The sequence below is a fragment of the Perca flavescens genome, chromosome 3 (genome assembly GCF_004354835.1).
Source record: "Perca flavescens isolate YP-PL-M2 chromosome 3, PFLA_1.0, whole genome shotgun sequence".
NCBI classification, from domain to species: domain Eukaryota; kingdom Metazoa; phylum Chordata; class Actinopteri; order Perciformes; family Percidae; genus Perca; species Perca flavescens.
In genome coordinates, this window is record NC_041333.1 from 19,783,794 (window position 1) to 19,917,858 (window position 134,065).

The 134,065-nt window shown below is 40.7% G+C and overlaps 4 protein-coding genes, 1 long non-coding RNA gene and 4 other non-coding genes across 10 annotated transcripts in view; 3 read left to right on the plus strand and 6 right to left on the minus strand.

Annotated features, from left to right (window-relative positions):
* Positions 1-7,087: 7,087 nt before the first annotated feature.
* Positions 7,088-83,327, minus strand: fchsd2 (FCH and double SH3 domains 2). Of its 2 annotated transcripts, XM_028572603.1 has the most exons (22): positions 82,618-83,327; positions 77,614-77,711; positions 56,864-56,909; positions 46,046-46,125; positions 43,996-44,140; positions 43,699-43,832; positions 40,792-40,846; positions 40,426-40,554; positions 36,771-36,893; positions 35,875-35,970; positions 34,545-34,619; positions 25,091-25,207; positions 24,862-24,966; positions 19,504-19,593; positions 19,254-19,316; positions 15,368-15,502; positions 15,058-15,141; positions 14,640-14,817; positions 13,436-13,656; positions 11,953-12,145; positions 11,672-11,760; positions 7,088-11,178 (listed from the first exon to the last, which is right to left on the minus strand). In XM_028572603.1, exons 1-22 carry the CDS (start codon positions 82,636-82,638, stop codon positions 11,086-11,088), a joined length of 2,370 nt encoding a protein of 789 aa, XP_028428404.1. In that variant the 5' UTR covers positions 82,639-83,327; the 3' UTR covers positions 7,088-11,085. The 2 variants fall into 2 exon arrangements, with proteins under 2 accessions (XP_028428404.1, XP_028428405.1); XM_028572604.1 differs by lacking the exon at positions 34,545-34,619 and having other exon boundaries at positions 82,618-83,326.
* Positions 56,562-56,635, minus strand: trnat-agu (transfer RNA threonine (anticodon AGU)). The gene has a single exon. It is a non-coding gene; the product is annotated as a tRNA-Thr (tRNA).
* Positions 58,625-58,697, plus strand: trnam-cau (transfer RNA methionine (anticodon CAU)). Its single transcript has one exon. It is a non-coding gene; the product is annotated as a tRNA-Met (tRNA).
* Positions 62,154-62,227, minus strand: trnat-agu (transfer RNA threonine (anticodon AGU)). The gene has a single exon. It is a non-coding gene; the product is annotated as a tRNA-Thr (tRNA).
* trnat-agu (transfer RNA threonine (anticodon AGU)) lies at positions 63,975-64,048 on the minus strand. Its single transcript has one exon. It is a non-coding gene; the product is annotated as a tRNA-Thr (tRNA).
* On the plus strand, positions 81,947-83,466 carry LOC114551600 (uncharacterized). Its single transcript, XR_003691946.1, has 2 exons — positions 81,947-82,144; positions 82,581-83,466. It is a non-coding gene; the product is annotated as an uncharacterized LOC114551600 (long non-coding RNA).
* Positions 83,467-86,436: 2,970 nt separating this feature from the next.
* p2ry2.1 (purinergic receptor P2Y2, tandem duplicate 1) lies at positions 86,437-87,979 on the plus strand. The gene is made up of 4 exons (XM_028573978.1): positions 86,437-86,773; positions 86,919-87,087; positions 87,374-87,695; positions 87,791-87,979. The coding sequence occupies exons 1-4, from the start codon at positions 86,437-86,439 to the stop codon at positions 87,977-87,979; spliced, it is 1,017 nt and encodes a 338-aa protein (XP_028429779.1).
* A 1,140-nt stretch (positions 87,980-89,119) lies between these two features.
* Positions 89,120-121,416, minus strand: relt (RELT TNF receptor). The gene is made up of 11 exons (XM_028573610.1): positions 121,223-121,416; positions 104,266-104,340; positions 103,986-104,078; positions 103,065-103,249; positions 102,605-102,657; positions 102,213-102,467; positions 97,185-97,265; positions 96,642-96,720; positions 92,337-92,729; positions 91,579-91,707; positions 89,120-91,013 (listed from the first exon to the last, which is right to left on the minus strand). The coding sequence occupies exons 2-11, from the start codon at positions 104,305-104,307 to the stop codon at positions 91,010-91,012; spliced, it is 1,314 nt and encodes a 437-aa protein (XP_028429411.1). The 5' UTR covers positions 104,308-104,340; positions 121,223-121,416; the 3' UTR covers positions 89,120-91,009.
* A 2,526-nt stretch (positions 121,417-123,942) lies between these two features.
* The window catches only part of arhgef17 (Rho guanine nucleotide exchange factor (GEF) 17), a 69,652-nt gene continuing 59,529 nt past the window's right edge, over positions 123,943-134,065 (minus strand). Inside the window, exons 9-24 of the mRNA XM_028571506.1 lie at positions 133,468-133,553; positions 133,159-133,277; positions 132,778-132,985; positions 132,518-132,591; positions 132,319-132,402; positions 132,057-132,160; positions 131,826-131,941; positions 131,505-131,624; positions 131,156-131,423; positions 130,822-130,908; positions 130,450-130,517; positions 129,940-130,088; positions 129,648-129,822; positions 129,312-129,407; positions 128,840-129,022; positions 123,943-128,696 (exon numbers count right to left, since the gene is read on the minus strand). Of these exons, the coding sequence (XP_028427307.1) occupies positions 128,488-128,696; positions 128,840-129,022; positions 129,312-129,407; positions 129,648-129,822; positions 129,940-130,088; positions 130,450-130,517; positions 130,822-130,908; positions 131,156-131,423; positions 131,505-131,624; positions 131,826-131,941; positions 132,057-132,160; positions 132,319-132,402; positions 132,518-132,591; positions 132,778-132,985; positions 133,159-133,277; positions 133,468-133,553 (2,146 nt within the window). The 3' untranslated portion in view covers positions 123,943-128,487. The remainder of the gene's footprint in view (positions 128,697-128,839; positions 129,023-129,311; positions 129,408-129,647; positions 129,823-129,939; positions 130,089-130,449; positions 130,518-130,821; positions 130,909-131,155; positions 131,424-131,504; positions 131,625-131,825; positions 131,942-132,056; positions 132,161-132,318; positions 132,403-132,517; positions 132,592-132,777; positions 132,986-133,158; positions 133,278-133,467; positions 133,554-134,065) is intronic.

The following is a 134,065-nucleotide window of genomic DNA, read 5'->3' on the forward strand; positions in this document are numbered from 1 at the left end:
ACACCTCTTAGCCACCACCAGCTTGAAATGCCTGCTCACCCAGAACAAAACATGTGACCCTGCAACTGTCCTAATAATAAGAAACCTCCTCAAATCCAATAGAAGTCTCTCCACGTCGATTTGCGGGACTCTCATTTTGGAGGAAGGGCTCTCTACCTGCTGAACATACTCAGTCAGCACCTTTTGATCACTGGATAGCAGATCGGCAAGCTCAGCCTCGGTGAGCCCGGTCCTGGAGAGGGTGAGATAGGAGACGGCGCGAGCCACGATAGAGGAGCCATGTTTCTGCTCGAGGTGATCTAGCAGCGCAGAAATGGACGAATGGACGCCATCAGGAAGAGACGACTCAGTCACATCTGAATCTGATAAGGAGAGAAAAAAAGGGGACAGGAGGTGAGAAATGTGAGACTGTGTTGAAGCCTGATATGAGCACTATATATCTTTCCTTAAATATCAAACAGTTGTTATTTCTGATGGCTGAAAAAGTTGAGTGACAGAAAGTGTGTTGCACTTAATTGCATATCTTCCAATCCATTTTAATGCATTGGAAAATGTCACATGGAAATTACAGTTAATGCAAATGATAAAGGTCCCATGGCATGAGAATTTCACTTTATGAGGTTTTTTTAACATTAATATGCGTTCCCCCAGCCTGTCTATGGTCCCCCAGTGGCTAGAAATGGTGATAGGTGTAAACTGAGCCCTGGGTATCCTGCTCTGCCTTTGAGAAAATGAAAGCTCAGATGGGCCAATCTGGAATCTTGCTCCTTATGAGGTCATAAGGAGCAAGGTTACCTCCCCTTTCTCTGCTTTGCCCGCCCAGAGAATTTGGCTCACCCATGAGAGAGAGACATCATGGCTTGCAAACAAGCAAAGTGGCAGTTGGTCAAGGCCACCCCCCTCCACCTGAAGAAACAAATCTTTCAGGAGCCTTGGCCCATCCTGAAGGGAGCTCAGAGTGAATCGGTCGGTCCGTTTACTGTAGTTAGTCGTACCAGAGTGCCAGAGCGAGATGTGTAGGTGCAGGAGTCGAGAGTAGAGAGTCAGACAACAGGAAGTCAGTGCCTGGTTCACCAGTGCCTGTTGTCCTGATGTCACTCTCCTCCCTGAATTGTTCAGCAGTGACGCCAACATCTTCACACACTGTTTCCTGTCCACCAATCCCAGCTGAACACACACATATCCTGACTCCTTCTTCGTGCCCTCTGACACACACTGAGGTGGACCTCTTTGTGGGTTGATGGCTTGCAGGACTTGTGTCCGTTTGGAGGAGACTGTGAGGATGAGTTTGACGCTGGGAGGAAGCGGGGATGGGAGGCTCTCCATGATGTGAGGTCCAACGTTGTTTCCGACATGATCCAGGCCATCGAGGATTAGAACCAGAGGTTGTTCGGTGGAAGGCATGAAGGAGAGGAGGGATGAGAGACGCTCTTTAAGCTTGGAGAGACAAACGTTGGATGTCAGGCTACAGCTAGGATCGTCCAGCTCTCTGGGATTCTGCTCAGAGGAATTTTCACTGTGATATCTACTGCCAATTTGAGAACACAGGCTCGACAACAGGTGCCTTGGGGAAGGGTCGATTGACAGGTTGCAAAAATAAGTGATCACTACAGGATCACAGTTTGGTAGCCAAGACTTTATCTGAAGAGAGAGACAGAAAGACAGAATACTTCTTCACATTGTTATCAAGACCATGTCTTACCATGTAAATGTCTTGTTGGCTTTTATTTATCCTGCTTGGAATCTAAGATTTAGAGTTACATGGGTAATTTATCTTGATAAAGCTGCCAGGAAACCAAAAAAGTATTTGTATGCAGGGCTGCAACTAACAATTATTGTCATTATCAAGGAATTTGCTGATTATTTTACCTATTAATCTATTAATTGTTTGGCCTATATGTTAATTATAAAAAAGTGTCCCCAGGACCCAATGGCATGCATTCAAATGTCTTTTTTGTTCTCCCAAAACCCAACTACAGTACACAGAAAACCAGAAAAGATTTATTTTTGAGAGGCTAGTACTACTTTAACTACTTAAACAATTAATTAATTTGATTATAAAAAAAAAAATGTTGCAATCCCTAACTAATTGATTAATTGTAATTGTTTGCATTTTCATTTGTGCTTCAAGCTAAAAACATCTATTCAATTTAGGAATAAAAAGGACCGAAATTACAGTGATTTTCACATTTCACTTTAGTCCACTTACCTGTTGAGCACAGTGTGCCAGCAGAACTGTCTTTCCTGTGCATGGCCCTCCTGTCACCACTAGTGGGCTCTGTTGCTCGCTCTGCTCCACATAGGCTCTGACCTACAGCAAATGAAAAAGAAGCTCTAGTGATGCAGTGTTGCACCTAACATGTTTGGCTCTATGAGCATGTCACAACACAGAGAAAATAGATCAGAAAATATCCACAAAGTTACCTTGAATTGGTAAAAAAAAGTCAGCCACTAAATTGTAAAGTACTGAATGTAATTATCCATCCATCAGTGTGTGCCACACAACAAACATCAACCTAATCCTTCACACTGCCATGTTAAAACATTTAAATGCTGTTTTTTTCTGTTTAGAAACCATCCAGAAAGACGGCTTCATCCTGACCTGTTTCTCCTCTGGCCGAATGATGTCATAAAGTCGGGACAAGACGTCACACAGCTCTTCCTGCTCCGCCTGCTCTCTGGCCAAAGCATCAGCAAGCTGAGAGCCTTCATCACATCCTAAGATGCTCAAGCTGTCAATCAACCCCACAAGGTCAGTGTACACCTGCTGGCACAGAGACTCGGCATAGCCCCGCCTCCTGGCTGTCGTGTAACCAAGCCGACGGTCACACTCTGTGGCTGTGGTGTAGACTAGAAGCTGGGAGGAAGAGACGAGACCAGGGAGGAAGTTGTCACAAAGCTCTGATAATAATTGTCCATCAGTGGGCGCTGTCCCTAGGTCAGAGGTAGCAGCCTAAAAATACAGGAAAAGGGGGGGGGCAAGTATTTTAATCACTTTCTGTGGCACTTTTGATACAATCTGCATGTGTGTTTCATATTTAGTTATTTCTACTATACTACAAAAATGAACCTTCATTTATAAAACCTATGTCAGAGATACAGTATTTCAAACACATCTCTATGCGTCTGTTAACACTTCAAGTTATGCTTAAATCACCTTTACTTCAATCAAAATTCAGTTTGCGGAAGTGATTTTTTAGCTTTAAGTTAACACGTAAACTTGCTTTGACCATTTCTGATTCATGTTAGCCCCACTTGCTCCCTTTTGTGAAAATAAAACTAAATATTTGGTTTCTAAAAGGCAAACGTGCCCACATGTTCAGCTCTGATAACTATGTTTTCCTTCGAAAACTAAGAAAACCAGGAGAGGGAAAAAAAGTTTTTGTCAAATATTGACCGATGAGGGTAAAAGTGGGGGTGTATTGAGATCACCATTTTATTTCTATGATTGTGATATATGTACTTCTGACTGTGACTGAAGGTGTGGCTTCATCTGTCCCTCTCGTTTTGCGTTGATGACCCTGTGGACATAAACCAGGCCACGTCTGATGATGTCATTATCGGGACTGTTGTCCAGAGCAAATCGCAGATCTGCATCGAGGGCTGGAGAGAGGCAGCAAAGCACACATCAAATTATACTTCAACAGTGAGCAACCCCCCCTCCCTCTACACACACACACACACACACACACACACACACACACACACACACACACACACACACACACACACACACACACACACACACATATATATCTCACCTGATCTGTAGTAGCTTTGGGCTCTCTCTGGGCTCATAACACCGTTGTGGACACACAGACTCACAGTGGTCTGAAGCATCTTCCTCAGCTCTTCTTGTTTAGTCTTCATCCTCATCTCCTTTTCGTCCTTAACCTCTGCCTGCTGAACAACAAACAGACACCTTTAAGGAAACAGCACCACCGTCTTATATTTCTAAATGCCTTATATGGTTTATTGTGGTTAGAGGGCACTAATCATAATTTGTTTTCACATTTAATTAGCAGCTGCATTTGGACAAACCCACTCCAGAGAATCGTAATCATCATAATTGAATTGGAATGAATGAAGACAATTAGATGATATATGATATTTCTGAGGTCCAGTGTGATCACCTGAGGACAGCAGGGGTGTGGAGGTCTCAGGCAGTAGGAGGGAGGGATGGTGTTTTCGTCCCTCTGATACACTCTCTCCAGCTCCTGGGTGCTGACGCCCGCCCGCTGGCTCTCCTGCAGCAGCAGCTGGTACTCTGACACCTCCACCTGGGAGGGCAGACAGGCTGTGCCATACTCATGTCCTATCAGAGCCTGCAGCACAGCCATGTGGACACAGAAGGTACAGCAGCGTGGGATGCGTTGTTCAGTACTTACTTAGTTCACACTTGTATTGGTGTTACTGGGTTTATAAAGCTCAACAGGGACTGATTAGCAACTGGGCTGGTCACTCTGTATTACTCAAACTAAGATTTAATTAAATAATCTTTAATTTTTTGAACACTATGATGGTCTAGTACAGGGGTGGCAAACCTGTGGCTCTTGAGCCGTATGCGGCTCTTTGCCTGCTCCTTTGAGGCTCTTACTGTGTGGCTGAGGGCTGTGTTATTGGTGGATTCTTTTTTTTTTTTTTTTTTTTTTTTTTGAAACATTTCAGATAAGTTAAAAAAAAAAAGCATTTGAATGATGCATTTGCCAATACATTTGCCAATTATTTAAAAATAAAAAATAATGCAGCAGAGGTTTTTTATGGACCGATTCTGCAACCTGAGGAATAAAAACTGCCCCAGATTTCTGAAAGAGTGGCCACAACCGAGTACAACCAGACCTAAAAAGGATTGTGGATAACAAAGACTGTCAGGTTTCCCACTGAGTCAATCTAAGTATGAAAAAAAAAAACTATGAAAACTGCTATGTATTATGACTTTCATTAGATCTGGAAGTCACTGTTGCTGTTATAATGTGGACGTGCATGTGTTGTGTGGCTTTTTGCTATGGTGCGTATTTTTTTGTGGCTCTTTATGCTGAACTAGTTGGCCACCCCTGCTCTAGTAGAACCTGAGCCATGCTGTACTACTGCACACTCCTATACTAAGGATTTATTTACCAGTAAAAAAGGTCCTGCAGAGCTCTTTCTGCATTCTTTAATCAGCTGCTGTCTGGTGTTTTCATCTGGCCAACGACTGGGATCACTGGACTCAAATGGGTCTATCAACTATGCACACACACACACACACACACACACACACACACACACACACACACACACACACACACACACACACACACACACACACACACACCCAATGATGGTTAAAACAATCTAGAGGAGATATGACTGATAATCAGTTTATGAAAAGCACACAGTGAGGTGCATTAACAATTGTCCAGGTGGTGGCTCAGTAACATATGATAAACCTTCATCTCTCTAACTACACACACTTTACACAAAACAACACACTACGTACAGAATCGTGTTCCAACTGCTCATCCTCTTCTTTTGTCAAATTTAATTAGGCAAAGTTGAATTGAACGCACTTCAAATGAGATGGCCTCAGGGGAATAATGTGAAAGAATAAAGGACACACACACACACACACACACACACACACACACACACACACACACACACACACACACGAAACTCTAAGCTACCAAATAATATTCCTTTTGTATTTCATTGTTGACAGTGAGCGTTGTTACACAAAGGAGTCTTAGCAAATGGTGAATCTGTCTGTAATAGTGCTGAAACAAAGAGTCCATTGACAAGAGACTGACAGAAAATGAGTTTTCTGGTTGCAGCTTTTCAGAATAATTTGATTCCATATTTTAAGTGGATTTTGTTTTTTGACTGTTTGTCAGACAAAACAGTAATTTTATCTCAGGACTTTCACCTCTCTGATACCTTCAGTGGTTTCCATTATATTCAACATTTTATGAACAAAACAAACAAATAAATGTAAACAATATTCAGAAATTAATTGTTGCTGAAAATGTCAAGGTTGAGATGAAGTTGGGATTATACAAACATCTACTTTTGATTCAGATATTTCTTTCTTCATTAGGAAAAATTTCGATTGGAAGAATAAAGGCACCACTGGGGACACATCACGGTAAACACAAACAACTTTATGTACCGTATGCGACTTCTGTCACAAATTTCAAATAAAGTACGTTACATTGTTCCCTCCTGTGGACCACAGCTCAATGCTTCTCCTGGCTCTAGAAGCCATTAACAGTGTGAGTGGTTATGACATTACAATACGTGTTAAAGTGTTAAGTGGTGATAATAGGAATAAAATGATGTATCACTTTAAGTAGAACCTTACAAGAAAAAAAGAAATACCTTTCCATGTGCAATACACATCCAATTACCATTTACGTGTTTTTCTATGCAGATTTAGAAAAGATAAACGTGTACACTCACCCTGACTTCCAGTCCCAGTGTGTGTCTACAGTGCTCTATTAATTTGGGGAACACATTCTCTCTCAGAGCTCTGCGCTCCACAACGCTATCTATATGGAGCATAAATACAAACAACATAGACTATTCAGAAACAACATGTATTCAGAAAACAACTCAAAAAACATGACCAAAGAACCCATAAACATACATACAGGATTTGCTTTTCTACATACCCTCTGGGTTGGAGCACAGATAAAGTTTCACACAGGTTGACTTTAAAGGAGACCAGCCCATATGTTTTCCTCTGGAGCGCATGGCAAATTGCTAACAAAAAAAGGAAGAATAAGGTGGGAAAACATTTGCCCTCAACATATTCGATGACCCAAATAAAAAGTTCACGGTTGCTGCTTTGCTGCTCTGTTTCTCTTTTCCCTCCCGCTCCAGTCAGGAAACTTGCCTCGGGTGTTTAGAGAGTCTGTTATCACGATCACACCCACTTCTAGAGACTGGAACATCTATACAACACGCACACACATTCACTTACTAACATACAGTCAGTTAGACAAACTCATATTATGTAGGACAGGTGCATAAAGACACACAATGACATGCAGGAAGGCAGAAGATCACACACAAACCAAACACATCAGAAACAAAAATGAGCACAAAACAGTTTTCAATTATTTTATTAATTAACATTTGTACACAATAAATACAAACTTTGTTTTTTTTGTACAGCCAATAATAATATGCAGAAAGACTTTTGCACCTGTTCTCATTATTGTCACCATGGCAACAGTCTGTGAAGAGAGAGAAGGCCAGTTGTTCCACCACGTCGTTAATAAGAGCCGCTGTGCAGCTGCTCCAAATCGAAGGATGAAATATAAAATAATTATATAATACATTAAAAAAAAATAAAAAATAAAACAGGCTCATACCAAATAATTCAACACTGTAGTGGACCAGAGGGACTGTTAAAAAAGGAAAATAATCCGGGTCAAAGTGGCAACTGGCAACAAAGAGTCACACATTTTACATTTGATAGAAAGACTGATTGAGCATGTATGGTGGGAAGTTCTGTGGGACCTTGCTATGAACCACAAACTTCAAAAAAAAAGTTTGAAAACCATTTTAAATGAGAGAGAGAGAGAGAGAGAGAGAGATGATTACAGTTGCATACCAACAAGAAATGTGCTAAGATACTATCATTTTGGAGTATGACATATAATGTTCTTAACAAAGAGAAAGCAGCACAGATTGAATACTTTCATTTTAGTCTTCTGTAATATCTGTATCTGGAGCTGTCTCACAACAGGGCTCAATTAGATTTATTTTTTTCCAGCTGTAAGGAGCTCCCTCTTCTGGAACAATATTGTCCATTAACACCACACTCAAAAATCAAGCAAATTTAAAATCCGTATTGACGTCTTTGATACTTTATTCTGAAATGTAAACAGTCAGTCAAATCAAACCCAGTTTAAAATAAATACGGAGGAAGGAACTGGGACACATCTTTACATCTTCAGAGTCCAACACAGATCTGATCCTCTCTCCTTTAAACAATCACACACGCAAACAGCCTGGCCCATCTCAAGACCATAAAACCACATTCTCCTCAAGTCTTCATTTAAAACATCCCTTACTATGATCATGTTTTTTTGTTTTTATAAGTTTAGGAAAACACCAAATTACATTGCTCACAATTACCTCTCTATCTCTTTGGAAGAGTGGAGAATAAAAAAAATAAAATAAAATCAGTCACACTGAAATAAAGAAGATTCACCACATAATCCGAATGAAAAGAATAACTCTGATTTCTGTATTAAACTGCAGTGATTCATCAGAGTCTTTTCTATCCATTCTGATGCCATGCTACTTTCCAAGAAAGGTACAAATAAATAAAAGTGCTACGATGCCCTTTAGGCAAGGAGTTTTAAAGGCTTGAAGGGTATTTAAGGGGAAAAGATTTATTTACTTTGAGTAAAAAAAAAAAAACATAATTGTACTTAGCTCCATATGAATGTCCTTTGCTAGTTCTGTCCATTTAGCGTGATGCATTTGTTTTATACATCTCTTTTGTTGTCTGTTTCTACCACCGTTAATTAAAGGAAAAGCTAAGGATGATATCAAATTGGAAATGTTAAAGGTTAATTTGTTTTTTATGGATGTTTTCTCTGCTGTATTAAAAAAACACTCACTTAGTGATGTGATGGAGTTTCTTTGCAAGACAACAGAGAAAAATAATACCTGTGAATGTAATGCGTTTCAACTAAACAAGGATATATGTTATGGTATCAGTGTTATAAATTAACTAAATTTACGTGAGAGATATGATCTGTAGGGATAAAAGCTATACAGTTCAATCTGTGATTAATAAAAACTCCTGACCCAAAATGATCAGTGTTGATATCATCTCAAATAAAACGTTTCTTAGTTACCACATAGTGAATACCAACAATGTCAGTGCCTTTGAAAGCACCATGCGCCTCCTCCTGAACCCATCAGTGATATAAGCACACAGAGGGTCACAGAATGAGAGAAGCTATAGCAATGTGTGCGTAATATAATGTAAATGAATGTGTGTGTATATGATAGCCATCGATTCACACTGACTGCCAATGGACAGAACAGACATTAGAGAAAAGAGGGAGACGAAGAAAGTGTGTGAAGAGAGGTGGAGAAAAGAGCAGAGAGGAGGATCCAGCCTCCTTTTTGCCTCTTGTCCTTTCATCCCCTCCTTCCCTCCTCTTATTTCATCTCTCCTTTATACCGTATTTACAATGCCCTTTCAGAATAAGATGAGGATAAAACGTCTACTACATATCAGACATGGTATTCCAATCAGTTGAGTTAGTCTATATGAAACGCTGTGCATAACATTCCTATGACAACAGTAATGTACTGTACTAATACACATTGAATACGTATGATGATAAGGACTATATATGGCAAGGGAAGGGCTGGCGGGGGGGAACACTTTGTCCACACACCACCCAGTTTCTCTGTCCAAATCATGACCCGTTTGGCAAGTTTTATGATTATTTACTCTCATCAAGCTTACTTTTTATAGAGCCCTGCCACTTAAACTATTGTAAAAAGATATCAGATAAGTCAAAAACATAAATAAATTAATTCTACTCTTATTTACTATTTATCTTTCACTTGCTAATTTTATTTTTCAACTCATTTATTTTTCTATTTTTTGGTCTTGGCACACATTTACTCATTTATCTATTCCCATATAGGACTATGTGGCTAATGTTACGTTAGCTAGCTTACCTGAAAACACTGGTGGATAAACACAAGCCTTTTTTTGCTAGCTACCCAGCTGAATTTGACTTTTGGCATACAACTACACCAGCTACTGCACCTAATATATATATATATATATAGTGTACAGCATTCTGCCCTAGCATTAGTGTATGAACATTTTTAACAATAGCTGAAGCATTGTAGCCAGCAAGCTACTTGCTACGCTACTTGGAGGAGACATTATCTTCAACTTCATCTTGCATTTCTCTGGTCTTTATCGAGGACCAGAGTGGAAAGTCTTGGACTTTATTTTGTCATCTTCAACATTTTGTAAATGTGTGATTTAATGTCTTGTTTTTCAAAATGGGAAATAAAGCAAATTTAAAAGTTCCAAGCTCTAGCTAGATATCTTTGTTAGTGTTAGCTTGCTGATTAAAATGCTTTAACTACTGTTAATTTACAGTGATGCTGCTGCAGTATGCAGTACAGTATATGGATAATTAACATAACATGCACTGGCTGGTGTAGTTTTATGAAGACAGTTAGCTTCAGCTAGGTAGCTAGCTTAAAAGGCTGGTGGAGTATTTAGCTACCAGTGTTGTCAGTTGAGCAAGCTAGCCACACAATCCTCTCCTTTGCTTAAAATATAAGCAATTTTTCTAATTCTGTTTTATGCCCAAGGACAATTTGAGGAAAAAAAATGTTGGATGGGGAAAATAAGGATTAAATATAATATATATAAGTGTAATACTGTACATTTCCTTTTACAATCCTTTTTTATTAACAATATAATTTTGTATTAAGTTATATTTTTGACTTGTCCTATGACTCTTTAATTACTACAACTACAACTTCAGTTCCAGGGCTCCATAAGTTTTCACATTTTATTATTATTTGTTAGCAAGTGAGTGAAAAAAAGTTTTTTCTCATCAGAATGATCTTCACTTAAAGAGATAAACTGCTTTACAATATTTTGAAGTAAGTGTAACAAAATGAAAGAAAACTTGCCAAACCCATCATTCACTTTCCCTATCACTCCCCATGTCTAAACATTCTTCCTCCTCTTCAGTGTGCTCTGGTTTGCTGCCCGATGAGGTAAAGTTTTAAGGCAAGAATGGAAGGACGGGGGAGGGCAGAGAGATGTAGGGGCGGCTACTGCTGCACTTCATTAAGGAAGCTAATATGGAGATTATTCAACTGGATACTCTGTCATGACTCCCCCTCTTTGCTCTCCTCCTCAACTTGAGGATGAGAGAAGATGTGGAGAGACGTGGTACAGTTCAGTTTACTTCACATCACTTTGTTTAAGCTGACTTCAGTTCAGAGCAGTTCAGTTCCCCAGCCTGTAGGATGCGTCTGTCTTTCATCTGTTTTTATTTTTCTGTCTCTATAACCGCATGGCAGCTTGTCTGTATGTCACACCAGTGTGATCTCCACCTCCTCCGTCTTGTCGCTCTTCTCCTGCGGTCGGCGGGGGTGCTGTTTGGGTGGAGGAGGAGCAGCTCGCACCTGCAGCGGTGAAAGAAAACATAATATATTAAGTTTAAGAAAAAAGGCAAAGTGAGGAGATGGAGATGGCCTACTTTTCTTAACTTGACAAACAGCTTAATGTCAATTTCCTGCTGTGGGACACACATTGTTTATCTCCAAAAAATAAAGAATATTTATTCTCTAACTTTAGAAACTTTTTTAAAAATAAACAGTACTCTGAATGGAAATCATAATTGGAATTCACAGGCAGTTTAATCAACACTTTGTGTTATATAAGGCTGCAACTATCGATGACTTCCATTCGATCTTATTGATTAATCTGTTTGGTTTATAAAATGTAAGACAACTATATAAATTACAATTTCCTAAAGCCCAAGGTGGCTTTTTGAATTGCTCTCTGTTTGGCTAAAGATATTTAGTTTACTATCACATAAGACAAAGAACAATATTCACAGTAAAGTAAAAAAACATTACACACAAAACACACTTCTTGAATAAGTTGTATACTAACCGGTCGTAGTTTGCCTGGGCCTCCTTCAGGGGTGAATCGCAGTGGCTGAGGAAATCCTGGAGACACAGGACTCTTGCCAGAGCTTTGATCTACAGAGAGAGAGAAAGAAAGAGAGAGAGAGAGAGAGAGAGAGAGAGAGAGATTTGTACACAGAAGAATTCACAGTAAAAAGCCGCATTGACCTCTTCTGAATAAATTCAACTACACACAAATGTTTTCTGTGTGTGTGTGTGTGTGTGTGTGTGTGTGTGTGTGTGTGTGTGTGTGTGTGTGTGTCTTACTGTGGGTAGGAAGCGGTGCCTTGTGTGACGAGGCGGGTGGTGGAGGCTTGTGCTCCCCGTTGAGTGCAGTAGAGGGTGAGCGTGGGAGAGGAGGCGGGGTGGAGGTCTCTGGGCTGGTGAAAGGGCTGATAGGAGGTTGCTCATACAGCGGGAGAGGTGGCAGAGAACATGGCAACTTCAGAGACGGAGAAATCTAGAAAAAAGGGACAGAAATAGAGAAATACATCACTGGAAATTTGCTGCTCACGTGTGATCCTACAAATAAGTTCAATACTCTGTATCACAGCACAAATTATATGAAACTGATAGTACTAAAAGGACCATCACTTAACTGACGTAAACTCCATTAAATTACCGCAGTTTGGAATAAAGCCACAATAAATACATCCAAAACAACACCTTCTTTTACATACAGTGATGATCAGACCACCATTGTATGTAAGGTGTTTTTGAAAAAAGACAAATGAATTGACTGAACTGACGAGACTACAATTAGACTCATCTTGACCTCAAGAATTAATTAGAGGCCAACATTTCAGTTGAACCTTGGCCTGATGGTGGAGCTGTAAACACAACATGGTCATTTCATCATCTCATAAAGTTAATATGGCTAACGTGTGGCCAGTATTTGGAGTCGTGTTTATGTCCACCTGATGAATGAAAGTGCAATATTCACTCTTTTTTTTTGCTCTGATTTTGGTCTCCACCAACTCCTGAGGGAATTATCTGGCTCACTCTCTGCTGTTTGCACCCAAAACTAACACTATGAGAGTGGTGAGAGTGAACTAAAACAGTTAAGTTGAGGCTGTTAAACCAAAACAACAAATCTAAAGATGCTTAACTCTCCATAGAGCTGAAGGGAACTGCAGAGTCGGGTGATGATTCTTTGGGGGTTTGTATGTTTGTATTTGTATGTATGTTAATGCAAAAATATTGGTTAGAGCAGCTTTGGTGGAGCACTAGGAATACTGTAACGAATACCTTACAGAAATATTGCTGGTTTACTAGTTTGACCTGCCACTACATACAACTTAACTGTGTCCGTGGCAGCAACCAGGAAGATTCAGATTTTTTTACCAATCTTTCCCCACATATGACTTAGACACTAAGAGTTGTTGTGGTGTGTGTTATGTCTACAGGCTTTTAGGAAGGGAGAGGCTGTTTCCTTCCTGTTGCTGAACCTCTAATAGGGCAGCACTCTGTGCCACAGATAAGACCTCTTTCTGTGATTGCAGTGCAGGATTTTTATCAGTTCTGAGCCACTGTTTGTGAACTCTGCCCTACTGATTGATCTACTGGACAACAGCCAGGAAGAGAGAGGGAGAGGGGGGAAAGTGGCACACTAGGCGACGGTATATGCTTGGTATTTCTGCACGGAGGAAAGACTGATAAGACCAAATTTCCAGCTCCCCAAGACTGAAGCGCTGTATATCTGTGTGTTACTCAAGTGGAAGTATGTCTCCGTCTGCATGCATCATCATACCTGTATGTCACCCAGCCCTCCTCCACTGGGCTCCCCATTCTCAGTCAGATCTTCGACCAGCACGGATGGGAAGACGCCCACCCGTCCGTTGAGCTCCCCCTCCCAGAAGCCATCGTCTGTCTGAGTGTCGCGGCTCAACAGGCGGATCACCGCTCCCTCGGAAAAGGAGAGTTCCTCGTCCGCCTGTCCGTCATAATCATAAAGTGCACGGACATACATCACTGCGGAGAGAAAGGAAGACAAAGAGAGAGAGAGAGCAATAAAATACACAGAAGGAATAATTATACTTGGGGAAATGTAGTTCCTTGTCTGCCTGGCCCTCATTGTCATACAGAGAAAAGTACACACCGCTGGAGAGAGGGAGAGTCAGAGAAGACAGAAATTATTAATAATTAGGTGACAGAGTTTTCCCATGTGCCTGGTCCAAGTATTCAGGTAGAGCTGACACCGTCGAAAGAGTGTTGGAGGAAAAAAGAAACTTGCAAAGAAAGCAGGTTATGAAAGAAGAATAAATGAGAAATAAAATAAAAAAATAAATGTAAGCCATCAACACCCAAAGTGCGTATGTGGATGCAACCAATAGTGATGCAGAAACAAGAGAGAGGGGGCACAAAGATAGTTCATGTTTGTGATAAAGCTCAGCTCTCACCCATTTTATTAAAGTGGTCTGCAATTTCAACCACTGGTGTTCTCTTTATAACCAATGTTATACAACTGTCTCGCTCTTGTTTCTGTTCCACTGAGTCACAGGAATGGCAGCGGCCAAGAAATCTCATTTGATGGTCTATGTGAAAAAACAATGGCCAACATATAAATGGATGAAAAAAAATCCAGAGGGACAAAGCTTGTGGAACCTGACCTACAACACTTTTTACTGAAAGGTGGCTCATATAGCCTTTAGGTTTTGCACTTACACTTCTGTTTATTACTGCAACCACACCAATACTTTTAACTTGTTTTACCCGGAAAGGTAGACAAACCCACTCTTGCTTATTCTAATAGCACACTGCTTTGCAAAATGAGTGTTGTTCACATTTAAAGTCCAGTGGAGCAGTAAAGAGAAAAATGCCTTAATCAGTGGCGCATAATAATCTCATTAGGGGAAGAAAACAATTAATTTACACTGGTACAACAGTTGTTCACTGAAACTCCTGGCATGCAGTTTAAGAATAATTTTCTATCATTGGGTTTACAGTGTACTTACTGTTTGTGTCTCCATTGATGCAGCCGGAGTGCAACTCTGGCTCGGTGGAATTGGACGAGGTGTGTGATCGAGCATCGAGTGTAGCCAGAGACTGGAGCATGCTCAGCAGACTGTTGGAGGTCGGAAACTGTAAGTATTTCTCTGGGACATAGCCCACGTGACCTGTCTTATTGCGAGCCTGGAAAAAACACACACACACACACACACACACACACACACACAAACTATGAAACAATGTACAACGGTAACATGAAAACATGCATGGCAGGAGAAAATTGAGCACCAAGGACACCATGCAAGGCTGTGAAACCAAACAGGGCAAACGCAACACACAGAGCTTATGAGATAATGCTTCTGTGGTTGTAACTGTAACCCTAAGGCACATCTGTGTGACCGCAACATGTGTATATGTGTGCACCTTGACCCAGTCCTCCATGTCTCCATCCTCAATGACCTCCAGCATCTCCTGTTCATCAATAGTTAACTCATCCGGCTGGGAGGCCTGCGGGAGAGGCACACCAACAGAGTTAAAGACAGAGAAAGTCGAGACATCATTAATTCATTTAAAAAATGCTTAAAAAAGGTAATGGTTATTTATGGCAGATTCGTCAGCATTTCACACTTCCTATATATGCAACATTGACATTCAACTCTGCTTTGTCATAGGATGCACCTGACTGTGTGTGTGGCCATTTAACCGCAGAGGAAAACTCTGTGTTGGTTTATACCTTGTATGAGTACAGGACTTTGCAGGTTAGCGGGTAGTTTCGGAGGGTTCCCGAAGGACTGGAGCTGCTGTCGTCAAAAACCTCCATGTTTTCTTCACACTCTTCTCCCTCCTCACGTTCCAAATCCACTGTGCCCTTTAACACACAAAAACAGCCAGATAAAGTCAAAACCTCTGATAACTTAACAAACAGGTGAATGGCGCCGAATAAAAAAAAAAGCACCATTCACCTTCAAATCTCCAGAGGGAAAAAAAAGTATCTAGTACTCCAGATCAAATACGAACACACCCTGTCTAAATACTTTATAATACCTCTTTAAATCGTTAAAGTTTGGCTAGATAGATGCAGTTCAACGCATTATAAAAAACTCACTTTTACACGACCTTCTGAATCTAACTCCTCATGTCCCGATGTGACGCCCAGCTAGGTGACTTGTTATGGCAGTATCTCTGTCTGCGTTGGCTGGTATGTACAGCTCCACCACTACACTTCACCGATTACAAGGTCTGTCCATTTAACAAAGGCTTTCACTTGTTACCTTCTCCCCTTCTTCCTGTGTGTTTGCACTCTCTCTGCTAGTGTCACAATTGAATCTATAGCAATGCTTACCTTTGCTTCCTGCCTGGGTTTCTCTGTCCTGCGTAATGTGGGTGCTACAGCTTTTAGAGACAGGTGAGGAAGGACTAATGTTTCATATGATGCAGCCCCTCCCCCTTTTGTTCCATGAGAATTTCACTGGCTTATATGAAGGCCATGTGATCTAGCTGGTAGAAAGATCCATCACACACAGCAAGTTGACCTGGCCATAACAACAGTGTGTGTGTGTGTGTGTGTGTGTGTGTGTGTTTGTGTGCGTGGGGCGCGTGTGCTTATCCATTCCCAAGTCATTGTGTGTAGTCATCAGATTTCTGTTGACACAGTAAACTCTACACCAATGCACAGAACAAAACAGTTGCAGTGTGTTCTGTATATCTCCTGGACATACAAATCTATTCCCTTGGGAAATAATAACCTACAGGTGAAATAATAACCTACAGGTGTAGTCCTAAGGAGTTTCCTTATAAAAATTAACACACTCTTATCAAAGCTCCATGATACTTTTGTCGCGTTACGTTACTCTTATCCACTTTACTGCATTGGTTTGAAAGTACACTGCACAGCCTCAGTGGCAAGCCCATTTCATCCCTAAAGAAAAATGCCTAGCATGTACTGTATGTCAGTAATAACCTCCCAAAAATATCACCAAAAATACATCTCAGTGTATGTACAGCTAAGATGCAGACCAATGAATGGACTATTTTATGATTCCTGGAGGTAATAACTGTGAAAGTGATATTGTAATGAAGGCAGTGGCTGCCTGAGGGACTTGAGGGTTCACGGCTTCCAGTATTTCATAGTTGTATTAATAAAGTTGAGTGGAATGAAGTAAGGGTCGAGGGAAGTGCCTGCTCTCTGATCTTATTGTTTTTCTTCACTCTCCTCTGCAAATTATTATTCACAGTCCATCCATCCTTCCTTCTCCCTCAGACGTTCGGCCACTTTTTGACCTCTCCCAAATCAGCAAACTGCTGTTAACACTCCCACCTACTGTTTTCCTCTCCTTTATCTTTCTCTCTTCATTTCCCTTGTTGCACCTTGTTATTACAATCCCTCTTTCTTCGCCGCTGAGTCTCTAAAAACTCCAGTACACTCCCACAAAAAAAAAATCAACTGCAACAAACTGCTGGTCTAATGCCTGAATACTCACTGTGCTTCCTGGTCTGTTCCTTTAATGACACCCATGTCAGGTGGAGGACTTTTCAGCAAGTCTAGCCTCCAAATGATTTATCTTATAAATAGGGCGAGGGGAAATTGGCAACTTTTAAAAACAAGGACTCATAAATAAAATGCAAAAATTCACACATCGCTACATAACTACTTGCAGATAATTGAGTATTTGGAAATGTCTAAACACAGTTCTTTGTTTCGGTCACCATTTTGTCTGTGCAAGTAATTGTTTTTTACAGTATACTGCGGCCTTACAGTATGCTCTTCTATGCTCTATGCTGTTTTTCACAATCCTCCGTCTCTCACCTCTGCATCCAATTTTACTTCAACATTATCACTCTGACTCTACTCCCTCCTCACCTCCTCATCACACCACCTCATTTTTCTCAGCTAACTCCCCCTCCTTCTTCTCTTCTCCTTCACTAATTGTCACTCCAACACTCCTTTCACTGCACAACTCCTTCCATCATTCTTTCTATCCATTTCTCTCTTCCTAGATTGCCCTCATTCCCCAGACTTTCTCTCACTTTCTCACACTATCTCTCTATCTTTCTCTCTGGTGTTAAATGCGAGCTGCAATATCATGTGAGCAGAATGTCAAGTGCTTTCAATGCAGCAGACCGACTATGTTTAGTCTTGTTGACAGACACACACAGACACACAGACACAGACACACACACACATACACACAGGCGTCTCCAACACAAAGTCCCGTGTGGGATTACACTCCTAGTCCGGCGTACATACACTCTCCTCCCCTCACATATACCCAGTGGAGAGCCAGAAATAGCAGACACAAATGCACAAACATAAATGCACATAAATATCCACACACACACACACACACACACACACACACACACACACACACACACACACACACACACACACACACACACACACACACACACACACACGGAGGACACAGCATACGTATATGGCTGCAGTATTGATTGTATATACCGTAATTAAAAGCTACATTAAGTTGACTGGAAGCAGTGGGAAACCAGCCTGGTTATGTCCAAAGGTAACCCAATCACCTCTAAAGCTCACTAAATAAAATAATATCTTGTTGGTTAAATGCATACAAAACATGTACTGGTAGCGGATTTTCTTTTACCTTTGTACAGAGCCAGGCTAGCTGTTTACCCCTGTTTCTAGTCTTTGTGTGAAGCTAAGCAGCTCTCAGCTTTAGCTACATATTTAGCGAGCAGATATTAGAGTGGTATCAATCTTCTAATTTAACTCTCACCACGAAAGCAAATAAGTGTATTTCCCATAATTTAAAACTATTTGTTTGCAGTGGAATGCTGTATAGGGTAGGAGGTGGATTCCTTTCCTGAACTGCTGATTCCCTGAGTATGTACACTTGCTCACAATTCAACGAGGTGATAAAAAAAATCTGTATTCATGCCAATAAAGCCTGGGGGTCATTAAATTAAAACTGCCAGTTGTGTGAGGACTACTAGTGTTGCAATGGGGAAGTGGGGCATTTTAAGAGGCTGTAACTGGCGTGACAGTTGATTAGGCAGCAGGGCTTATGGCAATTATCTTGCAATTTACATCATTCAGGAAGTGATTTGTCAAGAGAACTATTCTAGTTGGGTGGTTTTGACTTCTAATGAAATAATAAAGATTGAAAAGCCTTAGATTATGAGTCAGTGCCTTGGAGTTCGGAAGGTAAATGAGAGGATGGTAGATATATGACTTACATACATTGACACATTTCAGTGGTCTTGTGGTGTTCATTTGAAGTGGGTAAAAGAGGCACCATGCATGTGACACAAATCAGCTACGAACTATGTTGTGTAGTAAAACGGTACTCTTCTACTTTGGATTTGTAGGTGTGAGATTTGCACTTTCCAGCCAAGTCAAAAACTGTTGCGACTTTGAGAATTGCTGATAAAAAAGAATCATGTATGTATGTACTGTATTTATTTACAGTATGTGTTGGCATACTGGTAGTCACATTAAGGTTCATGTTATGTCATCAGTTCTGTTGTTCATTAATTCCTCCAATGGTTTCAAATTTCATTAATAACCTTTCTGTTTTTGTGAAAACAGAACAAGTTTTCTGGCTTGGCGAGAAAACACCAACATACGAGGGGAGGTGTCTCACCGACAGTGAGGGATCGTGGGAAGTGTAGTTGGCCCAACGTTCATTCTCCAGCTCCTCCATCACCTACACCATGCACAGAGAGAGCAGGGGGATTTATACACATATCACGCACACGCACACGCACGCACGCACACACACACACACACACACACACACACACACACACACACACACACACACACACACACACACACACACACACACACACACACACACACACACACACACACACACACTATATAAAACCTACCTGGTTCATGGCGCTCTTCAGCCAGGTATCCACAGCAACCCCCACTTGCCGCAGAAGGTCCAATCGAGCCTCAGCTTTTAACTTTATTGTCTTTAGAGAGAGGTGTTAGGTATGTTAGGAACATTAAATATATCACTGGCTTAAACAGTTTCACTTGCATTAGTCTTGAAAAACATGTTTCATTGGCCTAATTATAGACACTGTGACACTAACTGTGAGCCCATATCACTAAAGTTAGCCTGCTAAGTAATGTTATAATGACTGATAGGAATGATGGACACAGCTAAAATAAGCGGTCGTACAAATAAAAAATAATTGCAATTTTAATTAGAGGTAAAATCCTACAACGTTTCACTGTGGGTCAAGATTACCAGCAGGCTGCTTACACCACACAGACATCATTACTAGGACTACATTTGGTCTACAGGTTGCAAAAGTGCCACACCCTCTGCTTTATATTCAGTCGTTAATGGCAACCTCTTTCTGTTTTTAGCCATGATGCTGAAACAAAACAAATACAAGGCAATAACAATATAATGACTTATAGCAAACATTACTGTATACAGTTAGCACTGAGATAGGAGCCATTTCTCATATATAATTGGTTGTTAATCCATGATCTCTGGTCTGTAGTCATGATACACCTCAATGCACACAGCAATATTTTTTTAAATGATTTGAAGTTGAACCTCGTAGCAATCAAATATTATTTTTTCCTTTCAGCTGTATTACATCACATGCCACACAGTTCAGTGACAGAGAGGATATGAACTGGATTTGCGCTTCAAAATGTGCCGTGTAGTCTCATAAATGGCAAATCATCAAAAATGGCTGCACGTTCTTTTAATGAGCTGTGAACACTGGACACGTGCTGTGTTATTTCCTAATGAGACAATATGATCAGGCTATAACCACCAGTAGGAACCCCCTGAGATTTACATTGATTCTGCCTCGCCTCCTCAACTCTCTTTCATCTCTGATCCTCTCTTTTTTTTCCTGCTTTCTATCACAGTTTTCATCAATTTCCTCTCTCATTACCCACGTCTTTCCTTTCTCACCGATGCTGACAGAGCAGATTGATAGCTAATAGCTCCTTCCCACAGAGACGTGCAGTCAGAAACACACTATCAAGACAGACTTCCCGGCTTTGATCAATAAAGACCTGAGCCCCTTAAGTGCATCCATTTTTTTTCTTTCCATTAGCAGCGCCCAACAAATGCTAAAGGTTGCTGTTGGACCATAAACATAGCAGACTTAAGGGGAGAAAAGTTAAAACAATGGCCTATACATGTTCAGCCATCTGTGCAGCAGTAGTTGAAGTCAATAGAATAAGACGCCAGTGGTGTGAGTACCAATCACTGGTGGATAGATTGTACAACCTCAGACCGACACACAGTCCGGCAGCTCTAATCAATAAAACAGACAGAAAGGTAGACGGAAATATAGATGGAGAGATAGACAGGCAGCGAACTACTGCAGGAAAACTCAGCTGTGTGGCTATAACTAATATTGAGCTATTCTAAATCATGGGACCACCTTTTTTATATTACATTTGGTTTTACAATGACTCACATGGAAGCAGACATAAAATATGAATTCTGCAGAGCTGAAAAAGATGACAACAGCTGAACTTGTTGAGAAAAGCAATGACACAGTGAAGATTTGAAATGACAAATTTTAAGAAGCTACATACTGAGGAAACTAACTGGTCTTGTGTTTCTACCGATATGATATGTGCACTATTTTAATAACCAAAGATATGCTACACTTGAACACGCCCCTACGATTGTGTCTATGCTCTTATTACCAAAGGTGTGCCTAGTATATGAGTAGATATTTCCAATCAATTTATCAATCCTTATTAGTTTTGTATGCTTGTGCTGGAAAGCACAATCTTGTCTCTGTCTTGACGCATCTTCTGTCTGAAGCATTTTGATGCCACGTGTTAATGAGGCCAGATTGGCTGGTGGAGCCAGTTTGAGAACAGCCTTCAACAGCTCATTAGTATGGAGACAGAATCTTTCCTCAACTGCTCTCACTCTCCCATCCTCTAAGAACTCCTTAGAAAGAGGAAAATAGCAGAGAAGAGGTAAATTATCATCTAATATCAATGAGGGGAATTTCAGATGGAACGTCTGCTTTATTTCAAAGTATGCTACAAGAGAGAAAAGACAAAAACAAACATGCAAGATAGTGTATATAAAAGATAATAGATCTATTTTTGTATTCGCCCGTTGGTAGAAAGCGTAATTGCATAGATTTGTCTGTGAGAAGAATACAATACAATAATCTGTATTGACTAAAGGTAATTCTGGATGGTCCTTAATTTTCATAAAATGTTATATATATATATATATATATATATATATATATATATATATATATATATATATATATATATAAAAAATATAAACACCTTCCTTCACACACCCTCTGAGAATATCATGTGTATCACTTTATCCTTGATTTCCCTCCATCTCTGAAGCATGTTGTTCTATTAATAAAGAAAGCTCCACTACAGTACACACAGCTAGCCTGGGGCACACTGTCATTATATATAATTTATATAAGAATATATAAAATGATATGTTCTGAAAAATATTCACTTGACTTTTATCACAGCATGTATAACTTAATCATGCTGATTAATTTGGTTAGGGTAATAGCTATTCTAGTAATTTCAGGGAAAGACATGCACCGCCTCTAGTTCCAGTATCCAGAGTCTTTTATCAAGCACTCAGCCAGAGGCCATGAAATCAGATGTTTGCAGAGAGCACAGAATACATAACTCTACAGTTTCTTTCGATGTTTATTGATTCCATTCAGAGAGGAGAAAAAGAGGATCTTCTGAAGATTGAGGAGTGTACTGTAGATTGAGGAGTGTACTGTAGAACACTGCAGGATAGGTTCAAAGGCATAAAGCATTTACACTGTTTTCTTTCTTTTAGTCTTTCGCTCCCTTCCCTAATTTGTACATTTAGAACAGGGGAGACATTTGAATTTTAGTCTTTTGTGACCATATTACAAGAACTTAAATTCCACCTTACTCTTCCCCCATAATGATATGAACACTACTCAATCCAACATACTAATGTGTCTAGTTTTCTCCATAAAGGCAACAAGCTCTCTGGCTTTTAAACATATTCTTAAAATAGTCATGGCTAATAAATAGGTCTGCAAGCCTTTAAAAGTTGTATATGAATCAAGGCGTGTTTTCAATAAAATATTGAGGTAAAAAAAAATAATAATTATGGGACAAGACAATAAATAAAACCTATAAAGTCTCTAAACATTGTATCTTTCTCACAGATTCCCCCACAGATTGACATGCAGTAAACAGTCACATTTTAAGCACAGACTGCATCGACTACAAACATTGATTTTGAAACTCAGATGGCCATCAAAGCCAGATTTTATCACAAGCAAATTAGGCAATTTATGAATCATTAGTTCATGAGGACAGGTAGTGAGACCAGTTATGCTATCAGTCTTTCCTACTGGCATTACAGACATAATGCTTCTGAAACACCAATGAGCATTTCTCCACTGAGTACAGATGCTTCAACAATATATTTTAATTCCCAAATTCACTGTAATTATTTATACATTTCTTCATGTTATTGCTTATAAGGGTCAGAAAAGCCCACTGCAACATGTTTGATGGGATGATGGTGACAAGATTTCATGAAAAAGGAAAGAATGAAGCAATCGCTATCCAGATAATGCTGTAATCAAACCTGTGTAATGTCTTTTGTAGCGCTTTCACTCCCTTTATATTTCTGTGATAAGAGCTCTGTGCTGAAGCCATTTGTACCAAATTATCTCATAAAATATTCATCACCTTACACAAGGTAATGCTGGCCTGGAAGAGCAAAGCATAGCAGACAGACAGTGTGAGTGACAGAAGAGAGAGAGACAGAAACAGAGAGGAAGAGAGAGAGAGGAAGAGAGAGAGAGGGTTGGGTAGGAAAGATGTAGTGTTGTTGCATGTTTGCACTTTGTGATAAAAAGACTATTACTATTATATTGTAGAAAGTTAGATCACATGCTACTTATAGTGTTGCTCAAATATTCTTGCAGTGTACGGTCAACTTAAATACCTAGCAAAAGGTAGTATATCTATCAATAAGAGCAGTACCTTTACATACCAATAATGTGCAAAACCACCTTAAGGGATAAAGAAAAGTAGTGAAAAGTGATCGCACGTAGAGGTAAGATCAGAAATGAAATGTTTTTTATAAACCTGACAGCAGAGGGTGCCAGATATGTAAAAGCCTGATCAGAAAGCAGTATGGAGGCAAAGAGGTAGCAGGGAAAGAAAGAACAATGTAGTGAAGTGAAGTAAGTGGTGAAATTGAAAAACAGAGATGAAAAGCCAAATGGAGTTGACAGATGATGCAGTGACCTCATTCATACTGTGACAGGTTGAATCTGTGAAAACCAATACATAAATGATAGATATCTCTGCAAGTGGAAAGGCTGAGTGGTGTAGAAAGACAAGAGAGGGAGTGTGAACATAAGATGAGAAAGAAAAGGAGGCAGAAGCGGAGGTGAAAGACAGAGGAATTGAAGAAAAAGCCAAAAGAACAATAAATCTGGGTTAGGGTTAGGTAGTCTCTCATAGGTCAGATCTCTAGATGATATCAGAGCTGTGGGGATAACTGGGCTTTGTGGATAACAATGGTCGAATAACTTGAATGATTTGACATCTCCTGCGATGTGAAAGGTGTACTGATCGATCACGGGCCATGTTTGTTGATGGTTATAGCACCCTGCTGCGTCAGCTGTTCAGATCGGCAGACTGAATGCTAACTGCCATTGTTTGAATTCAAAATATTTACCAAATAATTAGTCACTCAGCCCAAACACTGGTTAGAGGAAATATGAGTCAGAATTGAATTGTATGTTGCCACTGAAACAGAGCGCTTGATTTCAAGACTAATGCTGCATTGATGTCACGGCAGGAAGTGAGTCTAAGTCGATATGCAACATTTACTACTTCTGCGTCAATCTGTACCACAAATTTTACAGTGTTTTTTTTAGGGAAAAATACACACTCCCCTTTTTTCCCTTAAACACACCATTCTGGGCCCCTGGTTAGCTCACCTGATGGAGCGGGCACCCATATATAGAGGTTTACTACTTTTACTCAAGTTTGTTTATTCAAGGTTTGTTGTAGAATAATCATTCTTTTTATTAAATTTCAGATAGAGGAAACCTCTATCCATCCGTTCTCCATGGAGCACCCAGACGAAACCCATAAGAACATAGGGAAAAAATGCAAATTTAACACAGAGAGGTTCCAGTTTAAATGCAAAGGGAACATTTATTCTCTCTGTTCCCAATGTGAACACATACCTCAGCTTTGCGTATGTTTTCTTTGGTGTCTTCTATCTTCAACTCCAGATCTAGTCTGCCCTGCTCGGTGGGGGGCAATCCATGGTTCTCGCACTCCTCCAGACGCTAAAAACCCCCACACAGAAACACATAAGTTTAATGTAACAATGTGTGAATGTGTGCTAAACATATTGTTTGGTATTGTCTAAAATGGCTATATGTGACGAATGTGAGCGTGTGTCCATCTTACTCTCTTGTAATGGATGATATTCTTGTGTTCTCTGGCCACTCTGGTTGCCCATTTCCTCGCCTCCTTGTTCAGACTGTGCTCCTCCGTCGTCCCCGTCTCCGACTCCAGCTGACGACTCTAATATAGACAAACACACAAACGCACGTACATACATACATACCAGACAGGCATGGGTAAACACACACATATACCCAGCCCAATACACACAAACACAAGCATGGCAGGGAAACACACACATACACAAGTGCACACATAAGTACACCGTCGGTGGTAACGGCACAAGGTGTGTGATATGCAGAAGCTGTTAATTGAGCTAAAGAAAGTGTGAGAGAAAGATTTCCTTCGCACATAATTAATACAGCGTGTTGTCATCATCCTTGAACAAAATTGCTGCTATTAAAACCACATGTGAAAGAGCATGAGTGTGTGATTGTGTGTTTTTGTGTGTTCTATCAAGTGAGAGAGCATGAGGTGCACGTCAACAGGTCTTTAAAAATGTTGTTTTACATATAAAAGCAGCTATGTGGGCCTTCCACATCAATTATAAAAATGTGGCAATTTTACTTCAGAAACTGAAGTATTAATGTGTCTAAGTCCACAGTTTACACACCTAGTTACTAATCAATTACTTACCAACGACACAGCCAGCATACATTTTATCTTAAACATTCTTACTATGAGTCATGGGATCCTCTATGAATGCACTTTTTTTTTTCCATATAGTTTTTTCAAAAATTAGCAATTGTCACTTCCAACTAAAACAAACTGAGCCTCAGGATGTATATACAGCACATTCCGTGTCACTGATGTGTGCTCACAGACCTGAAAGGATGGGTTTCCCACAATCTGATAATAGAAGCTTGTTAGCTACACTACAGTACAGGATAATTTTAATTGCAAGTTTCCATGCACATCATATCTATTAATTATGTGCCGCTTCAGTAACAAAAAGGGCATAAATCTGGCTAAGTACAGGTGTGAAACGAAGAGTATTACATGGGAGATTTACAGCTTAATTACATTCAGGCAAGGGAGGGAGTTAAGGCAGGGAGGCAGAAAACTAGATTTGAACAGTGGCTATGAACTGACATACTGCAAAGAGAGCTAAGTAAATTGGGCCTTGATAGTTTATTAGTATAGTTTCAATAGAGTAAAAAGAGTGAATAACGATTTCTTGCCAGCATTCACATGTTGCGAGGAAAATGTGAACACTGGCATGCAAAACACTTTGAATCTTCTCCTTGTATGTTACCTTTAAGTGCTATTCTGATGCTGTTTGTTTAGATTCCTCATTCTGTATTTCAGCTTTGTAAAGCATAAAGCATGCTGGTAAGCTCCTAAAAAAGTCCGGGAGCACCTTAGACCGGTTACACACTGCACGCGTCGCGCGAGCGTGTCCGTTTATATTTCGGCTCCCATGTTAACAGGTTAGAGCTTACACACTGCCGGCGTGAGACGCGCGTCCTGAGACGCATGCCTGCTAGAAATAGAAGCAACGCCTATTTTTCGCGAGCGAGCGTGTTGGAAGCGTTTCCAGGCAAAATAGAATAGGAAAATATGTTTATATGTGTAATGATGAAGTGTGTAAGCTCATCAATAAAGAAGCAGGTTAACTCATGTTGGGCTAGCTAATCTTTATTAATTATTACCGTTCATGACATGGTGTCAGAAGTGGTTGACTGGACGCCTACAAAGCTGTAATGGCAAAGCTCGGACCACCAGAACCGTTTGACTTCACCCGCCCAGCGGACTGGCCGATGTGGCGCCGTCGCTTCGATCGCTTTCGGGTGCCGTCGAAGCTGGACAGGGACAGCGGGGAAGTGTAGGTCAACACGCTTCTCTATGCCATGGGAAGGGAGGCAGAGGCAATCTACGACTCTTTTGTGTTCAATGAGGACGAGCACTCGGACAGCGACACGGAAAGGATTAATCCAGCGCTCGACTATATCACGGTAATGGACAAGTTCAACAACCATTTTGTCCCTAAGCGCAACGTGATCCACGACAGAGCATGCTTTCATAAGCGGGTACAGAAGCCCGGAGAGACCGTTGAAGCCTTTGTCAGAAGCTTGTACGAGCTAGCACAATACTGTGAGTTCAAGGAGACTAAAGATGAACAAATTCGAGACAGAATTGTCATTGGCATATCGGACAATGATGTTTCTCAAAAGTTACAACTTGAGCCAGATCTCAAACTGGAGAGAGCTATTCAGGTAGCCCGCCAGAGCAAACAGATCAAAGAGCAGAACGTGAGTTTGCGCACGGACTGTGCAGTGGACGCTGTGAGACAAAGCAGACGGCAATTCCATGCTAAAATGGGCACCAGTGACGGACAATGGCGGAGAAAGCAGGAACATGGTGAGTCAAAGCAAGCAGTTGCCTGTTTACGCTGCAACAGGAACCATGGGAAAACACATCCCTGCCCAGCTAAGAACAAAAGATGCAGAAAATGCAATAATTTGGGACATTTTGAAGCAGCTTGTCATACTAAAATGCTAAAAGAGGTTGCACTAGAGTCAGATTCCACAACAGACAGAGGGGACACATTTTTCCTTGGAGCAGTACCTAAAGCTACACCAGATATAATTGAGCAACCAGATTCTGAAAATGAGTGGCTGGTGGATTTACCTGTGAACGGCAGCACAGTGGAATTTAAGATTGACACAGGGGCAGACATCACGGTAATGTCAGAGACCGCGTTTCACAGACTGCCACAGAGCTCAAGACTGGTCACTGTAAGAGGAAAACCTAACATCACCAGTCCAGGTGGTAAAGTGAAGAGTATAGGTAAGTTCCTGGCCACAAGTCAGTACAAGGGGCAGAAATACCGCTAATGGGTAACTGTCATAAGGGGCCCATACTCTCACAACCTGCTGGGGCGGAGTGTTGCCAAGAGGATGGGACTGGTAATGAGAGTTGATGGCATCGACACAGTCATGCTTGGCGATGTGTTTGGGGACATTGGTCTGCTCAAATGTGACCCTGTCAAAATTGAACTGAAAGCCGATGCTGAGCCATACACTCTGTCGACGCCACGGCGTATCCCCTTTCCCCTTCTGTCGAAAGTCGAAACGGAACTGCAGCGCATGCTAGCCTTGGGCATAATAGAGGAGGTCACGGAGCCCACAGATTGGTGCGCCCTGATGGTTCCTGTGGAAAAGAGGAACAAAGACCAGGTTCGGGTGTGTGTGGATCTCAAACGACTGAACAAGGCAGTTAAGCGGGAGAGATTCATCCTGCCAACGTTGGAAGATGTTGCTCCAAAGCTGGCTGGAGCTAAGGTCTTTTCTACTCTGGATGCTTCATGCGGATTCTGGCAGATTCCCCTGGACACTAGCAGCCAGAAATTCATAACACCTATAGGCAGATTCTGTTTCCGGCGGCTGCCATTTGGGATAACTTCGGCCCCAGAAATCTTCCAAACACAGATGACTACACTGCTAAAGGGCCACGAGGGGGTTGTCGTGGTGATGGAAGACATACAGATTTTTGGAGGGACCAGGGAGGAACATGACACCCGCCTAAATGCTGTTCTGAGGACAATAAGAGACAGTGGCTTGAAGCTCAATAAAGCCAAGTGCCATTTTGGCAAGTCGGAAATACAGTACTTTGGACATGTCATTAGTGCAGAGGGCATGAAACCTGACCCTAACAAAGTGAAAGCTATCACGCAAATGCCAAGCCCCACCAACGTTGAGGAGCTCCGTCAGGTTCTTGGCCTTGTTAACTATGTCGGGAAGTTCCTGCCAGACCTCTCCACGAGGCTGCATCCTATTTCTGGCCTGCTCAGGAGAGAAAGTGAGTGGGTTTGGGGCGAAGTGCAAGAACAGGCGTTTAACAAAGTTAAAGCAATGCTTGTGTCAGCTCCTGCACTGGCGTATTACGATGCCAACCGGAAAACTGTGATAAGCGCAGATGCAAGTAGCTATGGCTTAGGAGCTGCATTATTACAGCAACATGAGGGCGAGTTAAAGCCAGTGGCATTCTGCTCTCGCACGCTGTCTGACTCTGAGAAGAGATACTCTCAGATAGAGAAAGAGTGTTTGGCGGGCGTGTGGGCATGTGAACGGTTCACACGTTATGTGCAGGGCATGGACAGTTTCCGTCTACAAACTGACCACAAACCACTGGTGCCCCTTATAAACACATACGACTTAGACAAAACCCCTCCAAGGTGCCAAAGACTCCTTATGCGCCTTTTAAGGTTCCATGTGGTCGCCGAGCATGTTCCTGGGAAACAGCTGGTCGTCGCTGATGCCCTCTCCAGAAGCTCTCCGTTACAGGAGATGGGTGAAGGGAGTACCGACCACGAGGTACAAGCATATGTCGAGTCAGTAGTAGCCAACACACCAGTGTCAGCACAAAAACTTCATGAAATCCGTGAAGCCACGTAGCATGACAAGGAGCTGCAAACGGTCATGGGTTTTATCAGGAAAGGATGGCCACTGAGAGCAACACTGCTCCCGTCTCTGCATGGATATTACTCTGCAAGGGCACAACTCTCAGAAGCGGATGGGTTAGTGTTATACCAGGACAGACTTGTCATTCCGGCTGCACTAAGGTCTTACGTGCTGAAACAGCTGCATGAGGGACACCAAGGACTGACAAGGTGTCGAGCTCGGGCCAGGATGTCAGTTTGGTGGCCGCGCATCAGTTCAGAGATAACACGGACCGTGTCCGAATGTGAATTCTGCATTAAAAATAAGCCCACTCAGAGGCGAGAACCCCTCCTTACAACACCTTTACCGGGTGGCCCCTGGCAGCGCATCGCTGCAGATTTGTGTGAGCTGGAGAGGAAGAATTATCTTATTGTGACTGACTACTACTCTCGGGATATTGAAATAGCTCACCTGTCTACAACATCTAGCCGCCAAGTTATTGACAGGCTTAAAAGCATGTTTGTGAGATGGGGAATACCGCTGGAGCTGGTGAGCGACAATGCCACACAGTTCACGTCCGCAGAGTTTCAAGACTTCAGTCAGAAGTATGGGTTTGTACACACAACCACTAGCCCTCATTACCCCCAAGCGAATGGTGCTGTGGAGCGGGCCGTTCAGACTGCTAAGCATGTCCTGAAGCAGCCTGACCCATATCTAGCTCTCATGTGCTTCAGGGCGACCTTGAGTGCCGCTACTGGAGTGAGCCCAGCTTTACTCATGGCTGGCAGAGACATCCGTACTACTCTGCCTGCGCTTGAAGGACGACTGCAAGTTACTCCGGTCGATAGGAACCAAGTCCAGGAAAAGGACATCCAGACCAAGACGGCTTCCAAGTTCTTCTATGATCGTCGTCACTCTGCACAAGCACTTCCTGACCTACACCCTGGGCAGGACGTCAGGGTGAAACTTGACAGTGATAATGGCTGGAAATCCTCTGCTAAGGTCGTTAGCAAGCGTAAGGAGCCACGGTCTTACTTGGTGAAGATGGCAAACGGGGCAGTGATGTGATGCAACAGGAGACATCTGCTGGTTGTCCCAGAGCCGGTCAATCCAACGGACCAGAAGCAGCTGCAGTCTGCGGGTCCTCCAGTGCAGCTGCCCAGCAGTACCCTGACTGTGGCCAGTCCCGGACACAGTGACAATTCCTCCGATCAGAGTCAAATAGACCCAGCTGCGGGGTGTGCTTCACAGCCTTCAACTCCACGCAGAGCAGTGCTGGTGACATCCAGGGGGCGGGAGGGGCGGGAGGTCACATAGGTATAGAGATGCCTAGTTGCATAGTGCAGTTTCACTTCACACTTCATTTCTTCTGTTCTATAGAGTTTGTGTGCTAAAGTAAAAGAATAACGAGTATGAGACTGTGACTGTTAAACTAATATGACATTCGGTAATATGTTAAATGTATGTTATTAGTACTTATTTAGACCACATGTGATGGGAATTGGAATGCAGAAATTTGTTTAAATATGAGTTGACACTCAATGTGGTGATGCTGAGGTTATATAGCAACCACTCAAGGACTGTTCAACACATCCACATAGGAACAGCAACTATCGAGGGAAGAATAATCCCTACGTTGCTGTGGACCGAGGGCAGTCTACCCCAGGGTCCTAGAGTTAAAGACTGTTAAGTTCACGATTACTGTTCACATGATGAGATGTGTATCTCAGGTTAAGAAGTGTAGTTCACCCACGTTAAGGGGGAGATGTAATGATAAGATACTGCAGGCCACCGTAGTCGCGGTGGGACGTCATCAGTGTGCGTCGGGAATGAGTAGGCAACAAGTGTGTAAACTCATCAATAAGAGAAGCAGCAAGAAGCAGGTTAACTCATGTTGGGCTAGCTAATCTTTATTAATTATTACCGTTCATGACAATATGTCATTTAGACACGAATGCATATTAATAAATGACATCTTGATGTTTGAAAGTCTAGGTTTTGACATCAATGTAGATATAAATGTAATACAAAATTTCAGAGAAAATATTTTCAAATGTTGCACTGGTCATACAGAACGAAATATTCTGTAACATATTTGCAGTCAATACTGCCGATGTTGTCTTGCTTTAATCAAATCAGTAGGCTATAGGCTATAAAGGGTAGTAGGATAGGCTACGATAACAACGTGAGTGACGGTCCAACATCAGATAGGCTGTATAGGCTCTTTACAGCTACACAGACAGCCCACTTACCCATTTTTCAGAGTTTGAATCTGTCAGCACTATGTCCCGAGATCAGCCCTCCCTGTACCTAGCAGTGGGAGCAGCGCCGCGTCAGACACGCTTCTGGTGTGTAGGACACAGAAAAATCCACGCAGCTGACACGCAGCTGACACGCAGCTGAGACGCAACAGAAACGCCACGCTCGCGAGACGCGTGCAGTGTGTGACCGGCCTTACAATGTTCTGCTGGTCAATGTGATATTATAGGGCATTAAGTGACACGGTGCAGTACAGTACAAAATCTTTTTTTAATTTGTATTTTTTATTATTATGATGTAGTGGGGACCTTTAGCAAATAAGACATATGGTAATCAGATTGCATTCTAAATGTGTTGATGTGTCAATGCCAAATTGACACAGGTCCAAATGATAAGAGGCTAAATGATGTCTAGTCAGCCTGCCAGCTCAGGGAAATGTTACATACAGTGAACTTAAAATGGTGTGATCATACTGTACTTCAATAACAACCTCCACTGTCATAATAACAGTCATTTAGAGGACGGTATAGAACAACTGTGTTATTCTGAAACCACAGGGATGAAGGGGTGAGAATTAACTTTCAAAGTGTAGTCATCTGTGTGACTGGGAAGTACTGTATATGCTGGTAGGAAAGTTTAAAAGTCCAAACCCTGGGGCCTTGTTGTGGGAAGGCTCCCCTCACTCTAAACACTTGTTGTAGGTCTTTATCATTATATAAAGCAAAAATGACCCAAAAAAGCTCTAAACCCAATGATAGTTTTGTCACTGTAAAAAGCTACTACTGTCTTTTCTAATGCATCATTACAAATGTCATAGGCTGCCATTGTTCTCTCTTGCCAGAGCTTGCAGAGACATACTGCTGTCTTGACTAATATAATACATCACGTTGTACAGCACCTGTATCACACTTCATGGTGGCTGATTTGAGTTGATTTTGGTGTGGTGGTTTGGAAAGGGTGAGCTAACACAGAATCTAACAAAGAAAATATACACACACAAACAACAAAAAGAAAAAAGAAAACAAGAACAGAGATGGTCATTCTGCCTGAAATGACCATATTATATATAGTATAGTGATATTTCAGAAGATGATGCAACAGCAACAAGGTTACGGTATCCGTTGTGTTAAGTCATGTGCTGGGACTGCATTGCTCACCAACAGATGACAGTATCAAAGCATTGTATTACTGTGGAGCCACTGTCATAACTGGTATTCAGTAATCCAGCAAGTACGGCTCCCTTGTTTCATTATGGAGCAAATAGACCATGCTGGGTATAAGAAAACTTAAAGTAAACAAAGATAATGAATACAATAATTAGCCCTCATTTTACTGTCTAATAAACAGGTTTACAGTTTACAAACAGTCAAGAATTTGAGCAGCAGGAGGGTAGAAAACTCCTCCGTCTAATAGCAATGGCTTATTTTGGAACCAGATCACAGGAAACATTGGTTTATAAGTTTCATATACAAACTGTAAATTGGGGAAGACTAGTTCTACGCACCTATTACTGTTATGAACTTCAACACAGCTACACGTTAGAAACACATATTCCTCAGTATGGCTGTGTGTGTGTGTGTGTGTGTGTGTGTGTGTGTGTGTGTGTGTGTGTGTGTGTGTGTGTGTGTGTGTGTGTGTGTGTGTGTGTGATAGTTCTTTTTGAGCAAATTAATTTTCTTGTTGTGGTCTTGTGAGGTTTCCTGAATAAATAAAGCTTAACTAACTAACTATTTGTCTAATAACCTATCCAAATGGCACCACTAGGGTAATGGTGGGTAGATAGGGTGGGATAGGTTGGAAGAGTCATAATAATAGAAGTACGAGTTCATTATGTATCAAATAAGAAACATGTCTGGTCTGATCCACAACTAGTAATTCAGAGCATCACACATATTTGTCAGCTTTATTCTTATTTATTACACCAGCAATGGGCATGATGTCAGAGGGGTAGTTGCAGCCATGCTGGTTATGCTGCAGAATGTAACAGGCATGGTGATTGTACTATGACAAACCGACATAGGGATTCTGATAACCTGTCCTTGCAATAACTTTTACAGTAATTACATGAGGGAGGAACATCCACCCTTGAATATGTAACATACACATAGCTCATAGTCTTGTGTAAAAAGACTGTGTGTCATTACTGACTAGACAAGTTGCTATGGCTACTGTATACTACTTTCTGTTTGGGAAGAAGGATGGGCCCACGCTACAAAGGATAAGACTGTAAAGGTTATTCTAGTTGACCTACTGTCTTCTGCAGTCAATCAAGGTTAAGTCATGAAAGAAAGCACCATCCACCTTAGCGCTCCATACTCAAGCAGTCTAGGGCATCTTTTGAGGGAAATGGTTATGTATAGTAACCACAGTGCCATGATCACAGGCAGATTGCCCCTTATCGATTTAGAGTATGCATAACCCAATCCGTTTTCAACATTATATGTCATTTATTCATATACATTTGATATATTTACAATATGTTTGATATGCCAGAGTGATCATTAAGTGTACTAAATGCAAAGACGTGTGCCTGTCCACAAACAGCAGTCATTAGTTAGAGAGTTACTTGCTCAGCAGTCATACATACAGTACATAGAAATTCATAAATTACCAGCATCACGCAAAATGTCAATCATAGTACCAGATGTTAGAGTTGAACTGGATTATTATGTAAAAGATTTGCCAAGGCATTGTAAAGCAATACATGAGCGTTCAAGGTAATGTCATAAGGACAGAGAGATAAATAAATAGACGTAGCCGATCCATGTTTTGTGTCGTGAATGAAGATGAAGAATGCTAACAACAGTTAAGACTACCTGTGCCAGGGTCATTCTCATGGCACTGACGGGCGACGGCTCAATGTCCACCAACTGCTGCACCGAGCTCAGAGTCTGGCACACACACATACACACACACACACACACACACACACACACACACACACACACACACACACACACAAGCAGCCACGCATCCACACACCCAAGAGCAGCAGTGCAAGCACACAGACACACAAATACAGGGAGGGGTTAATGGAAAGAAGGTTAGGGAAAAATGTTAGCAAATGTTGAACAGGATTAGGAAGACACAGGGAAGGAATAGCACATTGTCATTGAGAGAAGTGTTACCAGTTTATGTAATAAAAGGAAAAGATCAGAGAAGGACAATTTGGCTGAACACAGTGAGAGAGAAAGTGGAAGAGGGAAAGAAGCTGAGAAACAAGAGAGCACAAAATGACTCATACACAAGAGAAAAGGATAGCTATAGTGGAATTAGGGCCAATGTCCATCGGGAGACATCTCTTTTTGTGCCAGCAAAAAGTCCCCAGAGGGGTGAGACAGCATGATTCCCACTGCTGCATTTTGATCACACAGACTTGAGATCAATTTACAACTATTTGAAATATTTTTAACATTCAGCAACCACTTCAATTAAAAGAAATAAGTTATGCGACTTATGTAAATGATGAAAAGATGCTAGGACTACAAAGAAGAGCTCCCAGTAGACACATAACATTTGGTGTTAAAACGATTAATATTAGAACACAGAGTAGATTCATGCTTCTATCTTGCTGTCACCAGAACACTAGTTAACTGGACAACTCCATCCTGAATAGTTCAAATAAAAAAATCTCCAAAGGCTGGAAACAAAACCGCAAAAGAGAGAATAAGAACGATCAGAGCTTTGGCTCCCTCTGATTTCCAGCTCTCAGACCCAGTTGTATTAAGGGGATTCTCTCAAAATCATAAGAATAAAGGTACATGAATTCAACTGAGAGGCTGATAACCATCTGTGTGTGTGTGTGTGTGTGTGTGTGTGTGTGTGTGTGTGTGTGTGTGTGTGTGTATGTGTGTGCAATATTTAAAAATCGTTAATTATTTATTAGTTGTTTTTTTAATTACATTTATATCTGCATTTATGTCAAAACCTGGAGACTTTCAAACATCAAAATGTCCTTTATTAATATGTATTTGTGTCAAAATGACATATAAATATCTTTTTGTATTGTATTTTGCCTGGAAAACGCTTCCAAAAAATAGGCGTTGGTTTTATATCTAGCATGCACACGTTTTTGAGACGTGCGTGTCACGCCATGCAGCAGATATATGAATACTGTGGATGTGTGCGCAGCTATGTGTGTCTCACCATGTCACATTCGCTGGGCTGGAACTGAAAGTCATGTGCTTTGTGAAACACTGGGTTCTCCTGCATGAACAACTGCTGGTTGTACTCTTGAATTATCTGAGAGAAAGACAAAGGGAGAGAGTGAATAGTTTCTTGCTGTGAAAACTTGTCAATTTTGAATCCATTGTAACCTGAAACTTGTTACAGCTGCCTTTCAAGCCTACAGCGGGTGAGTATTTCATATTCATACGTAGATTTTGGGTTTTATATTTTGCCTTTCACTTTAAATGGCATCCATGCCAGGCCAAAGAGCTTGTGAGTTGGGCTAGGAGTCAAGTACCTTTAAACATTGAGCTCAGCTGTTCTGCCAGCTAGGCTGCTGTATTGATAAAAACAAAACGCAAAGTGGTGTTTAAGTTATAAATCCATCATACTCCCTTTGAGAATTGTTTCAGTTTAACTTGGACTAGACTGCAAGCTTTACACAGACACACAAACAGAAGAAACAAGACATTACAAACATTCAAGGCATTTGCTTTTATTATGTAGTGACTCAGTACATCATATTGTTTCTTATATACTGTGTTTTAGCATTTGTCTTTTGGTTCCCTTAGAAATGTATGGTTAGCATTCCTCAGTTTGAATTTGTTTTTTATTAAAATGCAGTTTGTGAACAATGTTTCCAAATGCCAATCCTAGGCACAATTCTGTAATGTAACGTAAGAAGAATAGTGCCTAGTTACAACAAATGTAATCAAAATGTCAAGGTGTCCCATTCATTTCACAGAAGAAATACAATATGTCAAGAAGATGGATGGATATTCTCCATAGTATCTGTTTTGAGAACAAAAAAACACTTTAGTACTAAATTACAAATGAGTACATGAGAGCTGTGTCTCTCAACACATCTGACTCACCCTGGTAGATTTGTCCAACAGGAATTGGAAGGTGTTGTGTGTGGCTTGGGAGGCTTCTAGCTCGGTATGACTCAGCTCTACCAGGTAGTCTTTCACATGCTCATAGATCCTGCCATCCAAGGCCTAGAGGACAGAGAGAGAGAGAGAGAGAGAGAGAGAGAGAGAGAGAGAGAGAGAGAGAGAGAGAGAGAGAGAGACCAGAGGTCACAGTGAAGAATGGATTAATTCAATGTTACTCCATAATCCTTAATAATCAAGTAGAGAGTACTAGAGAATCAGGAGGAGACATGTGACGGGTCACTGAATGTTTACGGTCACACCTCCATGCACAATAATGCCTTATTACTCGCCATCAAAATTACAGCAGTCATTTATCCACAACTGTTTTGTATGTGGGAGCCTGGCAGTAACTGTTTTTGAGCCTGGAGGAATACTTAACCTTCATGGAAGATGCACTAGTTTGTTTGTACTTTTGTTGTAGGCAAGTTCAAACCAGTAGTCAAACCACACAGGCGTTTAAACTTGTGTTGCCTAATTAGACCTCTTCTCAAGACATTGTGGGCGTGTACAGACTGCGATTGATTGACAGCTCCCTCACTTTCCTGTTAGTTTTGATTTTTTTTATGAATTTAAGAGAGTGAGACAAACAACGACAGGAAGAAAAGAAACTGAGCAGATGTTTTCATTAGACAGCTTATCATTAGAGGTGGATTCTGATGCACCGATATTAAGACATTTTAATGGAGTATGCTGTCCAAATGAACAGCCTTTCTATGGGGAGCTGGGGTAGTGCTGCCAAGCTGTAGGCCACGCTGCCAAACAGACAGATCAGACAGAAAGGAAAGAAAGAGAGAGAGCAGCTAATGGAGAGGAAGAAGAGGTAAGAGGGGAAGAGTGAACATTTGAAACAGACATGAGTGTATTGGAGGTGTGTGTGTGCGCGTGTGTGAAGTGTTCTTTGGATAGCGTTCTCGCAGCTGCAGGGGAAGGTGAAGGGGTTCGGATTCCAATTCAACAAAACACACACACACACACACACACACACTCTCTCTCTCACCACATTCAGTAAACTTACAAAAACATTTTTTTTCTAAAATGCACATAACACCAACAAAAGTAGCATTTGCACACACACAACACAGACTTATAAAACAATGGGAAACAAACTAGGAAATGATGTCATTAAGGGTGGGTTGTTGGCTGACTTCTTTCTAAATGTTCCCTCATCACTCTGATCATTTCCTCCTCCCCCTTTCTTCTCTTCCTCCCCTGCTTTTTTTTTACATTTTTTTATCCATTTACGGTAGTGTTGACTTGGAGTGAGTCAGCTTCCAGAAAAAGCCCCGTCCCCATACCGTGGTCAGTGTGTATTTGGGGGTTGAATGACTGCATCAGCCTGAACAATAAGTACAGCACAGTGGACCAGCAGATGTGTCGGTGTTAGTGTGTGTCTAGCAGGGGATTTTAAAGATTGACAGTTAGAGCATCGACTGCTAACAGCAGAGGGAGATGTGGAGCAGTCTGTTCCTCCGCTGCCCTTTAACTACAACTGTCGCATTGACAAGGACAGCAGAGCTCAGTGTAAGATATATGTTATTCCTGGAGCCACAGTCAGTACTTGAAATGCAGATCTAAACAAGGCATTTAATTACAAGACTCCTCAACCCTCATATCTAGAAATATCATATCTATCACATTCAGTTCATTATCTTCTTCTATATGGTTGGAGATTAAAGACAAAAAAAGGTATTTCACTCCCGTAAAGTTACCAATCTGTAACATGTCTGAATATTAAACTTTAGAAGTATATTTCCCTATTCCAAAATGTCCTCACATGGCTGTATCCAATGAATAATGTTCACAGCAATGCAATGCACTAAGAGCAAAATGGATTTTAAAGGTTGGACATAAGTGCTATTGGAAATGGAGACCATGATGAATGGAGTAGTATGGAGTAGTAACATAGTATGTGGTTTTACAGTGATGCTACAATTACTAGAATGGTTTCTGAGTTGTACAGTATTGTGCTGTTTTTGGTTACCCATGTTGTGTGGCTGCTATTCTTACGTCTGCCATTGATGCTGCTTTCTGGGCCGTGTGTCCTAACATATTTCTGTGGAGCAAAAAATGTGAAAAGAACTTGTACTTTCGTGTAATGCAAATGTTGGTCCGCCTATTTGGAGTGTTGTTATCACTGACTTTCAGGTGAAGACCTGTAAACACTGTAAAACTGCAGAGGAGGGAGAGACAATGAGCAGATTGCATCCCTCAAGCAATGTCCCTTATTCTCTTTGTGTGTTTGAGTGCATGCATTTGTGCATGTGCATATTTCCCCGCAGTCCTGTCCTTCTGTCGTGAGGAGCTACGGATCTATTATTCAGAATGGCCTAATAGTATAGATGCTCATACACGCCTAAGGCAGAGTATGTGAGAGTGAGGGAGAAAAGAAGACAGGGATAAGCATCTGACGATAGGATTTACACAAAATGTAAAAAGCAAATAAAGGAACAGAAAGCAAAAAAAAAAATAGAGATAGAAGCAGATCAAAAAATCAATTTGCTTTACTTTAATTATAAATGAATAGCATATTCATTCTGAACGTATGCAACTTACTTCATGGTTTAGACTGAGAGGAAAATTAAAAGCAGCAACACAGGTGTAAAGTCAACTAGCTAAACTGCCACCACAATGGTATGTCGATAATTTAGTCTAACTTCTTCCTGTGTTTTGATTCTGTGCATGTGCCAGAAAGGTCATGCAGTACCATGTTGATTACACGCAAACAGCAGCTTGCTACCACTGATGAAATAAATATGAGGGGTGACAGCAAATTGGCTTCTGTGCCACATTTTATCACTTTAAGTTGCAGAACTTGCTTTACCAATGGCGGTGAGGTCATAACTTAGAAACAATCAAGTACATTAAAAATATTGTGAAACCTACATCCCACAACCGTAATAACAGAAAAATACAAACACAGGGATGTGTGTCATATGAAAGTGTCAGATGTGATTATGAGGCCAAAAGAATATGCCATTCACTGAACACGAAAGAAGAAAACATCACTGATGCGGCAAACTTATTTGCATCCCTCCTTTGATGACCTTTTGTATTCTATCTACAAAACAGTTTTAAAAATGACAAACGTCAAAACGTATTAAACATTGTGGAAAATATAATGTCATGCCTACAAATCATTGGTATCAGGGTGGCTCATTTTGCTAGATTTTTCTTTACATAAGCCCCTTTCAAAACACAAATGCTGAGAACTCTATGACTCTCTTTGAAGACTTGAAACTGTGAAATCATCACTATCTCATGTATGATTGCTTTCCCCCTCCAACTACTTTGGTGACACAGAATTTTTTATCCCAAATTGTGCTTTAATTCAAAGTAGCTTTCCCCCTTTGAATTTGGGAACCAGGAAATATGTCTCCCTGCTCCTGGAAAATCTCTCTAGGTATTAAGAGCGCTTGAGATTGTAAAGTCAGTACTTGGTGTAGTAAATGAAAATGTCATTACTGCATTACAAACTAGAATTTCAGCTGCCCAGAAATGTACAGTTTTATTAAAATGTCCACATGCATGGTAGGGAAGTGGATTCTCTCTCACACCACTTACATCTTCCAATTCTTTATATTTGTTGTGTAAATACCTGTATGCAGTGTGGTAGATCTGTATGGTAGTAGCGGTCGTGGTGAGCGTTGGCAGCAGCTAGAGTTAGCAAGTAGTCGTTCCTGGCGTGTGTCGCCTTGGAGTTGCAGTCACTTCTCTTAGCTTTCAACTGAAATGAAAGAGAAACAGACGATATTGCAATACTGCATTACAGTAACAGAGCTTAGAGCTTAAAGCTTTAAGCGGAGTACATGTGTCTCTTTTTGGGTTCTGGGCTCATTATGGAATCAAAGTGAAACAACCATTTTTGTTTTTGTATCATGGTTTAAAAGAGTCAGCTTGATAGCTGTGCTTTAAGAGGGAGTGACAGTGTTGTGTTTGCGTCTTTGTGAGCGAGCCCTCTTACCTTTACGCTTGCTTTCTGTAAACTAATTCTTGACTGAAAAAGACCCAGTTTAGACCTGAAATAACAAAACAGAGCAAGCAAAGAAGTTAATCTTGGATCTAATTCAAATGAATATGAAGGTATCTACGCACAATCATAGATTTAATTAAAAAAACGATCCAGGCACTTCTACAAAATCATAACTCTGATCTCTAACCTCTGATTCAGAGTAGGCATCATATATTGACCCTCAACAGTCTGGAGCTTGACAGCAATAAATCTCAGGCTGATCCGGTCATCGTGATTTATGTTGATGGTGACATCAGAAGGACGACCTGTCTCATAAAATGAGAGTGAGCCTGTGTGCTCTTGCTTTTTGTTCTACTGTGCTTATGTGCGTGAAAAGAGGCTGTGTGTATTTAATTAACTCTCACACATACAGATGCAAAATGCTTTAAGAGTATGTGATGGTGTCTGTTGCTTGCCAGTTATGTGCGAGTATGTGGTGGGTTTCTATTTCTGTTGCACTGCTTTATGCAGCCAAGTGGTGTTGAAAGTATGAAGTGTGTCTTGTGTCTCTACATTCCCACCAACTTCTTCCTGTGTGTTCCTTGTGCCTGATAATGACTAATATCTCGCCATTTGTCTCTACTGATATACACACACGTACAATCACATAGAGGCACAGCAGCAATGCAGTAATTTCTGCGGCTGTGTCTTTCTACTGAGTGATAGAGAACAGAAAAGAGTTGACTGGCCAAATCGATGTGGGCGCTAACCGGAGCCGAGAATTCAATGAAGTGAAAATGTCACCATACCTAGGGCTGAGAGGAAAACAACACTCAGGATCAAAAACTTTGGTACTAATTGTGGCACAAAGCTTCAAAATAAGTTTTATGCTACTCAGGGAGCTATTTAGTGATGAATATGATGAATAAACATTTTATAAAAGATAAACAAATGACAATATATTTCAATATACCTAGAAAGCTGCAAAGAAGACATTTTATGCCAGATAGAGCTTCTATCTGTCCTTCAAAAGGAAAGAAAAGACAGAAAAATCTAATAGGGTTTTAGTTTATTGCTTGGATTCACACAAAGAAAACAGCACCCACCAATGTTGTCAATCTTCTGTTCTTTACTTATCCTTTTATGGTGTTTTGGTCCCTTTTCATCTATATTTTCTTTGTCTGACTCTCTACAGATTTGTAATTGGTTGCTTCTTTCAGCCTTCATGATGATGTTTCTCTATATCTCTTTCTCTCTCTGACCCTGTTTTCACCTTTCACGGCCTTAACGTCCGTCTTGAGCGATCAGATCACAAGTGGACAGCTGTAAGTACAGGTGAAAACACTCTCAGGACTCATTGAGGACGCGTTGAGATTGGATCCCAAAAAACGCTTTTGGAGGTGGTTTGAGCCACATGTGTCCACATTCTAATAGCAGTGAGAACGGGGATGTGTCCTGTGTCCACATTAAGGACCGCCTACTCATCTGTGAGCTGAAATACGTAGGCTAGCCTACTCATTCAAAGCATTTCTCATGTCACAGAAACCAATGAGTGAATCATGTGTTTTGGATGTTTTTATCATATTCTGTTTTTATTCTTATTCTAGTTAGTAGGGCTGTCCTCGACTAAAGAAATTCTTAGTCGACTAACACTTATAGGATTTTGTCAACTAATCGATTAGTTTATTTAATTGACAGAGCTGTGCGCTTTGAGACGTGGTTAAGACTAGAAAAGCACAATATAAATGTAGTTAATTAACCATCTGTAAAACTGAGTTTCTCCACAATTAATCCTGCAAAAGCACCACTTTAAATCTTGTGTTTACCATAAATGTGCTCAGAAGTTTCTTGGAAATAAGTAATTAAGCATGAATAAGCATAAAAAAATGACTAATCGACTAAAGAAATCTTGGTCGACTAAGACCAAAACGACCGATTAGTCGACTAATCGACTAAGAGGTGGCAGCCCTACTAGTTAGTGCGTCTGTGTTTTTGTTCCTGCATGCTGCTTGCTCCTATATCCCCGGCTGTCTCGAGCTCTCTGCAGTGCTGTTGTCTTGAAAATACCATTATTTTGAGTTCAAAAAACGTCCCAGAATTCACTAATGTAGGACAAAAGGGCTACTACTAAACTTCCTGCTCTTATGTCATCTGCTTCTGTTATTGATTAGTCTCGCATTACCGGAGCTACACAGCGCTGTCTGGAGTTGACGGTGAAATGTGTGGTCAATACAGCATTTCCTATTAGTTCTTCACAATAAAAGTCCATCGTTTTGGTATTTGAACGCTTTCATTGTGAAGCAGCAAAAATCAGGAAATGTTGGGGCTTCATCAGCAGTAACGTAACGCAACTCCTATAAGCTAACATGAAACAAACGTAAAATAAAGCAGTTATAATATAAAGTCAACTTCAAACCACAGAGATTCCGTTAGAAGCTACAAACAAGAGATGAACACACTAAGACTTTTTTTTAATTATTATTCTCACCAGCACAGGTCCCCGTCAGTAGATCTCCTTATGCCGGCACCCTTTTGTATAGGCTACAGTCTATGGTCAGCACACCGAGTGTGCGCAACGCTTTTTCATTTTTCACTTGATTTATGTGAAAGTAACAACTGACATTATAAACACACAACCAGCCTATATGCAAACGGAAATGATGTACGTGTTTATTTGAAGTAAAGATCTGATCCGATCATAAGTGGTCACTGAGGACGCATTTGGAGACACATTCTATTCTACAGACAGGTGAAAACACACGCACCAAGAACTGTCCACTTGTGATCGGATCACTCAGATCGGATTTTAAAACCAGGTCAGAGCAGGCCCTCGGTCTCTCACTCACACACGCACGTTCTCTTTCTGACAATAGAGAACATCTGTTAAGTCACACATGCACAGCACCGTGGTGAGCTTACTTGGCCTCTATGTCAGCCTTCTCTCGCACAGCATGGGCAACCTGCTCACAATCGTAGTATTTTTTCTTGGCTTTGGCCAACTCCTTCACCGACTCCTGCAGCTCTGCTTGAATGCCACTCAACTGATCTATGGTCTGTGAAGAGAAAAAGGAAAAAGGAGTTGTTAGAGAAAAATCAGACCAACATGAGTCACAATACCTCAGTGTGATTCCATTGAAGGATGTTGTCGAGAGGGACAGAGACCGAGGATTGCTATGGAAACTATGACTAACTCCCACCGTCCATGCATCCGCTCACCTTTTTGAGTTGCTGCTCCTTATAGAGTCGAACAGTCTTAGCGGGCTCTGATACTTGACTTTTGTAGTTGTCACACACATTGAGCCGGGACTGGCTCACCTGCACGGTTCCTTCTAAGTAGGCCCTCCACACTGCATACACATTCCTAGTTGGGAGAGAAGAAGCACAAAAATGCTGGATGGTTACAGTTCTACAACGTACACTTCGAAGAGCAATTACTTAGAAAATCACAAAGTTCTCATGCGCAGTGGCACATTTTTTTAATTCCCCATACACCACTGTATGTTTGTCTGATAAACTGTATGTGCATGCCACCTGGAAGGGGAGAATATTTGTGTGTAGACATGTTGCAGTAGTTGCTAGAACCAACAAACATAAAACTAATACCAGTAAAAACTTTATTTTTTGTTTTAATAATAAGTTGGACCCAGGCACGTAGCCAGTAATGGGCCTGGGCGGCACTGGCCCACCCACATTACTCACTGACCCATCCAGCCAAGTTTGATTAAAATAAATTTTGTTAAAAATATAAAAATGCATGGAAGAAAAGAAATCAATATTAACTTGACATATTGTTGACTTGTTGTGTGTGTTTAATGTGTCTACTGATTAAGACAAGTTATAAGAAGCCTCCGGAATGTAATCAGTTGCTATGATTCCGACAAGCAGACTCTCTGGGCTGCCTTCAGCCAGCTAGCTAGCGGGATTTTCAGCCAGTGTAACAATACCGCCTCAACAATGGCTAAACAAAGTTCTTTACTGTGTTATTTAAAGGAGGAGCTTCTCTTCAAAGTGGTATGAACAGTTTTCGTGGTTGGAATACAGTGTAAACAAGGATGCGCTTTTCTGTCAAATGTGCAGACATTTCCCCAGCGGAGCTGACAGCCCATCTGGAAGAGAGGAGTTTGTTTGAGTGTGTTTTTCTTTCTTAATTCAAAAACTCCGGCACTCATTTTCTTATTTCGTAAGAAATTGTGAACACTGATGACGCCTTCGTGTTTTGCACACATTAAATGTAAATGGCTAGCGCTTTTCTAGACTTAACGACTACTCAAAGCGCTTTTACATAGTACAGGAACCATTCACCATTCACACCCATTCATACACTGTGGCCGAGGCTGCCACCTGCTCATCAGATAAACATTCACACACATTCACACCACGATGAGAAAATGACTTATCTGTGACAGCCCAGAGTTTTTGTTTTCTTTGAAAATCGTTAGTGCCGTGCATCCAATCACTATCTAAAACTTGTAGCTGTGCGGGCTACTTTCCATTATAATCTTTCTTAATTCAAACAATGGTCGGCTGGGTATTTTCATTCTTTGATTTTGTTTTACTGCTGATTTGGGTTGTTGCTGATTTGAGCTGCTAGCGCATTTGCTGCTTGTGAGTTGACCATGGTACTGAAGCAACAATGGCTGTGATGAATGCTTGAGGGATATGTTACATTGCGATTTCTGTGCTGTTTGGGTTTATGTTTAGTTGCTACTTTGTGCAATACAATGGTTACTTGTACTGTGCACAGTAGAGCCGATGCTGTTGGTTCTCCATAAAATGGACTGGTTTTAGTCTAAGAGCTTTGTTGGTTGAGCGTGTTGTATAGACAGCGTTTTGCTGTTATTGCCTTTGTAATGCAGAATGTTGAAAAGGGAAATTGTTGCTGTTTTTTTCAGTTTTCAGTTTGTCTATGTTTGTCCTTTTTTTCTACTTCTAATTTTTTCTAAGTCTATAAGACTCACTTTTGCATTGGCCCACCCAAAATATAATTTCTGCCTCTGCCACTGGTTGGATCCAGTTTAAGGTTTCAAATTTCAGTACCACTGTTACAGTAAATAAAGACTCATAAATGTGCTGTAGACCATATTCCAGCAGAGCACTGATTTGGCGTTCATCTTGGTGGTGCAACTGGCTGTAGGTAAGAGCAATTTAGAATGGCTGCAAAATGTATTTTTGCTTATGGCAATCTATGGCTGCATACTTCTAAATGTCACACACACACACACACACACACACACACACACACACACACACACACACACACACCTACCTGTAGTCTGTTCTCTGGTCATCAGGGTTGATTCCAGGCCAGTCTCTCTTAAGGTATTGGCTTGCTAACTTCTGCAGAGCCTGAAAGCACAAATGTAAAGTGAACAAAATTAAAGGCAAAGTTCCTCCTGTTTTCTGACTAGTTTGTACTTTGTCTAAATTACAGTGTATTTGGACCATGTAAGAATGTATGTTAGAAAATAAGGGACAAGGTGGAGACAGGAAGCGAATTTGACAAGCAAATCAGCAATGTTGTTAGAATGAGCTTTTTCTAACTTCGTCTCCTGGCTAAAGTTAAGTCCTTCCTTAACAGGCACGATCTAGAAAAGGCGATTCATGCTTTTATTAGTTCAAGGTTGGATTACTGTAATGCTCTTTATGTTGGTCTGACTCAAACCTCCATCTCACGACTTGAACTTGTGCAAAATGCTGCTGCTCGCTTTTTAACAAATACATTGAGACGTGCACACATCACTCCCGTTCTCTACACCCTACATTGGCTGCCTGTGCGTTTTATATTTGTTTTCAAGGCCTTAAATGGCCTGGCACCGGAGTATTTGTCTGAGATTTTAACCCTGCATGAGCACAAATGGTCATTGCGGTCTTCAAATCAACTGGTTTTAGAAGTCCCAAGGTCTAGGTATAACTGGTAATCAGGCTTTTGCAGTTGCTGCCCCGAGACTCTGGAACAAGGTACCCCCTGATATTCGCACTATTACAGATCTAGCTCTTTTTAGATCCAAACTCAAAACCTATTTGTTTAGAATGGCTTTTAATACGTAGTAGTGGTGTGACAATTTCCCTCTCCTCCTCCTGTTTCTATGTAACCTTTTCTGATTTTACTGTTTGCTATGTTTCATTCTTTTTATTGTATGATATGTTGTTTTATTCTTGGTTCCTGATGTAAAGCACTTTGGATACCTGCTGGTTGCTGTAAAGTGCTATATAAATAAATGTTGATTGATTCGTCTGAGTAGGAAGCTCTAATGAGTCAAATATTTTCTCTCAGTATACCTTGAGGTGCATTATTGCATTGATACTATGACCCGGTTGGAAAAAGGAATCTGTGTTTATAATGTATCCATTTAATCCATACTGTAAATCTAACCAAAATTATATTAGATATTAATCTATTTTAACAGATAGATGTTGCTTTTCCTGCACAGTATCCCACTCGGACTGTGAGCGGCTTTACTGTGGCTGATTTGGACTTCATTTTAGCTTGGTCGCCTCAAGTGCCGTTTTCTTTTGAACAGTCATTATATTTCTGCTTCAAGCACACAGCCAAAATCTTGGCTTTTGCTCAGTAAACACTACCACTATATAAATGGATCAGCTCTGCGTCAGCAACAGTGACTCCCCAGTCAGCTCCTGTGAGAATGAGCAGAAACCCAGAGTGCTGCAAGAAAGGGTAACCTACATCTTCTGGACTGGGTCACTGTGTCAGTAGCGACAACTCGCAGGCACTGCAGTGCGATGAGTTTGTGTGTGTAGGGGTGGGTAGGAGAGCAAATCCTCATTAATACAACAGTTTTTAACTTTTTAACAAAGAAAAACAACAAATACAACAACCCAATCAGAACAAACAGCTTAGAGACACACTGAGTCATTCCTCCAAGGCACATTCTTCCCTTTATCTATTGCATCCATCTTCCATATAAACCTGCATGTAAATCCGGTCTCTCAGTTCGGTTTTCAAATCTGTCCACCAGTCAGCAACTCTCTGCTTAATGTCTCCCTCCATCCTTCACTCTACATCACTTCAAAATTACAATTCCCACACCTCAACATTACTTTACACATATTTGTACCGTCTCTCCACTCTCCTCCCCCCTCTAATATCAATATTAATGTTCAGTTGTCTTCAAATCTCTCTCTCTCTCTCTCTCTCTCTCTCTCTCTCTCTCTCTCTCTCTCTCTCTCTCTCTCTCTCTCTCTCTCTCTCTCTCTCTCTCTCTCTCTCTTATTTCATTTAATCACCTTCTATCTCTCTCTCATCTTGCCCTTTTTACCTTTCACAGATGGTGAATGAGGCCATACAAAAAACTCTACTAGTTCTTCATTCTCTTGTTCCCTGGACCTGATATTTGGTTCCCTCCAGCTGACCTGGGGGAGAAAGTGGCCCAGTGACCCCTGGCACCCACCAGCTAAATCCTCTAGAGGACAGGAAGAGCCAAGTGGTTTCTAGAAAAGAGTCAGCGCCCACTGTAAGAACAACTCCCCATTACCTCAGCAGTGTTCCTGTCTGAGTAAATTGGCAGCCAGTGGAGTAAATATTTTGTAGTAGACTAAATTGAGTGTAGACGTCAGTACTACTTTGAGTCATACTCTGCCAGCGCTGCCATAAAGATGAATGTATCTTACATGAAGAAGAGGTAACCTATTTCTAACTAACTGTGTGGTTAGCCAATGCTAGTCTCATTAATGTAATATTTAGTCTGTGCCATAAAAACACCAGATAAAGTAGATCCACACACACACACACACACACACACACAAAGAAAAGTCATGGAATAGAAACTGCCCTGTCCAATTCATGCAGGGTGTGGATGGTTTTGATGGAAGACGGTGAGACTGTGAGTGTGTTTTTTAGAAAAAAAGATGGGATAGAGAGAGTGTGTGAAGGACGGCTGGAGAGGAACACAACATTAAAACTGCAATAGAAGTGTCTTGGATTTAATTGCCTTCCTGCTGTATAAACAGGGATCATTTGTGTGTGTGTGTGTGTGTGTGTGTGTGTGTGTGTGTGTGTGTGTGTGTGTGTGTGTGTGTGTGTGTGTGTGTGTGTGTGTGTGTGTGTGTGTGTGTGTGTGTTTCTGGAGGGGTTACGTAAGGACAGTGACTGAAAGCGGAGACAGCCACTGACTGTGAGCTGGCTGGCTGGCTGACAGGAGGACTGATTTGGCAGCTTGACTTCCACACCACGCTGCGCCCTATCAATTTATCAACAATACAGTGACACCAGATACTGTATCTTGGTCCAGTTGGACATCTGGGATTAGCCCTCGTTAGTGGCCCCTAGTGGACACTATGAGCATGCCCTTCAGCCAGTTGACTGTCAATTAAAAGGTGCTCTAAGCGATGTCACGTTTTTTAGGCTACAACATTTTTTGTCAGATACAGCAAACATCTCGTCACTATCCGCGAGTTGCCGGTCCCCTGAACACACTAAAAAAAACGCGGTCTCTGTAGACAGCCCAGGGTCCACACACGCCAACAAAAACAAAGTGGTCCAACCTGGACCATACAAACATACACAAACCGTGTTCCAGTGTTCAGCCAAAAACGGACATGAGGAGGACGGAGGAGCGAGCTAGTCTCCGTTTTGTTTGAAAATACTTTGAACGTCAACAAGAAGTAACGTCACCCAGTATCGCTTAGAGCACCTTTAAAGTTAAAAAATTAATTTCACACTTTAAAATCTATCTTAAAACATGGCTCACTGTCATTGTAAGCTGTGCATTGTCAACTCATATCTATAACAATAAACAAGGCCCCATTTTTATGAGCTTTCCAGTTTCACTATGGGCAACAGCGACCAATGACTACCTGTATTCCATTGTAAATATGGGCATGTGGGTATTGCAGACTTAAAAAAAGGTGGATCAATCCATCACTTATACGTAGGAGTAACTTAAACTTTTTGATATTAGTGAATGTCCATTATTCAAGCCATTGCCAAATGAGTTGCTACAAAGCTGATTAAGACTATCAGCTCCACACAACTCTCTCTGGATTTCTCAGTATGGCTATGTTCAGAAGATTGTGTCGTCCGGTGACTTGAGTAATGATAATTACCTCTTCTGAAGAGTCCATCATGTTTTTTTTTAATCCTCCCTGTTCTCCTTGCATACTAGCAACTGCGTGGAGGAGGGGTGGGGGCGCGTGCACGATCACGGAAGGCTTGTATCATGTGGACGAGTCGACAGTGTTTTTTGTCATCACATAGAATTCCCCATGGGCGAGACAGAAACGACGCACTATAGCTTTAAGTAAAGACCACCTCCATTTGCTGGCCTTCCTTCCTTTTTTAAAGCCAAAACACAATTTAAAAGCATCTTAGAGGACTCTATGGTGGTAAAATCCTGATGCTCTTTAATTTTCCTTCACTGCATCTCTCTCTAGCTTCCCTTCTGACTGCCTTTCTCTGTTTTCCTCTTTCCTCTACCTTTCTATATTTCTCTCTCTATTCTCTCTCCCAGCTCCCTCCTCATGTCATCCCTCCATCCTCCTCTCTATGCTGTCACTGACAACCACCTGAACAGCATGTTACTATGGCAACTCTCTCCTTTGCCCTTCCTGTGTGGTCTGGGTTAGGTGGAACTGCTCGTTAGACACACATACAGTGAAACAGACACACTCACACACACAAACACACACACACATACATCCTGTTTTTGTGATCAGAGTGGCATACAGGGTACCCAAACAGCAGGATATCCTGGGGAGACCAGTGTGTGAGAAGGGTTGATAGACAAAGAAAAGGTAAAAGGAACAGGAAGAGAGGCTGATTATTGTTGAATATTGTGTATTGTAAGCATGTCAGTTAGTAAGTAACGGCCTGTGATTATTTTCATCATTGTCAAACGATCTCTGTGAGTTCATTTGGGTGTTCACAGCTGCATTCTGGCCTTTTCTAAATTACAGATAAATCCATGGGAGACACTACAATTACAGGTTAAAATAAGGTGACATAATTGTTACTCATTGGGCTGAGAGGTGATTTTATTTTTTCGCAGGATGACATTGTTACTTTTAACTTACATTTTGCCACACCCAGGCAGCTCATACTGTTAACTGTTCAAAAAAACAAATGATTACTTAAGAGCAAACTAAAGGGAAAACAAAGAAATGCAAAGAGCAAGAATGTAAGTCCTAATTTCTTAGTGACTTTAAGTCACCAGTGTCTATGCTTCATTCATCTCTTCATAACTTTGATCTTTCCATTCATTTGTCACTGTTCTCCCAGCTTCACATCCTGCCAAACAACTCTGCAGACAGTCACCTTGGGACTTCTGTTTACTCTCGCTCTTCTACTCATTCATTTTCTGCTGTCTCTGGCTCAGTCACTTGCGCGACCTTCTCTATCTGCGGTCTCTCTCTGATTTCTTTGTCTGCCTTTTCAACCCCCTTACTTTCTCAACTTTCACCTAAATCAATATACTTGATTTTCTCTCCCATCTCTTCCTGTCTGCACTTCTATGCCTTATTTAGTGTGTGTGTGTGTGTGTGTGTGTGTGTGTGTGTGTGTGTGTGTGTGTGTGTGTGTGTGTGTGTGTGTGTGTGTGTGTGTCTGTCCGCATCTGAAGAGTAAGCTAAGGTAAAGACGGGGGATAAGTAAGAAGAGGGTGAATGGAAGAGGAGGGAGAGAGAGTGAGAGAGAATACAGACCAATGATGCTATTGTTTAAAAAGAGATTGTGTTGTGTGTGACACATTGTAAAAAGGTGTTGCGCGTGATGTATGTGCTTATGCGTGAGAGAGAACAGGAAGATAAAAGAGAAATCGTCACTTTCCTCATCGCTATCTCTCTCCTGTTCTCAGTAGGGCTGGGCATCGTTCAAAATCTTTCGATCCGGGGCCAATTTCGATACCTCAGTTTCGATGCCGGTTCCTAACGATACTTTTTTCGATACCATATGTTTTAAAATCCATTTCAACATCAACAAAAATACATTAAACACAAAGCTTTTATTTTCCACCTTAATTGTGAACCGTAACCGTTTGAAATTCTGGTAAAACTGCTCACTCAGAGTAACATTATTAAAAGTGCCTTGCCTTGCAAGCTCAGCCTGTCAGTCAGCCATCAGGGCAAAGAAACCACCATTGTGCCTGCTTGTCTAAGAGGAAGTGTAACGTCAACAGCACAGCGACCGCTTTCAGCTCGCCATTAATATCATATCGCAGCAAACGCTGTCTGCGTGAAGTTTTGAAAAATTGTAACCACACTTGAAACCACTTTATCAGCATCGCCGTGACTCACTGTGACTTCAACAAAACTGCAGACAGTTTACTCCGTCCGCACCTCTCTGTGTGTGTGTGTGTGTGTGTGTGTGTGTGTGTGTGTGTGTGTGTGTCGGTTGGAGCTCCGCTCTGTGTCAATATGCGGAGAGGACAGATAAGCTTGCGCTTACGCGCTCGTGCGCTTTTGGAAACAAAATTTGGCACCGAAAGATAAATATTATAAATAATATATGATAAATAATAATAATTTTTTTTTTCCGGTGCCATAAAAGTATCGACGTTCGGTACCCAGCCCTAGTTCTCAGACTTCTTTTCCATTCTATTAACCTTGTTAAAATCAATGTAGATCAAATATTGGTGCTATATTGGATAGCCTGCATTAGACAAATATATAATTAATAAGTTAGCTTTCATGGATGTGTGCATCTTATGTAAGGTATGTGTCAATGTATGGAAGGAAGAGAAGGAGGTGACGAAGGAAAAAAGGCACGATGGAGAGGAAAAAAATTGAATTACAAAGAACTCTGTTTGGAGTGTGCAGATATACTGTGGTTAGACTATTTCAGATCTAATGTATAAACTGAACCAACAAAAAAATGCATTTTATTTAGAGGAATTAAAGACCTTGAAAAGCCCCAATAATGTGAAGGCTGATTTACATGGAACAGTGCTCTACGAGTGAGCAGAGGGACACTGACAGAGCGACAGCCACAGCAGGCTGGCCTTTTTGGGAAGTACAGTGAAGTCTGACCCCAGCCTAAAACTATTTCAGCAATGTTGATCGTGCGAGGGGAATAAAGGACAAATAGCTAACACACATGCTAACACACACACACACACAAAACATGGAGCATTTGATTGGCGGCTGGTATTTGCGGCTGACTCCTTCACAGAGGGGATGCCTGGTTTGACACAGTGAAAGGACAAAGGTTAAACAACAGCATCTTCACTTTCTTTCTCACTCTGTTGTCCTTTCTACACCACCCCTCTGGTCTTGTTCTCTATTGTGTTAAATGATCATGTCTCTTTCTTTCCCTGCATTTCTGTCTGTCCCTTACAGCTTGCGCCTCTCACTTTCTCTGTCTGTCTCTCTGTTGGACCACCTGATTGGCTGGATTTCTGTGTGTATCGCCAAGAGGGGGCCAATGAGTGAGTGGAGTTTTCGCCAGTGGTCGACTACCTGAGTGTGTAGTAGAGTAGAGAAACGATACGCATAGGCAGACATGCCATAATAAAATGCTATTTTAATAACAGTAAGGGAAGCAAAGAATGAGTTTGCTTATTTATTTCCCATTCATCTATTTAAAAAACACTGGACTCAGACATTCCCACACATAAATACACACACATACATGCACACACCTATAATTAGAAGGGGATCCATTGTCGTATAGGGTGGGTGGGGACGTTGCTAGGCAACTATTTCTAAGGTGAACAAGACAGTGCTGAGGGAGAATAGTGAGCGATAGAGAGAAAGCAAGATGGAGTAAAGGGACACACACACACACACACACACTTTTCCCCTCTCACTGCACATCTTTACTCTCTCTATCTCATCTTGTGTATGTACAATCCGGATATTAGGGCTACAAAATAAGAGCTTTTGTGTGGACAGCTGCATAAAGTGTATATTTGTATGTTAATATGTAGTTAAGAGCTGGATCGGTTATGTATTCAAATGTTTTTCATTAAGCTACAGGAGGACTGCAGCTGAGAGCATTTCTCAGCATGTCTGTATGAATTTGTGTGAGTGTGCATATAAGGGGATCTTAAACTGAGCAGCATCAAAATTCAATAAAAATCTGACTTTCACACTGTTGGCGGCAGGCACTGCATGGTTTCTACGTAGACACTGTTCATCTAATGCTTAGTAAGAGGAGTATGCTGACGCAGCCGTTCACTGGGAAATGTATACTATTTTAGTTTTGTGCCTCCTGACAAATCCGCAGCACACTACAGAGTGGCTATCTGACGGGTAAAAATAATTTCATGGTAAGGAAGAAGTTCTCCCTGCACACTGTGTTTAGAAATACTAACACCTGTGCAAGTGTCTTCCCCCAAGCCTGAATACTGATGATATAGCTGATGATACAGCCTTTTGAGTTGAAATAATTTTCAGTTTCAAGGGATCAAAAGTCTGTTTCAACAAACACTGGAACTCAATGAGATTAAATTTAATTGTCTCAAAAAGTTAAATCTTAAAATATACTACAGCAGTTAGGCTATAGAAAGGAAGAGAAGGAGGTGACGAAGGAAAAAAGGCATGATGGAGAGGAAAAAAATTGAATTACAAAGAACTCTGTTTGGAGTGTGCAGATATACTGTGGTTAGACTATTTCAGATCTAATGTATAAACTGAACCTGATCTAATGTATAAACTGAACCTGATCTAATGTATAAACTGAACCTGATCTAATGTATAAACTGAACCTGAAACTGAAAAGCAGCCCTACATGATCTGATCTACTCAGATCATGTAGGGCTGCTTGCTAGGTAGAATTGCAAGTGGCAAAAATACAAAGTCAAAGTCACTGAAAATTGCTACACAGTCTAGTGCTGAGTGCATGTAGGGCTTATTTACATGCAAAAACCCTTTGTTGTATCCAGTTTACAAGATTCATGATAACTACGCAGCATTTCATAAATCTGAAAACAGGAAGAAACAATGGCCAAAAGAACGAGCGAAAGAAACACTGAAACATCTGCGAATAACCAAACCAGAATATGGGAAGTGAAAGCAAATGTGGCTTGCAGCACGTATTACTTTTTTTGCATACGAAGAATGAATCAAAAATTCTCATTCGCAGGTATCATTTTTGCGAGTACCTCGCCTAAGTTGGCAGCACATACAGGATGTACTAAAAACTGTATTTTAGCCCAGTGACTGAATCAAAATAAAATGTATCCATTGGATACTGCTGTTAAGTTTAAATTGTAACAAATGTGCTGAACAGCCAAGTTCAACTGAAAACATTAAGTGCTTAATGCACAACTTCTGAGCCTTGTGGTCAGGCTTCAGGAGAGTTCTAAGACTGATGCACTGCTATATGTTTGATACCATTTACAAGACAGGCGCTTTAACCAACTGAGCCAGAGCGCCATGTCAGTAATCGATTAAGAAGCAATTTTTTCTATTCTGCAAACTTAACATAAAGGAAATCCATTGAATTGAATTATCATAAACATATTGCTTTTAAAACAGAAATGACAAAAAAAGAAAAGTGGAGTAGGCTTTTGTCTGGCCAATCTTGTAGGGTTTAATCCGCACGTAATGCAGTAAACAGCCAAGTTTAACTAACGCTAAGCTCTTAATGCACAACTATTGAACCTTCAGGCTTCAGGTGATGTAGTGAAATCTAATTAAATATATATATATATTAGGGCTGTCAAAATTAACGCGTTAATTTTTGCGTTAATTTTTTAATATTTAACTCGTTAAAAAAAATTAACGAAATTAACGCAGCTGTGTTTGTTTACTTCATGTGGCGGCTGAGAAACGTAATACGTCTCCATAACAGCAGGCGGCGCTACTCTGTATTGTTGCCCAATTAATGAAAACCGGCAGCTGATTGGACGAACGCATCACATGGGTTTGTTTTCTCCGGATATTTAGAGCCAGACTGTCATGGCGGCCGTTCAGAATACGATCTCATATTGTACTAAGATAGTTCACTGAAACATGTTTCTGAAAACATTTTAAGTGAGAAATAGGCCGTGCAGTTGCTGAATCTGTCTTCATTTTAGCTCAACAAAGGTCAGTTTAGAAGATTTTCGTCAGATTTTGAGAGACCAGTCACCTCACTCCGCTCGCCATTTCCGGGTGAGTCCTGACTGCCCTGCCGCCGACTGAACATAGGCTCGTTGGAGATGAACTGCTCCTCGCCTGTAAAGTAGACGAGAGCAGGCGACAGCAGCCGGGGACGGTGACAAAAATCTGCTCTCAAGTCAGACAGTTTCTAGCCGTTTCCAGCAGCCTTCAGCAGGACTAAGCCAAATTGTTGCTGCTGTTGTTCTGAAAGATATGAAACATTCTGAACTTAGCAGAACCTTTCCTTGTTTGGTTTTTTCTTCATATTTGCAAAGTTAAATGCTTTAGCATTTAAATATCCATTATTATAAGCTTCAGTCTCAATTTAAAAAATGTTAATTGATTGACAGCCCTAATATATATATATATATATATATATATATATATATATATATATATATATATATATATATATATATATATATATATATGTTTAATATATTTAAAGTTTTTAAAAATCAAATTTTAAAAGGTTTAAAATGTATAATCCTAATGGGGGGCTCCCGCATGTTCCTAAAAAAAAAAAATACAAAAAGTATGATCCACAACATATGTTACAATTACTGCTGAATTTACATGTATAATTAATGATTGTTGTCATGTTTTTCTGTACCTAATTTTAATCTTTACCATCAAAGTATTGACATTTACAATGCATCACAGTTTGATATCAAGAAGTAGCACGCAACGCATCAGTACTCTCAGTAGTTTTTGAGGGAGAGGACAACACTGTACCACTGAAGAAAAGGCACTGCTGGGATTTGAACCCAGGATCTCCTGTTTACTAGACAGGCGCTTTAACCAACTAAGCCACAGCGCCTAGTGGGAGATATGTGGAGAGACAAATGTTCAGACCAATGGTGGAACGGCGCTCCCTTTCAGTTTCAAAAATAGAGTCAACGTTTTGTTTTTTGGGAGGTAAATGTTTTATAGCCAATTTACCACGGATATCAATCTAGGGCCAGGCTTTAGGAGAGTTCTAAGACTGATGTAGTGATATTTGTTATATTCACATACCAGTCTTCAGCAAGATTCTAGCCAGTCTTACCTGTGCATAGTCCCTCTCCAGCTGTCCCTTCTTCAGACTGTAGGTCCTACAGAGAGAGAGAGAGAGAGAAATGTGTTCAGTTGTTTGAAGGGGGTAAATAGTATATGTAGGCTTATATTAAAATCAATTCAGTAGCTCACAAGTTATTGTCATTTGTAAGTTAAGACATAAACATATTAAAGACAGGAGGAAGAATATATAAATCAGATTGTCATTTTCAATGAATAGGTTCTTATCATTTTGGCCATAATCCTGCAGCCCTTCGTTCTGACCCACAAAATGCACAAACCCCTACAAATTCCCCCGTTGCCGTCTCTACAACACACAACATCCTGGCAGCAGAGACAGTGGAAGCTCTTATCACAGTCCAGGAATGTGCAGAATGGAAAACATAACATTACGTATACGATTACACAGACCGATAAATGTACTGGCACGGTTTGCTAAATGAACAAAAGCGGCATACTGGAAACGACCACACCGAGTGAACAAATATTTTACCTGTATATTTTGACAGGAATTTGACTACTTATATTCATATATCATACCCATCTTTGTGTACTATATGAAAAAAGTAGAATGGTCCTCACTAGCATTAATATGTTATATAAATGACTCCTACTAAAACTGCCTCAGTACATGACATCTCTTCTAAAGATTAAAATTATAGTTTTCATATTGGGACAGTGGTGGAAGCAACTCGGAGGAAGCAGTGCACTTGGCGTCGTAGCACCCACAGAAATTGCAGCTGAGCGCTGCGCTCAAAAAGTTTAAATGATTTCAACTTGTTGGCGCTGACCTGTCAAGGCGCAAAACAAAGCCAGAAGCAATAATGACGTATATCTGCGTGGAGCTTTTGCCTCTGTTTTACCTCTGATTATGTGCAGGCGCCTTACCACTGCACTTATAAGTTGTTTGGGACCTACAAGTATAGTCTCACATCACAAAAGCTTGCATTTCTCTCTGCATAATTAGTGTGGGTGGGAGTCAGTTTTCACATGTAAATGTAGGCAGTGTGGAAGTGGTTTCACAAACAACCTAATCATTAGCATTATCTTTTTGGTTATTCACATGCAGATGTTTAGGACTCACTAACCCACTTGGGAGCTCCCATTTCTGGACCAGTTTTCTTTTGTTTTTTTTATTGCGAAAGTGACTTGCTCGTCAGACCTGAGATCTGTATTATGTGGGAAACATTACACATAGGATTGGGCAGACTTGTATGACTGATGTTGGCAGACACAAGCGACTCAGATCTAGATTGCTGTTTGAAATAAAGATGATGTGAGGGAACAAAAATCAAGCAACAACAGGGAAGTGAAACCGTGGTGGAAGACGCAGAAAAGGAAGACAACACTTACTGTAAGTGTAGACAGCGTAATTACTGCTAATTACATTCAAACAAATAGGACAGCGCTTCTTTTCAAATGTTTCCCAAGACATCCCTTTTGTGTTAAACCTGCTGTTTACAGTTTTCTAAACGGGCTGCTTTACACTTCTAGCTTTAGCTAAAAAAGAGGCATGATCAATTCTTAATGACTGAACCAGTCTTTTAAATCCTGCATACAAAACTGCAATATTTCCAAATGTCAATGATCTACTGCAAGAGATTGGAGCATGTGTTTAGTGTTTAACTCCACCCCCACGCATGTCAGTGGAAATAGGACACACGGCCCTTCCCTGATCTCACTGATACCTCCACCCCCGACCTTCAGTATTGAGTCCGCAGTCTAAAACAGACATGATCAGTCAACACTGCAGGCCTCGTTGGCGCAGTAGGCAGCGCGTCAGTCTCATAATCTGAAGGTCGTGAGTTCGAGCCTCACACGGGGCAGGTCTTTTGAGATCAATTTGAAAACCAGCCTTCTCACCACACAACAGCAGAAAGTCCACCTGGAATATGGTATGTGCCGGTTTTAACTGCTGGTGATTTCCAAATCTCCCCCCCTAAAAAAAAAGTTGTATAATGGATTAAACTGGAAAAGAATTTGGTGTTTAAATTCATAATAGTTGCATTAACATGACAGAGAGTTTCTCTAAAAAGGAATAATTCTGTATATAATCACAACATTTATGTAACCCCTCACATCAAAATGAGCTGAACACCCTACTTTGCAACATGACACTTGATCACAGATGTTATGTGAAAACTGAGTGGAAACTGTCTCCTGACTCAGGGCATGAAAAGCTCTTTCTTCTTGCTGTTGGAATATGGAGCTAAATCAGGGCCAAATGTTTTGTTCATTTGAAAAAAATATATATAGTTGAAAAAATAAAGCTTGAAATTGAAAATTTAAGTTTTGGTCAAAACTTGGAAAAAATAAAACCATGTATTCAAACTTAAAATAAGTGTACCAATTTTTCTTTCAGTTTGAATAAAATATAGATTAAATTCTGGAATTATTTTGAATAAATTATAAATTTTCATTTTTCACTTTAATATTTGTTTTCAGTTCCACATTTCATGTTTTCAGATTCAAAACTTATTTTTTTTACGCCTTCAAATCTTTTTTTTTTCGGTTTCAAATCTTTTTTTTTTTCGTTTTTCAGATCTGTTTTTCACTTTCAGATAATTTTTTTTTTCGGTTTCAGACTTTTGGCCCTGATTTTGCGTGGGGGCGTGGCTTCAACTCAGAGGGCGTGGTATTATGAGTGACAGCCTAACAACGAAGGCAGAAGACTCCTCTGTCATATTGACTTCAGGAAATGGTGTTACTGTGAGAACTATGACTGAATGCTTTCTATCCACTATATACATGTGATGTTTACTTAATAAACTGATGCAAGTGACAAAGTTCCATTTAAAAAATTGTATTGGACAACACATGGTACCAATTACACTATAAGAGCAATAAACTGATTGTGCAGTTCGGCAGGAACAATGACTTCTCCCACTTCCATGTATGACATTGAATGTAGCACCACAGTATTCACTCGGCAGTCAGCATAGCGTCCGCTCCGCTTAAGGCAACCTGCTGGCGCAGCCCACAGGTAAGACATGTGAAAGATATTAGCCTTTTTGAATAGATACTTTGGGACATTATCCCCGCAGTGGCATTTTTTTTGTCATTAACACATAAAGGGAAAATAGGTGGACAGCTGGAAATGAAGCATCGCTAGCACAAAAGTTAGCATTAACTAACGTTAGCTTCACACTAGCTGGTGTTTTTACACCAATTTTAGTGTCCAGCTCAAGTTTTTTGACTTTAACGTGTAGTGGTCTTTGTTAACCTCTGTTTGTCAGAATGACCATAACTCGACAGTGGCTGCCTGCAGCCGTACAGCCTTATAAATGTAAAACATTATAGATAACTAACATTGCTAGTGTTACCTTTTCATGGTTAGTTTAAACAACATAACTTGTCCTGGTCCGCTTTGTTAATCAATCAATCAATCAAAGCTTTTATTACGGACACACACGGTCCAGAAAACAGACAGTAAGACATACAAATACAAAAAGACAAGTTAGTGTATTCTGATACTTAAGTTAGGCTGTGGTAGAAGCCTTCAAAGTTTGCCCACTTGGCATATTTTGATTGCCAGCTTTGTCCAGCTATCCACCTATTTTCCTTTTATGTGTTAATCACAAAAAAAATGCCACTGAGGGGATAACGTCGCAAAGTATCTATTCAAAAATGCTAATATCTTTCACATGTCCTACCTGTGGGCTGGTGCCAGTGAATACTGTGGTGCTATAAGTCATACATGGAAGTGGGAGAAGTCATTGTTCCTGCTGAACTGCACAATCTGGCACAGTTTATTGCTCTTATAATGTAATTGGTACCATTTGTTGTCCAAAACATTTTTTTTAAATGGAACTTTGTCACTGGCATCAGTTTAAGTAAAAATCACATGTATATAGTGGATAGAAAGCATTCAGTCATAGTTCTCACAGTAACACCATTTCCTGAAGTCAACATGACAGAGGAGTCTTCTGCCTTCGTTGTTAGGCTGTCACTCATAATGCCACGCCCCTCTGAGTTGAAGCCACGCCCCCCACGCCAAATCAGGGCCAAAAGTCTCAAACCGAAAAAAAAATATCTGAAAGTGAAAAACAGATCTGAAACCAAAAAAAAAAAGATTTGAAGCCGTAAAAAAAAGATTTGAAGCCGTAAAAAAAATAACTTTTGAATCTGAAAACATGAAATGTGGAACTGAAAACAAATATAAAAGTGAAAAATGAAAATTTATAATTTATTCAAAATAATTCCAGAATTGAATCTATATTTTATTCAAACTGAAAGAAAAATTGGTACACTTATTTTTAGTTCAAATACATGGTTTTATTTTTTCCAAGTTTTGACCAAAACTTAAATTTTCAATTTCAAGCTTTATTTTTTCAACTATATATATTTTTTTCGAATGAACAAAACATTTGGCCCCGATTTAGCTCCATATTGGAACAGATTTGTGTCCTCCGTTCCAAACTAAACTAGATCGGCAGTGACAGCCGTTTTTATTCTTTATGTCAAAGTCAACGTGCTGCAATACAGAGCCCTGACGAATACAGCTCTGTCATGTATGGAGCTTCTTGTGTGCAACAGAAATATATAGCCTACTATTTCAGAGGTTAATTATCATTAATTGATGTCTAACCATTCCACAAACACATCTTTTAACCTTCTTTCAACTTATAGCGGACCATGTTTGAGGCATAAACACTCTCATGAGCCTCCAATGCCCACTTTTTTCAACCAAAATAAAGTGATACCACCATAGAAAGGGGTTTACCGGCAATCCTGGCGCAGCTGTCTGAATAAATGATGACACCTCTTTAAGAAACACTGCAATAGATCAATTGTTGTAAAAATATATATACTAAACTTACAGCCTTATTCGGCTGGGAGTAGGGCTGGGCAACTTATCGCTCTTATATCCATATCCATAGCCATATGAGGCTAGATATTGTCTTAAAAGTTTGGATATCATAATATCGCAATATGACGTGAAGTGCTGTCTTTTCCTGGTTTTAAAGGCTACATTACAGTAAAGTGATGTCATTTTCTGTTCTTTTATTTGCCTTTACCCACTTGGTCATTATATCATATCATTATATTTTCTCCATATCACCTAGCTCTATTCTCAAGTCATAGCAGTAAAGCAGCCTGTGTCCCTGAGTTGTCCAGTGTATTCTCATCCTAAGGATAAATTAGGGTCAAGCATTGTTGTTACAAATCATATGCTCCAGAGACACCAATGCTTAAGTACAATGGAACTGAGAAGTACTGCTATTCTACAAGCACCTCTAGCGAAAACTCAGGACGACTTCTGTAAACAGCACTGTGTGAAAAGGCACTGCTGGGATTTGAACCCAGGATCTCCTGTTTACTAGACAGGCACTTTAACCAACTAAGCCACAGCGCCCTGTAACCCCTCATCGGAGAGCACTGTTTGAATCGCTTATCAGTTGGAGCTAAACATTCCAAAACCCAAAGATAGCATGTTGATACTCCAGATTCCAGTGACTGCAATTGACTGCTTATGCCTGAAATCATACGAATGTTCCTGTACACAATCCACCACTGGAGTTTCATATTTCAGTTTTGATACAAGACTTGAGCTGACTGTAGAAAAGACACTGCTGGGAAAGGCCTCCTGCAGTTTATGAGCAAAGTCCCATGTGTAAAAACTCATCACTGCCAATGACCTCTGGATTATTTTGGAACATATGTTATTAGTTACCTTATCATTTACGTAAGAGTATGGGCATGTGTGACATAGGGAATTATTGTATGAGATGTAATTCCTCATTGAAGGTTCAGTAGAATTGAGTTAGAAGAGAAGTAGAATTGTGCTGACTGTGGAAAAAACACTTCAAACCCATAAATACAACTATTAGCACTTCAATGAACTTGTGTCTTGAATTTGAGCTAAGTTCCCACTAGAAGACTTCTCCGGAAGTCTCCAGTTTGCTCTACTACTCACACTATACAACTTGCTATCTTGTCTTCTTTTAACATTACCTGAGTGACCGGCGACAGGGGCTCAGACACTACTAGATCTTTTACCAGGAGGAATCCCAGAGTCTAGCCTCAAAACTACGTTTTTGTGACGAAAACACAAACTGTGACCAGGGATTCTTGGATTCCCGTGAGAAATAAGCGCTCCGAGTTGTTGGTGGATGATCTGCAGCGATAAAACAAAGAGGAAAAAGAAAGAGCAAACAAAGGCGCTTTTAGGGGGTGTTGACACACACGTTCACAAAATAGCCTGATTCCACACATCTTTACTATTTATAGCCTGTTTTCTCTCTGTGCAACAACAACTTTGGTCTGTGTTGCAAATGCACCACATACAGTAAAGCACAGGCGACCCCTCCCCCTGGTTTCCCCTTAGGCCGTGTCTTGCGCTCTCATTGGCTGTAGCTCTTGAGATGTGCGCACGCAAGTGCAGAGCAAAATATGATTTGCCTCCGATACAGGGCTATTGTCGGGGAGCTCCAAAATCAGTCGGCATTAGTGTGATCTTTTATTATCATGACTTTGCGTAAATATACACGCCACTTTTATAAAGCCAAATGGCGTGTTATTGTACACATTTTCAGCTATCCACGTGTATGCCTACGCTGTATACAGCTGATGTAAACATACCCACCACGTGGCCTCGCAACGTTGCGTGTTATCGCAAAAACGCGACGTACTATTTTTTCTTTAAAAATGGTTGGGTTTAGGAAAAGAACACAGGGAAAGGCTTTAGTAACAAAACAGTGACAAAAACACGGAAAATAACGACAAAACAACTTGCAACTTGTAAAAAAATGGTTGGGTTTAGGAAAGAAACATTGGGTAAGGCTTATTAAACAAAAAAATAAAAAAACGGCTGAAAAATCGCCACACACGGGACGCGAACCCGGCTCAAAGTCCTGTGTTTTACCCCCCCCAACCTACCTCCTTACTCAATCCCCCGTTCCTTTAAACTACTCGCTACGGCGGAAATTGACTCGCAATGTAGGTCAATGGCGGCCGATTTGCGTTGATATACACGCAAAAATGCGATTATGCGTCTTGATAACACACAAAAACGGAAGATAAATTGGCGTGTCCTACATACGCCAATTCATGAGATCAGTCTGTAATACAGCATTAAGAGACATTTGGCAAGAAAGTATTAAAGGCACTGCTGGGATTCGAACCCAGGATCTCCTGTTTACTAGACAGGCGCTTTGACCAACTAAGCCACAGCGCCCTGACACTGCACTGCTTGATTAAGCCATAGTACTGGACTTACAAGACGTTTGGGATCTACAACAAGAGATAGAACTTATTTCTGAGAGTAAGCTTTGTTTTGGTTTAACCTGTAATCTTAAATCTGCCAGAGTCGGCAGATAAAGCTGACGCTGATTAGGCTATCTGAAATGAGGTCGGAGAAACAATGGAATATAACGTATAAATCTTTAGGGTCTGAAAAAAGTGGGCTGTGACTCAGTCACTGTACTTGAACTGAAGTGATTCAATTTTAGTAACTGCAACTGGCATGTGGCAGTGATATGAGTCTAGGAAACCAATCAATTTGAAAGTATTTAAAATTAAAGTTTCTTTCATCATCTACACACACACATAGGTTAAACTCTCTAATCTTGGGTTCTGTCACCAAAACACACACATGCAGTACATTATGCAAATATGAATTCTGGCTCTCTCTCCCTTTATGCACAGCTCCATAAATAAGCTTTTCCTGCTTTGGTATCTTAATACTGTAGTCAGGGTCCAAAATTTACTTTTTTGTCCACCAGCCAAATGGCTAGTGAATGTTCAAATTTTACCAGCCACTCAATAGATAACCATATTTTTTTGGCTGGTGAGTGAAGCACATCCATCAGCCACTTGCATATTTTACCAGCATTTGGCTGGTAGATGGTGCTAATTTTGGACCCGGACTGCAGTATACTTGTGTATCAGTAAGGGCCTCTGGAACACGTGTAGACAAACACACATCCTCATCCTCACTGGGATCTTTGGACATGTCTAGGCTTCTCATGCAACCATGGTGACACCACAGCAGAGACCTCATATGTAATATATGCACACCCAATTACCAGCTAGAAATATCTCACACACACTACCCATCTTTGTGTGGTATTGTGTGTTTCTTGACACAGAATGAAAACAAACAAAGACGTCTTGAATGGTTATTTTGCTTCAAATTTTAGGTAAGTGTAGTAAGTTAGCATATACTGTACGTCTCATAAAATGCTTGTCAGTCAGTACCTCTGTACTCCTTATGGCCCTGACACACCAACCCAATTTTTGGCCGTCGGGCAGTCTGGCGAGGTCAGTGACTCGAGTCTGTTCGGTGGCCAACCTGACTCGTTGGGTCGGAAGGAGGGCAGTCGGACTCAATGACCAATCTGATTGGTGGAGTGCTAACCCGAAATGACGAGCGGGATGAGCCTGACAAACGCCTCTCAAAATCTGACAAAAATCTTTTAAACTGACCTTAACGCCATTATGCCTGGTGGTAAAATCCGGGAGCAGCCAGACCCACGTGACGCGTTTGTCCAATCAGCTGCCGGTTTAAATTTTTTTGGGCAACAATACAGATTAGCACCGCCTGCTGCTATGGAGACGTATTAAGTCTCACGCACACGCAGAACATACTCGCTTTTTTGACCAACTCGGGGAGGCAGACTTCCTTTTCTGCTGACGGTTGGCCGTCGGGTTGGTGTGGTGTGTTGGTGCTCTTATACTTGCTTTCCTCACTCCTTTTATTTGTTCTGCCGACAGTCTATTTCCATCTATCCTTAGAACCTCTCCATACCCTCCCTCCTCCTCCGCATTTCTTCCTGACTCTTATCCCTTCCTCTTTGGCGTTCTGCACACTGGTTTCTTGCCCTCTCTTTCTCTACTATTCCTTCGGTCTTTCCTCCCTCATCTTTCTCTCTACTCTGCCTGCCCGTCATTTGTGTACGTTGGTTAAGTGTGTCGTGCATGAGTCCAAAAGCAGTGTCAGCATCAGCTGTGCATGGAGACGAAACAGGGAAAGAAAATGACCATTACCTCTGACAGCAAATACTTAAGTGCTTAGGAGTGGACACAAAGTGTATATTGTATGTGAAGGCAGAGAGAGAGGGAATGATCAAATGTGGGAAAAGAGCTAAGATCAATGGTTTACAGGACACAGCCTGAGATCAGCGACAACAGGATAAGCAACATGAGTCACAGACAGAGACAGAGGTGGAGGAGGGAGGTCATGTTTTCACACTGCGTGATCACCACAAGACACAATAGAATGCAGTTTTTCCACTCTAAGACCTAGCAGGCATTTGAACAAAAACATTCACTATTTTATTTCATTTCAGAATACAATAGTTACGTTGCAAGCAACAAGATTGACGTAAGTTAACTACTATAAGTTAATTCTTGAAGGGCCTGTGTGCTAGCATTAGGGTTGCAAAATTCTGGGAATTTTCAAAGTTGGAAACTTTCCATGGGAATTAACAGGAATTAACAGGAATTAACGGGAATAAACAGGAATAAATTGGATATTTGTAATATTGCTTGTTATAATACTGTTAGTCTATAACAGGGAACTTAAATGTAGTTGAAAAACATCTTGCAGCATAATCTTGGTTAAAACAACCTGATTTAATACAACTTCAGTTGAATGGTCTCCCTATATTTGTCAATGACATGCACGCACACGCACGCATTAATCAGCATAGGCTACTACATACTTGCCAACATTTAGTTTTTAAAATAGCTAAACTTTCCATGGAAAGTTTCCGGAAATTTACCTGAAAATGTCCGCCCCTTTGGAACCCTAGCTAGTAGGGGTGTGACGAGATCTCGTTGTACGAGATCTCGCGAGATTAAAACGTGATGAGATTTCTCGTCGAGGTGAAAAGTTGTCTCGTGAGGCGATGCGATGTCAGCGTGAAATTACTATTGAAGATCCCCCTGCCACTAACTACTGCACGCGGGTGCAGTAGTTAGTAGAGAGCTGTGGTGGTGCTGTAAGTGTTTTTGCATAGTGCTCGTGTTAGCCGCGGTATACAGCATTTTTTTCTTAGAATGTTTACATATTGTGTTCGTCTTGTCTGTCACTCTTTCGCCGTTTATTATTTCCGCAGGAAAACCAAAATGTTGCCACACAAATGATTTAAAAGTGGCAGGGGGATCTTCAATAGTAATTCCACGCTCCATCACGCTGACATCACATCGCCTCACAAGACAACTTTTCACCTCGACGAGAAATCTCGTCTCGTTCTCGTGAACCCAATCTCGTGATGTGTCTCGTTGAGTAAGCGTCTCGTCACACCCCCACTAGCTAGCATTGAAGGAATTAGCTTTATACAAACCCAAATCAGTTGCCATTGCTCTGACAGGGACTACAGTGAATTGAACATAGTGTTAATTTTCTATCTAAAAAAAAAAGGCAGGAATCTCTGTCCGTCCATGCACAAAAGGCTCTGTCCAACCTGCATGCGCATCACGTGCAAAAGAACAATACAAAAGACGTGACCCGCAGCACCCTAACGTACACAGAGCACACTGTGTATTATCATTCAACCTACTTTTGTGTGACTAAACTAGGGCTGCCCCCTGAATGTGACACATTTATTATTAATAAACGGTGAGTAAAACTAAGCAGATGCACAATAAAGTTTGAAAAAGCGATTGAGGCCAAGCAATCGGTCCATTCCGAACAGGTACATTTTGAAGGGGCACTGCACTAGTTATACAAATCCTGAAAATACTGCTGTGGCAGATAGGTTAGGTAACAATGGAAAAACAGACCAAGAAATATCGTATAATATTAGGGCTGTGAATCTCATGATTTAATACCAATTCTTGGGGTCACAGTTCGATTCAAAATCGATTCTCGATTCAAAACAACTCCTGATTCAAAATTGATTCAGCACATAGGCATGCTACTTTCAGGATCTAATTTCAAGTTTCAAGTTATTTATGGTCAGATGCACAACAATTACAGAAGCATTCCCAAAGTCATGGTCATTGAATATCTTGGGTCTCAGGCTCCCTCCAACAATGCTAATTAAAGTTGTACAAAACAGAAAATCACAAGTAAAACAAAAAAACTTAATGAGAATCCAAGACATAAAATAGTGCAAGTTAAAATATAGGGCTAAACATAATAAAATAATAAACCTCTACTCCGGTCTGCTGTGCATTAATAAACGCAGGGTGGCAAATTATGGCATGAAAGCAGATAAAAGTGCGTACAAGATTATAGTCTTTATATTTGAAAAGGTTTTATTAACTCATTGCAATAATGTCAACACGCAAAGGCAAATCTAAGACAAAAGGTAACATTTATTCATGTTAAACTTACATTTACTATGTAAAAAAAAGTTATATTTGATCTGCAACTGTGTATTCAAACTCAAAATGAGCACCCTCAAAGTAACAAAGCAGCTTATGAATTATTTTCATTGAAGCGGTCTCCACTCTGCTGTCACATCTCTACCTTTCTTAAACAAGTAGGATTCATTGCAGGACTGTTGTATTACATTGCATTAGATTGTTAGGATGTTCATACAGTATTTTTCTGGTATATCATTGTACCAGACAGTGATGGAGTACTTGAGTCCTGGACTCCGACTCAAGCCCGACTCAAGTCACTATTCTCTGGAATTGTGACTCGACTTGGACATGGGCACTTGTGACTTGGACTCAGACTTGAGAGGATTTATGAAATTAAACTAGAGCATTCATGAAATAAAACTCAGAAGTTGGATGAAGTTTCTGCCTACTTTTATGTGTAATAGGTCATGAAAATGTGATATAAGACGTTGACATATTCAGTCTGTAACTGTTTCAGCTGTTTCATCCTACGTAGACTCAGATTCGAGTCTGACTCGAGTTGCTCTTCTCTGGACTCGTGACTCGACTAGGACTCGATTTCAGGTAATGTGACCCGACTTGGACTTGACTCTGACTCTTCTGTGGTGACTCGGACTTGAACACTGGGGACTCAAGACTCGACAGTTGGTGACTCGACTACAACACTGGTACCAGATACTGTAAAAAATGCTTCGCGGGACATTTGTGTAACAGATGAGGTTATTACGTTTTATACTTATTTGAACTTCTTATTTTAATGGGCCTATTTATTATCTGACTGCCTTGTACTACGGGTATTACTTAAACAGAAACATGTTTTAATGGCAAATCACCATAATTGTTTCAATCATACAGTTTAATGTTACGTAAGTCACAGCCAGTGCTTCCTAAAAGGCATAGTACATCTTGCCTCAGCTATCGGCTTAGGATGTGACACTTGTATTTGCATCTTAAAATAAATAAAGTTTCAGTAGGTCATGGTTGAAAAAATGCCTTGGACTCATTTTGAGACAGAAAAAAACCTTCATCTCATATCGTCATCTTCTTTGTCATTTCAGCCTTTCAGATCCCCCTGGGTCTAGTATTAGCTGGGGTCCTCCTGTGATTTTGAATAACAGCAGAGGCTTTCTATGCTGTCATCTTACCAAACAAAGAGGCCACCTAATTATATTAGCAGGGTGTGTGAATCAGCATTGCATTAATTTGGTTCTTTTCCCCCCAATGAGTCCTTGATTTTCTGTTCTTCTTTCTAAATTATGGAGGCATTAATGAAGACTCTGAAAGCATTTTGGGTTCAAATTGGGAGGCTCATCTAGCTACTCAGCATGGAGACCCATTATGTTTTAATGATATCTGCAGATAGTTCCTAGGATTTGGTCAATACATTTCAGAGAGATAAATTAAACCCACATTGAATTTATCCCATGCAAATGTGCCACCCAAAACACTAGGGCTGTGCTCGATTAAAGAAATTCTTAGTCGACTAACACTCATTCAATTGTATTGACTAATCGATTAGTTGATTTAATCGACAGATCTGTAAATCTGAGTTTCTCCACAAAGAGTCATGCAAAAGCACCACTTTAATTATTGTGTTTACCAGAGATGTGCTCGTCCGTTTCTTGGAAATAAGTCGTTCAGCGTGTAAAAAGCATAAAACATGACTAATTGATTAAAGAAATCTAAGTTGACTAAGACCAAAACGACCGATTAGTCGACTAATCGACTAACGGTAGGGTTCCACACAGCGAAACACCTCGCGAATTTCGGCCAGCAAAAGTTTGCCTGGGGGGCGTGGTCGCGAAAACAACACGCAAGACCGCAAAATTTTTTTAAATGTCCCGGGCTGTCAGAAGACAGGGCGGTAAAAATGCACAGCAGCAAACCATCAGTAAAATGTTAGCTCATAAATGCTCTGGTAACCTGGCTATGTAGCCTAGCTGCCTTGCTATGCTTATAATGAAATGCAATGTCCGAACATGCTAGCGGGTGACCTGTCGGCTAGCTGAATCATTTTGAGTGTTTAAGCTATCTACAGTTGTCTATTTGGTGGTGTGTTTGCCCTGTTTATGTTCGTGTGACATATAAACAACAATCCGTTTTGCTACAAGCGTCAATGTTCGCCAACAAAACATGTAATCAAACAAATGCACAACAAAAGTAGTCTAGCTAGCTGGCTACCTGGCTAGGCTACAATGAAATCCAATGTCCGAACATGCTAGCGATTAGCCTGTCGGCTAGCTGAAAAGTTCGAGTGTTTAAACTAACATATACAGTGATCTATTTAGTGGTGTATGTGCCCTAATTAAGTTTGTGTGTCATATAAAACACAATTTGTGTTGATGGAAGTACCGATGTTCATGTAGAAACATTTTAATCACATCAGAATTTTCATGATACGGCGCTGATAACCTCCGCCATCTTGGTCAGACTTTTTTTGGAACTCCCGCCTCCAAACACAAACACACGGACCTGATTGGTTCTCGAGTGGTCCTCATTTGAATAAAGTTAAACTTTCGTCAATTTTATTTCGCTCCCCTCTGCGATTCGCTCTGATCTTGCTCAATCAAGGCGAATTTCGTCTCCATTCAACCTCAATGAGAGCAAAGCAAAATTTTCAAGACGTAGGTGTGGAAACCTACCGTAACAGGTTTCGCTGTGTTTAAAAGTTTAACTTTATTCAAATGAGGACCACTCGAGAACCAATCAGGTCTGTGTGTTACATAACACAACAATTAATAACCCACAACTAACTCTCTTTAAAAGGATAAAACACCAAAGCATTATAACAAATTGAGACTTAAACAGTTTCTAACACTAATCATTTTACATTTACAAATGTAGCTACACCGCCGAATGGCATGCTGGGTAACATTACAGCTGCTAGCCTAGCTAGCCAGGTAGCATAACAGTCTGTTAAGCTGGGAGAGGCTCCGGTCGCTACTGCACATTCAAGAACCGAGAAGAAAGTTAGCTATAGGATGAAGAAAGACCGGAGATACACCAGAACAACGTGTGCTCAAGAGAGGAGCCATCGGTTGTTCCCAAGTTTTTTGTTTCTAACAAATCGGATATAATTTAACCACTGTTGTTGCCCGTCACTCTAACGTTACTTGGCCGTGCTAACGTTACCGTGCTAACATTAAAGACCTGTCACTTCAAGCATGCAGAGGAGCAACATTATGAACGCAATCCACCTCCGGTCCCACTACAGACCGTTGAGAAAGACGGATTCAGAGCAATGTTTAAAACACTGGATTTAAGATGTCTCGCCTCGCTGAAATACGTCCGCCAACCTGCTAACATTATTATATATATATTATTATTATTATTCAAACAGCGAAGGAGGCTGACAGCGGAGCTACGGTCAGTCGCCCACTACAACCACACTACAACCTAACTTACCTGTGGCCAAGGTAGTGGTTATACAGTACTAGCTTACAACTATTTTGTTTTGAAAAGGGAAACAATGTTAAAGTTGTTTGTATGTGTATTCATTCGATTTGAGTTTATTTAACTACTTTGCAGTTTGCATAATACAAATAGTTTAGCTTCTGTAACTGTTTCATGGATTCCCCTTCATATAAAATTATTGTATAATGTCGTGGAGCCAAACCCTTTAGTAATAAAAGCTTTTAGTAAACATGACGACATTAACATGTTTTTTGAGATATTCTATGTACTCCTGACAGTAGAATAAGCCATTATAAACCTATATAAAGGTGGCCCATTATTATTTATATAAATTTATTTTAAGAAGTTTGATTACATTATATTTTCGATTTGAATGCACAGTTGTTTTTTAAATAACAAATAAATAAAAATTCAATATATTACATCTATGTTATTTAGTCTTAGTTAGGAAAGTACTGTTTAGTTAGGAAGGTCTGGTGCCTTTAGTCTCTTCCATATGGTGGAAGGAAGGTATAAGGTGGAAGGTATACAGTTTATTATTAATTCAGCAACGGTATCGGATCGGTATCGGGTATCGACAGATACACAAAGCCCTGGCATCGGTATCGGGACTGAAATAGTCGGATCGGTGCATCCCTATATGTCACACAAACTTAAACAGGGCAAACACACCACCAAATAGACCACTGTAGATAGTTTAAACACTCAAAATGATTCAGCTAGTCGACAGGTTACCCGCTAGCATGTTCGGACATTGCATTTCATTGTAAACATAGCAAGGCAGCTAGGCTACATAGCCAGGTTACCAGAGCATTTATGAGCTAGCATTTTACCGATGGTTTGCTGCTGTGCATTTTTACCGCCTTGTCTTCTGACAGCCCGGGACAGTTTTCGCGACCATGCCCCCGAGGCAAACTTTCGCTGGCCAAAATTCGTTTGGGGTTTTGCTGTGTGGTACCCTACCGTAAGAGAGAGAAGCCCTACAAAACACAGCCATGGGGGGTAAATTCCCATATTACATCACGGCCACAGTTCTAGTCCAGTGCAGTCCAGGCATCAGCTACAAAAACCGGCACGCTCATCCTTTGTTTTCTCACTACTGTCATCTCCATGATTGACGATGCTCTTTGTGGATTATTTATAATGCACACTCTGTCTAGACTATGGTAAATTACATGCACTTGACTTTGCAATTTGGCTCCTAGTACTCGGACACGGAGGGGTGAATTGTTGTCAATCTCCCCCATATCACGCCATTCATGAGAACAGATTTAAAAATGCAGTGCTACATGGTAAAGCATACAATGCCTTTTGCAAAAGGCAAAAAGGCCATCAGGAAAAAAGGCCTTTTTGCAATTTGATTTCATTCACTGATCCACAGTTTAAACTGATATAACACAACTGTAATACTGAAATTGTGTTACAGCTTCATTATTGTGTTCTGCATAAGGAAGGGCAAGTAGGTGTCTAGAAGCTAGCTGTGTTGTGTGTGTGTGTGTGTGTGTGTGTGTGTGTGTGTGTGTGTGTGTGTGTGTGTGTGTGTGTGTGTGTGTGTGTGTGTGTGTGTGTGTTGGGGCAGACATAAGGGTATGGGGGATTTAGCTGGATTGAGGACACCAAGTTGACTCCCTGAGTCCACCAACTTGTCATCATTTTCTCCTCTCTCTCTCTCTCTCTCTCTCTCTTATCCTCTCTCCTAAAACTAGTCCAGCTAAAATGCAGTCCCAGAGGATTAAATACACTTCCCTTTCTTTCTTTTTGTCCCCCCCTTTTACCTGTTACAATTGGTAAACAGGCTTAATGCACTACAGCTAGCAACGTTTGTGCATGTGTGGTTGAGCGTGTATATTTATTAAAGTCAGCCTGTGGATTAATTAGGGTAAATAACATCAGAGCAGATTTTGGGATTCAAGAGTTAACATTTACTGTAGGCTTTAGGCAGGAAAATGTGTGTCTGTCAACAGAGTATGCGTTTCATTATGTGACCACAAGTTATTTAGTTGACATGACGTTCGCAAAAGTCTAGCCAAATGATCTACATAGTCTACAAGTTCACGTAAAATATTTCAGTGTCATATTTTCAGTTCAGACCCATAAAAAAAGGTGGGTTTTTTTTAACAAAAAGGACAATATCCCCTAATTACAGTACTGTAAATGGCCCAGTGTTAGCCAACTGGCTAGCTTCCTACTGTAGTCTATTCACTGACTGTTTGCAGGCATCATTGCGGTTATCAACTCTGCATTCTGACCCTGGATGGGGAAAGGTCAATACTTGCTGCTCCCTGTGGAAATCACTGCTGCATTAGTCTTGCATTGTCCACACAGCATTCCAGGATGGGAGAGAAATGTGCTCTGGTTTATTGGCATTTTTTTAAACCAATCACAAATCGTCTTTGGCGGCAATGAGTGCCGCACGGAGCCACGGTGCCGGTGCAAAATAGCCTCGGGAAGGAACTTCTTTTGGTGGAACATGTGTACGTTCACGGGGGTGAACAGGTAAAAAAAGTTGTCAACAGTTAGCCTACGTTATCTCCTTTTTAGCAACAGTTTGCTTTATTTGCAATCGTTTCTTAAAAAGCATCAAATGTCTTAAAATTACATTACAAAAATACAGCGCATAGACGGTACCGTAGAATAACGTTACGTGAAACAGCGATTTAACGTCACTACTCATTTTACATACAGTTTAGCAACAAAACAAAATGCTGAGGGAACATTTCTACGTTTTCTCATGTTGGTTTTGAGCGCCATGCATCCCCACTAACCTGGAAAACGTTTTTAAAAAGTAAGTGAATACAGCGTGTGGCTCGAATACAACATCTACTGCAGCGGGGAGTCCGAGGCAGAAGGGCCGCGCAATGTGCTAACGTTAGCTTCTTCTCTCATCTGTGGTCTGATAAACAGTAAATCACAGTCACACAGGGCTGGGCCATATGGAGAAAATCAAATATCACGATATTTTTGACCAAATATCTCAATATCGATACAGAGACGATATTGTAGTGTTGACTATTGGTGCTTTCACAAAATTAGATTTTTGATAAATAATCATCAGTAATGTGGATATAATGACTAAGTGGGTAAAGGCAAATAATAGAACAGTTACAACAGTCTGGTAAGTTCAGAAAATAACATCACTTTACTGTAATCCAGCCTTTAAAACCAGGAAAAGACAACACTTATGCCATATTACGATATAACGATAAATCTAAGACAATATCTAGTCTCATATCAAGATATCGATATAATATAAATATATTGCCCAGCTCTAGCGTCACATTTCACGGGATCCGCGTGAACGCAGTTTTGATGGTAAATCGGTCGTCGAGGCTTTCGTCGCTGTTTGTCACTCTACCTGAAGAGAAAATGCTGTACTCGCGCGGTTGTTTATTCACTGCCACTTTGTCTGTGTTACCGGTCTGTATTATTCTCCTGCATGTCATTCTGCTATGTTTGTACTTTTTGTTTCTCTGTAAGCATGCTGTGTCCATAACGTAGCTCCTGTTTGTGAGAAAGAATTTCCTCTTGGGGACAAAGTCTGAAGTCCATTTAGTTGACATGACTTCGCGAGTGATGACGTCCTGTCACTGTTCCAGTTATCGGCGGTGCGCAGCTGCTAAATGTATGAAGCGGAAACACCGGAGTGTTTAGCAAAATTGTCGACAGTTATTCTTCTGTTGATCGACTAATCGACTTATGATTTCAGTCATATAACTTTCACATCAGACCAATGACAATAGAAAGAATCAATAAATAAACAAAATGTCCCATTTTCTTCCTGTATACTTCTCATGTTGCGTACATGTAATCTATTTTTGTCCATTGAACAGATCATTAATTTCAGTGGTATTGGTGAAGACAGTTGACAGTTTGGCCAGCTGATGCCTTTTAGTACCTCAGGTACTACTGAAAAGATAGCTAGTTCTAACAAGAGTAATGGTGGTCAAAATCCGTAGTATTGAACGGCCATCTTGCTTCTGATGTGAATTTGAGGTAACCCCAACTCTTCTGATCTTAAATGAAAATCTTATATCCATCTCTACAATAAAGTCAGATCAGTGCCATACTTCACGAAACTATTGGGGCCTCGGGGCTAGATTTATCAAGCCGTTTGCGCCTGTTTCCAGGCGCTAATTGGTCGCAAAGACAGACGTAACCGATGCGGGCTATTTACAAACAGGGCGCACTTGGGTAAAACCGCAGATTGTCTGCCACATGAGCGAGAAGAGACAAGTTGCGCTTTCAATATGCGTTCGTGGGAGGGTCGTGGGGAAAGTGGGAGTTCCACCCGAAAAGGTGGGAGGATAAGCGCAAAGTGCGCCTAATTATATATTCCGTGGTATTTACAAAGACAGTCAGTAAGAGCTCGTCTCTATTCTGCGGGGGAAATTCTCCGCCTCTTAAAAGCAGGTCTAAACCAGCCGCAATCGAGTTTCCTCGTAGACCTTTATGCCGCTGGTGAAATGGCAACAGTAATTTGAGCAAGACGAAGACATAGGCGAGGCTGAAAATATTTTTAACACAAGAATCACACTTTGTCAGTGAACACAACATCATTTAGTGTTACAGATCAAGCAGCCATGCAATGTTAGAGTTACTGGAAGAAATCAAAGATGAAATTGAATCACCCACTCAGCATTCACATCCCATTCCAGCAGTTGTTAAACTCCTCGTTACATTAGAAATATTGGCATCAGGATCATTTCAAACAGCAGCAGTGGGAATATCGCAGTCTGCACTCAGCCATATCATAGCACAAGTACCGCTTCGCTACAGCGCAATTTACGGTATAGTGGGCGGAGAAAGACACTGATTGCTTGATGGGTGTCAGGGTTGATAAATACTACGCAAAATGTGGAAGCATAGCGTGCGCTATTACCGAACTCGCATAAACAGACGCAGCGCAAACTGCGCTAGTGTTAGTAAATTAGGCCCTCAGTGTCTTGGCCAAGGATACATCGACAAAGCTGATGCTTGTCGCCGCAGGGGGCTTCAGATCTCCCAATGTAAAGGTGGTCTCCCTAAACACTGCACCACCCTGCTGCTCCTGATTTTACCACCAGGATAATGTGTCATCAGAAATAATTACAAAACATCAAAGGCTAGAGGAACACACGAAGAAAACACTGCAGGCTGCGTCTATCAAACATGAGGATGACAAGGCCAATTTGAAGATCTGTACCCAGTGGCATGTAGCTCCATCCCTCACTGACTAAAAGAACTAACATTGGCGTTATATGCTTAACTTGGCTCTCCCACAAGTGAGACCGGGGCCGTGTTCACTCTCCAAAACCCAGCAGCAACAAGGCAATCTGTTCTTAAACAGCTGGAGCTGCCCCCCAAGAGTGAAAAGGAGAAAAGAGAAAGGGGGGGAGTCTCAGAGAGAGGAGAGGAAGTGTGAAAATGAGAAAGGGATGGAAGCAGAGAAGCAAAGAGTATAAGACAGTCTGCTGTCATAAATGATCAATGCTTAGTCAACACAGAAAAAAATGAGAGCGTGTGAAAGAACCAGGGTTTCCTCCCATTGCCAAATCCAAAAGGGAAAACTGCCAGAATCGCACACATCATGAGTAAACAGAGCTGAGACTAAATGAAAAAAGAGAAATATGTAGACTGACAAAAAAAATGTCAGAGCAAAAGAGACAGAAACAGCATGGAGAATATGACGGCGAGATACAAAATGAAATTTGGAAAAGAAGAAAGAGAGGAAGAAAGACAAGAGTCGGAGAGCAGGAAGAAGGCAGCAGGAAATTCCTTCGTCATTTTCCCCAACCCTATGGCCTTCTCAAAAAACTGGAATATGACAACCCTCCTCCTCCTCCTCCTCCTCTTTTTCTTTCTAATGCCACTCCTCCCTCACTCATTAGTTGTTTCCTTCCTTCTTTCCTTTTGTGCATGGCTGTGTCCATGTGTGCATGCTGTGCACAGCATATCGCGGTCACATGACGACTAGAATTAAAATCATCTGGCAGTTGGCGAGTGTATTCTTCAGGATTGTGTTAGCACACGCATGCGATACAGACGTGTTCATACCTCATGTCTTCCAGCAGGTCATATTCAGTCTGGTATTTAAAGTGCAGTCTTGTCATCTGCTCTGTGTGTGTGTTTTTCAGCTCCTGTGTCACTTTGACCTGGAGGAAACAAGAAGACACGTCAAGTAAAGGACTGGTCATGTATTCGTCCGTCTGCTGTGCATGGGTTGTTTATGTAATAGCTCAAATTCACCTTCAGAAAACCCGCCTCTACAACAAATCCTTCCACATTGATCAAATCAAATCATGAGATATACAAAGTGAGACTATGGCTGTTATAGTACAGCTTAAATGTTGCCTTTACCTGGTCATGAAAGAGTTCACTGAACTGTGAATGCCTCTACCTGCCTAAGAATATTATACACATTAATAATTTATAGTTTTTTTTTCTCAGTGACATATATCACCCACCCCTACTTGGATTAAATGTTGCATGAAATCACAAAAAGTCGCACACTATTCTGACAAACGCAGTAACGTAATCCAGTATGACTGTAACAAACAAATATTTCCTTTATTAATTTATTTGCTGATTATTTTTTCAATGAATTGTCAGTCTATGAAAAAATAGTGACCTTGGACTCTAACAAGTCAAAGATGTATTAAAATTAAATTAAATGATATGCAACAGCGATTAAAATAAATGAATATTTGAATATAATGACTGGTTGTAGTCATACATAAAATGTGTGTTTTCATCCCCCAAAGTTCACTGAATGCAAAAAATATTAAGAAAATACTAGTTTCATCAAGTGCACTGATAAGGTGAATCAAGGTAAAAATCATCATTAGGCCTATTTTGTTGTGATTTATTTCATTGAATCCATATCTGTCACAAAGGATCTGATGGAGATACTGTGTCTGTGTGTGTGTGTGTGCGTGTGCGTGTGCGTGTGCGTGTGCGTGTGTGTGTGTGTGTGTGTGTGTGTGTGTGTGGTTATGCGCATATCTCTTTATCTCTAGTTTGATGTTGTTTGGATTAGAAATGCAAAAGATATCGGTTAATATCAGTAAAATAAGCACACATTGTCTCTTGCCGCTGGCCACTCCCCCTCTCACACTGCATTCACACTGACTGAGCACTAATGGTGCGTTCTTTTTGTCCACCGAAGTCGATTTAGGAGTTGTTTTCCGGAGTTACGAACCGGAAGTTGCAAAAATAACGACACCAAAGTCGTCTGAACTCAGAGTTCAAATACCGCCTGATTAGTTATTTAGTAGCTTGTGCAGCTGAAATTGGCTAGAGACGCTCGGTTGCTATATGACAACAATGGCTTTAAGCCGAGCCTTGAGCAGAAAGCAGAGCAGTAGCCCAACGTTAATGTTAATCAAAAAGTAATTTTCATGTATCAAACTGTGAAATAAAGGTGTGTAATATGTCAATAACTAGGTGAATAGAATCTTAAATGTTACTAAAAATGTTACAAAAATCCATCTTTTCTCCGACTCGTAGTATTGTGTGATAAAAAGAACGCAACAACCCACGGTTACTTGTTTTCCGACATGGATGTGACGTCACACTCGAGCTACTAGTTGCGATTACAAGACAAAAAGAACGCACCACACACACACACACACACACACACACACACACACACACACACACACACACACACACACACACACACACACACACACACACACACACACAGGTTCTGGTGGTGATTAACTCAGATATGTGCTGTTTAGCTCTCATAACGGGCCAGGTGGGTAGCACACTGCCATGAGTCCATAACGCTAATGTCTGGTTACTTCACATTTTCATTGTGATATTTTGTGATTACATTCTGAATCTGCAACGTTCTCTGTCAGGTAAATCAGTAAGTTAGTAGGAGGGTATACAGGGGAGTTGCATATGAAGTGGTTTGGGGTCCTTCTGTAAGTCATTTTGGGGTACAATTTGGTTTTGATGAATTCTACAAGCAGCAATACCACAGGCCAAGCAATCGGACGTTCCAAACAGGCACATTTTCAACGGGCATTGCACTAGTACTTTTAACAACTCATAACAGTATTTAGGAGCAGCAGACAGACTCCATGTGCAATAGGAAAAGATGCTAATTGTATCACCTCACACGAAAATTAATTTAGGTGGTCAGACCGGGGGCTATAACCTGCACTCATTCACACAGCCTTGTGCAAAAACAGACAGAGAGCTCATCCTTAATATGTGCATGCGCACGCGCACACACACACACACACACACACACAGACAGACACACACACAGACACACACAGACACACACACACACACAGTGATGGTCATTGTGTATTGTCGAGTACATTCCATCAGCTATTCACCAGAGTAACAGTGGGCAAATTCATGACTGTTCTAGACAAAACAATCAACATAAAAACAAAACACACACACACACACACACACACACACACACACACACACACACACACAACTCTCTCTCTCTTTTCTTTCATGTGCTGTGTCTTTGAAGATAAGGGAGGGAGGGGTTCATTACATTATCAGGGCAAAGTGACTTCACTTAATTTCACCTTCTATCACTCATAGGAAACCACAGGAAGACAGAGAGAGAGAGAGAGAGAGAGAGAGAGAGGGGGGGGAAACAGCAAAGGGTGGCAAGAGTTTTGGGGAGACAAAATGAGAGGAAGAGTGGCAAAGGGAGTGGTTGGGCATGAGAAGAGAAGGGAGGAGAATATGAAGGGTGAGTAAGTGAGAGTAAGTAAGAAAGAAGAGAGAAAAGAAGATGGTGAGACTGAGAAAGAGAGACGGTCAGTAGGGGAGAGTGAGAGTGAAAAAGATGGGATATGGAGATGAGGCAAAGAGAAAGAAATATGTTTATTAAAGGTCACGTTAAAGGAAAAGAGCTCAGGTGGCGTAGCCTAGTGGAAGCTGATGCAGCAGATAGGTCTGTACTGCTTAAACCAAACATCCACACATATTTTATAGTGATTCTGATGGATACATCCCACCTGTATGAGAAAGTAACAAAAATACTTAGCAGGGTTGGGTAATATGACCTAATATATATATCAAGATAAATTAACAGATTTGACATGTCCAGTGCATATGTATTTCCTTTCTCATGATAGCTCGCATCTGATATGTTTGTCCTCCTGTTTGATTACAGTATGACTAGGTAAAAATACTGGACTGTTGGCTGATGTGTTAGTTGAACTTTTGGGAAATATGGCCTTCATTTTATGGAGCGATGTATTGCCTTTTAGCCTCATTAGCAGCCATCTTTAATTTAGGCCACATAAAACTAACATATGAGAGTCAAACCAGCTCAATCTGTAAGCAGATGTGCTGAGGACAGGCAAAACACTAAAGGGGCTGCATGTGTCGCACTGGGAGAGAAATTATTAGTATCCAAGAGCCAAATACTAATACACTATGGCTGTGATGCTGTGGGCTGAGTGTATTGAGTGTGCCAGCCACGTTGGCAAGGGAGTAACTGACAGTATTTTGCTAATAAATTATGTTTTATTCTTCAAACTGAATGGGAAAGACACAGCTGCAGACAAATGAGATCTTACAAAATGAATTAACCGTAATGGTGCATTTGATCACACACAGTGGAACAAGTAGGGCTGGGTACCGAATTCAACACTTTTTGTGCACCGACCGAATTGCCTGTAAAGTATCGAGTATCGAAAAATGCCTTGTCATTCAATACCCAATTTCACTACCTTCGGAATAAATCTCAGTAAGTAAATAAATCAGTAAGCCAATAAGCATGCAGCATGCTTCTACCAAGATCTAATCATGTTTGTGATTGGCTGTCTAACGTTACACATCGCAGAGGCATGCATGAAAAACTCTACGTTACGCACAGAGACTGGGCTCACGTAGTAGGAGCTGGAAAATGAAAAGAGTTATGCAGTATTGTGTAATGTTGTAATTTCTGTTTGTTTTATAAAATTGGTATAATCGGAAAAAAGTATAGTTTAGGAACCTGTATCGAAGTCACGGTATTGGTATCCGTACCGGTTTCCAATATTTATATACCCAGCCCTAGGTCGGAACAAGACAACCACAGTGGTCTCTGCAGCCTCAATGATAAAAGGACCTGTTCAAAGTGTGTGTTTTAAAGACATGATAGAACATGTTCAAGGCTTGTCTGTGTGTAGAAACCCAGAGCATAAATGGCACTGGGGGACTATGTGGCAATTAAGAGAAAACTGTGCAGAGGTTCCCAGCGTAGTCATTGTCTCTCATGCATTTAATTTAGGACAACTCACACACTCATAGAAAGCAACGGACATGCATCTTAAACACATACTCTCACACACACTGGTACCAAGCTGTAGGGGGCTGTGTTTTTTCTCAGCCCATACAGAATCAATAAGTCAGTATCAGACATGGCTCTGCAAGCATGTCTCCTTAGTGTGTGTGTGTGTGTGTGTGTGGCATTTGTCAGCTCAGCCTTTTATGAAAAGATGTGACCCTGGACGGATTGAAGGTCTTCCCTTAAGACAAGAAGCATCACAACGTGAAGAAACGACAGCTTTTGTTATGCTGTCTGGAGGACTAATAGCACAATTTTACGATTACGGTAGCTAGCTACATAATTCAGCAAAATAACCGGTGCTACACTAGCGTTACACTGACGTTAAATTGTGGACTAATTTACGTTATTCACTAACGTTACTGTAACGTTACTAGCTAGCTATAGCGTTGTTGCCATGTGTGTGGTGCATTGTATGGAACCTCTCATGTTAGCCCTAGCGTTTTCTAGCTACGTTATTTGACGTTTGACGGCTCACGCTACAACGTTAACGGCTGGATAGATTCATATTAATGTCACTAGGTTACTGACTAACCTAGCTAGCAAACGCTACTGATTTTGGCTAGCAAAGGTCTTTTCTCCCCTTTAATTTTCTTTAGCCTGCAGAATTAGACGCTTTTTGTATGTTTAGTAGAACACAACATCCTCATCTAGCTAAGGTTACTAACGTTACACTGTTATCTGTCTGTCATTGTCTGTACAGCCCAGCTAAAACATAACGGACTCTGGCAATCACTCACCTTCCTCGGCGGCGGCTGCATTTTGGAGTATTGACATGAATGGTTGTTCCCTTGCGAGATGTATTGTAATTCCAATAGGAAATCCAAATCAGTGTGGGACTAATATTTTGTCTCCAACAAAAAATCCTCCCCTCCAGACGACAGGGAGGAAAGACGGGAGTTAAATTTGTACTCCGGCGGCCATGATTGATGATAAATCGCTAGTTTGTACAGAGCTGAAACTGAAGCTCCGAGGAGACGCTGAACACACTTGTGCTGGCTGCTGCCACTACCAGAGGACTAGTGTGTACTGTACTGTGTTGTGAAGCAAGAGAGCAGACAAGCGGAGAAGAAAAAGCAGAGGGAAGGGATGGGAGGGGGGGGCGGTATTAACGGGGAACCCCTTCAGCAACTACCTAGCTAAGCTCAACGGCTCCCCAACGTGGCGAACCACGATATAGCGTCCTGTCTGTGATAACAACACTGGGAGCGGAAAGACATCCTTTTTGTTCTGCCTCCTCTCGCCTGCAGTCGACAGTAACCTCGATTAACACTTACGCAAAGGTGTTTTAAAGCAAATAAGGGGACAAGAAGGATGATAACTGCAAAATGGGACCCTTTATCTACTGAGCATTAGGGGTTTTCTGAGCTGGCCGCCAGCCTGCTCAAGGAGAAAAGAGTGACTGACCGGTGGAGAGCCTGTCTGCGTCCTGCAGACCTGCATAGCAACAAGAAACCGCAGTCGATCAAGGAAAAATCGATCGCGTACAGCAGACATATAGTACAGCTGTCTTTATACAGTCTGTGCTGTAGATTAGTATTTTATATGCATGTATGTACATGGAAAAATAAATAAACAAACAAAACACACATTACCAAATGTTAGACTATTATGTTGGTAATAATAGCCTAATAATTCGAATTCAGCGGAAATTATCTTAGACTATTGACCCACACAAATCACTAAAATAATTATGCATTTGCAAAACTTGCTAGACTTGTATATTTGTGTACAATGGAATACCAGGGAGTAGACAGGCTAAAATGAGGCCATGGGGTTCATTGGAAGCTGGTGCTATGGTGCTAAGTGAACAATTACTCGTGGTTGCTTGTGGTTTAAAATGTGTGTGAAATGGAAATTTAAATTGTTCAAACTTCTCAAGGTTAAGATACTTGTTACTGGGTGAAAGAAATGCAGTCAATGTTATTGTTGCCCAGAAAAACGTCTGCTCACATGCCACTAATGCCAAACTACAAAAGATTGTTAAGGTTGGCAACAATGTCTTACAAAACAGACAAGTGAACTGATATATGACTCCCTGGAAATATTTTTTGGCTGGATAGAATAAAATGCAAAAATAATAATAATCAGGCAAGAATTTTACTTTACTTCTTCTACGTGCCATGGCCAAGGTTAAGGTTAAGGGCTGTGTAATCATTAATCCACCAAGTTTAGACATTAAGTACTCTTTTCTTACCTTTCCTCTCAGTATAATACTCACACACATACACACAAAGACATGCACACACACATTCGCAGTCAGAGACACCAAACAAATCTATTACCACCCACACAAATCACTGTATGCCAGTGGCACAGAAGAAAATGGCTGACAGTCATTGTTGGTTACTGTATCTGTTAGGATCCTGCCAGGACGCTTTTAGTTTATGATTTCTCTTGTGATTTGGCGTAGGAGAATATATTTCTGGCCATACTTAGGTAAGACATTTTTCTGTCAAAACAGTCAAGTACTTCAATTAAAAAAAACAGCATGGATGGTGAGTTTTGATACACATATTGCATATCTGAAATGTGAGAAATCACAGGTAATCTTTGATATATTTTTGTCAGTGGGACTGTCAGGTCCACTGTATTTCTGTGGGGACACAAAGGACCATCTATTTATGTTTTTGATTACATGGCAGGAGATTTCTAATGTTCCTTGCTTGCAAAATCCTATGCTAAAAGCTGTGTGTTTTTATGAAGATTTACCTGTCTATAAAAAGGCCTTTTGTCTTTGAATTGGTAAAAAAAAAAAAAAAAAAAAAGAAGTAAATAATAGCTTATTGTGATAAGAATTAGTTATAATTCTTATGCCCTATTGAAAGATAGATTACAAAGAAAAATAATAAGTAAATGTTGATCATTATATAGGCCTATACTTATCATAGTAATGATTACATTTATTAGTCTCAATAGGGTTTACTTTCTGAGTTTACCAAAATGAAAAAAATCATCATCCCCAGGCTAAACTGACAATGCAATGTATACAAGCTACAGCTTGTCAGACAGCACACACCTCCACAGGTTTTTCCCCCACTGAAGTATCTTAAGCACGCATTCAACCATAAGCAACACAGTCAGATATACTGTATTTCTGCTCGTGAGAATGAAGATACATTACACCGGATGGTCAGACAGTCTTTGAAAAGCGATTCATACAGTGTGAGTAATTATATATGTTCTAGGGAAGGTGTCTTTTTGTAAATGTATTTGGATGTAATGTGGATGTGCTTTTTTTTTTTACTCAATAGTAAGCTGTGTACAGTTTGGTGTGGTGTGCACACAGCAGGTCAGAGGGATTTGGAGTACAAAAGAAGCACTCTGTCTCAGGTCTGTTATCTGTTAAATTCAACCTGCAGCTGTTTTGAAGAGAAATAAAAGGCAGTGAAGTCAGCAAAGGGTACAGAATCAGTATCAATAATGACAGAGCGGGAAGAAAAAAAGAGAGCGCTGTAGGTTAACAAATCACTCAGCCGACAAACAAGTAACTCTGGCAGCTACTGTCTTATGTATTTGCATGCACGTTTTTAAGGTGTTCTTTCTGTGTTATTACATGACTTGTTTGGTTGGTTTGTCAGATAAACAGATTTTTAGAGGTAGAAAAGAGTGGACTGAGGTTAACAATGTAACAAGCCAGTGAGCATAACAGAAAGAAAGGTTTGAACAGGGTCTCAAACAAGGTCTGGTTTGAGTTAAAAAGTTATTCCTCTGTCTCTTCCAAGGTTTTGGAAAACTTTGGCATGCAAAGTGCCAGAATGAGTGCTGTTCGTCTGCATGAGAACACAGCTGCACTTACATTTTTGCTAAAGCTTGTTACCACAAAAGTCTGCGTGATTCTGTGTCTGAATCTTTTGCAGCTCAGATATGTTAAAATATTTAGTTTTCTTTATTATTTTGGGGGAGAAAGGCTAAGTATTTCAGTTCTGCTGAGACAAGATGTCAAGAAGTCTTATAAAGTAAACCTGTTGGGGCAAGTGGTGGAATACTACAGTAGATGTTGTTACCTGCTTGTTACTCACATATACAGCACTAATCTGTTTTGAATAGTGAGCGGCCAGACTCACTATTCACTCACACTTGTTCATTTACTCTAACATAAGAAGGATTTAGGATTTAATCAGTTATGATTTGATATGGGTGCTACCATGTAAGTTTCCTCGTGTCTTTTCTCTATCCCTCACAATTATTCTTTCATTTATACAACCACCCACTCAGAAAGAAAAAGTTGATAAAAGGAAGTCATCATTAAAAGGATTTTTATCCTGTGGAATGTACAATTGCTTAAAATGAGATGACTCATGGATTGTGTAAATTTGATTGCAAAATCACAATAGACCGGTCAATTATGCAGTATACTGGACTGTTGTGCTCAGGCATGCCAATGTGAATGACTTGGGGCATCCTAAAATGTGATTGAGGTTGATGTCTCGCAGTCAGACTCATTTCCTGTGACTCCACAGTCTGTGTATGATAATTCTTCATGGTTGTTCAAATGCAGCATATTCACAATCTATTCCTTTGTACTTTTCTTTTCCTCAGGTGATTTCCCAGCCGAGATGGCCACCTTTGACAACAACATGACCAACCTAACCAATGTCAGTGCCTTCTACTGTCACTTTAATGAACATTTTAAATATATTCTCCTTCCTGTCAGCTATACCCTGGTCTTTGTAATTGGCCTGGCGCTGAACGCCACGGCGTTGTATGTGATTGTGTTCCGCACTAAGCGCTGGAAGCCCTCCACTATCTACATGTTTAACCTGACGATGTGCGACACACTCTACATCCTCACTCTGCCCTTCCTCATCTATTACTACGCAGATGAGAACGACTGGCCCTTCAGCGAACCATTCTGCAAGCTCATACGCTTCCTGTTTTATACCAATTTATATGGTACAGTGATGGCATGGCACAGACCCATTCAATACAGCAAAAATAGAGTTTGATATATGATATGGTACAGTTATAGTGGTATGATATTCCACAAGGCACAATATTATACAATATAAAATATATGAAATATTTATCACTTTGGCAGGTTCCATTCTGTTCCTGTGCTGTATCAGCCTGCATCGCTTCGTTGGCATCTGCTATCCAGTCCGCTCCCTCTATTGGGTCAGCGCTCGTCGGGCCAAGCTGGTATCTGTGGCATTGTGGGCCTTTGTATTATTCTGCCAGTCACCTATTCTCTACTTCTCAAGAATTAGGTGATTTAAATTTGTTTATTTGTCTCCCTTTTCTTTTTTCCCCTTCATTCCCTTCTTACCTACTTACTGTAATTCCCCTCTTCATTGTATTTAAAGTTTTTAAGTGTGGGCTATTGATTTTTCTGACACACCAACTACCTTATAGTGGGGTGCCATAATCAGCTAACACATTTTCCTTTCATCTTCTTTCATTCATCACTCCTATCCTTTTTTTTCCATGGTTCAGTGCTGAACAAGGCAGCACTATCGTTTAATATTCCTAAACAATTGTTATCTCCTTTGCCAGGGATGTGGAGGGTGAGCGGATCTGCTACGACACCACTAGCCCAGAGCTTTTTAATGACTTCCTGGTGTACAGCTCAGCTGTGTCAGTGCTAATGTTTGCCTTGCCCTTCATTGTGGTGATGGTGTGCAATGGCCTCATGGTGCGGAAGCTTCTGGCCCCTGGCTGGGGGTCTGAAGGGGCTGAGAGGGGAGGCCTGTCAGCCCAACGTTCCAAGCAGAAGTCGGTGAAGATGATCATTATTGTGCTGGCAGCATTCATGCTCTGCTTCCTGCCTTTCCACCTCAACAGGAGTCTTTACTACTCTTTAAGATACCTAAGGCAGGTCGATCCATCACAGGTGAGGACAAACACTTTCATGATAAATGTGTTATAATGACTTTAAAAGCTCAGGATGTTAAATTTTTATATGTTCATCAGATCAGCTGTAAGTTGCTGGAGGCGTCCAGTGTGGCCTACAAGGTGACCCGACCTTTAGCCAGCGCCAACAGCTGCGTGGACCCCATCCTTTACTTCCTGGCTGGGCAGGATGTCCGCAGTAGCCTCACCAAGAAGAACAAGTCATCAAAATCAACAAGTGTGAGCCAACACCTGGCCACACAACTCTGATCCAACATAACTATTTTGGTAAAAAAGCAGAAAGCTGTGGGGAAAAGTGCAGTACTTATTGTCGGTCTCTTCTGGTAGATGTGCCTCCCCATACTGACACGGACCAGTAGAAGTGCATGTTCAGATTTGAAGGGTATAAATAAACATCTAAATCATGTAGTGGGCATTAAAGGCTGTTAAATGATTTCTACAAATCATATTATGTTATGTTTGAAAAGCTATAATGTATAACCACAACTGTGGTTTGTGTTGATTTTACTGGACAACTGCTGCACCTGATGTTTGTATGTTTGTATAGGAATAAGTGGATTTTCCACGGCTCATCTTTCTTTCCACGTATCGGACAAAGATGGTAAACCATACCACTCTGTTGAGACTTCTTTTGAATATGCTGGAGCAGTGCTTATGTCTCACTTTGTGTTACAAAATGTGAAGGAATGCAAAAATATTAAAATAAACATTTCTATAAATGTATAAATGACATAATTGTTGTGGTGATACATTTCTATCATTTGTCTCACTGCATTTGTTTAATGTCATCATTTGTAAGATATAATTCTTGCATAATGGCTGTAGAATGAGTCTTGCTATCATTCTGTGACACATTTTCTTAGAAGAGCTGGTGTACTACGTATATGTTGTCCTTTAATGTTAGTTCATTGATTCTCTCTCTTAGTGTCTGACAAGTTAGTTGTCACATCAGCCTATTTGCTATGAGTTTGGAAAGTATTATCTGTAATTTGTAGGAAGAGTATCCTTAGTTGCGGTTTAGCTGAGACTTGGTAAATGTCACTTTCGCTACACTTGATATACATAACAGCCATTTTATCTAATGAAGACCAACCACCACTAGAGGGCGACACTGCCTAACAAACAAGACAGGCCATGATGCTTTAGTTTTAACTACATTTTTTGACTTTTTCTATTTCACTAGATTTCCTCACAAACCTACACCTCATTCACAGACAAAAGCACACAAACACAACAAAGCCAAATTAATGTATGTCACCAAGAAGAACAGCAAAAGAGACATGTTTTTAAAATACACCTCTTTTTTATTTTTAAGAGTAAAAACATCACACAGAAAAAATTTAATATTATAAATGCATACAAAGTTGATGAGATACATTTTTAAATCCTTCCAGCAACACTTCAGCTTGAAAACATGTAATAATAATGCTAATAATAGTACTGTAATAAAAACAGATCAAAAGAAAATGTGTAACTGCTGCAACCAACACATATCCAGTCCTCCAGACATGATGTTGTATTTCTCGTAATATAATAAGAAAATTATGGGATAAAAAACCTCTTATGATTATAGTACACTCTTTAAAACCCATGAGGATATAAACTGAAACCAACTGGGCTGTATGACTTTGAGGCATCTCAACCACTAATCCTCTGTAGCCACTAGTTGGTTTATTTAATTAAACTGTAAAAAAATAAAAATAATAATGCGTGTGTGTGTGTGTGTGTGTGTGTGTGTGTATTTATGTGGGAGTAGTTCCTTAAAGTTATGGAGATTGTATAACTTCCGGCTCTGTGTACTGTACAGTATGTGTGTAAGACTTTAGGTTTTAAAAGTTCATGTTTAAAACACTTAAAAAAAGAAAAAAATCATATACATCATGTTGATTAAACCAGAAGTTCAGCTTATATGCATGATGGTGTGACAGAGTTTACCGTTTCTTAAATGATGGTATACAAACGTCACTTATTGGTGCAGTGCAGTTGTCTTTCACCTCATACATACTGTACTGTATGCTAAAATTACAAAACCAGGTCTGTTTCTCTATACCCACCCATATTTACATATGTACATTAATTTACATGTTCTATACTACAAAAGTGACATCTACCCATCTAACTTTTTCTAGGACCCAAATGAAAATTGCAGCCTCTAACTGCCATTGGGATGCAGTGTTACAGTATTGGGGTCCCACTCTGAAAACACATTTTGGCCCCTGCTCACCTACTTGGACCTATTTTTTAAAGGTTGTAATTGTTATTGTTGCTGACTGTGGGTAGGTTTACATCACTGAGTGAATGTTTCTCAAACTCTTAAAGTTTCACTGAACTCAGTGAGTGCATCTTCGGTTGAGACTACATTCAACATCATCAAGGTCTAAAACCTCAACTCACCTGCACATCCTATATGGGCAGAAGAGAAGCGAGATTACTAAACTTATAAAATAAAAAATTTAAAACAACAAAATATAACATTTTGTCCTTATAATACTTTCTGTAGTGCTACCGTACTCTGTAATCAAGTGTCTTATATGACCCAAAATCATATAGGTTTTTATGTCAACCAAGCCAGATTTGCCTTGTCTTTTGATGGAAACCTTCATACTCTTATGCTCATATTGCACTTGATGACAGACAACTTAGTATGATATTTTCTCTTTTCTTTCTTTTTTTTAAAGAACATACTTGAACAAGTTTGTTTCAGGCTCACTGCTGTTTGAGTTCTGCCTTTTGTCAGTTATGTATGCCACAGTGTTTTGTCCTCATCACTGTACACAAGTAGTGTAGATGTGTCTGTCTACCTGTATCATTTGTGTTTTTGCGCCTATGTATGTTTCACCCCTGTGTCTATATTGGGAGCACAAATATAGGGGCTGAGAACACGTTTTTTTTCATGATCCAAACTTCTCTTTTTTGTTTTCTCCCTCTCGTTCTTACTAGTAGTGTCAGGTTTTGACAATCTGTTGTCACAGAGCTATACTTTCCCACATTCTCTTTGGATTTAGACAGTGAAGGAAAGCAGCTGTGATTTGAGTTGAACGTCTACGATGGTACATCTGATACATCTGCAAAGTACAATATTGTTTGTATGCAATAATAAATACAGTTATATTCCTCTTATCACATGAATAAAAAAAAAATTATTCCAGCATGAGGTGGTTCTTGGAGTTTCTTGGTGTCAGTCCGTTGTCTAGAAACACCCTCCCTGTCAGATGTCAAGTTGTCAGTGAATGATAAGGTCATCTTCAGCGAGGTAGCGTTATCACACTTTCTGTCTCTTCACCTGAGAGAGTCAAAATATCAAGGAAGTGGCAGGATAAGGACATGAAGGACAGAATGGAAGATTTCCAAGTATAGGACGTGACAAATAAATGCCTTTGATCCTTTTTTAAAGCCCACTTATCTCATTATTTCTTATTTGTGTTGATTTTGAAGCATAAATGATTGCTTAAGGGATTTTTTAAGACATTAGACAGGTTGTTTTGACATAGGCAGGGCCACATGTTGTGTGTTGTCCATGTGTATGAGCAGACAATAGGAAACAGAAGAAGCTCATTTTCTTAATCACTTTAGAGAAAATCCTCAGATAAACTGATCATACGGTGTATAATTTCATTTCCCAGTTAAACAGACCACATACTTCAGTGCTGGCCCGAAGAATGAGAGCCGAAATAATGATCTCAAGCTACTTCACACCACTTTAACCCATAAAAATGAGGAGTGTGCATTGTGGAAGAAATAGAAAGAAATGGGTAAGGAGAGGGGTGATTACAGCGGGATCATGTGTATAGTAGAAGGAAAAAGAGAGTGAGAGGAGGAAGCGTGTGACTGTGTGTTGCAGGTTGTACCTCTTGATGCCAAATGATGAAGAGGAACAGAAGGGTTTCCCTCCAAACAGGGAGTTTCGATGCTCTTGGGATGATGTCTTGGTTTCTACGGCGACAGGCTTCTGCTCGGGGATCTGAGTGACTTGAAACCTGTCAGTCGAGCGAGAGATGTCATCACTGTTACATTCATGGCAATCATGGTATTATGGCTGTCACTAAAACATACATGCTCTTACAGGAGTGTGAAGTTGTTTGAGAGTGTGTGGGAAGCTTAATTAGTCTTTCTACTGTGTTTGATCATCTACCACAGTGTAAAAAATATGGCATACAAGTAAAAGTCCTGCAAGTGTTATCAGACAATTGAACATAAAGTATTAAAAGTGAAAGTACTCATTAGAGCTGAATTATTGTAAAATATATGATTGTATTATCGTAACTGAATCTGAGTTGATATAACTAACCGAATGTGGCTCAAGAGAACAGTATACACTCTTGATGAAGGCCCGGAGGGACCGAAACGATAGTTTTTCTAAATAAAAGGAGATGCTATGGCAAGGGATTTTTTTTCCTTTGTTTTGTAGTTGATTTAAAATCTCTATCAAAGTAACTCATAATTATAACTCTCAAATAAATGTAAAAAAAATGTAATCTTTGCCTCCAAAATGTGGTGTAGTAGAAGTAAAAAGTAACAGAAAAAGTAACAATATATTTGCATTGCAGGAGTGTCATGTATCATGTCAGTTATGTGTTGGGTATGAAATAATATGGACCTGTCTCACCTTCCCACAGACAACACTGCCAGCTCTTCCTCCTCCGCCTCCTTCACTTCACTCCCTTCCGCCTTTTCCTGCACAGTATTTGGCACAGTATTTGGTACAGCTTGTGTAATGTGGGTGTCAATAAACACCCCCCCCAGCAGGGGTCTCTTCTGCTGGTCGGTGGAGGTGTCCAGGGAGGGCAGGATGAGGGTCTGGGGGGGCTTCAGGGGATCTTTGAGTGAATCCAGGGGAGGTATGAGGACAGCGGGCCATTTTCTCTGGGCGCAGCGGGTGCAGCGGTAGCCGTGTTTGGGGGCCAGTCCGGAGAGGCCAGAGATGGTGTGGAGGTGGGACTGATGGGGGCACAGCCTGGGCAGGGAACGGAAAGTGGACAGTGGAGACAGCATTGGGAACCTGGGAGGAAGAGCAGGAGAGGATGAGGAGGGAATGGACAACTGATCAGTTACATTTTATAATTTTTTAGACACTTATTTTTTAAATAGTCAAGACAAATTTCCCTAAAAATTCTAATATTGAGAAACTTCAAAAGGGTTGTACTTAGCGTCTTCATTCATAGGTGTGTTTCGGGCATAACATGCAATAAACCAATCAGAGTGTCATCTCCCATTCCCTTTAAAAGCCAGGCGCGTTTGTACCTTGGCGTATTGCTATTATGATGGCGGATTTGCACCGTAATACAACCCCAAAATCAGAAAAAGTTGGGACAGTATGGAAAACACAAATAAAAAAAGAAAGTAGTGATTTCTAAATGTACTTTGACTTGGATTTTATTGCAGACAATACAACAGCACATAATTTAATGTGTTCCTCGTGATTTTTTTTTTTTCAAAAAAAACAAAATTCCTATTTTGGTTCTTGCAACACATTTCAAAAAAAGTTGGACCAGTAAAGCATTTACCACTTTGTAATGTTGCCATTCCTTTTCACAACACTTAAAAGACCATTAGGGACTGAAGACACCAAGTGATAAAGTGTTTCAGGTGTAATTTTGTCCCATTCTTGCTGCTAACAAGTCTTAAGGTGGGCAACGGTACGGGGTCTTCGTTGTCGCATTTTACAAATGAGTCACACATTCTCTATTGGAGACAGGTCGGGACTGCAGGCAGGCCAGTCAAGTCCCCGTATCCTCTTCCTCCGCAGCCAGGACTTTGTAATGTGTGCAGAATGTGGTTTTGCATTATCTTGTTGAAATATGCATGTACGTCCCTGGAAAAGATGTCTTCTTGAAGGCAGCATATTGTGCTCCAAAATCTTTATGTACTTTTCAGCATTAATGGTGCCATCACAGAAGTGCAAGTTACCTTTGCCAAGGGCACTGACACAACCCCATACCATGACAGACCCTGGCTTTTGGACTTGTTGCTGGTAACAGTCTGGATGATCCTTTTCTTCTTTGGTCCGGAGCACACGGCATCCATTTCTCCCAAAAAATACCTGAAATACTGATTCATCTGACCACAGTACACGTTTCCACTGTGTGATGGTCCATCCCAGATACCTTCGAGCCCAGAGAAGTCGACAGCGCTTCTGGACACTGTTAACATAGGGATTTCTTTTGGCACAGTACAGTTTTAACTGGCATTTGTGGATGTAACTACGTATTGTGGTACTTGACAAAGGTTTGCCAAAGTAGTCCTGAGCCCATGTGGTGATATCGCTTATAGATGAATGACGATTCTTGATGCAGTGCCGCCTGAGGGATCGGAGATCACGGTTGTTCAGCTTAGGCTTGCGCCCTTGTCCTTTACGCACTGAAATTCCTCCACATTCCTTGAATCTTTTAATTATGTTATGCACTGTTGAAGGTGAAATAAGCAAATGTCTTCCTATCTTTCTTTGAGGAACATTGTTTTTAAACATTTCAATAATTTTCTCACATATTTGTTGGCAAACTGGCGATCCTCTGGCCATCTTTGCTCCTAAAGGACTAGACCTTTCTTGGATGCTGCTTTTGTACCAAATCATTATTACAATCACCTGTTGACATCACCTGTTTCAAATCACATCATTATTTAACCAATTTACCTGATTACTAGCCCTATATTGCTCCTGTCCCAACCTTTTTTGGAATGTGTTGCATGTCTGAATGACAGGAAAGGATGTATATTAACAAATTAAATTAGGTTGACCAGACAAAACATGAAATATTTTGTGTTTACATTGTCTGCAATGAAATACAAGTCAAAGTACATTTAGAAATCACTACTTTCTTTTTTTATTAGTGTTTTCCATACTGTCCCAACTTTTTCTGATTTGGAGTTGTAGTTTTATTTGTAATCTTTTGCATGCTTCTGTGCTGCTGTGCTTCCCTGTGTGTGTGTGTGTGTGTGTGTGTGTGTGTGTAACAAGCATAGTGTGCGCACGCTGTGCACGAGCCTAGGCGCATTTTACTAATTCGTTGTTAAAATAACAATGAAATGCTGCGTTATTGACTTTAGACCAGGTTTTTGTTGGTCAGTGGCGCGATCACTTCCCGCTGCCTCAAGATAGCAATACGCCAAGAATTTACCTGAACATGCCTCCCTGTAAGACCAGCACGCCCATGGGCGCAGAGATGGGCGCAGGTGCATTTGTTATTTAAACGACTTGGGCGCAGGACGGAGAAATTGACAACTGCGTCGTTCTTAAACTAGCGTTGGGCTTTGCGCTGTGTGGGTGCAAGATAGGGCCCCAAAAGTTTTGTGTTGCTAACAAAGCATACAGTAATGCCACAATGACAAGTGAATCTTTTAAGACTTAAGACTCTTAAGAAAAACTAGCCAAATGTTACCTTCCCCTCCACCTTTGCCTAGTGTGAATGTATAAATGGAAATGAATTTAAAATTGAAATGTGAAGAGTTATCTGTTAGCAAGTCCACCCAGGCCTCTTTAGCTTTGGTCTTTCCATGGTTTGTTTGTGCAGAGAAAGGCAGTGCAAAAGAGATGAATGCAGCTGTATTTCCCAGTGTTGTAATAGCTAGTGGGTGATCTGTAGTGACCCCTGCAGAAACACACACACACACACACACACACACACACACACACACACACACACACACACACACACACACACACACACAGAGGATCTGAAAGCTTTCCAAATTTCAGTGTGCATATCATGTGTGCGTGTCAGAATGTTCTCGAATCCTAAGCTCACATGTTACAGCAGCCCATTGAGCAGCAGCACACTGCCAGAGGCCCCTGAGACCTCTCACTGTTGTCAATGTGGCATACGTACTGGGGTGTAATGTATCTAATTTTCATCCATATAAAAGTGCGAGATAAGATAAACTTCTGTGGGAAAGCTGTGTCAGTGCAGCAGCAAAGAATAGGGGGGCAATTTGGAGAATGAAGGACTTCTCTGACTTCGGCTGCCAGTTCTGGTAAAGGAAAATCATCGTGGTGTAGACTGTGGAATAAAGCAGCATATTGCTGGTTTTGTTAGATTAACTTCTGATTACTTGAGCACTTTTATCGGCCGCAGATTACAACCAAAGTTCCAACCACAAATAGACATGGTCGTGTAAATTGTGTGACTTCAAGCTATGTGATAGCCAATGAGCCTAGTGGCTAGGCTGGCTGTTAAAGCCTCATGAATCAAGAGACAGCGGACACAACTGTGTCAGACACTCACTTCAGACATGCAGGACTGAATCACTGCCAAGTATCAGCCCACTCCAGAACTCCACTGAGGAATTCTATGAGATTACTTTCTTTTCCTCTTTGATAAAAAACTAAACATTTTAAATTGCAGGTGGCATTACATTATTATTAAAATGTGTTAGAGTTGAAAACACAACTAGTGGAGGCACGATATGGAATTATAATCCTGTAAAACACAGTTTGCATTTTTATTTGTTAGGATAAAAAAAAGAAGATATTACAATGTTTTATACAAGGTGGGAGCTTGAGCAAATTCTTAATATTTCTATAAGATTCCAATTTAAAAATAATTAAAAAATATTTGCAACTTTAATAGTGGTTCTGAATCTATTGGTTTATATCAATATTCAGTTTAGACACACACACACACACACACACACACACACACACACACACACACACACACACACACACACACACACACACACACACACACACACACACACACACACACACACACACACACACACACACACACACACACACACACACACACACACACACACACACACACACACAGCTTTCTTACAAAATGCTCACTGCCCTGCTCTCTCCCAGACTTGTCTTGCCTCTGTATTCAGCTTAACCTTGAGCAGCATTACTGAGCGTGTACATGTTGAAGGTATATATTGATGGAGTGTGTAAGCGAGTGTGGTCTCATACTTGATTGACGAGGCTTTGCTCGTGTCCATCTGTTTGCTCTCGTACTCTAGCAGCAGTTCCTCCAGCGCAGCAGCATTTTCTGAAAGATGCACACACATTCAGATGAGACTCAATCAATGATGTGACTACAGTGACAGTCAATGCTATAAATCAAAATATATTCAAACTTGCCCTGTCTGCTAGAATGTGGTTTACGCAAGACCATATTAGATGTTTATAAATAGCAATTATCTTTGTGCTTATTGGTGATTGATTGGAAAAATAAACTAGACCATTGTAGGATTTACATTTGGTTCTACTTTTCATTCTAAAGGACAAGACTTATTATTTTTTTTATCTCCTTTCAAAAACAACCAATGTCTCTTTTCATTTTTTCGCTGCGTTGGCATTTCTAACATTAAGGAGCGGATAGTCTGAGCTCGCAGCAGTTAAGACGTGTCTGTGACGTACTCTTATGACACTGCGTTCCCCTCTAAAGCCACAACAGATGAAGTGACTCTGACCACTAGCTCCTAAGTGACGTCACTGCTGCTCAACACCCACCTTTCTTCTCAGTGATGAGGCGAACCAGAACACTGATGGTGTCTTCGTTCAGGTCGTCAGATATGTAGGGACAATTGTTACCTAAAGCAAGCAAAAAAGACAAGCAGAGACAGACCGGGACAATTAGCAGACATACAGTATGTTTTATAATACTGTATATTGCATTTTAGGTTCTAGATCCTAGATTCTAGAACTAGTATATTGACATTTTCATCTATGTAATTACATACATACATACATATAACCATATAGTGTAAAATTATTCTTACAGTCTAATGCATATAACACAAATTTTCCATATCTGGTATTTAACATATGTAACTGAATACCTGAAAAATAGTAAGCAGACCTGATGACCTGAGTAAGGATTGCTTTGTCAAACCATATGGTAAAAAAAAGTGTACGTTCATTATATTTTGGAATATATTCTTGAAGATAAATGGCATGTATTTCAAACTGTCCAATATGAACTTTACTGTAATATATAAACTTATATTTTTGTATATTTCAATGCACAGTAAGTTCCTCATGCTTTTAAATCACTTTGACAGCAGCTACTTCACTCACAGATAGAGACAGAGTGAGCGCAGTTCACACAGTGCATGTCACTGCTGGGATATTGTGCCCCAGTGCTCGATGGGACTGATAAGGATGGATGTGGATGACTGAACAGCAAAGAATAGATATGCCTCCATGGCAACACCCCCCACACCCCCCGACCATCCCATAATAGCACAGCACATTGAGGCAGCTGAGAGGAAAGGGATGAGGGCGCAGGGGGGTCCAGAATAGCTCACTCAACAAATCACACTCCATTCAGCACTGTTGAATCACACAAGGCTCTGTGTGTGTGTGTATGTGTGTGTGTGTGTGTGTGTGCGTGTGTTGTGTGTGTGTACCAGACCCCTAATGCCAGGTGACTGTGTGTATTTGGTTGTTAAAGAGCAAAATGTGACTATGTGCGTGTCTCTCTTGCATAAGCAGCAGCGTCAGGCTGTTGTTGGGACATAACAATAGCCGTGTCTCCACAGTGGCTGTTGCTATGCGAGGATAACGGCATCCATTTCACAGTGAGGCACTCATACTCTTTTTCAGATGAGTTTGAGTTTGCTCAGTTCAATGTTTGAGCTTCAGAATAAAAAGATTTAAAAAATAAAACGGTAAGAGATAAAACTGTTTAAATGCAGCAGTCCTGCATGTGGAGCTAACTGAAAATGAAAACTGCAGCAGCTCAACTCTACCTTTTTACTCTGTACATTTCTTGCCCTCTGTTTCTTCCCTTCAACTTTCCTGTCACTGCGCTTTCCAACAAGTCAAACATTTCTCTGTCTGCAGCTCTGTGTAGCCAGAGTTACCTCTGCAGTCTGATTTTAGCCCTGCCAGGCTACGCTTGCTGTATTTCCTCATGGGTGTTCCCCATCAGGGGAGATGATGGGAAAAGTGCTGGAGTAAGAACTTTACTTAACCTTAGCCCAGGACAGACGGACAGATAGTCAGCGCACTGCAACAAGGATAGTTACATAACAACAAGAGAGGGGAAGAGGGAGAGAGATAACGTTTTCCCATGCAGCATTCACAGCTTCTACTGCCCTCTGATCATTCTTTTGTTCTTAACTGTTTTACCTGCTGTCTTTTACTTCCTTACATTACCCACTTTTTGGCATCTTTACTAACTTTATTTTGTGTATCATCCCCTCACTTGTCCTTTATGTGTCTCACTCACACATCCAGATATAAATAGCTTATCACTGCACCACTGCATCCTCTGTGCTCAAAGCTGTGCAGGAGGAGAGAAAGGGGGGGGGGGCTGAGAGTGAAGGAGGTGATACAGTGTCATAAAATCACCCCAGTAGCTGTTGCTTGGTTCCAATGAAAACAAAAAACTACATACAGTATGCAAAATGTTAACATAGATTTACCTGAAGGTTGAAATTGTGCCTTTAGATTATTCAAAGTAATGAAAAGTCCATACGCTATTGTTATCTGCATAATATCCTAAATTGTTGTAAATGAAAATCATTCATTTTGAAATCAATCAATCATTCAGTTTTAGGTTTCATACAAGGAACACTTAAATAGAACTTCATCATGGAAGACCCCGACAAACTCTAGGAATTGACAGAGCAGATAAAAAAATGGGATAAAAGAAAATAAAGGAAGAAGAACAAAGCAGAGAGAAACAAGGAGATACAGAGAAAGAGAGGAGAGAGGCGAAAGCAAGAGGAGACATAAACCATGAGGTGAGGACCCGATTGAATTATTAAACTGGCTGGAAAAGGAGAGAAGGATGGATAGTGTCATGTTCATATGAGAAGAGGGAGGCGGTGTGTGTGTGTGTGTGTGTGTGTGTGTGTGTGTGTGTGTGTGTGTGTGTGTGTGTGTGTGGGGGGGGGGGGATTAGGATGAATGAACAAAGACTATAAGGACAGAGTGGGGGGATGGAGGTTCGGGAAGTTTCTCTTTGGGTGCAGGGGCGTCTTAAGTTTCACAACAAAGTGCTCGGAGAGGGAGAGACCAAGGTAATGCTGCAAACAAAAGGCAAAGACTGTTGCTCTGACCTCTGTCGGTCCTGAAATCCCTTCTTTACGCAGGCTTTCTTTCAAATATATGAGCAGAGATGGGATGTTTGAGGAGTTTTTGACATTCTGCATGCATTTCATTTTTAGGCCAGATTTTCTGCTAGTGAAACAGATGTAACAATGATACTTATCATGCAATCCGATCTGCTGGCCCTGGATCACTAAATCCACTACACTGACAGAACGCCATGTGCTTTAAAGGCTTGGTGACACAATAGATAAGCTCTCATCTTTGAAGACACAAATTACGTTGATGGTTGTGGCTGAAATGTTAGGGAACGGAAGCTAAAAACAACCTAGGTACTCAAAGAAAAAGAGTAATATTCTCCCTGTAATCAACAACAATGAGCTAACAAACTACTGTAGAGGTCCTCAATTAGCTCAGTGTATCAAGAAACATTCAAGTGTGAGTATTTGTAACTGTGTAACGAAAGAGGCAGGTTCAGCCAACCAAGGGGTGCACAGAGATAAAACAAAACCAAAATAAAGGATAACTTGATGTTTGCATCTGTGAAAAACATTGCTTACTTAAATATTTAATTAATCCTGATGATTATTGGAAGTTATCCAAACAGGTGTTGGGCAAACGGGTGTTCCATGCTGACAGAAAGTCTGATCTGCTGAGGTGGCAGATCTCTGTGCTCTGACTATAGATGCATAATAATAACTGGACACCGGATCCCAAAATGGCCTTTATTCACTTTAATGAAATTGCACGCCTGGCGCATTAGGAAAAAAAAAAATTCTAAAGCTTCTGTGATATGTGGCCCACTGAATATGCACAGTAGTGTTTCCTCTGCGGGCCTGCCCGCGAGTTCCCACTGGGCCCATAGACTTTACATTGTGGTTACGTCACAGCTTTTTAAAAACGCTTTTCTCGGCTCAAGGAACGTTTTTCAAATATAAAAAGTCCATGAATAAAAACAAATCGGCAATCACAACAAACCTTTCAGTTTGAGGAGTCTTGTCAACATTTCTTTTACAATGGTGGCCTAGGGGAAAATATCCTTTTAGGGCCGCAGGGTAGCACAATAGTAAGGAAAATTAATATTTGAAAGGGGAAACAGCCAGTTAGCCTGCTTCTGTCCAAAAGTACCAGCATCTCTTACGCTCACTAATGAAAACTTTGTATTTTGTTTGTTTAATTCATACAAAAACCAAGGTGATTACCTGCATGCCTAATGAACATGATATGAAAGTGGTATTAATCTTCTAATCTAATTCTCTGCAGGAAAGCAAACAAGCATATATCCCAGTAGGCTACAAACTACTTTGCAATGTTTGCTGAATTCAATGTACTTTCTCTGACTCACATTTGGAGTTTGTGCAACCATAAATAAGTACAAACACCTCAAAATCTCATATGTTCTATGTGGAAATGTACCAGGAACACTTCATTGTGCGTCCTGTCTCACAGTTTAAAAAAGCTGCTCTGATCACTGCTACAGCAGATGGAGTACACCTCGTGACCCAAGGGTTTTACCTGCTATACAAGCTTGAAAACCACACAGGTACAGTAACTCAAGTACATACAAGAAATATGGGTGTAGCCCACTTTTCCCATCATGTTGCACGGCAATGTAGGTCTATACAGAAAGTATAAATGGTGCTTCACCATCCAGTTTAAACCAGTAGTTATGACTGCCACAGGTGACTTGTCACCTTACAAGAAAAGAAGTCTATTTGGGTCAAAGGCTGCAGTACTCCATTACAGGACAATATACCACTCTTCACTTTTCCAAAGGACAGGCATAAAGAGCACTCATTTTACTCTGAGACTGTGCAAAGCACAGAGAACAGGGTGTGGTAACTCAATACTTGTTTTATTGCTTGGTCCCTCTGTGTCTCTCTTTATTTCTCTCTCTAAGCTCTCTTTAGTTTTTCCATTTATTTATCTTAATATCTCTTTCAGTTAATACCACCCTCATCCCTCTGTCTTTCTTTCCTCTTTTGCCCTCCCCCGCCTCCCCCCACTTTCACTTATCTCTGTATTTACTCAAGTCAGTATCTCTCTCTCTCTGACGTCAGTAGGGCAAGAGAGTTCATGAGAATGCTCCCACCCCCCTTTTTCAGACAGTAAAATTACAAGAATAAAAACGCATGCTTGGAAAAACAAAGCATGCATGACAAGGTCAAAGTTTAAAGACATAGAAAAGCCACCCATGTAGGCTTGCGTGCAGTCACATCACAGAGATACTGTACATGGACTGTGGCTGCAGACAAAGACACTGCCCTTTGGGCCTGGCTTTGCCCCGACTCCTGACAACACTTAACCACATCTTCTGCATGCGTGTGTGCTAATTCGGCATTTTTATGGGCGAACGTGACCAGAACCTGAACATAAAGGCTAGTTTCAGTCATTACGCCCCCTGCTACTTTCTATCTTTAGCTCTTTTTTTCTAACTTTTTCTTCTCTTTTTTGCAATTCCTGTCATTTCATCTCTCTTACCTTCTTTTTGCGGTGTGGCAGTTTCTTCATCCCCTCCCTCCTTGTCAGCAGTGCAGCGGTATCCCTTCTTCTTCAGGATGTTGCAGATGAGGATACCCAACAGGCCCATCACGCAGAAAATGGGCACCAAAGCAAACACGGCGTACTCTGCCGTCTTCTCCTCAGCGCTGCGCACCACTGTGCCGTTGACCTGCCCTCCTGCACCGCTGGATGGACCTTTACCCACTGTACGCACCGTTCTGACATGCAAAGATGCTGAATGAGATGAGAATAAATAGAAACAGAGGGGAGGGGAGGGGGGGAAGAGAGCAGGAAGTAAGAGCATGGTCTTAAAAAAACAAACAAATGCTAACTGTGAATTTAATGAGCAGCATGTGCAGGATCATGCTTACTTTTCACACACAGACTTTGGGTGGAAACTTCCCCTGTGGCAGTGGAGTGAAACCTGCAAATAGAAAAGAAAGAGAAGAGAAAGGAATGTAATTAGAGAGATGGACAAAAAAAAAAAAAAAAATGGGAGGACCATTCTACAGTGAATGAATGAATCAGCGGTTTTAGCCTGTGGCACATTATGTCCTATGGCGCTTGATGTTGTTTGCCCATAGTTGTGAATGACGTAATGTATGTGTGTGTGTGTGTGTGTGTGTGTGTGTGTGTGTGTGTGTGTGTGTGTGTGTGTGTGTGTGTGTGTGTGTGCGTGTGTCTTCTTGTTTTCTTGAAACAGAGAAAATGACAGGCCTTAATTTAGAACAAATAAAAGTTTACAGGGTATATGTTGGAGCATATACCCCGTAATCACTTTGAATGTCATTGCTACAGTTTCATTGAACCTTGCAGAATACTAGGCCTTACCCAGGCAGGCAGTCCCCACAGACACCATCTGAGATCGCAGTGCCAGGGGTTGCAACCTTACGGCCAAGGATCTTGCAGGATGCATGTGGGCGGCAAAGTTCAGAGTCAAATGCGTCTGAAAAGGTTCTTGTCGGGCACAACTGACATTGCACTTCTTCTGTTGGACTTTGGATCTGCCCACAGGCCTGGCAAGAAAGAAAACACTTTTTAACTCAAGCAAAATAGGCTGCAAAAGAGCTAAATTAGGCATCTATCTGGTGCTGTCAAAGGGTTAGAGTCTTTGTGTTAACTAGAATTATAAAAAAAAAGAAAAAGACATTTTCTTTTAACGTTCACTTAGCTACATACACTGGCCAACAAAGGTAAATACAGATATCTTAGTGACGAATGGTAGTTTTGTTGTGTTAGAAACAGCATGTGATCTGTGACAACTTCATAAATACAACTTGCAACAAAAGAGAAACATAACACACCTTGACAAAAACCCTCCTTTTGTTTAAAAAGCAATCTCATGAAAGGTTTTCCCTCATTAAACAGTGTACCAAATAACTTGGTTTATGTTGACTGTGGTGACCCTAAACAGAAATTGTAAGCTAAGACGGTAAAATAAACTCCAGATCTCTAGCCATAGGCTTTATATACTGTATACAGGTAGGTGGTGGGAATAAACTTGTCACCAGTGACTCACAACAAATTAATTTGCTTACATACTGCAAATAAAAATGCATACATGCATTCAACACTTGGCTGTAGCTGACTACGTCACAAGGTATTTGCACTCTTTGTCCTATATTTTACAGAATAAGAAGAAATATATCTTGTTGTACATTTATAGGAAGGTAGGAAGGGGAAGATAACATGGGGTGAAAGTGTTTTGTAGTGTCTAGGGGGACAAAAGAAATACTTAAAAGGTGATCTCACCTTGGAAGGCTCTTGGCCTGCAGGGCATTGCAGACACACACATCCTTCCCCCCACCGACACTGCACTGCTGCAGTCCCACCACAGCCAAACACCTGGAAGACACACACACACACACACACACACACACACACACACACACACACACACACACACACACACACACACACACGAGTCAGTGGAGTTTTGCAGTAAAATTGTGATGATGTTGCATGATGTGCATGCCACTCCATACGGAACACAACCTTTTTGTTGCATTAACACACAGATGCACATATTTACCGTGAGAAGGACGAGAGCTGAGCAGTAAAGGTGGTTCCTCATCTTCTTCAATGTATTCTTCTATGTTCATATGATCTAAAAGAGACAGGAGACAGGGGAGACAAGACAGGTCAGAAAAAGGGTTAATCACATTTTAAAACTCAAGGTCAGGTTCACTTAAATATGGGTTTTTCGTGTGCGTAATATAAATCACCTAACTGCCCTTTTTGCAAACACAACTTTTTAACCTTTTTAGTGCCAAGAAGCTTTTTCTGGTCACATATTGATGAACACACAACATATCACAAGACAACAATTGGTGACATAACAATACTGTCACACACTCACACACGTATGCACACACACACACACACACACACACACACACACACACACACACACACACACACACACACACACACACACACACACACACACACACGCCCACTCACACAAAACCACATGGCGAAAAACACCTGAGTCACTTTTTTCCAACTTATGGGGAGTGCAGTGACTCGAGTGACAGGCAGGTAAGGAGCAGTTGTAAATGATGTAAATAACATTTAACATGAATCAGGTTCTTTTTATGACCAGGAGTGAATGAACCAAGGCTTTGCTGTCGCTATTTTTGGTTCATAGACACTTGCAATTCATGCTACAACACATTAATTTGCCAACACATGCTGGCTTTCTCAACGCTTGGCATTAGCTGTGCCTGGGAGGAGTGTTTCATGTTAGAAAAAACAAAGTCTTTTTATTGTTTAATGTCATCAAAACTAAGTGATATCATGATAGAGAAGACAAACACATGAAGAAATGAGGATGGTTGTACTGCTTTATTTTGCAGTGGAAAAATTCTTCTTTGATCTAGGTCATGTTACAGCAACACAATATTGTCATCTCTAAAGTTAGCAATTTGTGGTCGGAAAATATTTGATGACTGCTTTTAAAATAGCATAACTTCCTACAGTGCCTATCCGTATGTACACAGATCAAGTGGTCAGCAAGGCATTTATTACTGCTCTTTACTTTTGTTTGTATATAACTTTGCGAACTAAGAATGAATGAATTTCAACCTGAGGTCAATTATAAACGAGATATTCCCGGGTCCATTTATAGCATCCCGACACTTAACACTGGCTCACCTTTACATTTGAGTTTCCACTGCTTAATGTAACATGCCAAAATCATGTTGTGTCAAAATATGAAATTTTATCACATTAACCATAGGCTGTCAGAATACAGCATGTTATTTGTGGTGAAGATTTTACTTTCAAAATTATAGACATGACAAACTCACACAACATAAAATGCATTCTTAGCACTTATCACCCTGCACAACTTAAGTCGTGATGAAATGATCATATTAGACAGCCAGATATGGCAAATATGGTTTTTCTTTTTTTCTCTATACTTTTCTCCCAAGAGGAGAAAAAGTAGCGGACAGACTGGCTGGTCACAAATAGGCTTGTACAACAGCCACTGACCAAAAGAGAAAACATAACAGGCATTTGGAATATGTCAAACAAAAACAAGAATGACAGAATAAGGATGAGAGGAAGACTGAAGAAAAGATGAGAAAGTAGATGAGAAGAAAGAAACAGATGGAGAAAGACATTACGGCTAAGATAGAGATTAAGAAAGAATACAAGACAGAACAAGAAAAAGGGAGAGAAAGGAGAAAGACATGAGCAGCATACTTACCCCAGACTTGCAGCTGATTGACACAGTTGCCGTGGCAACTCAGCGAGGATGCTGTATATGCAGCTACAAATGCTACAAAAGTCAGGACCAAACTCAAATCTAACTGTCTTACAGCTGTCTAAGAACAACACAAACACTTGATAAAAGTCCTATTTAGAGCTACCTGGACAAGTAACTCAAAAAAGACTACTGGATTTTATGAAGAGAAAATTATGATTAAAAATGTGGAATTATATAAAGTTCTAACTGTGAGACAAAATTAACACTAAAATGCAATTCAAGAAGTCAGAGAAGACTCAAGTCTAGTGCAACTGAATGGAGAATTCAATGTACCTGCCTGTGTCTTATACTGTCATTCTGACCACAGACACACCCCTGATATCCTTAGGACATGCCCCTTCTATCACGGCTAAAACATATGTGTGTGTGTGTATATGTGTCTGTCTGTCTGTCTGTCTGTCTGTCTGTCTGTCTGTCTGTGTGTGTGTGTGTGTGTGTGTGTGTGTGTGTGTGTGTGTGCGCGTGCGTGAGTGTGTGTGTGTGGGGTGAGGCCACTTAAATGCAACTCCTTACTTTTGACCACGCGGCAAAACATAATGTTTTAAACATTAGTTAGCAAGTAAATTGACTATTCTCCACTCAAACCCATTCATTCTCTTCCTGTGTGGTCAGCACACACATAATAGACACACAGCACATACACCTATACAGCATATCCCTGGTGTGTTTGTGCAGTAGTTGTGTGGTGAATGCCTTAACATACACACACATATATATATATATATATATATATATATATATATATATATATATATATATATATATATATATATATATATATAAATATATAAAAATAATATATATAAAATGTATATGTAATTTTTTTTTTTTTTTACAAATTATCTGTGCATTTATTTATAGTTGCAGGTAACATACAACGTATATCCACACACACACACACACACACACACACACACACACACACACACACACACACACACACACACACACACACACACACACACACACACACACACAGAATGCCAACATCCAGCCAGAACAAAACTGTGCCTTACACAAACAAGAAAGTAAAAAATGTAACGAGTTTATGATTTTGGTCAGTCAAGGCCCTCATACCAATGACAGGCTACTGAAGCATAATTTCAGGGAGAAAGATAAAGCGAGGAGAGAAAAACCATTGGTAAAAAAAAACCCAAAAAAAAAAAAAAAAAACTGGCTGAAGAGCCGATAGAGCTGTAAAGGAGAAGAGAGAGGGAGGGATGGAAAGAGGAGAAAGTGGCAGGGAGTGAGATTTGCTAAAACTTCAGCCTGATAGCATAATATATATAGAAGCATTTGTTAAAATGCCATACAGACCAGAGCAAGAGGCTAATTACAAGTCATACACGTGCACATACAAATGCACATGCACCCACACACGCACAACAGACAAAAAAGGGAAAAATGATCAATAAAACGACAATGATAGAGAGAGCAAAACAAAAATGGGACCTACAATTAAGTATCTCTGTTTTTGGAAAGTGTCAAGTAACAAATTGGACAGGGGTAAGAGGGGTTGAGGAATGTTGGTTTTCCACAAAGAATCTCGCTTGACCTCCAGAAGTGCAGTGACCGAAACGAGTGCACTTAAACTCCAGCAGAGCAAGGTGATGAATGCATGTAATCCAAAATCATTAGCATACAGCAGACTGACTTCACATTTGACCTGTTTGAAAAGCCCTAACCCTTATGCACTTCTAAAAGTCATTTTACATGCAAAGATTTCAGTTAATGAGAAATCATTCTGGAAATGTGGACCAGCAGTTTGCCAACCATTTCCACTGCTTGCATAAGCAAAAAGCAGTAACTGTATGCAACAGCAACACATGCAGTGAAAATGTGCTTGAAATAAAATGCACGTGAAAGCATGTCCAAAAAAAGTTGTTCAAAACATGCCAGCTTCCTGACCACTATTGTCATAAGTCAGCCCTTCACAGCCAAGCGTTCCAAGCCAACATGGTCTGTGTGTGATGCATTTGCATTTCAATCCAGTTTCAACCCAACCGTTTGAGGTTTTCCGCATAGACCCACTACAGAAGGGACCGCCACACGTGGAACTTCCACTGGACCTACATGGCACACATGCACCCATCCTTCTCTTCCTTCAGTCCATCCATGGCAAAGTGCCGCTGGGACCAACAGCAATGCAGAATTCTCCATCATCTTTTAAAGGAATAGTTCCACATTTTGGGAATTACACTTTTTTGTGAGACAAGAAGATTGCTTAGCTTAAAAACTGGAAGCAGGGGGAAAGAGCTAGATTCTTTGATTCAAAAGGTAACAAAATCCACCAACCATAAATTACCAAAAAGAAAAAAAATGAAAAGAAAATCAATAAACTCTGTTCGAAGTGCTGGTAGGTAGATTTTGATTACCTTTGGACAGAGCCAGGCTACCTGTTGCCTTGTTTCCAGTCTTAATGCTAAGCTAGGCTAACTGGTCGCTAGCTGGAATTTCATATTCAAGGGACAGACATGAGAGTTGGATCAATCTTTTCATTTAACTCTCAACAAGAAAGCAAATATGTGTTTTTTCCAAAATGTCAAACTGTTGCTTTAAGACATCTTTGACTCCTAATTCATCTGCCAAAAGTCCCTCTGTTCACCACAATGTATAACTATACTACTATACAGCATATATTTACTTTATCATCACAGTTTCTTTAAATGTCTGGAAGGCCTTTTGTCTGACCTAATGTGAGGCCAAATTTACCTTTACGATAAGTCGGAGCACCAATCTTTACCTAGTGTGAGTGACGTTGAGCAATGTTATCATATTTCTGGCTTGGATGTGTTTTATAATTGAGCAGGCAATCGTAACCATATACTCTAGTCCACATTAGACCTAAAAGATCTTTCAAAACAGAAGCACTAAACAATTAGAAAAGATCAATTTAGAATCGACTTAATCCCCATCAAGGATACTGCAGGTCTTTGTCTGCTTGCTGTAACATTTGTGTCTCGCATCCTTGAACTCTCATACTTTTCTTCCACATGTTCTTTCTACCTCTCAGTCAATCCCATAATTGCATTTTATTGTTTGCATGTTTCCTTTTTCATAACCCGGCTTGCTTCAAGCCTATGTCGACCATGTGCTTTGGTTTAAAGGCTGCAGTCAGATGGATGTGTGAGTAGGAGTAAAGCGAGACAGGAAGAAAGTGAGAGAAAAACAGAACCGACACAGAGAAAGAGAAGACAGAAGTGTAGGAAGGCCAGGATATGACAGGATATTAACACCTCTCAGAATATCCCAGCGTACACAACAAAGAAGCGGAAAGAGACCAACATGCACGATTCCTTGGTCATTTTATGTGAAAACAACAAAATGGAATAAAAAATTCAAAAACACCTCAAAGGAAAAAGAGCGGAGCGTGACAACTTTTTCAAAACTGTAAAACAGTAATTACCCAAAAACCCTCAGTGCTGTTGTTTGACACATTCAAATAACAAGTCACGGCAACATCAGATGACCAGTCACATTTTCTGTTTTGTTCAGGGGACCTAAAAATAGCAATAATAAAGAAGTAATGGCAAAGGCATGACAAAAACATGGACATTATTCTATGCTGTGGTGGTTTTTGGGGCGAGGACCGGAGTCACAGCGAATGTGCAAAAGCTTTTTCTGGCACCTTGATGTCATGCAGCAGCTGAGCTGAGAAATCCTACTGGATGAAGCCGTGAAGGAGAAAAAGAAACCACAAAAGAGGAAACACAAGAATGAGTGGAACACCTTGCCTTTCTGTGTGAGGTGACTGAGCGGCAAGAGAGATGAAGGGTAAAGCAGGGTCAAGCTGCCATGTTACTGGCTTCCAAACGCTGATTCGTGTGTGTAGTAGTACACATGATTCTGATTAGACATGAGACTCTGCAATAACCCCTTTTTTTTTTTTTTTTTTTTTTTAAAGCCACCATGTACTTTAGTGTCAAGTCTACAGGCACAAAATATGTCAGTCATGCTTACAGATCTGCCATATTCAAGCTACACCTCTGTAAACTAATTACAATGATAAAACAGTAAGCAAGGAGCCATCTCTCTGAGTCAAAAGCTTATTGGTTGTGACTTTAAACAAGATTCTCGCATTAACTTCTGTAATTGAGACCTCTGGTTTGTTTTCAGTCTAGGCAGAGCAAGATGGTTTCATACAAGTGTAGCTAAAATGCTGCACTGGGCTAGTATACATTCAAACTCTTTGGTTTAGTTGTACAGAACTGAGTATTTCTTCCCACCGTCCAGCACCTTAAATAAACATATTCCAGGTAAGCAGCTGCCTTTCTTCATCTTTCATATAAAGGCTTTTCTTTTCTTTATTCTTTTCAGCAGATCACTTGCATGTTATGCCATGCCATGTTGCCATGCTCTTGTTATTATTAGCCTTTGTAGCAGTGTGTTGGTACTCTAAACAAGCCTGAATTAGTTTAAATTGCAGTTGCAATAATTTTAATGTAATTGTGGTTTAAGCAATTGCTCTCTCGTTGCAGTCTCAAACTTAATTGCATTGGGTTTTCAGCCACACTTTTACTTTGCTTTCAGAAGTTCAGTAAGCCAACCCAGATGTGTTATGTGAATGCAGCATATGAGTGGATATTTGGCATATACTGTAGACTCTGACCTTGTCAATTACTGCAAGTTAACACTGAGCTCAATACAGCAGAGGTTGGGGAGTGACAAGAGTTAGTATTTGCAAACTGGCATTATGCACCGCACTGACAGCTTCTTGGTCAAACTCAACAAAGCAGATTTTAATCTTTCCTGAACCTTGATCAAGTAGTTTTACTTGCGTAACCCTAACCAAAATGCATTTTTAGTTGAAAATTCGCTATGTCATAAAACATACTGTTGTACTCAGTGAAGTATGTCATATGTTGAATGTAGTGGCAGCAGTTGTTTGCCCAAACTGGCTTTCAGGCATTGCTTGATCAAACAGCTATAGTCAAACTTTATATAATAATCTCGCACAAAAAAACTCTTTATTATGACAAAGTTAAGCCTGCCCATAAGGTCTGGTTTACAGTTTTCTGCCACACAGGACTTACTTGCTGTGTCATGGTATTTGAATGCTATGATTAATGATGACAGTGCACATAATCCTCACCTTTTTCGAACCAACTACTGAGTTTAAATGTGTTTATCAATTGCTCTGCAGGTGTGGCGATGCATCGCCAGAGAAGGACAGAGAGGTTCAAAGGATTACTTTCTTCTCTGCAGGTTGATAAATCCTTTGTTTTAGGCTCATAGCCCTTTAAAATATAATTATCGACACATTGCTCAACACAGGGCTGTTTTTCTTAATTCCTGTAGAGTCTAACCTCATGGTCAACAGAGTAATGCTCATGTTGCTGCATACTGGTGTAGTTCGAATAATAATAATAATTAAAAAAACACACTAAAAGACACTAAATTGTCCTTATGGAGCCTTAAAAATGGCTGATGAAACACTTTCAAAAGCACTTGAAAAGACGTGGATTTCCCTTTCCGTCATGAAGTAAGTAGGCTTGACAAAGAAAAATCTACCGCCAATTCCCATGCCGATAATGGCTACCTATTAAGCCCAAAGGTCACGTAGCATGTCCAGCCTTGGGGAACACCTCTTTATCTAACGGCCCATGTAGTGAAATACAATAGAAAATAACTGAGCCGGCAAAAAAAAAGATTTAAGGTAATTACACTCTATTATCCATCAGACACTTCGTGGGCCGAGAGATAATGTGCACGTGTACGACAACGACGTGATAAGGACAACCATACCCTCTGTTTGACTTAATGGAGGTGCCCATTATCAGCAAACGAAAGGCTGATTTACGACAACCCTTTCTACGTTAGTGTTTAGACAATGTCTCATTATGGGGAGCATGTCTGATAACTGGGCTGGTGTCGCCTCTTCACACGTGTCTGCGAATGCCTTTCTTCCACTGACTCTTTGTGTCCATCATTCCTCCTCTCTGTCCTTGGGTTGACGTGATGTTCAGTCGTCATGTTTTCCAGTGGAACTGTACACCGGCAGAAACCTAACGGGCCTCTCTTGTGTCTTTCAGATATCACTGAAGTCGAACAAGAGAGGTTGAATTGACCAGAGAGAGAGAGAGAGAGCGAGAGAACGGGTGAAAGGACGAACACACAAGAGAGACAGATGCAGTAAGGTGTTCAGCTTGTTAACAGCCAGAGTAATACCTCTGCAGCAACCGGAGATCCCACAATACAGCAGGGTGACAGTACCTAATTCACAGCCACTGTGAATACATATGCATACAAAGAAAACTCTGGTGATATGACAACATCATGACTTCGCGTAAACATACACGCTTACTTTCTTAATCCAAGTGGCGTGTTAGATGTACGCATTTTGAGCTACCCGCGTGTATGTTTACGCTGTATACAGCGGACGTAAACATACAGGCCCGTTCTATAAGTAGCCCGTTATCGCGTAAACATACACGCCACTTTTCTAAAGTCAAGTGGCGTGTTATCTGTCGTATACAGCGGATGGGTTGGGTTTAGGAAAAGAAGAACCGGTTGGGTTTAGTAAAAGAAGAAAGCGACGGTTGACTTTAGGAAACGTGACACAATCCCCGTCTCCTGGGTGAAAGTCCTGTGTTTTACCCATCCACCACCCCGACCAACCTCCCTACGCAGATTTTCGCCCTTTCATACTACTTGCCACGGCATAAATTCACACGCAATCGCAAGGTAATGTAAGTCAATGGAGGCCAAACGGCGTTGATAAACACGCTACAAAGCGAGTGTGCGTCTTGCTAACACGCCAATATGGCATACGAATTGGTGTGTCATACATACGCCACTTCATGAGATCAGTCTGTGATAGGACAGAAATGTTTCTTTCCATACTGTATGTTTATTTAAAACAGATGCCACATCTTGTGGGAAGTCATAAATTCACACGTGCTTTGGACTCAGTCCCCCCTGAAATATGTTTCCAATCCCTAAGTTGATTATTCTATCCCCCACAAAAGTCAACTTACATAAGTGGGAGGCATAAAAACCTGACTTGGTTTCCATGAATTTCACTGACTGTCAATGGTGCTTTTTCACATTGCAAAGACTTTTTTAAGTTACATTAAAACTTTGAAAATGTTTAGGACCATTTGGTTTTTCAATAATTCTATGTCTGCCTCATTGCAAACAAGCCAAAAATTGCGCAATTCAAAAAACTTGTTTTTCCAAAAGTAGACAAGAACACTTTACTATTATTTTAACCCACCAGAAGCCAACCACAAACTTATTTTGGCTAAAAAACAACCCTAAAGTTGACAAAGGCACAACAATCTGAAAAGTAACAAAAAATTGCCGGTGCAACACAGAGGTCTTCTTACTTTATAGTTTTATTTTTTAAAGTGCATAACAGTGACTAATTTTTTATGTAAGGTTACATCTTCATCAGAGTCCTTGAACAACAATCTGAGTTGCGATAATGTGTGTGAAAGTAGATGTTTTTGAGAGTCTGGTATTTTCCCTTACATCACCAGCATCATTAACTGTGAATGTAAATCAACTCCTTATGTTCACAACACCTCAAATTATTATTCACAACCCATACACACATACAGTAAAAGTCAGCACACAAACACTTACACTATAATTAAACAATTCCCATTTCCACACACACACACAAACTTGCGTATGGGGTGTAAAAACAACACTTCCAACATGTTATCTCTATTTGTCAAACAAATACAGAGGATTTAGTTAATTCCTGTTTTAGTCATTGGGAAAATCATTCAAGACGCTGAGCTCAGGTAAAGAAAACATGAATTTGGTCCCGTCTGTACAGTTTTTATGCAACGTGCTTGCATTCCTGAGTATTGAAAAGAGCTCTTTAATGTGCGGCTAAATTGTAAGCTGTCCTATTCGCTTGTTGGAACAAGTCTTCACATTAAAGCTAAAGTGATAAGTAAGATACATGCTGACTGTTTGCAGGGAGATGTAAACCTTGAAGAATGGTGTCTTAAAAGGAAGATTAAGAGGGATATTTAGGGATATAAGCTTCATAAAAACCTAACCCTGACTGTTCTCACCGTGAGATTAACAGACAACTGGCCACAGATACAGTTCATCCTAAGAATTCACTGTGCCACATGTACTGTATGTTTAACATTAAAACATGATTCATAAAATCATGCCAACAATTATTGTTTTAATGTCTTAGTATGCTATGCAGTAAAAGGGTATATAGGTTTAGGCCGCCCACACGTTATTGTAGGCCCAGTTTAATATGCAACTTAATTTTATACAATATATGCAGTAGGGGGTCCCTGATCCATCTCTCTCAGTTAAGGGGTCCTTGGCTTAAAAAACGTTGAAGACCTCTGCTCTAGATTGATAAACAGACAGATATGAGAGTGGTACCTACTCATCAACAAGTCCTCCAAACCATATGACGATATAGGTCGTTTATTCCTACTCTCTAACACGACCCAAAGTAGTGCTTAATAAATTAGCGCCCCTAGCGGTGGCAGGAACGTTTTTTTGTCCTTGTATCCAAAAGTAACGGTTGCAGTTTTACATATGTCATTAACGTTCTGAAATGGTCGCAGTTTGGTTTAGGCAAAAAAAAATTACTAGTTAAGTTTAGAAAAAGATTGTGGTTTGGGTTAAGGGAAGACACGGCAGGCAAAAACATCATTTTTTTATGCACTGGTCAATTTTGAGATTTTGGGCTATTTGTCTACCATAGCATGTCTTCTTTCGGAAGTGAGGTGAAAAAACGTCCAAAATACACATTTAGGTCTTTATTTTACTACACTTTAACTTTTAAATGCGCAATCTCACTGGCTGATGCCAATTTCTAACAACGTGATTCATTCAGATTCGTCACGTGACGTGCTCTGACATTTCCGCGGGAGTTCAAAATGTCGAAAGAAGTGCGTCGAAAATCATCTCAAAGAAGACGAAAAGAAAAAAAATCAGCAAAGTGTTGGCCTTCATGTCAAAGGAGAAAAACAGGTATGGAATATCTCTCTCTCTCTCTCTCTCTCTCTCTCTCTCTCTCTCTCTCTCTCTCTATATATATATATATATATATATATATATATATATATATATATATATACACACTACACTGTACGGATAACGATACAACACACTATATTACAATCAATTACATTACACAACAGTTACAGTTTTTGTATAATATAATTACTATACAATACTAAACAAATCTGTAATTTTGGGATCCTAAAGTGGTTGTGAGTCCCTCAGGCTGTGGCAGCCAGATCCATATTAGCTTTTTAGGAGCTGCTGTCCCCTCTCCTAGGAGAACTTCCAGCTTCTTTTCTGGTGTTAACATTGGGAAGTTTTATTTTTTGGGTTATTTTTTCCATGGTGTAAATCTCTTAGTGAATATATTTTTTCACAGTGGAGGGAGGGGGAAGTGCATCTCTGTCTGACCCAGTTGGTGGTCACTGAGCCTGTATTTAGTCAGGATCCATCTCTTCCTTGTATCTCTGATATCTTTGTCTCTGATATCTCTGTGTGCAGATACTCAAATAACAATTTAGTCTACTTTGTTTGCTTTCTCCAATGTTCTAAATATTGATCTTTTGAATGATTCATAATTTGTTTTTTTGTTGTTGTGTTGTTATGAACCAGTGCTGATGGTTGAAGGCCTGGTTAGTTAGCTTCACCATTAGCTGACTGTTTGTTAATGAGTGCCTCAATTCTGTTATATGGGCGCGGTGTCCAAAAACAGTCTTTGTGGGGGAAAGTAAGCATGAGGCAGCAGCAAGTATGGCCATCTCCACCTTTAATGAAGGTGCCTTTGCCATGCTTTCTGTTATGGAGACGTTGTGGCTTCAGAGCACAGTTGTGAATGTCAATTCAATGAGAGAAACTGATATACTCAGGATCTTGAAAGCTGAGGCCGCCACAACTGCCAGTGCAAAATATAGGCGCAAGAGTCTGAGCACAGCTAAAACGGTGAAAAGGCATGAGGGGCCTACATATGAAGCAGGCATGGAAAATTAGGCTGTAGACGGTATCTAGGCCAGGGTGGCAGTTCTACATGGGACCGTTTGTGTGTGTGTACAGTGTTTTTTACTGGAAGGCCATAAATGCTGTGTTATATGTTTTGATGTGATTTAGGTGGTTTGTATTTTTGCTAATGATTTGATAAGATATTGTCTGTAAATAGTTGTTTCATACATACAAATCTTTAACTGCCGTTTTCTCAAAATGGGTTTTTTTCTCCTACTCTGAGCCAGAAATCTCCAATTTAGCAGCACTTACATACACATCCTATGTATATTCTTAAGGTTTTTAAAGAGGGGTTTGTTCATATATCATTCAGAGTCGGATTTATACAACATTTTACCTAAAAACGGGGCGAAATGGATTTTTTATGGCTGTTGACAGTATTTTCTGATTAATGGAGTGATTAAAAGAGATATCCAAAATCCCATCTGTAAAAAATGTTGACTCTAATATGTCAACAAAATGAAACAAGAATTTTGAATCTAGCTTTATCCAATGTTCAGATTTCTCTTCTGTAAATATCTGCAAATGTGCGCATATTTAATGAGATAATACCTTATTTGCATATTTAAACATAAAAATTCTAAAACCTTGTAATACAAAAGATATTTGTCTTAATGTCAGTAATCAGATGGGGAAGTTTCATGCGGGGGGGGGACTCCTAAGCAGGTTAGCCATTGTTACAACACAATATGTAGTATTTTGCTGTATAGTATGTCCACAGATAGAAGATGGACAGTGCAGTGTGTACGTCTGAGTTCATGAGACACAAATAGGACAGAAATGCTAAAAACAGTATACAGCTTTCAGTTCTGTTGCTGCTCTGAGCAGCCATGTTGGATTGTGATGCCGGGGTTGATGAAGTTCTCCCAACTCCCAGTAGCTTTTTGAGGGAGGACAGTGTTCTACTTATCCAACTCTGTGAATTTAATGCCAAACTATCATTTTAATGGACGGTTGGGTCAGTGAGTCAAAGGGGCGGAGGCCAGAGTGAACGTTGGGAATCCTAACCAGACCTGTGGGAATGTTAAACATGTTAAACAATTCCATATGTGTAGTGTGTGAACTACAATAGTTTGTACATATGAAAGCAATTCCTCAGAACTTTCTATGAACGAGGGTGAAAGAAGCAGATAAGCAACCCTGCAGTTGGCCCCGGAAATGCAAATCCCAACAACAGACTTGCACACTTACACCCACATATATTTATGGATCTAAATATGCTGTGTCTTAAGTTGTATTTAATAACTCTATAAAAGTGCTGCTGAAGACGAGAGGTTCAATTTTGCTTGCTACATCGTCATTACTCAGCGGTTGTTTTGAAAATGGGAACGTCTGTAGCACTCCTCACATGAGGAATTGTGTGGATCCTCTCCAAAACAACACACACACACACACTTTGTGCCTCGTCACACAGACAAACGACCCAAACATGCTGGTGTGTGATTTGTTCTGGCAACTAAAAGCCAGCGATTGGTTACTGGCGAGTTCAGCAGGCAGATTGCGGTTGCTTTGCAGATTTGTCTTTCCTCCCCCAGAGCTGGCCAGTGAGGTAGCAAACCTCTGCGGTCTCTTTTCCCCTTTTTTCTGAAATCTTATTTTTAAGACTGTCATTAAAGAGTACATTGGGAAGTGAGAGGCCAGATGAAGGAGGCAGAGGGGAAAGGTCATGAACTTGGGCCATTGAACTAGTTCTTAACATTTAATAGACTAAATCGACAAAGGATTGACACATATAACGAAAATAATCGTTAGTTGCGGTATAGTAGGTATAGTACTTGAGTAAATGTACTCAGTTACTTTGCACCAATGTGTTGTATTGTTATCCTTATTATACAGTATGATTCCTGTACCTCCAACGACCCAGCTGTCAAACTCTTAAAATTTGCTGACGACACCACTGTCATCGGGCTCATCCAGGATGGTGACGAGTCTGCATATCGGCAAGAGGTTGATAATTTGGTGCTCTGGTGCAGTCAACACAACTTAGAGCTAAACACTCTAAAGACTGTGGAGATGGTGGTGGACTATAGGAAACACTCCACACTCCACTCCATGTGTCTTGATATTATGTCTTATTTGTATATTTGTATTTTGTATATTATGTTGATATGTGCCTATATGTATATTGTTGTCTCTATTGTACAGTATGTTACTAATACGTGTCTATTTGTTGAATGCATAGAGAGTTAACACCTACCAAAGTCAAATTCCTTGTGTATGTAAGTATACTTGGCCAATAAATCTGATTCTGATTCCGATTCATCGTTTTTGAAGTGTAATTTGGTCCCAAGCAAGGAGTAATTTATCGCAGTATTTTTAGCGAAAGACAATTCACAGGAAAATAGTAGCTAGGGATAAAATATGATACCCCAACATGCTTTGTCAACTTCAGGCACAAACGAACAAAGGAGCAAGAAAACATCCGGGAAACAGTTCGTTTCCACTGTCTGACTTTCAAAAGAATTAAATTAACCGATAAAAACCATCTGCAGCATGACTTGCAGTTTGCTGTAAAGTCACGAGAGTGCAGCAGATAAGCAGACAAATATGAAAAGAGACACGGCGGTCTCCTGAGGAAAACCTCCTCAGAAGGAGAAGGCATGGTGTACATTTTGGAAACTGCTGTCCATGGATTCCAGCCTTCCCATTAAAAGAAATAACTTATAACCAAGCTTGGGTGTGTATGTACATACTGTAAGTGTGTATGAGTGGTTGCATGCTCGTGCCAACGTCTTTCCAGGTATTTGTGTCCAGGTCCCCCTGTAATCATCCGATCCTCCAACAATCTGTGTACTCGGAGCACTGAGCCAGCTTGGACCGGGATCTGCGGTCGGTGCAGTAGGAGTTTCTTTGCTGACATTGGGGAGGCGCTGTGGCACGGGGACGAGAGACTGTCTGGACGCATTCCTAACCACGCATGCTGGACGGATGGACAGACAGATGACAGGATTGCTGGCCTAATTAAAGCGGTGTCTATGACTTTCACATGCACATAAACTCAAATGGAGTTGAAACATCTGTCTGTTAAACTACACCGATAATCCCTACATGTAAATCTGTTACCAGCTCCAAGCTGCAACATACACACTTTGAACTTCTTTTCTCTTCCCTCTCTCATCTGGTCATCTTTGCCTCTTTGCACAACAAAGAACACATTCGGTGTGAAATGTAAATGTTGGGTGGGGCAAAGTGTAAACTTGGGGGTTAAAGTTGGCTTAGGATAAATCCACGGCTACACACACCACCTCCTAATTAAGGCATTTCTCATTTCTGTGTGTGTGTGTGTACACACGTTTGTGGTATAATTACAGATGTCAGCCCCAGTGTAGTTAACTGTAACATCAGTTGAGCACTATATGATGGACAAAATGTAAGTTTCTGTCAATGACACAAATCTACAGTACACACTTATACAACACACCAAACCTTACACACTCCTTAAAATTATCATTTTTCTGTGTCTACCCAGTGCCAAATCAAACTATAGTAAGACCAATAGACTTTTGTGACTATAATGATACCATTGTTTGAAGAAAATATACTAAAAATGAAAAACAAACGTTTTCCGGCTGACACTTGGTCTAACAGATGACAGCTATAAACAGAGAAGTAAAAGCAGCAGAGATCACTCAAGTGAGAGTGTGAACTTGGAAGGACTGGATCGAACCCTCTACTCTCTGCTCCCCCCCCACAACTCCACTTTTGTGATATAATGGCCCATGGATAGATTTCCCCACACCAATCACACTGTACATATACTCGAGCTCTCTCTATACAACTGTCTTTTTAACACAAGAGAGGGTGAAGTACTTGACAGGAAACAGGAAGTTTGTACTCTGGTAAAACAAGCGATATAAAATATTGAAAATGCTTTTTACATTGAGTTCTTTGTTCACACGTGCTGTGACAAGACTGTGATGATGAATAAACTTTGTAAATCCTGTAAAATCCTTCTGAATATGCCTGCATCATAATATTATCAGGGACGAGCCAGTGAAGCTGTACATGGCCCTCTTCTGGTGGAAGTGTGTGCGTATATACTGTAGTTGTGTGTGAGAGAAAGCCTAGCTCTTATTGATACAAGCATGCAGGAATTCAGTCTCAGACAATAACAGCCCTCAGCCCTGTCCATGTCATCTTGGCTCTTGTGTAAGTGTGTGTATGTGATTAGGGAGCCTACCCTCATTGCTCATTGTGCTCATTACGCAGCAGTGTATCCTTCCCAAACCACGGCAGTATGGTGTGATATGTGATGGTGATAAGACACAGCTTAAAGTGTGCAAAGAGACAGTGTTACAGAGAAAAGTGTTAGAGAGACACATTAATATTAATAATGTATACTAATAATTTAGCCTACATTTTTACGGTTTCTTCTTTCGGTCAATCTGTATGAAACATGCTTTGGTAATGTTTTTTTTTTGTTTTGCATAAGTTGGCTTGAACTGAACTGACCTTGGTGTGTCTCTCCATATAATAAAATATTAGATGTAAGATATAAGATTTATACAGTATGAAAAAAAAAGTAGATCCAAGACTCATTTCACTTCATTAAAAAGAGAGGAGGGGGATCATCTACCAGTGATGTCATCACGTACCCATGACAGTGCGTCAAGCATGCTCTCACTCTGTCATTAGACCGACAGCACGAGTGGTTCTTTCTCATAGTTATTAAAAGCCGAATAGTAAAAGGTATCCAGTTGCTTATTGCATTATAACCAGAAAATGACCAAACCAGGGGCTGGTACATCTCAAGGGACTATCCAAAATAAAGAAAGAAAAGTAGAATCAAAGTCACTGTACAAACATCACAGCAAAACCCGATCAGTCTATAATAGGCTACTTTGATAAATCAAATAAGCAGTATCAAACGTTGCTCAGGCGCAGACAATTTCTTCCAGTTGATCATTTAAAATATGTACTGTCTTGATACATAAACCCAGTTGAAACATTGGCCTACAGCAGGGACGTGTTCTGTCCAAAAGCATACAGGTATCATATATGTACGATATGATGTCCCGTAGCGCAGACAAACTCGTATGAACATATGAATATGTCATAGTACCGCCGTGCGTAAAAGTGGTTAATGTCGGTAGAAGAGGCTTTGCGGCGAGAAAAGCCCCACACGAGCCTGCAATGACTGAGAACACTAAACTACCGGCTTGAGCAGCCATTAGAACCGATGATACAAGTTCAAAAAAAGAAAAGAAAGAAAAGTTGTCGGACTTACCGGTTTGGTGAATAAAAAGAGGCTAAAATCAGTGTTCAGAGACGATCATCATCAGCTGTAGTGGACTGATTTGGCAGGTGTAGCCGAATTGTAAAAAGAATGGATGAAAACCACAAAGCCGGTAAACGAGGTTCCCCCGTCTCTCTCTCTCTAGAGTCTACACACACACACACACACACACACTAGCTCAGTGAGCTCACAATGCGTCAGAGCTGCAAGCTGAAACTCCCGTGTGTGTGTGTGTGTGTGTGTGTGTGTGTGTGTGTGTGTGTGTGTGTGTGTGTGTGTGTGTGTGTGTGTGTGTGTGTGTGTGTGAACACAAAGAAGACCTTATGAAAGAAATAATATGAATAAATGTAGACAAAATATTAAAATATAATCAGAAATACAATTTTTTTATAAACTCTTCTTTTATTGCTAGTCATTTTTCTCATTCTAGTTTTAATGTCAACAATTCCCAAAACTGTTTTTATTTCCCAAAGCGTGTATGTTTAACAAAACCTACCTCTTTTGAAGGCATTTCCAAAACATCAAGGGTCTAACCATATGGGGAAAATATTCCGCCCTCTGCAGTCAATAGTTGACCTGGTTTACAAGATTTTAGTGTATTCAATTAAAATAGATGCCTGTGACAATCAGTGGTGTCACTTCTCCAACGCCTGTCATTTAATTGCACAAGTAATTGTAGTGTACCTTGTGATAGTAGGAAAAGCTCAGGGTTACTAATATCATTAACGATGGCTCTGTTCTATTCAAGAGCTCCAGTAAGCCATGGCAGTGGGACAGTGATTCAGCATGCACAATATTATATTATATTATATATAAATATATATATATATATATATATATATAAACATTTTATTATTTACACCTGTGCTTTTCCTACTGTGACATATCAAAATATATTCTTGTTGTACACTGAATGTTGACGTGATGTTCTGAAAAAAACAAGCAATTCCATCAAAAATTAAATTAAAGTAGTTAAATTTAGAGTGTCTCTGACTGGGGACAAAACTAGTAACTGAGGAGTGGATCCTGTGTTTCAATCTTACAGTATGCAAGATTTAAAAAAAAAAATTTAAATAAAAAAAAAAAAAAAGAAAAGAGCTTTTCCAAATACACATATATAATATACGATCTGATAGCCTACCAAGTGAATGAAGGAAATTCCCCCTGCCCCACGTTCTAAGTCAGTGACTCACAATATTAAAGTCATTCTGCTTTCACAGCTGAATCTCTGTGTTGCTGTCTGCACTGCCTCTTTCATTCATTGCACAGATCGTCACTGTTTAATCCATCATTTGAATACTGTGTGTGGATACAACTTGTGTGTGTGTGTGTGTGTGTGTGTTCATGAGGGGAGAAGGGGCAACATTTGTCTTCACGTGTGTCCTGAATGACCTGCATTCATACAGTTTCCGTCTATATACTGCAGGGCTATCATATCACAATGCCATTCATTGTGGGTCAGTGGGCTAAAGTAAAATGAATAGCTCAGTGACACTGAAGCATGCTGGTAAACCACAGTGGTTTACTTTGTGTTCTGGTCAGAGCTGTAGGAGGCGAGGAGTGCATCTTAAGATCAATTGTATTCTATTTGTTTACTATCTATTTCTTTTTATATCTATATCTGTTGTTACTGTAAACAACGGGGGGGGCATTTAGGGTCAGAGACGAACAGGCAACAATTTGATTCAAGCTATAGATCTTTGGATGTCTTACTTGGTTGTAAAAATATATATATATATATATATATATATATATATATATATATATATAAATATAAGGGTAGCCTGGGAAAACCCTGACAAACTCCCAGCAAATTTCAGATTTGCTCTGCAAGTCAGTTACAACTGAGAAGGGTCTGATGTCAACCAGGCTAAGATAAGGGCACTCTTTATTATATGGCCTGCAAAACAATTAACGACAAACTTGGTCTTCAAGAGACTGCCCTGGCCTTCTTTTATGATCACTGGCCGTTGTGTGAGTTCTCTCTACCTGCAGTGACACCAGTTTAATTGAGTGTTGGCAAATGTAGCGCTGTTATACAAACAATTACAGTATTTCCATTGTTGTTTCATCCACAGTTTATTTTTACCAGATTAATTGGCTATTTAGGTTTAAGGTCCCATGGCATGAAAATTTCACTTTATGAGTTTTTTTTAACGTTAATATGCATTCCCCCAGCCTGCCTATGGTCCCCCAGTGGCTAGAAATGGTGATAGGTGTAAACCGAGCCCTGGGTATTCTGCTCTGCCTTTGAGAAAATGAAAGCTCAGATGGGCCGATCTGGAACCTTGCTCCTTATGAGGTCATAAGGAGCAAGGTTACCTCCCCTTTCTCTGCTTTGCCCACCCAGAGAATTTGGCCCACCCATGAGAGAGAGACATCATGGCTTGCAAACAAGCAAAGTAGCAGTTGGTCAAGGCCACCAAGGCTGAATTTCAGGAAAGAGACTTCAGATACAGTATTAGGGGACCACTAAGGTCTATATAAAAGCATCCAACGAGCACCATGTCACAGGACCTTTAAAGTTAGCAGTATTCTGGTCATGAATGTGTTCCTGAGTATCCCGGTTATGTTAGGTGCACATAAGCATCACACCCTGGTTCCAGAAACCCAAATATGTTGAGTTACTCAGCAGATAATCTGTTAAACAAAAATTATTTTTTAAGAGACCCACACCTCACCAGCTGAAGAAAGAACAGTCACAAACCGGCACCAGTGAACTGATTTAATTACAAAGAGGAACCTACAGTGACAAAACGAGTACAACTACATACAGTAACTCTGATAGACCATGACAACTGCAACCAGATCCAGAGATAAACAGAATTGGGACCAGGTTGTTTTTCCTTCCTGTATAGATTTCCATAACAAGGCAAAGATAAATTTTGGAGCTAATATGGCTACCAGTAAAACATCAATGCCAAAATTCTACCTTTAAGTCACCCTGGCAACAAGTGGCCATCTTTCTTTTGGAAAGATCTATGACAGTTATAATTTAAACGTCACTGACAGCGCATGCCAGAGAGGAGAAGGGGGAAAAATACAAACAAAAACAAACCTTACACAAATATATAAAAATATGCCATTAGATTCATATCAACAATTGAGGACCATGTGGGTGCACTATTTACAGAAAAAGGCAATATATACCAATATTTACAACAATAAAGACTTCTTTCACATACGGGCATGAGGATGTGACTTACAAGTCTGCTGTGTATTACAGTGATGGTAGAATGAGTTTGATGTGATGGCAAAAATTAAGTGTAAATCTTCAACATGCGTCATTCTCTCAATCTGGGTCAAATTAGCATCACGTTTTTAAATCCAAGACACAGCGTGTTTGTGTGCATGCTTGTATGTCCGTAAAATGAAAAGAGTCTAAGTCAACCCACTGGGCTCAAAACCTAAAATGCACCTGCTGAAAATATAATTACTCAGTCAATCATTCTTATGAAACTACCAAGGAAACATAAAAGTATATTCTCAAGGTAAATATTTTTCTGATCTGAAAGAAAATCTACAAACTTTCTGAATCGGCTAAATTTAAAGTTACCGACTCCAACCATGGTAGCGGTTTCAGCCCAGAAAACTAAGAAAATTCATTAATACACTAGAGATTCAATGAAGTGGGGACCCACCATCGAGGGGCTGCTACCCTTTTTTGCTGCCCAACTCACAGTTTTAGAAACACTGCTCCAAAAGGCGCTGGCACTCCGGTGTTCCTCCCCTCAATTTCTCACAGAAAACATACTAACTCCATTTTGCAGGGAGCTCTTCATTACTCTAAAGCCAGCATAGATATACAGCATTTTCATGGGTGACTTGTCAGGTCTTGGCACAAGAACACAAATATTAATTTTGTTGTCAATCATACAGAACATAAAAAAACACTTATATCTGCTACCTTAACTTTAGAAGAGGGTAAAGGAATAATTGAACATTATGGGAAATAATTGTATTAACTTTTTTGCTCAGAGTTAGATAAGATGATTAATACCACTATCATGCCTTATCTTATTTGTTGTGAGATTACAAAAACCAAAATGTATACAAAAATGGCACGCTGTAGTCTTACATTTTTTTAATATGGAATAAGCAAACAAGATGTTTATTTTTGTACCTTTGGAACAAGCCAGTCTAGCCATTTCCCTGTTTCCAGTGTTCATGCTATGCTAAGCTAAGCGGCTTCTGGCTGTAGGTTAATATTTACCGTACAGACATGAGAGTGGTGTCAATCTTTTTCGACCGAAGAAGCCGAATAAGCAGCTTTTCTTAAAATGTTGAATTAGTCCTGTAACATCTGCTAAAATTCTCAAACTATTCTCTGCTGTATTCTTCACATGCTACCACAAGCTAACTGTAATTTCTGCCTCATAGTGGGCAGAAAATCACAAACAACGTCCTTTTAAAACTTTTCAACTGATTAACGGAGCACTTGGGCACACACACACACACACACACACACACACACACACACACAAACACACACACACACACACGCACACACACACACGCAAAGAGCACTAGCTAGTTGGCAGCTATCACAATAACCAACCAAATCCTCAACCGAAACGTTAGCTGATAGAACAGTGGGAGAGCTAACCCTAATACAAATGTGTTGGGAAGTGGGGAAAGCTGAGGTGACGTGCCCAGATGGCTGGCAAAGGGCAGTGAGGTTTTCTAGGCTTGGAGGGATCAAAGACAACCTCAGGCTTTACACTCAAAGCCTGAGGCTAACATGTGAGTGTGTGCAGGGACAAGTCAGGGTCACTCTTCACTTCCTTCAGACATCTGCTGTAGTACAAGGGAGAGCTGACTTCTTACTGTGCCTGTCTGTGTGTGTGTGTGTGTGTGTGTGTGTGTTTTTTTAATGGCTTGACGTTTAGCCCTCTGAAGGCATGTGCAGGTGCTCAGCACTTGTCCTTCTGCCCTCACAAACAAACCACATGCATTTTGTTCTCCAACAATCAATACTGAAATCAGTGTTTGTGCATTAGGGTGTAACAGTACATCTTAGCGCTATATTTCCTGTGACAAAAATGCCCCAATATGCACTGTGGCGCTGAAAAATAGTTAAAATACTTAGTAAATCTTTGCATTCGGCACCCAAACAGGCAAAAGAGTGACTGTGTTGAGGAGGATCGAGCTGCGTTCAGAGACAACTTGAGGTGAATTTTGGGATCGGTTTGCAGTCTGGGTAGCCTGGTTGAAACCAGACCCTCCTCAGGTGTAACTGAGAGTGGGTCTGGGGAAGGTTCATTCACAGCCCATTTCCAAAGGGGCGTCACCAACGGACTCCGCTCAAAAGCCTCTGTGTGCATTGGATAGTCCAACCAATCAGACCAACGATGGGGGTGATGTAGCAGCAACAGCGGCATCAACATGTTGCTGCACTTTGGTGGTCGTCATGTTGAATGTAAACAAAAAGCTGCTTGCCGTCGCTATCGTCATCGTGTAAAGCCCGCCTCAACGGTGATTGGTGCCTTGATTTAGAAAAACTGGAAATGGGTTTGAATGAGCTCTTGGCCAGACAGACTTGCAGAGCAAATCTCAAATTTGCCGGAAGTTCGTCAGGGGTTTTCCCAGGCTACAGTCTGGTTCTTTTGGCCAAAAACAGCCAATAAATGAGTAGAGACAAAAATACTTCCAGACCCTCTCCTGTCTGGATTTGTTTCCCTACATTTAGGGAGTTACACAACTCCGAAACAAAAACCCTGTATTGTGCATCGTACCGAACCATGAGTGAACTGCATCGTTACACCCCTGCTGTGTATGTCTGTGTGCCAGAACCAAACCATACCCCATTTATCTATTCTGCTAATCAAGCCAGGGCCTCCATGTTCTTCAATTCAAAAACAAAAAGTGAAAGCTAAATCGTCTATAAATTAAGTGCTGTAAAAGAAGGCGGTAAAATCAAAACCATAAATACTGTACATAACTGTCGTTATCTGTTACCACAGCCTAGCGTCATAAAAGTCAGTAACATCAGCTCCTGATTTCTGCTCAACAAACTGAAATTTCATGGCAAAAGGAATCTTTTCAGATCCCTTAATGCCAAAACTGTAACGCATACAAGGCTTTGGCATAGTCATGTTAAGGAGGAACATCTCCAATCCAATTTTTTTCTACTCAACTCCAACAAAAACTAAATAAGAAAATCTGACACAAAGTGATTAGCTGTGGAAAACACACATTTATGTTGCTCACAAATGTCTTCAGTGAGTGAAGGCTGTGCATTAATGTGTGTGTGTGTGTGTGTGACTGTGTGCATGTGCCTTGCTAGATACCATTGCCACATATTGCACTTTAATGATATTCACTCTCCCTCTACAGGAGAAAGGATTATTTCAGCAGTCTCACATCTATAAGCAATGATCGTGGAGTAGATATTATTACAACCCTACTACTGTAGGACCAGAAATGTCTAATCTCAGATCTGCCATTAGGGGGTGTTGTCTAGATGACAAGAATACTCTGTCTTTTACTCCTTTAAAAGCTCACAGATGTCAACTGAACCTCTTTTCCATGCTTGAGCTCTACTGTAGTTGCAGAAATGGATGCAAATCCAGGATATCCATCAAACTACAGTCTATGATGGTATGTTTTACTATATATATATATATATAGTTTCCATTCGTATATTTTGACACGACATTTACCTCTGATCATCTCGAGGCTTTGTGTCTGCAGTTCAGGCTAAGATGAAGTGATGATGGAGTAAAGGGTTGATGTCCAAGTCCAAAAAAAACAGAGAAAATTTCAAAGGAAAGTACATGTGTCAATTAAATGTCTTCTTTCAACCTCCTGTGCAAGGACATTCTGCAGAGTCCAAGTCCTCTTCTGTCTTTCTCTTCACTTGTTCTCAGTCTACACATACCTCCATGTGTGAAAGTTTCATTCTCCCCTTCTCCGTCTTCTTCTGTCTCATTCAGTAATGACTTGAGTTTAAAGACACTCTTCTAGACATTATTTGCAAACAAATACACACGCACAGACACCACTCAGTGAGGTACAACGCACACCATCAGAAACATTAACACAAGAAAACTGGCTTTGAAGTGATCATATTCATTAGTAAGGCCAGGAGGGAGTTGACAGCCACATTGTGCACATAGAGACTGGTGGACTGAGCAGAAGACCAAAGCAACTACACCAAAAAGTGAGGAGTCCGTTGGGGAAAAGGGCAGGAAATTGTGCGCAGTTCTTAGATAAAGGGAGGTTGGGGCGGGTTGTTCAAATCGGGTTCGATTGTCTCAGACCTTCCAAAGCAAAAGATGGTTGGTACTGTCATCCCGTCCGACTGTTTCACTGCTATTGGTCAGTCTGAAGTCCTCATAGCCGTCGCCACCGGAAATGACTAGGTGGTTGGTTTTTGAAGGGATGAGGGCAGAAGCTCGGCGACGCGAAGAGTCACGCCTTTGGAGGTTCCCATCAACTGTGCTGCCACTTTGGGATTGGTTGCCTAGAAAACAGGGAGGATAGATTATAGGTCAAGGGAAGGTACAAGTGAAGATAAAACTTCAGTTCAGCGCTTACATTTTTCTTCTGCAGAAGTAGACAAGAGTGCACGTATATTTAAAAATAAATAAATAAATAAATAAATACCTGTAGAGTCAGCTGCCATAGGAGGGAAGTTCATGTCAAACCCTTCCGGTAGTTCGATTGATGTCAGAAAGCGAACGTGGCCCGTGTGTCCGTGAGCCGAGCCCATTGGCACCTGGGGAGATTTCAGTGTCCCAGCCCCGGTTCCAGAGCTCACCGCTGGGATCACCAGCGTAAGGACCACCCCTGTAGAACAACACCATCTTAAAATATGCTTTCTTTTTTAATCCAATACATCATGATCAATGTAAAAATTCCAAAATTCTACCATTGCAAACATAAACACTAAATATTACGTATAGCATATGACTTTTGTAATGCTGTTTGCATGTGAATGTAAGTTTTAGCTTGTTTCTAGACCTTTGAATGACAACCCACAGCTGATTGTATAATAAAGTGAAACAAAATGGCAATTCAGTTTAATTATCACGTTTATGTAGTTTAAGGTTCCTTAGGCTAACAAGTGTGTTTTTACCTGCACTGGTGCCGATCCAGAGCAGATCTTTACATGCCAGCAATGCTGTGATTCTCAGACAGGCAGCTTTGTGCTGTCTGATGATGGCATCTGCACCTGAATGGATAGAAAGAAAAGATAGTGGGAGAGTGGAGATGGGATGGAGGTCAGGGGAGAATAAGTGGTGAGGATGAAGGAAGGAGTAAAGGTGAGAGACAGAAAGAGTGAAGTGGGGATTAAAATTGAGGGAGCGGAGAAAGAAGAATAAAGAAAAAGCTCCTGCATATGAGAACTGTCCAGAATAAAATAATATACACATTTATGTCACTCGTGTGCTCATATTCCCTGTGTGTTTACCTGCAAGCATTTTATGCACAGCAGGTGCCACGTCCACCTCTGTGAGGCTCTCCAGGGTCTGAGCGTGGTACAGTTTGACCTGCGCACTGCCCTGCAACGCCAACCACACACCCTGACCGTACGCCACCATGCAAGTCACGCACCGACTGCTGTCTGTGCCCACCTGGAACCAGTGCTGAGAGGGAGAGAACAATTGTCACACACACACTCACACACACACACACACACTAATTGTTCCGTTTGCCTTGTGGTTTATTCACTCGTACACACATCTGTCCATCTTTCTACCTACCTCTTGTACCAGTGTAGTTGTGTTGATAATAAGGACTCTGTTCTGTGAGCCACACCACAGCTTTCCTCCTACAGGAACCATTTTGGTGACAGGGCTACTGGGCGTGCCCAGAACCAATGTCTGAGAAGACTGAGAGTCCCAGAAACTACCTGCAGAGAGAGATTATGGGGGATTATACAGATATATTACAAAGAAAACAGAAACATTATTAAGTTGTTTTCAACTTAAAAACAATATATATATATATTAAACTTCCTTTTCTTGTCTTGTATGTAGACGGTAGACTTGAAAATTTAATTTATATCTTTAAATGATGCGTGTGGAAGCAAGCGGGATAACTTTTGAAACAGGCAACGATAATGTCAGCACTCCCAATGGGTGGAGACTAGCATGGCTATACGGTAGCAGCAATTTCAACAAAATGTTGCAGAGAAAAAAGCTTTGGCTACCACAGAAACTAAATCAAAAGGAGCCAAAAGCGGCCCAACTCGCTCCACATGCCCAGTTTACCTGCTTCTCTCTGATAGACGATCAACTCTCCATTGGCCAAGGACACAAACACTTTGTTGTCCAAATACCTATAAGGAAAGAAATGTCAAAATGAAAAAAAAAGGAAAATTATAATTTGTGGAGCATACAATGAATGAGATAAAAATAGTAATGATACAAAGATATCCTGTTAGGTAGCAGAAACGGGAAAGCTGAGGCCGACAGGAGACAAACCTGACACAACACATTCGAACCCAGCTGCATCAAATAGCTTTCCATCCACTTTTCCTCCAACTTACTCACTCCACATTTTTAATCTTCTAACACAGCATAAGTTCCACTATTATTTTAGTTTTTTTTAAAGGTAAAGTCGAGGCCAAGAAGGTAACTCACAGTACACAGAGGATGGAGGCTGAGTGTTGCATCTTCATGCTGTTCTTACGGTTACGGATGTTGTCCGAGGACTGGTACACATGGATGCTAACAGAAACAAAAGCATTATAGGAGATTAGGTGATGAAATCAGCCCACCAATAAGTGAGTAAGCTATTTCTGTGTAAAAATACAAAATGAAAGTTAATTTGCGAGTAGGTTTGTTGATATGTCCATAATGGGAATGGTCCATACAAGTCTTTAAAGTCTCATAACTTTTGTTCATTCTTAAGATCGAAGGTTTATGGTGTGTGTCTGCCTGTGTGTGTGTGTGTGTGTGTATATATATCACACACCATCCATCCTCTGTGCCCAGCCACACAGAGCTCTGGTAGGCCTCCGGGTCGATGCTGAGCAGGTCCTCCAGGCTCGCCCTGGTGAACGAGCCCCGGGAGGAGCGGCGCATGGCGCGGCCGTCCATAGGGCTCTCTGTGTGGGCGCGACTTCCGCCGCCAACCCCCAATATTCCCGGAGCTCCGTAGGAGCTCGCCACTGGGAACTCCTGCTCCTCCTCACTGCTGGTGGTCTCTGTAGCCATGTCCTTTGAGCCCGTGCCCTCGTCATCTTAGAGTGGGAAATGAGAAAGAATAGAATAAGTGTATACAGTAAGTGTGTGTGCGACTGGAGTGTTTTTTTTATACTCACTGCCATAGCTGGATGATATGGTGGAGTGACTGGCCTGACTCTGTAGAGTGGAGGAAGGGCTGGGTGAATCCTCATCATCCGTGTCATCACTGTCAAAAGGAACAAGCTCCGCCCCTGGTCCTGGAAACAATCAGTTGATCAGTGAAAAAATGTATACAACGGAAAACTGCAGTACATACAGGTACAATACAAGTCCATGTAATTCACAATGGCTAATATTAAATAGGATAGGACTATAGCAGCTTACGGTTTACAACCCAGTTTGTTTTAAAAGTAGGATCTCTTGCTGCTTCTCATCTTGTAAAACCTTTATGGACCAACCTGTAGGTCGCTCCGTCAGCTCCAGAGATGAATGAGAGATAGATATATGGAGCTGCTGCTGGGTGGGACCAGGTGCTCCGGAGGCAGTGGCCAGCCTGGGCTCTGATCCACGCTCCCTACGAGGTGAAGAATCATTGGTTAATGGTACAGAATATAAATGAAGTCAATAACCCAGCCAGGTGCAACGTAACTGGGGTTTTAATGCAATCGTGTGTGTGTGTGTATACTGACCTTCCCTTGAGTCCTGGTACCGCAGCGATACATATGATTCTCGCTGAGCAGACAGCGATACAGGCCTCAACTGTTGGCTCATCTTTGATGTTCAACAGACACACCTGGGGAGAGAAAACATCACCACTGCATCAGTCAAACTACTTCACCATCAGAAAGCATATGGAATCAAAGGATCGGCTCTGTAATTAGTGAATGTTTATTGTCACCTAAAGCTTATTGGTTACTAAATTACAGAACCATTTGCAGTATTTTCTCACACCTGGCCCACGTATCCATCGCTGTTACACACCCACACCTCCCAGCCACTGTCAGGACTGCTGTGGCTGGGAGAGGCACACGAAAACTGGAAACAAACAGCAATACATGAGTGGAGAGGACTTTCGTACATCCGTAAAGAGAGCTTGTCTACCGGTATGAACGGATTTAAATGACATAAATCATGAATCTGCTGCTCTCACCTGCATTCCACTACGTGTCTTCATAATAGGAATGGCCTTCAGGAACTCTGGGTCCCACTGGTCCTTATTCATTGCTAAACACAATGACACATAAGTTAAGCGTAAGGAAGCTTGTGAAAATGACAAGAAAAAAATATTTTAGATGCTTAATGCAGCTGGGCAATAAACCACTGCATCCACATGCTGCTGCTATGACTGTCTTTGTCTACTGTACCTAACAAGCTAGAGTGCAGAAAATAATATTTAGCTTTTTCACTGACCTAGCTTCTTCTTGGCGTCTTCAAAGGCCTGTTCAAAGTTGGACCGAGTGTCAGGCGAGGTGAACTCGAAGATGAAGTTGCTCTCAGCGGAGGCCGTGGTGAACTCCAGCTTTGTGGGCAGGAAGGTCATGCTGAAGGCCAGAGACTGCTTCTCAGACAGCTCCCTGTGCACTGACGCCATCAGATCCTTTATCACTTCGTCGAGGGACTGAAAGAGATGGAAACAACAACAAAAAGATCAAGACCATTAGATGTTGTACCACACCACAAAACAGAACACAATAAGACAGATCGAAGTGTGTGTGTGTGTGTGTGTGTGTGTTTGTGTGTGTGTATATATATATATATATATATATATATATATATATAAATACACAGTACCTGGTGTGGGAAGCTGAGGGTCTCAGACAGTTTGCTGATCTGACCCAGAGTGCTGAGATCCTCGTCTAATCGACTTATCATCTTCTGGATGGTCTCCTTGTTTGTTGCCTGAGTGGGGCCTGGGGCAGAGATTTATTTCAATTAAAGTGTTTAAGGACTGAACACTATCATAAAAAAATCATAAGGAAAACCCCCCCGATAATATCTAATTTTAATACTGATGGATCAGGCAACACACAGTTATATGAAGAAAAAATGAAATGACAATATTGGCAGTTGTATGTGTGCGATCTATAGATGGAGCCTTACTTTTCACCACCTCCACGTCCTCCAGGGGAAGCTTCCACAGGAACTTGTATTTACTGGAAGTATCAATCACACTCGCAGCAGAGTATCTGAGAGTGAGAGCGAAAAGCAGAAGAAGAGACAGAAAAAAAGAAAAAGGTCAATACTAAGACGTATTGGCAAACATTGTAGAAAGCATGGCCTGTTGTACAACACCAGGGGGCAGTGTGGTTTGGAAACTATATTATGACGGCGTGTGTGTGTGTGTGTGTGTGTGTGTGTGTGTGTGTGTGTGTGTGTGTGTGTGTGTGTGTGTGTGTGTGTGTGTGTGTGTGTGTGTGTGTGTGTGTGTGTGTGTGTGTGTTCTTGTTTAACTATGTTCGTGGGGTCCAAAAACCGGGAATACACTATACTTGTGGGGTCTGGACAGCTTTGTGGGGCCAAAATGTTGGACCCCACAACTTTAAAGGGCTGTTTGAGGGTTAAGACTTGGTTTTAGGGTTAGGGTTAGAATCAGGATATGGGTAGGGTGAGGGTAATGGTTAAGGTTAGGCATTTAGTTGTGATGGTTAAGGTTAGGGTAAGGGGCTAGGGAATGCATTATGTCAATGACGGGTCCCCA

Excerpts from the sequence above, each read along its gene's own strand:
- fchsd2 (XM_028572603.1), bottom strand. The coding sequence starts at position 82,638 with ATGCAGCCGCCGCCGAGGAAG. Across the intron at positions 14,818-15,057 it reads ACATGGAGGACTGGGTCAAG|GCTCGCAATAAGACAGGTCA; the intron begins GTGCACACATAT and ends TGTTTTTTCCAG. Across the intron at positions 11,761-11,952 it reads GGCACCGCTTCCTACCCACA|ATCAAAGCTCTGGCAAGAGT; the intron begins GTAAGACACACA and ends CTCTCTCTGTAG.
- relt (XM_028573610.1), bottom strand. The coding sequence starts at position 104,307 with ATGAGGAACCACCTTTACTGCTCAGCTCTCGTCCTTCTCACG. Across the intron at positions 102,658-103,064 it reads TGTGGGGACTGCCTGCCTGG|GTTTCACTCCACTGCCACAG; the intron begins GTAAGGCCTAGT and ends TTCTATTTGCAG. Across the intron at positions 102,468-102,604 it reads CCAAAGTCTGTGTGTGAAAA|CATCTTTGCATGTCAGAACG; the intron begins GTAAGCATGATC and ends CATCTCATTCAG.
- p2ry2.1 (XM_028573978.1), top strand. The coding sequence starts at position 86,437 with ATGGCCACCTTTGACAACAACATGACCAACCTAACCAATGTCAGTGCC. Across the intron at positions 87,088-87,373 it reads CTCTACTTCTCAAGAATTAG|GGATGTGGAGGGTGAGCGGA; the intron begins GTGATTTAAATT and ends CTCCTTTGCCAG. Across the intron at positions 87,696-87,790 it reads CTTTAAGATACCTAAGGCAG|ATCAGCTGTAAGTTGCTGGA; the intron begins GTCGATCCATCA and ends TATGTTCATCAG.